This window comes from Rattus norvegicus, chromosome 3, assembly GCF_021556685.1.
Source record: "Rattus norvegicus strain SHRSP/BbbUtx chromosome 3, alternate assembly SHRSP_T2T, whole genome shotgun sequence".
In the NCBI taxonomy this organism is placed as follows: domain Eukaryota; kingdom Metazoa; phylum Chordata; class Mammalia; order Rodentia; family Muridae; genus Rattus; species Rattus norvegicus.
Genome location: NC_141536.1, coordinates 153,915,747 through 154,058,350, shown reverse-complemented (window position 1 = coordinate 154,058,350; position 142,604 = coordinate 153,915,747). Strand labels below are relative to the sequence as shown.

At 50.5% G+C, this 142,604-nt stretch overlaps 4 protein-coding genes and 1 long non-coding RNA gene across 7 annotated transcripts; 4 read left to right on the top strand and 1 right to left on the bottom strand.

Annotated features, from left to right (window-relative positions):
- Positions 1-20,702: 20,702 nt before the first annotated feature.
- Positions 20,703-33,311, bottom strand: Slc2a10 (solute carrier family 2 member 10). Of its 2 annotated transcripts, none has more exons than XM_087653649.1 (5): positions 33,129-33,311; positions 25,466-26,737; positions 24,718-24,840; positions 23,202-23,337; positions 20,703-22,790 (listed from the first exon to the last, which is right to left on the bottom strand). In XM_087653649.1, the coding sequence occupies exons 2-5, from the start codon at positions 26,391-26,393 to the stop codon at positions 22,715-22,717; spliced, it is 1,263 nt and encodes a 420-aa protein (XP_087509775.1). In that variant the 5' UTR covers positions 26,394-26,737; positions 33,129-33,311; the 3' UTR covers positions 20,703-22,714.
- A 1,163-nt stretch (positions 33,312-34,474) lies between these two features.
- On the top strand, positions 34,475-36,955 carry LOC147995809 (uncharacterized). The gene is made up of 3 exons (XR_015683962.1): positions 34,475-34,596; positions 34,789-34,875; positions 36,715-36,955. It is a non-coding gene; the product is annotated as an uncharacterized LOC147995809 (long non-coding RNA).
- Positions 36,956-43,675: 6,720 nt separating this feature from the next.
- Tp53rka (Tp53 tumor protein p53 regulating kinase A) lies at positions 43,676-47,648 on the top strand. Its single transcript, NM_001399841.1, is given in 2 exon segments — positions 43,676-43,959; positions 45,319-47,648. Coding segments are annotated over 2 exon segments (741 nt in total). The 5' UTR covers positions 43,676-43,697; the 3' UTR covers positions 45,798-47,648.
- Positions 47,649-63,103: 15,455 nt separating this feature from the next.
- Slc13a3 (solute carrier family 13 member 3) lies at positions 63,104-126,653 on the top strand. Its single transcript, NM_022866.2, is given in 13 exon segments — positions 63,104-63,242; positions 86,494-86,759; positions 88,564-88,727; positions 97,949-98,015; positions 99,365-99,544; positions 102,879-103,004; positions 104,048-104,143; positions 105,114-105,218; positions 106,424-106,521; positions 110,954-111,066; positions 120,037-120,198; positions 122,927-123,064; positions 125,128-126,653. Coding segments are annotated over 13 exon segments (1,803 nt in total). The 5' UTR covers positions 63,104-63,131; the 3' UTR covers positions 125,305-126,653.
- A 912-nt stretch (positions 126,654-127,565) lies between these two features.
- On the top strand, positions 127,566-137,416 carry Ocstamp (osteoclast stimulatory transmembrane protein). 2 transcript variants are annotated; one of them, XM_087652397.1, is made up of 4 exons: positions 127,566-127,773; positions 131,343-131,612; positions 133,382-134,381; positions 135,448-137,416. In XM_087652397.1, the coding sequence occupies exons 2-4, from the start codon at positions 131,569-131,571 to the stop codon at positions 135,889-135,891; spliced, it is 1,488 nt and encodes a 495-aa protein (XP_087508523.1). In that variant the 5' UTR covers positions 127,566-127,773; positions 131,343-131,568; the 3' UTR covers positions 135,892-137,416. The 2 variants fall into 2 exon arrangements, with proteins under 2 accessions (XP_087508523.1, NP_001434206.1); NM_001447277.1 differs by lacking the exon at positions 127,566-127,773 and having other exon boundaries at positions 131,538-131,612.
- Positions 137,417-142,604: the final 5,188 nt, after the last annotated feature.

Genomic DNA, 142,604 nt, shown 5'->3' with positions numbered 1-142,604 from the left:
CCAATCTATGTCCATGTGGAGAGAGGGGGGAAGTAATGAGGAAGTAAAAGGAGAAGGAAGAGGACCGTGTCAGGGTGTCTCCGATGGAAACACTTAGTCAGATGCAGTTGGACAGAGAGGGTCGGTGGTGGGGACAGGGGATGGGTTCCAAGTGGAAGATGACAGAGCTAGGGCAGTGGCATTGCCACCTCTGAGCCTTGGGGCAGAGGCAGCGAGCAGCCCTGAGGCTATTCTTTAGGGCAGAACAGTTTTGCTCACACCCCAGCTCCCTCCTTCCACTAAAGCTCACCATACACAGGGAACGCCACAGCTGAGCCTCTGGCTCCTGGAAGGTGGAGCAGAAGAAGCAATGGACGAGGCTGGCACAAGGTCCCACCTGACGCTCATACTGGCAGGGAATGTGACTGTCACCTTATGCTATGAATGTACTTTGTCCTATAGGATTGGCACCTGCTGTGCCCTGCCTGGCATCATTTGGATAAGATTGGGTTTCTTTTGGATTTATTTGCCTTACTGTTGTCTGTACACGTGTGTTTTGCTGGCATGTACGTGTGTGCATCCTATGAGTGCCTGTGCCTGCATAGGTCAGAGGAGGATGTCTGACTGGAGGTACAGAGGGGTGTGTGGGTATCGAACCAAGATCCTCTGCAGAAGCAACGAGTGCGTTAAACTGCTGCCCCAACGTTCTAGTCTGGGGTTGGGACTGGGGTTTGTTTGGAGACAGGGTCTCATGTAGCCCAGGCTGGCTTCAAACTCACTATGTAGCCAAGGATGACCTTCACTGAGCATATTTTGTGCAGCACACAGTTATTTTCTATTTGCTACATTTCCCTCTCTTTAACCTGCACTCACAAACCGACAATTTGGTTTGATGACCAACTTCCCAGCTCATAGTCCAGTTTTGAAAAGCAGGGGCCTCGGGGGAAATATGGGGGAAACGGGACCCACGTGAACGGAAGGCCTGGCTGAGATCGATTTTCTTGCCTCCTCCTCTTCTAGAGACTGGATAGGTCTCTAGACCTCTGGCTGAGGATTCTGATTCTTAAGGTGTTCTACAAACAGAATAAGTCTCGATGACTCACCTTTTTTGAATGTCACCCTCTGCACTCTATGGCCTGTATGATGCTAGGTAGACCAGTTGGCTATCCAGCCTCAACATCAACATATATAAACAGAGAAAGGGTAATTGTTTCTTGGCCTTTGTTCTTGTTAAATGTGGCCTAGAGGTGAGACCTGGGGACCTGCTTAGCCCAGCCCTTCTATTAGCATTCATCCCACTGAACAACTATGGAGTGGTCTGGTCTCTATTTCCAGTGGACTTCCGGAATCTTCTAAGTGTTTTTGCCCTCAACCTGATGCCATGTATGTAGACAGTCCTGCTGGAGACATGAAAGTGCGCAACTCCAGAATAGTGGTTGGATATGAAGGAGAATTGGGGGACCTTTTACTAATATTCATTTACAATCTTTTAAATTTACTTTTAAAAATTTTTATTTATTTGGTCAGTATACATATTAGTGACCTTTCTGTCACTGCGTTAAAAATACTACGACCAAAACCAGCTTGCAGTTTCAGAGGAATAGAGTCCATCTCAGAGAAGGCAACAGGCAGAGATAGGCCCGACAGTGAGAGCCAGAGGCAGGCTGGTCACATTTCATCCCAATGCAGGGATGAAAGATGAGAGACAGGAAGTGGGGCTGGGCTATCTCAAAGGTCACCCCTGATGATGCACTTCCTCTAGCAAGGCTTACCTCCTGAAGGTTCCATAATCCCCCCAAACAGCACCATAAATGGGGGGGGACAAATATTCAAACACATAAGTCCATGGGGGACACACTTCATTTGAACTATACTGTGTGTGTGTTCATGTGTAGAGGTGTGCACACACCAAATGTGCACATGTGTATGAAAGCCACAGGTCCGTCAGTGTCTTCTCCTATTGCCTTCCGTCTTATGTTCTGGTAAATCTATTTATTTGTTTATTTGTTGGAGAGCACTCTCCCGCCATGGTGCATGTGTAGAGAGCAAAGGACAACTTGTAGCAGTCAGTTCTTGCCCTCTATAATGTAGCTCCTGAGGGTCAAACTCAGGTTGTCAGGCTTGGCGGCAAGCTCCCTACCCACTGAGTCATCTCACTGGACCTCCATCTTATCTTTGGAGACAAGGTGTCTCACTGAAAGCTCACCAGTTAGGCAGTGTGGGCTGGCCAAGTAGCCCCAGGCATCCTCCTGTCTCTACCTCCACAGTGCTGGGCTTGCAGATATACACTGCTATTCCTGGCTTTTCCATGGGTGCTGTGATCTGATCTCAAGTCCTCATCTGTGCCAACTGACCCACATCCCACCCCTCATTTAATGGTGGTCCATTCCCTTAATCCTAGCACTCAGGAGTCAGAGGCAGGACTCCAAGGTGGGTGCCTGGAGATATGGACGGTGAAATAATGAAACCAGGGGGAAGGCTGTGGCGGGATGTGCTGGAGAACTGAGTAAGGCATGGGATGGTGACTCGTTTCAGGAGGATGGGGTTGAGAAGACTTGCTACGATGGCAGTGGCTGAGAAACATTGGGAAAGAGAGGAGGGAGACGTTCCAGACAGGGGGAATGGCTGCTGCAGGGTGTTCAGGGCAGGACATCCCTGGGGGCAGGGGCAGTACTGTCTGTCCTTAATGTGTTTGCTCTAACTAGAATGGACATTTATTTCACTCATATTAATAAAAGTGCTTTATTGCACAGAAAAGGAAGGAAGGAGGGAAAGGGAGGGGGAAGAGGGAGGAGGAGGGAGGGGAGAATAGGAAGGGGAGGAGGGAGGGGGATAATAGGGAAGGGGAGAATAGGGAGGGGGAAGAGGGAGGAGGGAGGGGAAGAAGGGAGGGGGAGCATAGGGAAGGGAAGGAGGGAGAGGGAAGATGGAGGGGGAGGATAGAGGGGGGAGGATAGGGAGGGGGAGGAGGAAAAAGGAGGATAGGGAGGTAGAAGATAGGGAGGGGGAGGGGGAGGAAATGCCTCTTTCCCATTCCCACTCCGGACACAGCATCTAGCCAAGGCTGGCTTCCCGCTGAATTCCCTCAAGCATCTCAAGGTGAGGAAGGCCACCTGCCCCTTCAGCCTCTCCCACCACCATTGACCGCAAACTGACACATGAGGAAACCATGCTGACCACCTCCTGAGGGTACCGAGGCAATACCAGAAGTCAGAAGTTGCCTATAAAATTAGACGTGCCAAAGGGGAGATATTTACCCATTAACTCCAGCCGGAGGGGAGAACTAACTTCCCAATTACTGGTAATGCGAAACACTAGTGGGAAGTCCGAGATGACAGTCTTTTTACAACAGCCGTGGGGCCACTTCCCACTGACCCTGAGCATTAACTGAGCAGGGACCACTCAGTTGCCTGCTCTCTCCTGAGTCCTTAATAGCATAAAATAAAAGGATTTTAGCTAAGATTTCATTCGGTGAGTCAATAGGCAAAGCACACCAGGCATCTCGGGCGCCGGGACTTCAAGCTAATGGAGATGATTCTCTAAAGAGACCGTTGCTGCCAAGCTGCATCCTACAGATGGCTAAGCACCGAGGACTCTGTCTCCGCAGGCCTCTACGACTCCTTCAGAGTTCTGCATAACTCAGTACCAGCCAGCCCTTTACCAAGGGAGGGATAACTAGGTGTAGGGACAAAAGCCCAAATCCTTGACACGACAGTGCTTCCAGAAGGTTCTGACCACTTCCTGTTTTTCCACCAACCCATGTTAGTCTTTTGTGTAATGATATTGTATGATGTATGTGTGCGCGTGTGTGTGCACCTGTGTGTGCATGCAGGCATGCATATTTGCATGAGTGCATGTGTGAGTACATTTGTGCATGTGTGCGTGCATGCATGTGTGTGTGTGTGTGTCTGTGTCTGTGTAACGACAGGCACGCAGCACCCTGCTAGTCTTTTGTGTAGGTGTTAGAGATCTGAACTCTGGTCCTTGTGTTGGTGGCATGTGCTTCACCAACTGAGACATTTCCCTGTCCCCACATTAGTCCCCAGTTGGCTCCTCAGAGAGCTCTCTGGCTGTCACCTCGGGCCTTTGCACTTTGGTACTCCTTGCTGACATGTTTCCTCCCTGACCCAGATTATAACTCTCACGGGAGTGGGTGTGACTCAGTAGAACACATCCGGCACTGCAGAAACATCTTTAGGAGAGAGGATGGACCACACGGGATCTGTCACTCACTCCCAGCATCCTTCACACCCTCTCTAACTGTAGTTAGGGAACAATGTTCTCCGTACCTCTGCTCCTCCTGTGGAGGCATCGATGGCAATGAACCAGTTACTCTGAGCCTCTCAGCCTCGGCTATAGCTGTGGCCAGGTGGTCTAGTCAGGAATTTGTCCTCTGGGTGCGAAGGATTATTTGGAAAAAAACCACAGGGTTCCAGAGGGCTTCTGTGCTGTCAACACCAGGGGCTGTCTGTCATCATGACAGCCATCAAGTGGACGTGGCCTCTGGTTGGTGACACAGCCGATGACCAGCTGAGTGAATGTCGGTGTCTTCGAAGCTATTTTAGAAGGGCCAGCTGGGGGACATGCTTCAGAGTGGCGTCTCCCTGTGGGAGGGCTGCTGTGCAGTCTGGGCTGAGCCCCAACACAGCAGCAGCTATAGTGACACTGAGGCCACCTCAATGTAGGAAGGTTCAGCAAGTGGAGGCAGCTGGTACAGCGCAGAGAACTGAGTCTCCTCAGAACTCAGGGGACGGCACCCTGAGCCCAGGGAATCATACCCCAGGTTTGTACCCTAGATGCCCCTGGTCCCAGGCCTAGGCCACTTCCTGCCTCTTGTTCGCAAGAGCAAATGAATGGGTTCTGAATACTTTCCCCAAACCTGGGTGCCGGCAGCCTGACCCCCTTATTCTTGTATCCAGCAACAACTTTATCGAATTCCTACCACGAACCACACTGCTAGGCATGGGGGACGCAGCAGGGCCACGCCGCCTTGAACCTGCACACATTGGTACAACCAGCAGGGAACAGATGCCAAGAGAACTTGGTTTCATCAGGAGCCGTGAGTTATCATGAAGACAGCCTGGCCGCTGATGGGAGACAATGTAGCGGTCGTTTAACAGCTCTGTGCTCCCGACAGGTTGTACTCCAGCACCCACCCGAGAGCTATCTGGATTCAAGAATGAAACACACACACACCCATGCATATGCTTACGTGCATGCACACACTAGTAAACTGTAAATATGCCTTGACTAGCTGGGCAGTTCTAATCCTCTGCCCAGGTAGCATACATTTCCCTCCAGTACTCTAGGCTCAACACCTGGCTCAAGGCTCGCTGGTGGAATGGTGCGTGGGGAGCAGGTGGGACATCCTGATCCATGGTCTGCAGGGCTGGGTTCCAGCACACCAACGCTTGGGTACCCTAAGTCCCAGGATTCCAGATGTCTGCACTATTAGACAGTTCTCTGCCTTGGCTCTGCTGTGTGTTCTCCGCCAGGAGCCAGGCCTTCCGTTCACCTTGGGTCCCGAGGTAAATAGCCTTTAGGCTGCTGATTTTCATTACCGAGCTACGAGCTGGGATGTTGGTTATGAAACCAAACTGTCGGTGTGCGAGCATCCTTTTAAAAGAAGGGAATGTTAACAAATACAAAATAACTGTGTGTTGCACAGAGTATGGCCGGAACCCGGCTCTGTGACTTGTGTGAGCATGCGCGTGCGTGTGCATAAACACTGAGTCACAGGGACATTTAATTTCCTCTGGTCTCAAGATGCCAAAGCCCTGCACTAGGTCACCTGTCTGGGCCTTCCCATTTAACTGGCTCTGCCTCCATCCCCATCACCCTCAGGACCAGACAGTGTAACCGCACACCCTGAGCAGAGTGGAAATTGAATCAGGGAGTGAGTTCCACGCAGACATCGCCTACGGTTTTTATTATTCCCAATATGCAGAAACCACATTAAGGCTGAGTTTAAAAAGCTGGAACGCAGCGAGGCAGCTTGGTATTTCCTGGAGATCTGTCCTCACACTTCCAGCCACCCTGGCAGGAAACAGCCTCCCCTCCCCCTCCCTCTCCTCCTCCCCTTCCACCTGGGGAGGTGGCTTCCTGGCCCCCTTCATTCCCGGGGTCCCCTGATGTCCTAATACAGCCATTTCCTCAGTCATCCCCACAGTCACCAAATGTCCATTTCCTGAGTACCTGTGATGACCCTGACACCAGCTGACGCAGAGGCCTTGCCGTGTTTGAAGCACTGGGCTGGGGAAGGAGTGGACGTGAAGGTGAACCTGTGGTAGCTTCCAGGGGGTGATGGGACTTGAAACAAGATGGCGGACGGGAGAGAGACAGGAAAGGGGATGATGGTAGAGATGTAGTGGCCAGGCGAACTCTTTCAGAAGTGGCCACCAGCCTGAGACCTAAGTGACCGGAAGGAATCAGAGGAAGAGGGCCCAGCCAGTGCAAAGGCCCTGGGGCAGGCACCCCTCATCCTTCCCCAGGCCTCACCCACCTTCTAGACTTCATGACATGAGAGCGAGTTTTTTAGTGAGAGAATCCAGTGCCCCAGCTCCCTCCTCATCTGTGACCTTCGAGACACCTATCATCCGGGTAATCCACTCGATGGCCTGTTTTTATCCCCATTTTATGCACGCAGAAATGGAAGCTCAGAGGGGGGGGGGTGTCACCCAGGGTCAGATGGCTTCTGTGGTGCTAGGACCAGGGGTTAATCTAAGATGTGATTAAGACAGCCGGAATGGGCTGCAGTAGGCTTCTTCTAGTAACAGCTGCCTCCCCTCCCCCACACTCAATCACCGATCGTTCTATTTCTCTCCATTGCCTGTTCTGAGTGCCCTGCGGCTGGCTGCTGGACCCACAAGAAGCTCAAAGCTGCACTCCAGGACAGTGGACATCCACTCGAGTGATCTAGACCATGTGCCAGTCCCACGGCAGGCCACCAAGCTTCAGCAGCGAGCAGGTCTGCACGGTGGGGCTGGCATGGCCAGAGAAGCCTCAGTCAAACACTGGGCGTGTTGGGATCTGGCTGTAGTGTGGGGCAGAGGATGAGGTAGGCTGCAGGCTCCGGAAGCAGTTGGTGATGTCATCCTCAAGGCTGACCCCGCCCCATCCTCTAAGTGTCAGCTCAAGGGGAAACCTAGCAAGTTCCCTGCCCTGATCAGTGCCCTCTCCTGGCTTTCGACGGTGTTCATGCTTCGCTCTCTCTAAGCTTCAGGCCTCTGCTCTGCCACATCCTTCACCCAGGTCAAAATCCCAAACCCACGCAAAACCCACATCACACCCAGCTTTCCGCCTGCGGGCACGCTGCACACTCGGGCCCTGACCGGCCGTGCTGCCTCTTTGCCGACCCCATCAGCCCTCAAGGGCTTCAGCCTCTTCCTTCTCTGCCCTGTTGTAGCAGCCAGAGAAAAATACCTGGGGCATGGTAGCTGCTGACTGAATGTTCATGTGCCTGCGCACGTTAACACATGCACACTCACGTGCACGCACACATGCACACACACGCATACACGCACACACAAACACACACACGCACACACACGCACGCATCCACGTGCACGCGCGCACGCGCGCACACACACACACACACACACACACACACACACACACACACTGTTAAAGAACTTACACAAAAGAAATGCTTTAAATGAGACCTGAGGAGCTAGTGAGATCGATCCATGAGCAAAGACACTTGCTCGCAAGCCTAATGGCCTGAGTTTGATGCCAGTATCCACATGGTAGGAGGGAACTGAATCCTACAAGCTGTCCTGTGATGTCCACATATACGTGTGCATGCAGATAGGTAGGTAGATAGATAAAAGAAAGATAGATAGATAGATAGATAGATAGATAGATAGATAGATAGATAGATAGATAGATAGATAGGCAGGCAGGCAGGCAGGCAGACAGGCAGACAAGCAGACAGACAGACAGGAAGGCAGACTTTAACTACTTCCCTCTGGTTGGTAGGGTCAAGCATGTATGTGTCTGCTCTCTTGGTCCTCCCCATCCCATTCCCTTCCCTGTCCTTGGCTGTATCCGAGCAACGTGAAGAGTAAACAAGTAACGAGTTATAAAGGTGCCCCCCAGCTCCGCCTCCCGACTCTCCTGCTGCCACCGGACTGTTCTCCATGTTAGAAGCCCGGGTTATCAGCAGCCGTTTTCCTTCCTCACAGGCTGTCGCATCAGGGAAGAAAAGACCAAGTGGGCTGCACCTTGACATTCTGCTGAGTCTGCTCCATTCATGCACATCTGCCCAAAGGCAGAGAAAAAGGAGTGGGTGTCTCAGACCTTCCCACCTCTCTCCCCCTGTTTCCTCTCAACCCAGCAGGGTCTTTCCGCAAAGACTTCCTGACATGAGCTTCCCCAGACTCCTTGCTGACCCCACTCTGGTCTCCACCATCTCCTCCTCTGAGAAGCTCCATCCTGGGGATAGGCAATGATGGTGCGCTCTGTCCTAGCAGTTAAGACAAACACCCTTACCTCTCTGTCAGAGGGTCTCCACAGTGGGAACACCCAAGGCAACTCCTGTGAGTGACAATGTACACCCCACTTTACAGCCATTGTTAGGGACTAAAGCTATTTGAAGGGCTTGTCACTCACAGGCAAAGTGTAACGTGACAACCTAGAGTGGGTGGTGCCTGTGCTGGAGGCTACACCTGTGTCAGGAAACTAATGTCAACTGTTGGGTTTTTTTGTTTGTTTGTTTTAAGATTTATCTATTTTATGTATGTGAGTACACTGTAGCTGTCTTCCGACACACCAGAAGAGGGCATCGGATCCCATTACAGATGGTTGTGAGCCACCGTGTGGTTGCTGGGAATTGAACCTTTGGAAGAGCAGTCAGTGCCCCTAACCTCTGAGCCATCTCTCCAGCCCCATGTCTTAATTCCAGAAAGCATACACTGTCTCTCCATGCTGAACAACCTTCAGAAGACGATTTTTAAAAGGGATTTCTTTGTTTTCGTCTGTTTGTTTTGTTATTTTGGTTTGTTTTGTTGGTTTTTCAAAAACGGTTTCTCTGTGGTGCAGGCTGTCCTGGAACTCTCCATAGACCAGGCTGGCCTCAAACTCAAAGATCCGCCTGCCTCTGCCTCCCAAGTGCTGGGATTAAAGGCATGTGCTACCACCGCCCAGCCCCTTGCAAGATATAATTTTTTTCTTCTTTTGTATGTTTTCCTCGTTTTCTTGAAGGTGCCCTGTTCCCTTTTAAGGAGAAGCTGTAACTAGGAAACGCAAAGGTGCACTTGCACCCCCTGCTGGTCACGCTGTAGAACTGCAGTAAGCGCTTGCCCGGTGTGTAGTGGGGAACAGAGGCGTTTCCTTTCATCAGAAGCAGACTACAAGAGGGACCACGATAGATCCCCACCCCTAATTACTTCAAATTACCCTTAGTCTTCTCACACTCTGTTGAAGCCCCTAGGTAGATGCCCCGAAAACTCCACTCCCAGCTTAGGGACCCCTCCTCCTGACTCCCAAGAGGTACCCGGGTAAAGTCCAGTCAGCATGGCCCTTGGTGACTCCATGTCTTTAGATACGCCACTCAACTGCTTTGCGCCTCAGTTTCCTCATCATACAAGGCAATTCATTAGGCAGGGTTCTCATCTGAGCTCCAGTGACAGTGTGGGGAGCGTTCTTCTGTGTGCCTGTCTTAGGCAAATGTGACCTCATCCCCAGCCTCTACCCTCTAAGGACCAACACATTAGCCACGACAAGCCAAAAGGTCCCCAGAATTGGCAAGCAGCCCCGAGGGTGTGGCAGTACTGTCCTGGTTGAGAAACTGAGACGTTACAGCTACTGCTGGGATGATCTCCTCTGACCCCACCACAAAGGGTCACTGGGACCCTGAGCTGACAAATTTGAGGTCAACTTGACACAAGCTAAAGTTAAAAGGAAATTCCTCCATAAGATCAGGCTGTATGCAAGCCTGTAGGGCAGTGGCTCTCCTTCCTAATGCTGTGACCCTTTAATATAGCTTCTCATACTGTGGTGACCCCAGCCATAAAATTATTTTCACTGATACTTCATAATTGTAATTTTGCTGCTGTCGTGAATTGTAATGTAAATATCTGTGTTTTCTGATGGTCTTCCGTGACCCCTGTGAAAAGATCGTTTGACCCCAAAAGGGGTCACAACCTATAGGTTGAGAACAGCTGCTTTAGGGCATTTTCTTAATCGGTGATTGATGGGGAAGGGCTCAGCCTATAGTTGGTGGGAGGGGGTCACCCCTTGCCTGGTGGTTCTGGGTTCTATAAGAAAGCAGGCTAAGCAAGCTATGAGGACAGGTCAGTAAGGAACACCCCTCCCTGGCCTCTGCATCAGCCCCTGCTTCCAGTTTTCTGTCCTGCATGAGTTCCTGCCCCCACTGCTTTTAATGATGAAGTGTTCTATTGGAACTGTGAGTGAAATAAATCCTTTCCTCCCCAACTTGCTCTGGGTTATGGTGTTTCATCACAGCAATGAAACCCTAAGACAGGCCCTGAGTTACTCCCTTCTGCTTGCACCCCATTCCAGGCCATCACTGCCTTCACAGAGGCCACCCCCACCCCAAGCATCCCTCCTGCTAGATGGCCCCACTGTGAAGGATCTCTGGGGAACTTCCTTCACTGGTCTGCTGGGTCTGTTGTGCTTGGCACTGTCTCTGGCTGCCCCAGCAAGGAGAGCAATCTTCATTAGCATAGAAAAAGAAGAACAGAAAGGGTCATAGGCTTTGTAGAGGAGGGAAAGTGTGGGGGGGGATTGTGGCAAACACATCCTGGTGAGGGGGACAAGAGGAGATCTCAGCAGAGCAGGGCACTGTCATCCCAAAAGGGGACAGAGACGGTTAGGAAAACTAACACCTGCCCCACTCCTGGCCTCTGGGCTTCCCACGTTGGTGCTTAGAGGATACAGGGTAGCTATGTCTCCAGGGCCTCCCAGGCAGGCACAGGGTGAAGAGAGAAGATCTGAGGTCCTGCTACAGTTTCTGATCTGTTTGCTTCTTGGGGAGAAAGTTTCCTGGTTGTTTGTTTGTTTTTGTTTTAAGATTGTGTGTGTGTGTGTGTGTGTGTGTGTGTGTGTGTGTGTTTTAAGACACAGTGTATATATGTATGTATACACTGTAGCCATCTTCAGAAGAGGGCATCGGATCCCATTACAGATGGTTGTGAGCCACCATGTGGTTGCTGGGAATCAAACTCAGAACCTCTGGAAGAGCAGTTAGTGGTCTTACGTGCTGAGCCATCTCTCCAGCATGAGAAAGAATTTTCTAACCCCAAAGACTAGAACTTGGGGACCAGAGGTTAGGATAGAGGGTGTGTGTCCTGATGTCTAAGGTGGGGAGGGTGACCTTCAGGTACTGAGATCATCTCTACTGAGGTAGGGCACTGTGGTAAAATCCTCATGACCTGACTGAGAGTGTGTCTCAGTGGTAAACCGTTGCCTACACAGGTAAATAGCTCAATACCCAGGACTGCCATCAATCAATCAGTAAAATAAATGAATAAGGGATAAAAGATGGCTCGGCTGGTAAGACGTTTGCTTCACAAGTTTGAGGACCCAAGTTCAATCCCAGCGCCTAGGTGAAAAGTGAAACGAGCTCTTAAAATCCTACTCTGTGGAGGCAGAGACAGGAGGATGCTAGCCAGTCTGGCCTAAGTAATGAGTTCCAGACCAATGAGAGATCCTGTCTCAAAGGTAGGAGACAGCATTCTGAGTGTGATACCCAGGTTTTCCTCTGGCCTCCACACATGTGCACATGTATACATGCGTGTACACACACACACACACACACACGTTTGTGCACTAACCCTTCTTGAAAATGCTGTGCAACAGCAGCCTCTAGCTGTCCATTTGTTCAACTGGAAGGTGATTTTGAGCACCTACTGTGTGCCTATTTGATGACTACCTACTATGTGCCAGGTTCTCCTCTTGGTGGTAGAAAAGCAATGCTGAGGACACAGCAGCTGTGGAGGTGCAGAGCAACGGAGTCTCATCCCTTGCTGGTGGGACTGTAACCCAGAGCCACTCCTCTGGCTGCTCTGAAAAACAGTGAACACTTTCTTAGTAGGCTAACTGCACACTTAACTGGGGGACTCCGCACTCCCATCTCTGGGTGTGCAACCCAGAAATAACCCTCCAGTCTACTCAAAGAGCGATCACAGCTTCTTTATTGTTACCTTGGTCTGAGACTGCCCTCACCGTCACACAGTGTCTCTCAGCTGGGAAAGGGAAACATGCAACAGTACATCCAGGGAGGGACCTGTGACTGACTCAGCGATAGAGGGGAACACGGGGCAGACACTACACAGGGAACACTAGACAGGGAACACTGGGCAGGGCTGCAGCTCACCGGGGTTCTGCTAGATGAAGGAAGGCAGTGTTAAAAGTTCACAGACTGCTTGGTTCACTTCTTCAGCATTCTAGAAAAAGAAAGGCAGAGTGAGACCAGAGCAAGTCACATGAAAACACTTGGAGAGGAGAAGCGGGGGAAGGAGGGTGCTGTGTATATGTATGTATATATATATATATATAGATATAGATATAGATATATAGATATAGATAAGATAGATAGTGTGTGTGTGTGTGTGTGTGTGTGTGTGTGTGTTTGACATGCTCATACATACTTGCACAAGTACCACAGTGCACGTGTGGAAATCAGAGGACAGCTTTCAGGAGCTGGTTGTCCTGTCCCACACTAAATTCCTGGAGACTGAACTCAAGTTCTAGAGCTTAGCAGCAAGCGCCCTTACTGAGCCATCCCGCTGACCCACTGTTTCCAAATGCTTATACCTTCTCTACGTTCATGGGTACAGCACAGAGCTAAGCAAGCTCACCTCAGGAAAGCTCCTTCTCGTGTTTTAACCTCGGAGACATGTGGGGCTTTCTCCTTGTCTTTCTCTTTTCCTCGTGGTTCTTACTCTAGAAAAACAAACTTCAGTTTCCAGTGACCTCCAAAAGACCCCTGTGAGTCTCACTAGCTCAGTTCTGTGGGTCCCTGTCCTGGGTCCCTTGTGTGGCTGAGGATACAGGGTTGGTGCTCAGCTCTCACCAGACCTGGGGAGCATTCAGAAGATTTGACCTGACCTGCAAGGCTGGCTGACTGGATCTAGGTGCTAAGAGGACTCCTTCATTGATGGCTGCTGCTTAGAAAGTCCTTTCACGAGGACCTGGTGCTCCCTCTTGTGTCCATGTGGTGTAATAACATCTCGGGTGTTTTAGATCAAAATTAAGGTCCCTGTTGCAGGGCACGAAGAATATACTTGCCAAACAATGTCCACAGGAACCTAAACACTGTACCTCAGTTCTGATATCATGCTTTTCTTCAGAAAAAATATATAAAAATCACTGTTAATAAAAATAAAACCCGGGCTGGAGAGATGGCTCAGAGGTTAAGAGCACTGTCTGCTCTTCCAGAGGTCTTGAGTTCAATTCCCAGCAACCACATGGTGGCTCACAACCATCTATAATCAGGTCTGGTGCCCTCTTCTGGCCTGCAGGTGTATACATGCAGGCAGAAAGCTGTATGATGTATACATAATAAATAAATAAATGTTTCAAAAAATAAATAAAAATAAAACCCACTCAGCCATAGAGACACATGTGGGGAAGGCATCTCCCTCTCCTATCCCCCTAAGATATAACTCATGTTAGACAGTCCACAATCGTGACCTGGTGTGGGTCGGTATTCAAATCTATCCATTGGATAAATTCCTAATCGACTGGATAGAGAACATTTGGCTTCACCCTCAAAACAGAGGTGTTCAACCTCATAGGTAGCAATGAACAGCCTAGTAAGAGCACCAGTGGAAGGGGAAGCCCTTGGTCCTGGTAAGACTGAACCCCCAGTGAATGTGATTGTTGGGGTGAGGGCGGTAATGGGGGGGAGGATGGGGAGAGGAACACCCATGTAGAAGGGGAGGGGGAGGGGCTAGGGGGATGTTGGCCCGGAAACCGGGAAAGGGAATAACATTCGAAATGTAAATAAGAAATACTCACGTTAATAAAAAAAAAAAAAACAGCTGGGGATTTAGCTCAGTGGTAGAGCGCTTACCTAGGAAGCGCAAGGCCCTGGGTTCGGTCCCCAGCTCCGAAAAAAAAGAACCAATAATAATAATAATAATAATAATAAAAACAAAAACAGAAGTGTTCAGAGGATTTTAAAGAACTATTCCTGGATCTATTGTCACTGGCCCTGACCTGGTCACTCCTAAGTTAGTCTCGTTAGCCACATGTGGAGGGTGGAAGGCTCACTGGCCAATGGGTGATGAACTAAGACTAAGGAGGTTGTCCCCAGGGGAGAAAACCAGGGAGGATGGTGTCTAAGCTGCACAGCTGGTCCTGTTACTGCAAAGTTCACAAAGGCTCTTGGGACTGCTGCACTGTGTGAGCTCAGGGATGATGACGGAGTGCTGGTGTACACTGTGCTGGGCTGGTGCAGGCAGGAAAGGACAGACGCCCACAGGATCAGACAGACAGATACTGGGAAAGACTCGTGTCCAAGCACATGTGGACGGGGAAGTGAAGTCACCGAGATGTATGAATGGGGCACCTTCCTGCTTCCCATTTGGCTGAAACCTAAAGGCCAAGGAAAGCTCACTGGGTGGCCAGGATCCTTCCCTGCATGCATGTTGGAATCACAGGATGGATGAATGGATGGAGGGAGGGAGGATGGGTGGATAGATGGATGGATGAAGGGAGGGAGGGGTGGAGGGAGGGATAGATGGATGGGTAGATGGAGGGATGGAGGGAGGGAGGGAGAGATGAATGGAGGGAAGGATGGGTGAGTGGATAGATGAATAGATGGATTGATGAATGGAAGGGTGGATGGGTGGAGGGATGGAGGGATGGATGGAGAGAGGGCAAGAGGGAGGAAGGATAGATGGACAGATGGACGGGTGCACAAATGGATGGATGGATGGAGGGATTGAGGGATGGATGGAGAGAGGGCGAGAGGGAGGAAGGATAGATGGACAGATGGACGGGTGCACAAATAGATGGATGGATGGAGGGATTGAGGGATGGATGGAGAGAGGGCAAGAGGGAGGAAGGATAGATGGACAGATGGACGGGTGCACAAATGGATGGATGGATGGAGGGATTGAGGGATGGATGGAGAGAGGGCGAGAGGGAGGAAGGATAGATGGACAGATGGACGGGTGCACAAATAGATGGATGGATGGAGGGATTGAGGGATGGATGGAGAGAGGGCAAGAGGGAGGAAGGATAGATGGACAGATGGACGGGTGCACAAATGGATGGATGGATGGAGGGATTGAGGGATGGATGGAGAGAGGGCGAGAGGGAGGAAGGATAGATGGACAGATGGACGGGTGCACAAATAGATGGATGGATGGAGGGATTGAGGGATGGATGGAGAGAGGGCAAGAGGGAGGAAGGAGAGATGGACAGATGGACGGGTGCACAAATGGATGGATGGATGGAGGGATTGAGGGATGGATGGAGAGAGGGCGAGAGGGAGGAAGGAGAGATGGACAGATGGATGGGTGCACAAATAGATGGATGGATGGATGGAGGGATTGAGGGATGGATGGAGAGAGGGCGAGAGGGAGGAAGGATAGATGGACAGATGGACGGGTGCACAAATGGATGGATGGATGGAGGGATTGAGGGATGGATGGAGAGAGGGCGAGAGGGAGGAAGGATAGATGGACAGATGGACGGGTGCACAAATAGATGGATGGATGGATGGAGGGATTGAGGGATGGATGGAGAGAGGGCGAGAGGGAGGAAGGATAGATGGACAGATGGATGGGTGCATGGATGGATGGATGGATGGATGGATGGAGAGAGGGCGAGAGGGAGGAAGGATAGATGGACAGATGGATGGGTGCACAAATGGATGGATGGATGGATGGATGGATGGATGGATAGATGGAAGGAGGGAGGGATAAAGAGAGGGAGGAAGGGTGGATGGATGGATGGTTGAATGGACAGATGGACGGATGGATGGCTTTGAGAGCCTTAGCTCAGTGCTGCCCTGCAGAGGCTGGAAACTTTGGGGTCTGCTGTGGTCACAGCACTCAGGTCTCTTGCCACCTGCATGTGCAGCTCAAAGGTGCAGAGACATCCTGCTCTTGATTAAAGCCAAGGATGAGGGGACTGTGTCTCTTCATAGATCAGCATCCGTGAGATAGTGTGGGGGCGTTCCTTGAGCATGTTGGGGCTGGGGCCCCACACTGAAACTGTCAAGTGATTACTCACAAGCCTGTATTGCCAGCTCTACTCTTCCACTGTGGTGGTTTGAATGTGTTTGGCCCACGGAGTAGCACTGGTATTTGGTAGTATGGCCTTGTTGGAGCAGGTATGTAACTGTGGGCGTGGGCTGTAAGACCCTTGTTCTAGCTGCCTGGAAGCCAGTCTTCTGTTTGCCTTCAAACAAGCTCCTCCTGCACCATGCCTGCCTGGGTGCTGCCATGCTCCCGCCTTGATGATAATGGACTGAACCTCTGAGCCTGTAAACCAGCCCCAATTACATGTTGTCCTTATGAGAGTTGCCTTGGTCATGGTGTCTGTTCACAGCAGTAAACCCTAAGACAGGCACCTTGAAGGGCAGTTGGCAGACCTTTCCGGTGGGCCTGCTGGCCATGAATGAGGAGCTCTTGGCCAAGCAGCCTCTTGAGTATCCTGTGATGGTTTTAAATGCTCCCTGGTCACTCTGGGACAACTCCACTAGAGCTGTCACATTTCCTGCTGAAGCCACAAGTCCTATGTCTGGAGACCTGTGTCCTGTGTCCTGTGTCCTTCTGACCTGACTGCTCCAGGTAAATTGTGCTGGCTTTGCACAACTCCACCCACTGTAGAACAGTGTCAGTGCATTCCGGATGAGCCTACTCACCCTGTAGCTGGCCTCACTCAAGACAAGTATGTTGTATCTCCCTAGAGACTTGACAAAAAGCCTGGGATTGGTTCAGTGTGGAGACGTTGTCTTAGTCAGGTTTCTATCGCTGCAGAGAATCACCATGACTAAAGCAACTCGGGGAAGAAAGGGTTTGTTTGTTTTACACTTCTATAACACAGTCCATCATCCAAGGAAGCCATGGCAGGAACTCAAGACAGGGACCTGGAGGCAGGAACTGAAGGAGAGGCCAAGGAGGACACTGCTCATTGCCTCGTTCCTCATGGCTTGCCCAGCCTTCTCTCTTATACAACCCAAGATTGCCTGTCCAGTAATGGACTGCCCGTGTGGGCTGGCCCCTCTCATGTCAATCATCAGTCAAGACCACACCCCACAGACTTGCCTACAGGCCAATCTTACAGAATCCTTTTCTCTTCCCAGATAGGTCTCGGTTTGTATCAAGTTGACAAGCCAAGCAAATAAGAAACCCAAGTAGAGGCGTTGGGGATTTAGCTCAGTGGTAGAGCGCTTGCCTAGCAAGCACAAGGCCCTGGGTTCGGTCCCCAGCTCCGAAAAAAAAAAAAAAAAAAGAAACCCAAGCAGAACAGCAGTGTGTGGTGCATCTATTCATCGGGTAGAAGGGAGGCCATGCACAGGCCAGGCTGTGATTGGTGGGATTCAAATCCTGCCATATCTCCTTTCTGGCTCTGTAAGCAGCCCGTTTCTCAGTCACCTTGGATCAAGAGGCTTCTCGTCCATGCCCTACTTACCTAGTGTTGCAGCATCAGGTCCAAAAAGGCTTCTCCCAAGAGGACTTTTATCTGTTTTGGGGATTTACCATTGGCACGGCAGGTTGAGCCAGGTGCTGGGGAATGAATCAAAACTCAGGAGTTCTGGTTCTGTAATGAAACCTCTAAGAGTTCCAAAGAGTGAGGGGGACGCTATAAGGACCGAGGACAAACCACAGTGAAAGTATCCAGCAGGGGAGAGTCTGTGGCCAACCAGAGGCTTTGAAGGAGAACAGCAGTGAAGATCTGAGGGCAGGAGCCAATGCTACAGGACTACAAACCCCATTCCTATAGAAATAAAGTGCACTGGTGGTTAAAGAGCCAAGCTCAAGGGCTGTCGCTCAGGAGGCTGAGTGTTTCTGCTCTAAGCCCTGGCTTTGAAAGCTTAGAGCTACCGAGTCTCCAGCTCTTCAGATACAAACTTCCGTTTTGAAAGTCCATCTTCCAAAACAGGGTCAGGGCTGTTAATGCTGGGGTGGTGGGTCACACACATAATCTTAGTAATTTGGAAGGCTGAGGCAGGGGCATTGCCAAGTAGCTCCAGGCTGGTCTGGGCTACAGAAAGTAAAGTCTTTTCTGGCAGGGAGTGAGTGGGGTGGAGAGGGAGGGAGGGAGAGTTAGCCTACCCACAGTTTCTATCCAGATAGGAGAAAAAGAATCTGGTCATTCATGTAAAACCAACCCGTGCTCAGAAGATTCGAAGAGGGCTTAGCCTCTGCTGGACAATGGTTTGCTGATATGACTGGGCCTAAGAGAGTGTTTCTTCCAGAGACTGGTTCTCAACTTCTAGAAGCAGTTGGCTCTGGGTCAGCCGATGGTCTCAGTAGAATACGACCCCAAAGTGTGACAAACCCAAGCGGGTGTCAGACGATGGACTGCCTGGGTCCTACAGGCAAGTTTGAGAGTGGAGAGCCGGAGGAGAAGCAACCCCTGAATCTCAGGCAGTGTGTTTGCATCTTTCCGACTCTGTTCTCTTAATAGGTAGAACGCACAGCTCTGTGAACCACCTCATAACCGAGGAACAGCTCAAGGACGAGGGCTGGTCGTTCAGGTGTAGCCGCTTGCCCTGGAACAAGATCTCCTGGCTGGAAATCTCATGGGCGTCTCATGTTTCAGATTAAATTGTCTTCGAAAATGAATTCACTGGCAGAATCAGGATTCAGAAGCCCTCGGTGCCCAGTCGGGGAGAGCTTCAAGGACTGCTTAGAGCCTGAGAGGCTTGGTTCGGAGCCAATGTGATTGGGTTTAACCATAAAGTGTTATAGTATTTGACCTCAAACCGGGGGTTTCTACCCCACTTCGTATCCTTCGGTTTCCAGATGAAAGACACTCGACCTTTATATTTCTAATAAACCTCAGTCAGCAGTAAAACGTGGCAGATATCTATCCTCTAAGCTATTTGAATCTACTACTCCATCGATAACCCCAAATTAGAATTTGTCATGGTCCATCTGGGCAGCTCTGAACTCCAATTGGCCAGCCTTCACAGCTGTGTTTGCATGACTGACCTTCTCTTCCCACAGTCTCTTTCCCACCCTTCATGGTCTCCTCAGAGCCCAAGGCCTACAATCCAAACTCTGCCTCTCTCTCCTCTGCCTGCTATTGGCTGTAGGTGTCTTTATTCACCAATTAGGGATAACACGAGGGGACAAGGTCACTAAACGTCACTTGTATGTGTGCAGATTCTCTCGTCCCTGGGGGCAACCAGAACTTGGGGGCCAGTAGTTAGCATTACAATACATAGGGAAAGACCAAACCTCAACAACCAAGGCTGGCTTAGCAACTTGTTCTGTGCCCAGCTCGGTCTCGGCGGATGACAAGGACAATGTGGCACCCAAATTCAGCACTGTTGCCAAGTTCTCCCCGTCCCCAGAAGTTGACATCTGATTGACAGGTGGAGTCAAAGTTTATTGGATCACATCTCGGTAACCACCAGCCCAGACAGTCAAACTCAGAGATTTAGGGTGGTGTCTGGCCCATAAGTCTGGAAGAACTTAGCAACTTCACGGACTGAACACAGAGGAGATGCACATGTAGAGAAAGCTGAGAGGCCTAGAGGCGGGCGAGAAAGAAAATGAAAACATTTTCGTTTCCACTGGCAAACTCAGTCTTTGCCAGGAAAACTGGAATGTTGCCTTGGAGCACGTACAACCCAAGTCTCTCCACACAGAGAAGAAACAGCCAAACGATGAAAGAAATCACGGACTCTGCTCTTGATCTTGGCCAGGATACTGTGTTTCTGAACTCAGCTTCTTTGGACATGGGGCATGGTGAGAAGCACCTTTAATCCCAGCACTCGGGAGGGAGACAGAGGCAGAGGGATCTCTGTGAGTTTGAAGCCAGATTGGACTATACAGTCGGTTCTGGGACAGCCAGGGCCACGGTGGCACTTCTGTTTATCTTTGTAGGGCTTTTTTGTTTGTTTTGTTTTGTCTCACTGTCTCTCTGACTGACCTAGAACTCCCAGAGATCCATCACCCCGGCCTCCCAAGAGTTGAGGTTAAATGTGCACAATGGAGAAAGGAAGCAGAGACCAAACATTCTTTGTAACATGCAAGACAAGGGCAGTTCTTTTTTTTTTTTTTAAGATTTATTTATTTATTTTATGTAAGTACACTGTCACTGTCTTCAGACACACCAGAAGAGGGCGCCAGATCCAATGACAGACGGTTGTGAGCCACCATGTGGTTGCTGGGATTTGAACTCAGGACCTCTGGAAGAGCAGTCAGTGCTCTTAACCACTGAGCCATCTCTCCAGACCAAGGGCAGCTCTTAACCTTTTAATTTTAGAGTTTGTAGTGTTTCCGAAAGTGTGGAAACAAAAAGGTTTGGGGACTGGAGAGGCTCTTGCTGTTCCCATGTCTCTGTCAATCGATGATTTTTTTCCTCGCTGCCTTCTGTTTTCTCTCCTTCTTTTCCCCTCTGCCTCATTTCCTTCGCTTTCTTATGGAACAATCACCCAACCAGAATGTCAGAATAAGTTCAGCGACGGTGTCTATTCCACACCCCACTCTGGGGCTTAGAGTGAGGCTTGATACTCAGTCGACAACACGGATGCAATTGTGCGGAAATATAAATCACCGCCACACACGTTTGTCTTCAAGATAATTTATTTCAAAACACACTGTTAAATGACACATCTTTGTGTGAGAAAACATTTCGTCTGAAGAGCATTCTGTAAGCAGTCAGCGTGCAGTTGGGGCTAGGTGACAGACACACATTCCAGAAGGTAAGATGCGTGCGTATCAGGGCCCTTCCCTCCATTGAGGCAAAGAGCAAGTGTCTGCTGAACTGACCAATAGAATATTCTCTCTCTCTCTCTCTCTCTCTCTCTCTCTCTCTCTCTCTTTCTCACACACACACACACACACACACCGTTTTCTGCGATGTTTTCAACATACCAGCTACAACAGGAGGCTTCTTTGAGTTTAATTTATATAATTAACACTTGACCCAGCAGTTCCCAACTCCAGAAAAAAAACAAACGATAAACCAAGCCCTGGTCTACAGTGTTCCCTAACCTCTGGAATGCAGAGGCTCACCCAGGGTTGGTTCATTGTGAAGACACTGAGTGCTTAAGTGGAAAACATATACCTGCCTCTGTCTCTGTCAGACCTACATGAAGACATCCCGGCAGCACGGAGGAGGGAGAAGCCGGCAGAGACCTTAGGAGGTGGCAACGCGGGCTCAGGTTTTGTATTCTCCTATCGATTTGTTTGGACAAGGTTTCAGTTTGAAGCCAGGCTGGTCTACAACACTCAATCCTTAAGCCCCGAGTGCTCGGATTACAGGCATGCACCATCACGTAGGCAGTGATGATGTCACTGACTACTATAATGACATTTACTATCAACTAGAACACTTTCACAACGATGGCAGTGCTTAGCACCCTGTCTGTAGAAATCTTGACTGTGTGGGAGTCGGCTCTGGGGAGCCAGCACAGGCTTAATCCAGCACGCCATTGGTCATGAATGAAATATCTAGAGAGTGTGGTCACCAGATCAGGCTTGGCTGACAGTGCTGGTGAGGTCAGCTACCCAGTATCCAGGAACAAACTATGTTACTGACGTCCTCCTTATGGCAACTCTGACTTGAGCCACTTGCTTGTCTCCAGCTGACTGACCCTTTTTACAATGCCCTGAAGAAGAGCCCTGTGTAACAGGGTGAGCGGAAGCCCCCAGGACCTCACTGAAGACCCTCCTGGGAGAGATGGGGTAAGTCAAGATATCCTGAGGGGTACGACTGTGCCCATTCTGCAGACAAATAAACTGAGGCCGTAGGGAGTCATTAGCACCCAAAGTAGAAGCCACAACAGCCAACACATGGATGAGTCCCTCTAAACCCTTCCTTCATTCAAAGCCCCTTGCTGAAACCCGGGAACCGTGGGGTTCCTAGTGCTTGTCACGTGTCGTGGTTCAGCTCTTACGTTCCAGAGTGCTAGACTCTGGAACTGAGATGCACTCTGTTAAAAAAAAAGCTCCTGTCCCCAGAGCCATTTGATGGGGGCCCTCACCGAGTGCTTATTATGTCCCTGCTCTGAGACTTCCGTCCTTGTGGAGAAGGGATCTTAGGAGCAGCCTAGTCCGTAAGACACAGGGTTTCAGGGGGAAGCTGAGGCAGGGTCATAAAGCCATCTTGGTTACAGCCTGCTGTCCCCAGTCAGAGTCCCAGCACCTGATAAATATCTTGGGCAAGAGGAAGGCGGTGGTGAATACGGGTTCTGGATCACAAGACCCCGGCAAGGGGATGAGGAAGGTGGAGACTCAGCCTCTGCTGGTCTGGGCTGGTGGTAGGGGACACCTCCTTCCCAGGTCTTCTGAGAAGCACTTGGTGAACACACCACACCATGTCCTTATAAACATGGCAGACAAGCCAACTCCACAGGGAAACTGAGGCACGGAACTAGAGCTTCCAGAGCCCTTGAAGTCTCACACTCAAAAGGGAGAGTTTGGTGCTCATCTCTCTCCCTGGTAAGAGGCAGCCTCTGGAGCAGGGCTCTCTACAGAAGGAATTCTAGATCATGAGTTCCAGGCCCCAGCAGGCAGGGATCTGGAGCTGGGCTGCAGAAACCAATGTCCCAGCATCTTCCAAGCAGACGGACCCCTCAGGAGGCTGAGGAGACCTCCAGGCGGCGGTACTGAATACCGCTGTGCTGCCTGTGGCCAAAGCTCAGAGGGAACCTGCCAAGGAAACCGTAGAATCAGAGAGCGGCAGACCTGGGCTCTCCCTGAGCAGGAAGCAGCGGACATCGTTGTCCCCACCCTACAGGGTGGGGCTCTGTCTCAAAAACAAAAGCCAGGGCTGGGATGGAGCTCAGTGGTACAATGCTTTCACATGGTTACACATGCAGGGCAAATCCATACACACACACAAATCCAGGGGAGCTGAGCCTTAAGTCAATGCAGCGCCAACACTAATGGTACAAAATAACTGAAGGAAAGCAGCGGGGATCCGGGATGGGCGGTGAAGGGGTGAGGGTGGGGGGTGACAGGAGATGTGAGCATCCAGCAATAGAAAGAGGAGTCTGAGGTCCTGAAGGACCCCCACTTTTGAGGTGCCGTCCCAACCCCCACCCCTCATCCACCACATACCTCCTCATCTGAAACTGCTGCTCTATTTCAGCCAGCGACTGTCCTTTTGTTTCAGGAACGAGTAAGTAGATGAAAGCTAAGCCAAGGACAGCGGTCAGCCCATACAGCAGGAAGGTCCAGGCCAAGCCGATGGCACCTTGGGACACGATGTTGGGAGTGTGGGTCAGGAGCAGGTCCTAGATGGAGAGCCAGTAGTCCACCCACGCACAGGTCGGGGCTGCCAGTTTGCAGAGGGCTAAGAAGTCCTCAGGTAAGGACTTTTCAGCCAGAATGTGACAGGCTGTCCCTGAGGCTGGGGCCACCAACACAGTGAGGACAACTTGTAAGGAGAGAAAGAGCCCTGAGAGTCAGAATACCCATGTGGAGGAGTGGCTAGCTGCAGGGCCTATTAGAGGCCGCTCCAGAATTTCTGCTCTAGAAGGCCACAAAGGGTCACCTTGAAATTTGAGCTACAGTTGGTCTAGACTAGACCTGAGCCAGAACAGGAAGACGCGAGCTACTGCTCCAGCTCAGAACTAGGGGTTCTGGACCATATCAGAGAGACCTCCACGGGCAGCTTCTAAAGTCAGTGGGCCCATGACATAGAGAGGGGACTTGAAGGAAGGGACTCTCTATAGAGGGGAAGCCAGGTTCTGCGAGGGTGTCTTTCTCTCTGGCAGCCACAATTATCCTTTCCATCACCCTCCTGTAGAAGTGGAATCTGCCCTAGGCTGGGTCTGTAGGGCCAGGCTTCAGTCCTCGGACACCAGGCTGGACTTAGAAATTATTTCCCCATCCATGACGCGAGGCTTGAGGGCTCTTGATGGGTCCTTCCTCTTTCCTCCCTCCTGATTTTGTCTTTTTATCCATTTCACATATCCATCCCACACAGCAACGAAGGAAGGCTGGGAGACTGTCATGTGGGTGGCGTCTCCAAAATGTCCACACAGCCTCACGAGCTAGACATGCAAACACTTGACCACCGGAAGTAGGCAAGTAACCCAGTCCTAAGAATGGCCAGGGTGAAGGAGCCTCTGGGCATCAGAAGAGCAGGCCATTGGTTCTAGGAGGGGCAGGTGATCTCGTTGAGCCAATGGGAACAGGACCCAGGACTTGGACTGCAGCTTATGAGAGAGGTGCCCCAAGGCATGCTGGCTGCGGGGTGGGGGTGGGGGTGGGGGTGGGGGTGGGGGGCGGGTGGGGGGGCTGGTGAGGGTGGGTAGGGGGGCTGGTGAGGGTGGGTGGGGGGGCGGGTGGGGGCAGTGGGGGTGGGGTGGGAGGTGGGGTAATGGGGATAGCAGACTGAGAGATAATGAAGGACAGACCCTGGAGTAGGAAAACCCAGGACTGGCCTTGCTTGAAGCCACCCACCCGGCTCATTTAGGTGACCTGAGATAAAATAGTCCCTTTCAATTCACAAGTGGGCTGCATCAGGTTTCAGGCCGCTGTGACCCAGCGAATTTGGTCGCTTTAGCTCTGGAGAGAACTGTCGCAGGGTCCAGCTGGACCCCACCTAGGATGAGGCCAGAGTGCTCACCGATAAGGTCGAGGAAGGACAGGCTGATGAAGAGGTTAGCTGCCCAGTTGAAGCTGCTGCAGAAGGCGAAGGCTCGCCCTCGGATCTCCACCGGATAGATCTCACTGAGGACCAGCCAGGTTACTGGAGGCGAGAGCAAGAGAGATTCTGGGCACCCATGAACTGAACAGGCCACCTCCCACCCTTGTTAGTCAAGGCCTGTGTCATACTCCTGGTCTCAGATTCTCTCAACTGCACACCCTCTGTGCTTCTACAGGAATCCTGTGAATAGCCGAGGTCTCAGGTTCCTGGGACATAAGACATTCAGTGCCAAGAGCAGAAGGGTCCTAGGCAAACTCGTATGTCTGTTTTTTTTTTTTTTTTCTTTTTTTTTCTTTCGGAGCTGGGGACCAAACCCAGGGCCTTGTGCTTGCTAGGCAAGCGCTCTACCACTGAGCTAAATCCCCAACCCCGTATGTCTGGTTTTTATCTGATTCATTACATTCTCTTCAAGCCAGTCCTTCCGATGGAACCACTCGGGTATAGATCTAAGGATTGAAGAGACTTGAAGTTTAAATTATGGTGCCAGGGGTGGGGGTTGGGGGAAGGGGGTGGGGCTTAAAAACTTACAGGTACTGTTGGGTTTAAGCTAATGGGGGTTTATATATGCAAGGAACCCTGGAGCCTCAGCCTAAGTGTCCCTAGACTAATAAGGCCCACTGAAAGGGACAGAAAGCTCTGGATCTCCCTGCCCTATAAGCCCTCCTACCTGGTCCAAACCCAAAGGAGAAGGCGCTCACGTAGACCATCATGCAAACCAGTGCAGACCAGCAGAGGAGGGTATGCTCCGGGATGGGACTAGTGGGCACTGAGGAGTCAATATTCAGAGCTGGTCCCAGGGACGCTGTGATGACTGGATGGATGGGTCTCTCAGTGACTGACCGGACTGGTTGTCCTTGATCTCCACTGGTGTGTAGCACTGGTGGTAGAGATGTACGCACAAGCAGACCCGGGGTTTGAGGCAGGTCCACCTGCTGGCTGGTGTTGGATGTGGCCAGGCAGCTGGGGCCAGAATCCAGGGACACAGCAAAGCTAACTAGGCCTATGCCACTGACAGACAAGGCCATGAGAGCACAACCAGAGAGTAGAAGGGCTCTACGGCCTACACGGTCCACCAGCCCCGTGGCGATCAGGGTGGCAACCACCTTCACAGTACCAAGCCCCACAGAAGCCAGCACAGCTGAGGAGCCCCCATGGAAGCCAACAGAGCGAAATATGGTGGAGGCATAATATAACACGTTGGGTTGCCCTGTTAGCTGCTGGAACAACACTAGCCCCAGCCCCACTACTGTGCGGCTCCACATGCCGTCCTGAGCCCTGAAGAGGTCCAGAAAGGTGTACTGTGCCTTCACCAGGCCCAGTTTGCTGGTCTCCCCTCCCTGGAGTGGGATGAGGTCTTGGCGGGCTGCTGTGCCTTCTGCACCAGCAGGGAGAAAGAAGAGGCTGAGTGACTGTAGAAGAGCGGGTGCAGCCGCCCAGCCAAACATGTGCCTCCAGCCCCAAGGGCTGCCAGCCAGGACGTAGTTGAGGCCATAGGAGAACAGGATGCCCACAGTGATGCCCACCTCGTAGAGGGATACCAGCACGCCCCGCTGCCTCGGCCCCACCAACTCTGACACGTAGATACAGCAAGCCATGGAAGACAGAGAGATGGCGAAGCCCACGGATGAGCGGCCCAGGAGCAGCCAGGGAAGGGAGCCGGCCAGACCCAGAATCAGGCTGCCAGCCAGCAGCACCACATTGCTCCCCAAGATGGCTCGTCTCCTGCCATAGCAGTCAATGAGGAAGCCCCCGACAAGGGAGGCGAGGAAAGCACCCAAGAGCAGGCTGCCCACCAGGAGCTCCTGTTCCAGGCAGCTCAGCCTGAAGTCCAGCTGCAGTGGTAGGAGGGCACCGGATATGACAGCCAGCTCATAGCCAAAGGTCAGGCCCCCCAGCAGAGACACGGAGGCACAGAGCGGGAGGACAGTCGGGCCAAGGCCTGGGGAAACAAAATGAAAGGGCAGGGCTCATATTGACTGTCATAGAGGGTCTGCGTGTCACTTCTTCCCTTCTGTCTGTCAGCCCTCCAGCTGTCCGGCTGTCTACTGTTCAACCACCTGCCTTCCTCCCTTCTATCCACTGACACATCCATCCATCCTTCCATCCCTTACTCTAAACATCCAGACAGCCATCTGCCTGCTCAGCCTGTCTCCATACACCCTTCCTTTTTCCACCCATCTACCTACTCCTCCTTTTTCCCTCCTTCTCTTCCTTTATCCATCCACCCACATATACCTCTGTCTATCCATTCATCCTTGCGTTCATCCATCCTACTTTCCTCCCTCCCTTCCTCCTGCCAACAGACATACTCATCCCTCTCTTTTTTCCTTCCTTCCTTATGTTTACCAAACCATGCAGTCGCGCATTTACCTATCCACCCTCCCATCTCTTGTATCCACCCACCCATCCATCCATCTATCTCTCCATTTCCCCTTTAATTTGCCCAACCACCCATTGGTTCATTGACCCATCTATCCACAGACCCATCCATTTCCCACCATCTTCACAGTCCATTGGTTGCCATGTTGTTGCAGAGAGCCACCATCCAGCATCTATCACATGCTGGCTGGGCTCCCAATCCTGGCACTGCTGTGGTGTTGTCCAGGACCGGGAGCCAGACAACTGATAAAGTTCATATCATTTCAGGTGAGGACTTCACACCATCAGCACTGGGCAATGGAGGAGCCCTGCTGAGCTCTGCTTTACATGAGGGAGGAGTGGGGTTGGGGGTGGGTGAAGCCGTGTGGGCCTCGGGGTGGAACACTTGTCTACAGTGAATGAAGCCCTGAGTGTTATTGATAGACTGCCAAAGGAATGGAAAATCGGTTTTTGGAAATCAGGGTGCACATCTGACCAGTTACCACCCTCCTTAAGAATCATGAAACTCAGTTGGGGATTTAGCTCAGTGGTAGAGCGCTTGCCTAGCAAGCGCAAGGCCCTGGGTTCGGTCCCCAGCTCCGAAAAAAAAGAAAAAGAAAAAAAAAGAATCATGAAACTCTGTGTTCTTATGAGACATAAGTAGGCCATGAGCATAGCAGGCAGAAGTAGTACAAGTTTGGGGCCAGCCTGGTCTACACAGCAAGACCCTGTCTCAAAACACAACTAACTAGCAGAGAAGGCAGAGGAATAAGATAAAAATAGCCATCTACAGGGACAGAAAGGCCACATGCCCATGACTGTGGGATGTAGTCAAAGAGACAGCCAGGTGATTTTCATCAGAAACCTCAAAATAACCTGACAATAAATTATATCTCCAAGAAAGGGAAGGAGAAAAGTTGCAAGAAAAATAGCCCCAAGGAACAAGTGGAGTTCATGTATTTAAAATCAAATGTTAATGAGATGGTAGGTGGTGGGAGAATCCATAGTTGTTGGTCATGAAGCCTTGAGGGTTTGCACAGAGTGAGGAAGGAGAGACAGAAAATACAAATGGTGGGGGATTTTAAAGGGACTGTGAGCAGGGACACTGGAGGCAAGCACAGCCCAGTGATGCAGTGTTTGTCAGCCGAGATCTCTCCCACCTCATCCTCAAGACTGGCAGGTTCCTAACTTTATTCATGAAGGGACACCCAACCTTCAGAGCCCCATCCATGTTTCCAGAACACTTAACCTCAAGCGCTTAGAACTGGATGCTATCCAGTTCGGCCTGCTTCGCAAAGAACAATTTAAGTGTATCAGCCAAGCTCTCCACATTGCCCACTCAAGACGCTGCTTTTCGATGCCAAGCCTGCTTTTCACAGAATGTTCTAGAACATAGAAGCCTCTACACCTGCGCTGTTGCATACAGTAGTAACCAGCCGCGTGTGGGCGACTGGGCATTTGAATGGCAGCTAAGGTGATGGAAGGTGTCGGGCTTCATTTCCATAAATTTACTTAGAAAAACAGTCTCTTCGTGCCCATGACTTTGGAATAAAATTCCTTTCATTACTATTAATAATATTAATAACTCGTGTGTTTGGTGATTGCCACATTGGCATTGGAGTTGTGCAGGTCATCCTTACGTTTTAATTCACACCTTTATGCACAGATATTTCTGGAAGCATCTAGAAGCAGATAGCAACATCTACTACCCCACCCCCACTGCCGACAAGGAGAACTTTGGTAACACGACCGACCGCTAGATTTGCTGAGAGCAGTCTCTGGTCCAGGTGTCACTTTGATTACTAAGCTTTAACAGCTCATTTGTGTCTTACCACGGCGTTATGAGATGTGCCTTGGTATTACCAATGAGGGAATGAACTCATGACCAGAAAAAGGAGAGGCCTTTGCAAGAGGCAAAATCAGGCCATCAGCACCCCTAGATGACAAATGTTTGTGCGATAGGATTTTATTCTGATCTCTCCTTCCTGTCTCTTCCTGGGTGTCAGACAATTTTTATGAAGAGGCAAAATGCTCATGGTGGAAAAATCGATGCGATTTTCACCTTCTTTCTTCATGAAGGAAGCACCCACTGCCTGGCCCACTGTGTTGTCATTTCTTCTAGGTTCCACCCCACTAGTTACCTGGCTGCTTGCCCCCTCCTCTCTCTTGCTCTTGTGTTCTTGCTCCCTTCTCTTCTCCTCTTGCTCCTGTTCCTTACCCTCTTCCCCCTCTCTCCCCATTCCCCTCCCCACTTTCTCTCTCCATTTGTTCATGGCCAGCCTCTCCTCCTTCTCCCCCTCTTCCTCCTCTCTTCTTCCTCTTCCTCCTCCTCCTCCTTCCCTTTCTCCCTCCCTCCTTTCCTCCCTCCCTCCCCCCCTCTGACTTTCTCTCAACTCCCCTCCCCATGTCCTGAATAAACTCTACTCTATACTATACTGTCGTACTTCAGGTGGGGAAGGAATGCCTTAGCATGAGCCTGAAGACATATCCCTGGCTTCTCTTATCTCTTTATAAAACAAAACACACTATCCTCACCTCCTTTGGTCCCTCAAGTTCACTCTCAGAGGCGACATGAGGTGATTACTAGAGCTTATGTATGAATTGAACCCACAAAAAGCTTGTGTTGTTGGGGAACTTGATCCCCTGTTGGTGGTGGTGTTTGGGAAGGTTCTGGAAACATTAAGATGCGGAACCTGTCTGGAAGAAGTAAATCACCGACTCACTGCCCTTCTCTACCCTTTGCTTCCATTCCACCACGAGGTAAAAGGACCCCTTGCTCTATGCTTCCTCTACCACACCATCCTGCCTTTATGCAGTAGACCAAGACACCATGGACCAAACACTCTAAAACTGGGAAGTCAAAATAAGCCTTGGCTACTTTCAAATTATTCTCTCTAGTATTTGGGCCGCAGCTACGGAGAGTAGCTAAAAAGGTGATTGGTGCCAGAAGTGGGGTTGCTGCTGAGGCTGTACCTGGTGGTTCTTAAACCTATGGGACTTATGGTTTGTGGGAAGGGTTGCAAGAGTTTAGGGATATGGACTAGAGAAGCCCAAGAACACTATTATCAGGGCTTATTGAACGTGTCCTGCAGAAGCTCAGAAGACCAGAACACCAACAGGAATGTAGGCACTGACGGCCAGGCCCATGAGGCTTCAGACAGGAATGAAAGTTCTACTCAGAACTGGACTAGACACCATTTGTTACATTCCAGCAGAGAATTTATGTATGACTTGTTGGCAGCCTGAGAGACTCTTTGGAGATCTAAATTTAAAAGTCATATTTTAGGTCCAGTGAGACTGTCTAAAAGCAGGTAAAACTGCTTGCTGAATAAGCCTGGAGTTTGAGTCCTAGAATACACAGAAAGCCAGATGTGGTTGCCGCATCTGTAATACCAACATTCCTCTGCTAAGGTGGGACACAGAACGGTAGAGTCACCCAGAAGCGTGGAGGCAGCTAACCTGGAGCTCGCAGAGCAACAACAACAACCAAAGAGGCCCTGGCTCAACAAGGTGAGAGCAGACTGATTACCTGAGGCTGTTCTCTGATCTCCATATGCACAGGATGGCATGTGTACTCCTGCACCCTCTTCCCACCCATACACACACACACACACACACACACACACACACCACCTCCACCACCACAACCACCATCATCATCACCTCTCTCACACACACATGCACACACACACACACACACACACACACACACCTACCTCCGCCACCACGACCACCATCATCATCACCTCTCTCACATACACATGTATACACACACATGCATACACACACATCCCACCACCACCACCACCATCATCACCTCTCTTTCACACACATGTGTACACACACACACCACCACCACTACCATCACCTATCTTTCTCTCTCTCTCTCTCACACACACACACACACACCATCATCACCACCTCTTTCTTTCATATACACGCATGTGTGCACACACATATACACACACACAACTTTTTTAGAAGTGATTTTTAAACAACTAAACTGAATGGGAATTTCCAGGTAGTCATATTCAGGCTATGACATAGCCATTGGTAACTGCTTTTTGCCAGGTTTACAGTGAGAGTTGGGAACCAGAGCAGGGCAGCCTGGCCTGAGAATCCAATGTGAAGTTGGGCCTGAGGAAGGCAAGATCCCTGAAGAGATTCACACCTTTAAAAATAAGCCAAGCACACTGTATTGGATTAATAGATTGGATGGTTTGTGGGCATCTGAGAAATCCACCAATTTCCATCCACTCCAAAGCTATAAACTTAATTAAAAGGCTTTCCTGGGAGAGGAGAGAGCCCTTGGGGATACTGTGCTGGCCCAGAGCCACTTAGAAAATAGTTTCCTCAAGGTTTATATCATCATGCCAGGGATCAGCAGGCCACTGCAGCCGTGGATCCCAGAGGACCCTGTCACCCTTGGAACTGGTGGGAGAACTTCATCGTGGAGATCCCAGGGAATTAGAGGTACCAGACCGTCCACTAAGGAAAGCCACAGAGGAGCCAGCTCAGACAGAGGCATGTGGTCCTTAGTCTCTCAGTTGACAAAGACAAGGCAGTTTAAGCCCACGGAAGCTCATGCCACGACACCGTGGGTCCCAGACACCAGCCATGGATCTCCAGGGAGTCCTAATTGCCTGTCTGGGGTTAGTTCTTGCTTTGGCTCAATTTTTCCTTGAAATTCTCCTGTTTCAACCTGTTAGAGGAACAGTGTTTATTCCCTGACAGGGCTAAGAGAACGAGCCTTTCTGTACTGCGTTATCTACAATTGGGATAACAGCTATCTCCCCAGTGTTAGCTACAGTGACTCTGCCCTGAACAGCCTAGGGCACAGTTTTAACAAGTTACCCCATCCACCATTGCAGCTTAAAACCTCCAGCTTCCCTTGTCGTTTGGAATGACATCCAAAGTTCTCTTCACAGCCCTCAGAACCTGGCATGATCTGCCCCACTGGCCTCTCAGCTCCCTCCCCTTATCCACTGAGTTGCTGAGCCTCTGGCTTAGACCCCAATGTGCATTTCTGCCCAACCCCCAGCCCCATCTCAGCAAAACCCACTTCTGGACAAGACCTCAGGTCTGCCTTGGCCTCCTGTGCTACCCAAGGAACACACCTCCTGGCCTTCATACCTCTGTGTGTTCCACAGCTCGTGTTCATTACCTGGTCCCCAGTTCCTCACCTCGAGACTGAGAGTACAGTCTCCCTGTTCACGGTGTGTCCCAGCCCCGGCGCATGGTCTGAACCTCATGTCCACGGAAGAATGAGAAACTGACTATCCCTTTAAGTTTCTGAGTCCAGAAAAGATAACAGCAATCTTGATCCCCTGCAGTGGCAGAGACCTGTCCTCCTGGCTGGAACCCCTCATTAGTGGACCTATCTCCTCTCACCAAAGCCAAATCCAGCCCAGGAGTTCTGTCTAATCTGCCCCTGTCAGTGCCCTGTCCCTAGGGCAATACCCAGCACTGAGGTACTTAGCAACCTGTTAGCTGACTTGGCTCCGGGGTGTATGGCCCAGTCTGCATAACTGGAGTCTCCTTGGAGCTGTCTGCAGAGCCCCCAATGGTCTCAGCATCCCAAAGTGACTCTGTCTGCAGAATCATCACTCTGGGGCTCCTGGGGGGCTCTCTGTGGTCAGGCCACTCCCCAGGAAGGCGGATGGACAGCGGGGGACCGCCCTGCCTGTCGCGGGGTCCGGGAGGGTGTGGGGGTGGCCCGAGATCCGTGGCCGCGACTTACCCATAGCTAGCGAGTAGCGCTGGGCAGGCGGGCTGGGCTCTGGGCCCTGCACGTCCTGGTCAAATCCCCGCTGTAGCCGTGGCGGATAAACTTTCCCCAGAGCTAGGGCCTGCGCTCTCCCTCCGCCACGTCGGCCAGCCCGGCCTGAGCCTGGGGGGCGGGACAGAGGGGAACCTGGTACCGCCCGACAACCAATGCTGTGGCGGCCCTGCTGCTCCACAAAGGAACTTACTTTAAGTTTCCCTGGAGAAACTGTCACTCTGCAAATAGTTACCACAGCACTGTGGCCCACCCTTCACTGGCCTTCCGAGTGTACACACACACACACACACACACACACACACACACACACACACACACACACACCCTGAGCCAGGCCTCACCCATACACACACACACACACACACACACACACACACACACACACACACATCCTGTGACGGGCCTCTCCCATGTGTACCCCCACACCCCACACGCCCCGCCCCACACAGCACCTCTGACATCTCAGGCATTTAGAATCGTTCACTCTCTATCCTGATAAGCACAGGAACACTTGCTCAGACTTGGGGTGGCCCAGGGAACAAGGCAGACAAATTCCTTATTCCTACGGAGCTTACTTGAAAAGGCAGAAGAAAATTATCTAAAGGAGTCAGAGGAGCACAAGGAAGGGCAGCCGCAGAACATTAGCCTGGGTGTGCAGCCAGGCAGCTGGGGATGGCTGGGTTGCTTTGTCTAAGGAAGGAAAACTTCAACTGGGGCCTGATGGACCAGGTCCTGGGGACTGTGAAGGGGATGGCAAAGGAGTCAGTGGGGAACAAAGGAGCATCTGAAGTGAAGGTGGAGGGTCTGGAACCTAGGGGTTCAGAGAGGTCAAGTGGAGAGGAGTGGATGGGCCAGGAGCCATACCCTGAGATCTTGAGGCACTGTTAAGAGTGTTGATTTCACTGTAGTTCTGGAAGTGGAATTTAAGCCCTCCTGTATGCCAGGCGGGTACTCTGTCACTGAGAATATCCCCAGTCCAGGAATGAGGAGTTTTATCCCAGTTGAAGGAGACAAATTCTGATGGGTACAGGGAGCTGGGCAGCTGACAGTGGCTGGGATGGAGACAAGTGGGCCACTCAGAGGGAGACTTGGTAAAGACTGGAAGGGAACTGCCAGGGGGCTGGGCAGGCAGGGAAATCTAGGGTTCTGCGCTTACTGCCCTATGGCTTTGGACATCCATGTGGAATGGGGGGTTGGGAGAGTTGGCTTTGCCCCTAGGCTGGGGACAATGTCAGTAAATCTTAATCCAAGACCACAGGCAGGCTCAGCAGTCAAATGAGCACAGCCTTCCCCAGTCTCTCCTGTGCTCACACACAGGGTCTCTCACGAATGTATTCACACCAGCCCAGCCTTACGAGTACTTTCTCCAAGAGGGCCAAGTACACACAAGTACCTTGATTGTGATGGTCTGTGTATACTTGGCTCAGGGAGTGGCACTATTAGAAGGCGTGGCCCTTTTGGAATAGGTGTGGCCCTGTTGGAGTAGGTGTGTCACTGTGGGCATGGGCTTTAAGACCCTCATCCTAGCTGCCTGGAAGCCAGTCTTCCACTAGCAGCCTTCGGATGAAGATGTAGAACTCTCAGCTCCTCCTGCACCATGCCTGCCTGGATGCTGCCATGTTCCCACCTTGATGATAATGGCCTGAACCTCTGAACCTGTAAGCCAGCCCCAATGAAATGTTGTCCTTTATGAGACTTGCCTTAGTGTCTGTTCACAGCAGTAAAACCCTAACAAAGTCATTGACAAAGAGATGTTGTAGACCAGACCTTCTGAGGCAGGGCCCTTTGGAATCTGGAAAGACTGCAAAGTTTGAACGCCGGGACCAGAATTCTTTACTCTCTGTCCCTAGTGCATGTACACCAAGAGATTGCAGGGAGAAGCAAGCCATGTGACAGCTGGGCTGAGATGCCAGGACGCTGGGTCCCTGACCCTCAAGGTGAGTCTCACTTAACTGGAATTGGTGGCACACACCTCGTCAACCAAGAAACGGATAGGGGGATTGAGGGCAGCTTAAGCTACTTAGGGAGACCCTGTCTGGTTCAGCTGACAACAATGACAGAGTCCAGCTGCCAGCCATGCTGTGAGAAAGCCCACACTAAATACACACACACACACACACACACACACACACACACACACATGTATATATGTATATATATATAATATATATCACTACATATTGGCCTCAATCTGGGTCATCTTGAAGCCAGGCTCTGTGAATGATCCCAGCCCCCAGGAGTCCTGTCCAACCCAGGCTTTAGAGATTATGTAGCAGTGACAGATGAAATTTAAGGCCCCCAAATCCCATGCATGAGTATAATAAATGCTTGATTGAGCTGTACACTTTTCCATCAAATTGTACAGCAGTAATAACTGGATGGAAACGGAAACCATTGAGTGAACCTACTTTTGACAGTTACTTAACATCTTTGGTGTTTCACCTCCTGGTTAACCCCACCACAGCCTAAGGAGGTAGGAATTGTTACAATCTATCCCGGTTTTCTGCAGGACAAGAAAATTGAGGCCCAGGGGAGATGGCACCTCATATCACAACAGACAGGAAGCAGAGTTCTGGGCCAAAATGCATGGTGGGAATAGCCCTCAAGAGCCCCTAGCAGAGCACTTCCCCCAGTCTCTAGTCTCCACAACCTTTAAGCCAACCTGTAAGTTGGACATTCAGACTCAGATGAGCCTGTGGGGAAGGGGACACTTGGGATTCAAACTGTAACAAAGTTACTGGGAAACTGTAACAAAGAGTTACTGGGAAACAGGACTCCTTCCCCATGTAGCCCCTTCAGCTGTGCCGTCATTCTGCACAGACTGCGTCTCAGCATGTCCCATGTGGTGGCTCTTTCCTCTTCAGTGGAACTGGCATCATACAGTTCATCAAGGGCGTTCACTCCTGTGAGACTATCCACGGAAGCTCTGTGCCTGGAATGTTCTAGATGGTATTGGTCTTCGTGGCTCACGCTGTGCAGTAGGGATGTCTGTCTAACTGTCCATTCCAGAAAATTGAGGCATCTTTCTTCACTTGACCCTCTCAAGGAGGAAGCACCTTTTGATTGCTTCCCAACAGTCCCTGCCCCCTGGCATTTGTATCCTAGGGTCATCCACTTCCCTGGCTTCCATGCCAGTAGTGGAGACCTAGTGAGAGGCTTCCAGCAAACGGAAGATAGAAAAACCAGATTTACAATCTGGTTATGCAAGTTGGCATTCTCAGCCTTACTTGGTATCCTGGTCACTTAACCATTCACTCTGACCAAGCCACTTGCCACAATGTGATGTGCCCTACAGAAGCCCTCCAAGCCTACCCCCAGGCAATTCTAGACTGAATCATAGTGCCAATGCCCCCAGGCACTAACCTGTAGGGAGCCTTAGATCAGCTGCCTGTGAAGGACTGATCCTCAGCCAAGACCGCAGTGTACTCGGGCCTCACCGCCAACCCTGCCTGCCGGACACGTCTTCCTGGCTGATGCCTTGCTCTCAACCATTGCCACGTGTATACAGCATAAGGGGGTTAATTTTACTTCCAATCATTAGGTTTGTAGTCATTTGTTATGGAGAAACAAATAGCACGTATTCCATCACTATCACTCACCTTGATTGAAAACAGGAGGAAGCCACCTAAAAGGAAAAAGTATGGACCAGGTTGTGTATCCACAACTGGGGGATTGGGGTGAGAGGGTTATTCACCTTCCTAAGTCTCAGCTACAGCTGAGACTACATGACTTTGGACACACCACAGACCTGGTTTATGTATTGTGTCTCTTCACAGAAATGAAGCCGTGTGAATGGGAACTTGTTAAAAGTCTTGTATTTTCTTCTTCGCGCCAACCTTGGGCTAAAATGAAGTTCCAGGACTCTGCCTTGCACACAGCCAATGCGCAGGGACAACGTTGAGGGTGTTTGTCTTCCTTGTACTCATGAGTATCAGCTTAGACGATGTCCTGGTGTCAACCCACCAGGGGAGATGAACTGAGACAGGCAGAGGGACGCAACACTCCCAGAGCACTGAGGCACGGGCTAAGTACCATTGGTCAATGCTACAGAGACTGTTAATTTTGATATAGATTTGGGTTTGTTTTTTTGTAAGCGCTCTTTAATGGTTTTTTCTAATGAGCAAAACCCTTCAGAGCAGGGTCATTCCATTATACATTAAAATCCGGCAAGGGAGCTATTGACTGAGGAGTCACTTCTCTGGCAAGTGACTGGATTGCCTCGATGGCAGGCTGGCCTTTTTGGACACCTTATGGTCACTCTGAGGACACTGCAGCTGAAGTCAGGACTCCTGCCCCAGCAGGCCTTGTTCCAGTCAGGACTGCTCCAGACATCTTGCAATGGCTGCTGTTATGCAAGACCTAGATATACTTATCTTCCCTCAGAATGGGATGGGGAGCCCTTTCTCAGTAATTCGGGATTCCAGAGGTAGTGGAGAAGAGGCCAGGAAGATAACTAAGGGAGCAGAAATACGGAGGGGCAGTGAGGAGCTAAGATCAGGGGCCACCGTCCAGTCTCTGGAAGAGATCCTGGGAGCTGTCAAGTCCTGAGGACAGTCCCGGCATCCAAAGCCAAGCTAACACTGCTCCCAGTGACTGCTGAGGGCTGACACCTGAGGCTCCGGTAGCCCAGCCACTCTGGGAGCTTAGAATCCTGACACCAGAGGGTATGGAGTAACTACGAGTTCCTGGTGAGAAATTGCTCCAAGCACTTAGAGATTCATAAAGGAAAAACCCTTTAGTAATAGCAGTGGCCAGATTCTGGCTAACACACAAAGGAAACCAGCCCCAAGTCGGAAACTTGCCAGTTTATATAGGCCTTAGGCATGCGTGTTATGTCCCACTGTCATCCTTAAATCTCTTTCAAGTCCTGGCCCCAAGCCACGCTTCTAACAACTTAAAACAAGATGCAGGAATTATTTCCTATGTTCTTTCGTGTTGTTCATTTAAATATTTTCCCTAGGAGGGAACTTGGACTTGATGGCATACTGAAGGCTGTCCCGGTGTGAGGTGTGAAGTTGTCCCCGTCCCCTCCACCCCCCACCCCCCGCCCAGCTGCTGAGCTGCTGGTTGGTGGAATGTTCTTTGTTATGAGAAAGGTCCTAAAGGCTGGGTTGTAAGTCAGACTTTGTCTCCTTTTGTTATGGGAATGGAGCCTAACTGAAGGTCAGTTTTGCTGAACAAACCTCATGGTAGGCAGAAACTGCACAAGACTGTTTCTAGCAAGCCTGATTAGATGACTATTTCTGGTCCTACTGAAGGGGGGGCGCTTAAGTTCTACCTCATGCCACTTAATTGTGCCAATTTTGTGTACACAGGCTAGAGTCATCAGAGAGGGGGGAGCCTCAACTGAGAAATGTCTCCTTAAGACTTCACTGCAGGCAAGCATGTAGGGCATTTTCTTAATTAGTGATTGATAGGAGAAGGCCCAGTCCACCATGGGCGGTGCTATCCCTAGGCTGGTGGTTCTGGGTGCTTAAAGGAAGATGGCTGAGCAAGTCCTGTGAGCAGCAGCCTCATCAGCTCCTGCCTCCAGGTTCCTGACCTGGCTTCCTTCCACGACTAGCTACGAAGTAGAATTGGGAGCCAAGCTGACCCTTTCCTCCTGAGTTGCTTTTGGTCACAGTGTTTCATCACAGCAACGGTAACCCTAACTAAGACGGTATTCCCTGAGTAAGGATATTTATAGATCCTGTATAGTATCAAATCTATTCCAGTCCCTTCTGTGTCACCGAGGCCTCAGAACTGTGATAGTAGTTGACCCTGACTACTGCTAACTGTTGCTAAGAGGAGCTGAGAATTACACTACCTGCAGCCGAGTGCTGGGCTGCTGGCAAACCTAAGTCAGAGCATAAATAAGCCTCTAGCTAACATAGGCACCCGGAGCCATGCGCCTTGGCGCCAGAGCCTGGAACCACAAGCCTCTAGTTGTCAGGACTTGGACTTCAGTTTCAGTCAGCCCCACCCATAAGCCTTTGGCATACAAGAATCCCTGTCTGTCAACACTAGAAGAGCCACTCCTTATTTACCTGTGAGTTCTGATAGAGGCAAAAGACCCAGCCAGCTGATAGGAGATACAGGCACTGCAAATTTAAATAACAATGGTATCTATGCAGCTCCACTTGGTATTACAAATGGGAGAGCAAGCCAGGTGAGGTGGAGTGCTGAGGGCTGTGACAAACCAAAGACCACCAGTCCAAACAGGAGGCAGCGAACACGGCCAGCTATCTGTGCTGTTCACGAAGCACGTGACCATGCCCACACTGCACAGATGTGCTGAGGGAGTGGTCTGTGTGGTCTTATCTGTAAAGCTGTCTCTTAAATTGGACATTTTTGAGGAGAAAGAGCAAACCTACAATTGTCTGGTTAAAGCAAGCTTTATTTTAGAGGTGTGCCTGGGAACAGCCAGCCAGCTATCTCACCCTAAGTTGGGATTTTACAGAGAGCCTTGGATGTGAGGAAGACAAGATTTTTTATACCTCAGGGGTATCGGGGTTTCCAAATGAGGGAGTTGATGGGCAAAATGGGTGGGTTACAGGAACAGAATATAAGCATAATGGTTACTCGGAATGACCTCCTGAGACAAAGACATGGTGGCCATTCCTGGAATGTGCAGAACCATGTGTAGTTAAGGTTACAGGAGGGCACAGCCCAAGCCTCGAGGAACAGGGGTTTAACCATAAACAGGGTATGAGCCTACTTTGTCTTTGTAAGGTGGCTTTAAGACTAAAATGGAGGCAGGCAGGTTCCTCACCGGCCAGAGTCTTACCAGAGCATCACAGAAGGCATTTGACAACCATAGCCCGAACTCTCTGGGCAGCTGAGCAGCAGGGCTGAAATTCAGCCTGTCACGGCCAGGGGACCTGTGCTCAGCTTGTCACGGTCAGGGACCTGTACCCAATGTGTGCAGTCTTCCACCATGGGGGCCTTCTGCTTTCTTGTCTTGTCTTGTCTTTTTCCTCTGCTTTTCTTTCCCCTCCTCTTCCCTACTTGACAGGGTCTCATGTAGCTCAGGCTGGCTTCCAACTCACTATGTAACCAAGGAAGACCTTAGACTCTGTCCTGCCTCAGCCCCTCACGTGCTGGGACTACAGGTGAGTGCCACCTTGCCTAGGTTATACAGTGCTGGGATAAAACCCAGGGCTTTGTGTCCATCGATCGAAGGAGCTGGAGAAAGCTAGGGTAGGGGAGGTAGTGAGATCTGAGAAGAGCCAGGGTGCCAGCATGGGCTCTGAAATCTGTAACAGGCACTTGTGACACTGAGGGAGCTCTTTTTTTTTTTTTTTTTTTTTTTTGGTTCTTTTTTTTCCGGAGCTGGGGACCGAACCCAGGGCCTTGCACTTCCTAGGCAAGCGCTCTACCACTGAGCTAAATCCCCAGCCCCTCTGAGGGAGCTCTTTAAGCCAGCTCCAAACCCTTCCACAACTTCCCACTGCGCTGAGGACGTTTGGTCTGAACTCCTGCCCCCTCCAGAATCCCCCCTCCTGCCCCACCATGCTCCCTCTGCACAGAGCCTTTGCACCTGCTGTTTCCACCACAGGAAACTGATGGGGGGCTGCCCTCTGCTGCGGGGGTGCAGATAACAGGTGCCAGCTCCTCAGAAGGTGACCCCTGTGGGGGAGATAGTTGACAGAGGAGAGAAGAGGAAGAGAGAGGGATCTAAGGTCAGATGGTAGCTAATATATTTCCTCTTCCTTAGAAACATGCTACTTGTTGCCACCCTCATCATGAGTAATACAAAATGTCCCCACCCTGGATGGCAGTATGCCCAAGAGGAGGCCCCTGCCCTCCACCCACGTGCACCCTGGTCAGAGCACAGTGTCATTATCTGTGTTCTTCTTCTGGGGCAGGGCAGAGGCACCACACAAGTCTCCCCAGAGTGAGTGACCCTCCCCATGGTGGTTTGAAAGCAGTACCTCTGTGACCCAGGGGTTTCAGGGTCTTGTCCTAGGCATTGTCAAAAACATAGGAGGCAAGAATTGGTGAGAGGAGAAGAGTTTGTTTATAGTTTGCACAAGAACTGGAGAGATTAAATCCTCTGCTTCTCTCTGTTTTGCACTGGCGGTTGTCTTAGGGTTTTATTGCTGTGAAGAGACACCATGACTATGGCAACGCTTATAAAGGGAAACATTTAATTGGGGCTGACTTACAGTTCAAAGGTTCAGTCAGTTACTGTCATGGCAGGAAGCATGGTGGCAGGCAGACATGGAACTGGAGAGGTAGCTGAGAGTTCCACATCTTGATTGGCAGGCAGCAGGAGGAGACAGTAACACTGGGCCTGGCTTGAGCATCTGAGACTTCAAAGCCCACCCCAAGTGACTCACTTCTTCCAACAAGGCCACACCTATTCCAGCAAGGCCGCACCTCCTAAAAGTGCCACTTCCTATGAACCTATGGAGACCATTTCATTCAAACTACCACAACAGTGTTAGAATTCTAAAAAGAATGAAACACACACGTTAGGAGCTCCACATGTCCAGAGAGTAGCTGTGAGGTGAGCTCTCACAACTGCTAGTGGCAGCCCTGTCTTGGAGGCAGTCATTCAGCCACAGGCTCTCAGCCCATTCCCATCTCTCTTCCTGGATAAAATTTCTGTATTCTTAGGACCCCTCCCTGTTATAGAGGACACTAGCTCTCTGCATTGTCTCTTCTCAGCAGAGCACTCGGTACTTCTTGAGGAATGTAGCTGGCCAACCCACTTCTCACTGGCAGCCGCACATCCCTACCACACTCCCTTCTGGAGTATGCATTTCTTCGGATGAAGCCTTGAATATATGACTTTACAGTCCAACTTGCACTTCATACTACCTGCCCCTGGAAGTAGCCAAATGAAGAAGGCTCCTTCCACCCACCCTTAATCACCAGCTTCCTGCTCTCCTGCCAAGGTACAGGGGCCAGTTGTGGACCAGCCTGTCTCTCATCTCTCCAGTCAACTCATTTTCTCATTCGGTGTCTTTAAAGTCTCCACCCACATCTCTAACTACCTTTTCAGCACCCAGATAGACAAGAAGTCACAAGTCCACTTCCCCATTTGGCTGTTAAAAAAAAAAGTCATACACACACTCACACACACACACACACACACAAATATTTTAAAAGGTCAAAATTTGAATTTAAATGCCCCCACCCTCAACCCCCCAGTATCACTAAGTATCAGGCTTGAAGTCTCCTGTCCCAACCTCTGAGTGCTGGGATTGCATGCATGCACTAGCTTTCTCTCTCTCTCTCCTGATCCCAAACTTAAGGCACTGTAGGCCAGTATCCACCTCTCCGGTGCTGGGGGAAGGATGTCGGGAACAACACAGTTCTTGCCTTGTAACTAGCTACATAGTTGGGGGAGGTAGGCATCAATTAAACAGTTAATTGGCCAAAACCAAAGGGGATCTGAAACAGGCCTGGAAACTAGAAAGCAAAGGCTGACTACAGTTGAACTCCCTCTCCTCATATTGGCCCGGAAGGGCTTGTCCAGGAAGAAACCCTGCAATGGAGAATAAAGGATGTCTATGCAACTCTAGGTGACGCAGGGCTGGACGAACATTTCCCTGTAGAGGAAATAGCAGGTGCGAATGCTCTGTGCTGAGAGCACTGTGAAGGATGGGTGGGGATTCTGGAGAGGGAAGGGTTTATGAGGGATGCAGGAGTCCATGGGCTAAGTTAAGGGTTAAGTCTTTCTTCTTAGCACAGTAGGGAGACACTGAAAGGTTTGAAGCTGGTTTAAAGAGCTAAACCCAGCCTTATTTAGCAAGCCTGGCTCTGGTCAGCGCCTTTGCACAGTCGATTTCTAAGGCAAGGGTTCAGATGGGTTTGGTCACCATAGAGATGGCTGTGTGGACACAAACAGTTATGATAATGAAGTTACAAACTTGAGCACTGAGGGGGGAGGGTATAAACAAAACGGGTTCTGGGTGAGCTTTGCTGGAAAACACATTCTGTCCACACAAAGGGTCTGATGTATGAAAAAGGACCTGCCATGAATATGAACAAAACCCAAGGACCACAGAGCCAGGATGCTGGTACCATAGCAACCCGGACCAAAGGGCTTCTCTTCTGTATTTTCAACAGAGCCCCAGTGAGCGTGCAGCAGGGACAAGGAGGTCAGAAGCCATGTGAAGAGGGCTCCTGTCCACCGGCACCTTGTAACCAGCCTCTTATTTAATTCTGATAACCCCTCACCCCAACAGAACGAGGTAACCTCATTCTGCAGATGAAGAAACCTGAGCTCAGAGGGATGGTGCTGGCTGCTGATAGGCTGGTGCCAGGCATTAGGTGGCGTCTTCGGATAGAAAGCTTTGCCTAGTCTCTTGCTCCCTTCCGGCTTAGAGCATGTTTCCAGACTGAAGTGGGACACGAGTTCGAAGCTAATCTAAGCTACACGGTGAGACTCTGTCTCAACAAAAGGAAAAAGAAAAAGGAATAGAAATTTAAGAATCCTAATAGAAAGGAGCGACGCGTCCACAAAAGAGTTTTACCAAAAGAGCCTCCAAATCTCAGATTCATCCCAAAGCCGGAGCATCACCAACAGGCTTCCGGAGGAAGCCGGAGAGTGAGAAGCTTTTGTCCGAAAGTTGCCGAACGCTCACGGAGATAGACGAAGAACTTCGGGAAGGGCAGCGCTCTATTGAACGTGAAGAGGTTGTGAGGCGGAACCATTCTTGCAGAGTAAAGTTGTCGAGGGGGGGGACGATGTTCATAACGGAAAGAGGCCGGAGGATTTCCGAAGCGGGCGGAAGCGGCGCGGTCGCGGGCCAAACTGCTCGAAACCATGGCTGCCGGGTCTTCGGAGGCAGAGACGGAGGCGGAGGCGCTGGCCGCGGCGCGGGAGCGGAGCCGCCTCTTCCTGAGCGGCCTGGAGCTGGTGCAGCAGGGCGCCGAGGCTCGAGTGTTCCGTGGCCGCTTCCAGGGCCGAGCGGCCGTGGTGAAGCACCGCTTCCCTAAGGGCTACCGGCACCCGGAGCTGGAGGCGCGGCTTGGCCGGCGGCGGACGGTGCAGGAGGCTCGCGCGCTGTTGCGCTGCCGCCGTGCTGGTGAGGAGGGCCGGACGGGGCTCCGGGAGACGGGTCGGGACGGAAGAGACCGGGCTCGGGGAGACGGGTCGGACGGGACAGACGGAGCTCCGGGAGACCGGTGGGGACCGGAGAGACGGGGCTCCCGGAGACGGATTTGGACGGGACAGACCGGGCTTCCGGAAACGGGTCCGGACGGGACAGACAGAGCTCCGAGTTCCAGGTGCGGAATCAGATGGCAATGCTTAAGGACTCACTGTGACACTCAGAACGCCATTCCTCTTGGTTCGCGGGACTACGCAGCTGTTTCTCAGCTTGTTTAGCGCCCAGAGCCCTCAGTTTCTCCTTTCTGCGGTTTCTACTTACCGTCCTCCTCTCTCCATTTGGTAGTTTTAAGCAGCAGGTGTCCTGACAGTCAAGGCATAAGCATCCGTGTTCGTATGCTGACATAGTTCAATAAATGTCTGATTTTATTAAATTGCTTATTTTCTCTTTAAAAAACATCCGCCAACAAAACAACAACACCATTACTCCAGAGAAAATGAGACACAGAGGACAAGTGCCCAAGGTTCCACAGCTACCTGGTAGCCTACCTGTGGCCCAGAAGCACCGACCCTTTGCTTTTTCTCATTAGTGGTTTTTAGGTGCCTACTATCAGGACATTTATAGATGCCAGGAGACTGAAAACACAGCAGGGAACAGGCCTGCACTTTTTGGCCCCAAAGGGGCAATGGAGTTATAAAGTGTATTCTATATTCTTACCTTTTGTAAGTTTTATCAGACAGGGATGGGGGCCACCTTGATGCCCATTGACAGGTCTCCACATTCTAGGAAAGTGTCCTGAACCTGAGTGACCTTCAGGAGAGACTCCTGAAGTCAACTGGAGGCATTGCTACCAGCTTACAGTTGTGGAGACTGAGGTGTAGAGTAGCTAAGGGAGCCTTGAGGTTTTACAACTTAAGGAGAAGCTGGGATTTGAACCTGCCTGTTTACAGGTGAACCTGTAAAAGGACACCCTGCTTAGCCTCCTGCTCTGTCCTTGTCAGGTGGAAACTCAGACTGCAGGATGCTCTCCTTCTGGCTTCTTGTCTTGTTTGTTTTTAGGGAGTAGCAATGAATTCAGTCCTAAGGAGGCTTGAGAAAGAAGGAGAAAGCTCTGACACTTCCAGACTTACCCTGGGCTGTCTCAGGCCACATCCTGCAGGGCTATAACAGGGCAAGCTTCTGGGTAAATTGTGCCACTTCCCGCAGTATCCCTAAACCCTCTGTCTAAGGTAGACTTAGACTGAGAAACTGTCCACCTGTGCAGGTGAAGCCGGCCTTCATGAAGGAGCACTCCCTAACCGAGCTAACCACGCTAACCACATGTGTCCATTGCAGGAATAGCTGCCCCCATCGTCTTCTTTGTGGACTATGCTTCTAACTGCCTATATATGGAAGAAATCGAAGACTCGGTGACTGTTCGAGATTATATTCAATCCACTATGGAGACTAAACAAGACCCCCAATGCCTCTTGGACTTGGCCAGGAAGATCGGGCAGGTTCTGGCCAGACTGCATGACGAGGACCTCATTCACGGGGACCTCACCACCTCCAACATGCTCCTGACACGGCCCCTGGAGCAGCTGCACATCGTGCTCATCGACTTTGGGCTGAGTTTTGTCTCAGGACTGCCAGAAGACAAAGGCGTCGACCTCTATGTCCTGGAGAAGGCCTTCCTCAGCACGCACCCCCACACCGAGACTGTGTTTGAAGCCTTTCTGAAGAGTTACGGTGCCTCGTCCAAGAAGTCCAGTCCAGTGCTGAAGAAGTTAGATGAGGTGCGCCTGAGAGGGCGAAAGCGGTCCATGGTCGGATAGTGGAGCTGTGGTGACTGGCTCACAGTGAAGGATGATGTAGATGAGGTTGGACCTCAGCAAAGCATGGGGTTGTTAAGTGGTCTGTGATCATGCTGGGACACCACCATCCTTGGCTCACTGTTCTCAGGGGCTTCGTGTACATGAGGTTTATTTTAGGCAGAACCGGGTGGGTAGTCCAGGCTGGCTTCAAACTATGTAATTGAGGATAACTTTGAACTTCTGATGCTCCTGTATTCATTGGGGTGTAGGTGTGTGCTGTCACATCTGATTTCTGTGGTGCCTGAGGCATACTAGGCAAGCATTCCAGCAACTGAGCTGAGTCCCAACCCTAGAACTGGGTGTTTCAGATCAAACAAGCTTTCCCGCAGATGGCTGTGGGCCTGCATAGCAGGCAGCACTGAGCTGAGAATGGTGGTGTAGTCCTAGAAGAACAAAGGCAGGACTCAGTTTGGGATAGTGGTTCTTGGTCTGCCCTTTAATCTGGCGGGGTATTTGTTATATGTATGAAAACTGCTTGCAGCCAGTTCAGTGGGATGTAAGCAGCACTTTGAGAAAGCGAACCGACCCTGACCGGGATGCAGTGGACTGCTCTACAGAGCTTGTTGCAAGTGTGGATGTTTACATGGCTGTGTTTGGAGTTTGACATAAAAGATATTTTTGAGGGTCTGGAGAGATGGCCTTGTAGCTAGGAGTACTTGCCCTTCCAAAGGACTCCAGTTTGGTTTCCAGCACCCATGCACAGCCCTCAGGCTGTGAGGGACCCCGTGCTTCCACTACCACAGGGACCTGTGCTTATGTGCACATGCCCCTCCCCAGAACATATACATATAATTAGAATAGCGAGAAGAAGTTCTTAAACTATTTTGAGTGTTGTAAAATGATGGAAAAAAATTACTTCATTTTTTTTTTTAAATAGGAAAGCAGGCTTACAGCTTTCTAACAGCAAAAACGAGGGGGATAAGAGTGGTTAAGAGCAGTGACTGCTCTTCTAGAGGTCCCAGGTTCAATTCCCAGCAACCACATGGTGGCTCACAACCATCTGTAATGGGATCTGATACCCTCTTCTGGCATGCAGTGTTCATGCAGATAGAGCACTCATGCACATAAATAATTTAAAAAAAAAAATACAGTTTTCAGATACCTGTAACTGATATTTTGCTGCTCTGTATCCATAGGTTGTGAAGCTCGTGGGTAGAGAAGGGAGCTGGTTTACATCTCAGGCAATGGGAGGCAGAGCAGAGATGGTGAGGGACTGTAGCAGGAAATATAAGAAGTCCCACGCTATTGGTGCCTAGGCACCGGCAGGCGGCCTCAGTCTGTTTCCAGCTGGATACCACATTAATCCTTTTAGCCAGGTCCTGTCTCACCCAGGCTTGCTCTGCCTCTCCCAGGTTCACTCCACCTGGTTCACTAAGTCCAATGGCTGGCAATGGCCGTGTCCGCCCCACACTCTGGTTACCTGAGTCACCACGTGAAGGAAAACACCACACAGTCTTAGTTTAGAGTTAAGAAGTAACACAATCGCTGGGCGCAGAATCTAGCATCCTAATTTTACAAACTATGTTAGAAATCCTCATTGTCCCTCTATGCTGTCTGCAGTCCAAAAGGAAGTTTCTTTTTCCTGCGTTCCTGCTTCCTCCAACCCGGAAGTCCCGCCTCCTCGCCAAGTGGTTGGTTTCTTGTAATGCTTGTTTATTAGGGGAAAACTCCACTACAAGGGACCTCGTGATGAAGTTGATAAGCTGTGTGTACAAAGTCTGAAGACAGTTCTAACAGCACCACAGCTGCTGCCACCTCCTGAGTGTCATGTACTACACAGATGGCCAGGAGAGAATGAAGATGTCCCTTCAGAACCTTGTGGGTGGATGTCACTAGTACAGATTAATGTTACCTGCTTTGCTCACTGCATGCTAGGTTCTCTGCCAGGAGTTTTCATAGCCCACAGTAAAGCAGTTACTGGGATGTCACTGTGGGTGCTGGGCTGTACAGGGAGCTGGCCTAGGTGCCGTGGGGAGCAAGAGGCGCCCTCACTGGACCCCAGAGCCAGCCTCCTTTCAGAGAGTTTTAGTGGTTTTGTGAAATAAGGTTTAAAACTCTCAAGCTAGCCTCAGCCTCCCAGTGCTGGGTTTGCATGTGTGAGCCACCGTGCCTGGCTCCCTGCTGACTTGACAAGAACTGAGGCATCAGATATGACTGACTTTTTAAGACACTGACCTGTATAACATTTTCAATGACTTCTAAGAGCCACAGGAGCTGGTGTGACCATCAGTATCACAGAGAAGGGCTGTCCTCAGTTTCCTCATGTACAGGAAGGGCGGTTGCATGAGGAAATGACTCCTGCACACATACATTAGACCCCTAGCGTTCACCGTGCTGGTCCTAGACAGGAGGACAGAAGGCATGATGGTCTCGGTGATGGGGAAGGTGTGAAGAAAAGCTGTAGGGAGGGATTCTAGGGAAGCACAGTCATGGGAAGTTTGTGAGAATCTCTGTGGCACAAAGCCAGGGTGGCTGGCATGCAGAAAATGGGTGAGGGGGCTGGGCAAGGCCAGTTCATGGGGGCTCCCCTATCAAGATGGTTTTCTTTGTAAGCCTCTAGGGTTTTAAGCGGCGACAGTTTCATCCTTTTGCGGGTGCCTTGGTTGCTGGCATACGGAAAGCTGTGGGGAGTGAGACACTGGATCCACAAGATGCTACTGCATCTGCCCGTCCATTGACAGTGGCTAGGGAGGAAGCAGTAGAGGGCATACAGTGAACTCCTTGGTCCGGGTGTATGTGGTGAGATGTGGCCTGTTGGTAGCAGCGGCACTGAGGGCAACAAAGAGGTCATGAGCCCAGTAACACCCGCAGCAGGGGGGTTACCCATCTGCACCCAGTCCTCACCTTTGATGGAGGGTGAGCTAGCCCAGAGTCTCACAAAGGGCCCAGGGGACCTTTGCAGCTCCAGGTCCTCAGTCTATGTGGGAGGGAGAAGTGTTTTGCTAGGATAAGTCCACAGCTCTGGCAACTTGGTGTGGAGCCCACTCCATCTGAAGTCTTTCCTGGCCACTGGAGATAGTGCCTGGGACTCAAACCCCAGGTTTGACAGTACTGGCCCAGTTGAGCATCACTAAGATCTTTACACTTATGAAAGCATCTTACAGGAGGCAGCAGGCGCAGAGAAATGAAGAGGGCTTAAAGTCCCTGAGTCTGGGCAGGACCAGGGAAGTACCACACAACACTCATCATGCCCCGGCCACTGTCTTCCTCTGCTGTAACTGCACTTGCAAGCCATCCATGGGGCCACGAGGAGTGGCTGCTCCTTTAGGCCCTGGAGTGCTGGGTGCTTCAAAGGTAAATGAGATAGAAGGCCATGCCCACAGAGCATGTACAGAGGCCATGCCCACAGAGCTACTGTACAGGACAGGGAAGGCCCCACTTGGGAAGGAGGGTGTGTGAACTGTGACGTCAAAAGCAAGAGCTGATTCTACTCCTGGCTCCAGTAAGGTTTTACAAAAACAGGCATCTGAGAGCTGCCATAAGCCATACTTTGCCAACTTAATTCTTCTTAAAGATAAGATATATACATCTGACTTGGAACTTGTTATTAAGTATCTCAGGCCTCAAAGCAAACCCACCTGCCTCTGTCTCCCATGTGCTGGCCTGGGTTAAATGCATGTGCTACTGTCCCTGGCTCCCAATTTTGTTTTTAAAGCTTAAATTACATGTTTTAGCTAGTGAGGGTTTCAGCGCCTGATGAACCCCGCACCCAGGCAAGCCCCTCACTGCCTTCCCATTCACGGTGTTACTGTTCGCTCAGCCCTGCTAGAGCAGCCCCTCACCCACGATTTGGCCAGCTAAAGTCTGATTCCAGGCATCTGACTCCAAGACAGTGTCTGTCTTGTGCCACCAGAGGTCGCTTGTTACCATCTCTCTGGGACAGGTAGAGGTCCTGCCTGCCATTCTCTGCCCTCCTTGAGCCTGCTCAGCTGTGAGCTGGTGAGCATACACCACTTCTGACATCCACCCTGACAGACACTTGAGTGATCACTCACTCGGTGCCACACACAAGGCAGATGGCTCTTCCTGCCCTAACCTCTCACCCAGCCTCTTCTTCACTTGGCCCTCAAGTAGGTGTTGGGTGAGCACTCTGGCTGGGCTGTGGGGCATCCCCAGCAATGGGGAAATCCCAGTGACTGTCCTGGGCCCCCTGGCCACTGCTGACCACTAGGACTTCTCCCGTGGCTGCCTGCTGCCTGGCTCTGCATTCCTCCACACTCAGCAGGCAAAGGGACACTTTTGGGATTTTTTTTTTAAATATACATGCGGAGTGGGGCCTATTTTTTTTTTTAATATAATGCACATAGGCCTGTGGAGTTGGCGCCCCTTCCGCTGTGCGAGTCCTTGCTACTGAGCGTGGGTTTTCAGGCTTGGCAGTAGGAGCGTTAACCTGTAGAGCCTTCTTGCTGGACCCTTTTCAACCCAACTGTGCTACTCTGACGTTTGGAAATTCGCCGGCTTTTCATCCATGTCTCCTTGAGTATAGCTGCAGGCCTGGACCCCTCCTGCACCTCAGGGCCTTGTGTCCTCATCTGGAAGGAGGGCAGGCTGGGGTGCCCCCCTGGGTGCTGCTGTAAGCAGCCTTATCTCAGGTCCCCAGGAGGCAGACCCTGAGTCACGCTGTACAGGAGGAGAGGCTTGCAGAGGCAGGGGGTGAGCCAGGAGGTGGACCAGCAACCCTAAGCTAGCTCCAAAGCTATGCAGCCAGATGGTGTCAGAAATGTCACAACACAGGACAGGGCGGCCAGGCCTTCGGTATCCTACATCACAGAGTCTCCTGTGGGCCTCCCTGAGGTGGGGCAGGAGCTTGGGCAAGGCTACTATCTGCCCACAGGCAGGAGACCCACAACACCATGCTTGACAGCTAGAAGCTGACTGCTCTCCCTCCCTGAGACCCCAGTCCCTCCTTGAAGGGGAGCTGAGTCACACATCAGTATGTACTACAGACACCGATGTCACTGTTCAAGTGGGACATGGCCACAAGGTTAGGAACACCACAGTGAGCAGGCACTATCATGAAGCCACTCAAGTGGTATTGTTTATGGAGACTGAAGATAGTCCATTGTGGACGGAGGAGCCAGGCTTCCCTTGCTGCAGGAGAATCTGCATTTCTAACAAGTTCTAAGGAGAAGCAAGGGATGCCAAGAGGAAAACCAGAAGTACATGCTGGGAGGGCAGGGGACAGCTTTCGATATCGTCTTCCAGATGACGGATTTGAGTCAGCTTTCCTCTTGGCAACCTTCAGAGCCAACCCCATTGCTATTGCACAATACACCACTTGTCTAGAAATTCATTAGGGGAGGGTCAGGCTAGTTCTTGATAAAGGGGCGTCACGTGCGGCACCATGCATAGATGCCTTCTTTGGAAGATTTGGTTCTTTTTTTTTTTTTTTTTTTTTTTTTTTTGGAGCTGGGGACCGAACCCAGGGCCTTGCGCTTCCTAGGTAAGCGCTCTACCACTGAGCTAAATCCCCAGCCCGGAAGATTTGGTTCTGATAGGAGGGTAGAGTGAGAACTTGCTCCCTGTCCAAGCTCTCAACACATCTCCCTCAACAATTTCTGCTTCTATTAATTATTTTAGAGGGTCAGGGTTTGAGACAGAGTCTGACTATGTAGCTCTGGCTGTCTTGGCATTCATCATGTTAGACCACACTGGCCTTGAACTCCTAGAGATCTGCCTGGATCTGCCTCCTCAATGCTGAAATCCAAAGTCTGTGCCACCAAGTCCGGCAACAGTGTTTGCTTTTTTAACATGATGATGTCTGGCGCTCAGCACTGCACCCTTCTTGAGATCATGAGGTCACAGCAAAGGTAAGGGGTCAAGAAGAGGAAAACGAGGGTGTGCAGAGGCAGATGGAGAGGGAACTTGTTCTCTGCCATTTGGCTTTACCCTGGTCCCATTCCCTGTCTCACAGCACACACAAGTAGGCATCTACTTAATACTTGCCTGAAGGCCACTGTCAATAGGTTTTTGGTTACCTGAAGTCCAAAGAATGTGAACCCAAGCAGAGAGCTTGCAGGCCTCGGGGGACGCACTCATCTCCAGCACCTGCTGCCTTGCTTAGTTGTGTGGGGACTTCAGGAAACATGATCTTGTCCACTTCGCTCAAGGCGGGGGGAGTGGAAGACTGTTCCAGACCCTTCCTGGACTCAGATCATTTCCACTCAAGGCCTGGCCAATCTATAGCTGCTTCCGTGAGCTTGGAAACTCCAGGTTTCCTTGGGCCTCAGTTTCCCCACTGGTAAGGTGAAGCCCTTGGTGTGGGTCAGACATTGCTGCTCCTATAAGCCTCCTCCTGGCTGGAGCCACGCTGTCTTCAGCTGCCAATGTTGAACAGTTGGCTGGTTACAGAAATCCAGGGAGCTGACTCCTGTGGAAACGGAGAGAGCCTCATGGGCCTGTTCTCTCTCTCCCATTTTTGAGGGGACTGTGTGCTCCTCTCACCCTGTTCCACCCCTCCTCACTGTCCTGCACTCAGGCTGCTTCTGGGCCCAACATTCCTGCCATACAGACCACGGGAGGAAAACCTCCCCATCTCAGACCTCTTCATCTGCATGTTATTCCCCCAAGAGCCTTTGAGAGTCCCAGAGAAGACAATCTACAAGCCTTCCTGGGAAGGTTTCCTAGGTACCTCTAACTTACGTCTCAAGCCACCCACAGTTCCATACTTTTTCTTTGTCTCCACAAACACTCAGCATGGCAGCCCACACCCTGGGCCCTTGTGAGGGAAAGAGTTGTCAGCCTAGTATCAGTTGGAAAAAAAATCTCAGTGACAGTTGCCCACATTGGGTGAGCCTGTGGGAATGTCTGGGCTGGGGTTTGTCATAGTTAATTGATGTGGGAAGGCTCGGCCCACTGTGGGCAGCACCATTCCCTTGGCAGGGGCCAGGTACTAAATAAGAATGGAGAAATCCAGTTGAGCACACAAAAGGAAGCAAACACACATGTGTACCTTTCTCTCTGCTGTTGACTGTGGGTGTGATGCAAACACTGCCTCGAGCTCCTGCCACTGTGAATTCCCTGAAATAACAGACTAGAACCTGGAATTATAGCTAAAGTGAGGCCACTCTCCCCGAAGCTGCTGTTTGTCAGCATGTTTTGCCAACAAGAGAAATGAAACAGGGTAGTGCTCCTGTGACTGTCTTCAGCCCAGAGCACAGACCAGCAGCAAGTCCTGGCAGCTTAGGAACGATGGTGACTTGGCTGCTCCTGGAAGGATGGGTAGGTTCTGTTTTCTGTTTCACTTGGTGATGATCGGCCATAGACCACACATGCTCTTTCTGTTATTCTGCTGCCAAAACTTGTGAGGAGTTAAACAGGACCTACTGTTGCTTATTGGAGAGCATCAAGAATTGATATGAGCCTTCCTCCCACTACCCAGAACACACACATGCAACCACATAAAGACACACACACACACACATATACATGCAAATACACAGTCCACTTAATACAGATACACATATGCATATATATACACACACATAGTCACATACATATAGTTACATACACACCTAACCACACATGCATGCATATACAAGCACATTCACATACATATATATACATATACACACAAACATACATACACATACGTGTACATATATATACACACACATAAATACACAAATACATCACATGCAGACACATATAAACACATACACACCACATACCCTCAAACATATATACAAATACACAGAGAGCCACACACAAACACAGGCCCCACCTACCCACCAACTTCCCTGCTGGAAACAAAGCAGAAAATAATCCTGGCCTGGGATTTGGAACAAAAAACAATGAGAATGTTGGGGGTCTGATTCCATCAAAGGCCACTGTGTGCAGCCTCCCCCATTGCCAGGAGCCAGAGTACAGCCCTCGCCATAGGAAGGAAAGTCCCAAGGATGAGCTGCTGGGCCTCTAAGCCTCTAGGGGGGCTACTAACCCCAGCCTCCACCTGAGAGCTCTGCTGGGACCTGTCTCAAAGCCAATATTGCTCTTGGAGCTTCCAAGCAGTGTCACACTGGGAGATGCTGACAGTGGCCCAGGAGAGGAGCAGGGAGGAGCCATCATCCTGGGAAGGAAAAGCTGAAGAGGTTGCTGGTGCCCCCGCCCTCCTTCCTCTCAGTTTCTTTGCAGCATTAAGCACTGTGGAGCTTGCTGCACGGTCCCAGGTCTGTCTTTCTCTCTCTTTTCCCATTCTTCTCTCACTCTCTTTGAGGCAGGGTCTATGTAGCCCAGGCTAGTCTCAAACCCTTGATTCTCCTGCCTCAGTTCTCCAGGTGCTGCCCTATAACTCTGGCATCATTCTATATAAAGTTCTTCATCATCCTTGAGACACAAGTCCTTCCATGGCAGACAGAGTCCCACCAGAAATCCCTCCGACTTTAATAGCCTGGCAGCACAAAAGATACCTGGAGTCACATCTGGTTTGCCTGCGTGTCTTGGGGCCAGCCCAAACTGGCTCAAGAGGCCTCTTGGGACACTGTGGCTGAGGGTAAATGGTGTGGCCTGAGCCACAACCAACATCTCTGGGCTTCTGTCTCTTCTTTGGGAGGAAGGCAATTGAAGCCACCTGGGAGGCTGTGGACACAAAAGGACAGGAGTCCAGCAGTACTGAGCCCAGCACTAGACAGGACAAGAGCTGGGAGGGCTTGACTTACCTCCTAACCACCTTAAGAGGGAAGACAGGGAGGCAAGAGGTCTCCCCCAGTGGCAGGCTGGCTCTGTGTGTCCCTCAGTCAGCCGCAGGCTGGCACTGGAATAGGCTCCTGGGATCACTACTATAAAGTTACTCTTGTTACATTTGAACCACAGGACAGAAACCTCTATTCTAGGGTCAGGCATCCTGTTCTAAGTGCTTAACTTGTTCTGGAACAGGGGGGCCCACTCAGGGTTCCTTCCAGTACTCTCTGGTCCCAGCTACCTGCACTTGGGCCTTAGAGGGTGGGCCAGTTTGCGTCTCCCACCCACCACGCCTGAAGATCCACAGTGCCCTTTGCAGGCCTGGTCCACACTCGAGGTTGTCTGTTCCCTTTGATGATGCCGAGCTGGGCCAGCTTAGGGTCATGGGAGGAGGTTTCATCACAGCCTGGGACAGGTCCACCCGGAAGTCACTTGCCCTTGGGGTTTACAGGAATGCTGTGCTGTGCTGGGTTGGGGGGTGAGCCTGGGATCTCGCATCGGGCTTCTCCCTCTCAAGGCTTCCCAGACCCACACGTTCACCGTGACTGCTCTCTCTGCACAGTACCACTTGGTCTCTTCCTTAATATCACTTGACACTGTAGACTTAAGTAAAGTTTTAGTTAAAAGGGGGCTTTTAAAAGTCACAGGTGGAATAAAGCTTTCAAACTTCATTTGTCTAAGGTCAAAGATAACTCTAAGAATGAATGAACGTACCGCAGTACCATCTGATTCTGGCAAGAGACCCAAGTCTACATTCTCAACCCACGTCTGTAATTCCAGTTCTAAAGAGCCCAAGGCAGGAGGATTGCCATAAATTCAAGGCCACCCTGATCTACAAGTCTCAGTAAAGTCTCTGCCAATGTAAAGGTGAAGCCTGAATTTGTTTCCTAGCACAAACTGACACACACAGATTCACACACAGACACACACACACACACACAAACACAAACACACACAGACACACACAGATACATACACACACAAACACACACAGACACACACAGATACACACACACACAAACACACACAGACACACACAGATACACACACACACCCAAACACACACATACACACACAGACACACACAGATACACACAGACACACACACACAGATAAACACACACAGACACAGACAGACACACATACACCACACACACACCACACACACATACCATACCACATACACACCACACACACACACATACCATACCACATACACACACAGACACACACACACACATAGATAAACACACACACAGATACACACACAGACACACAGATACACACACAGATACACACAGACACACAGATTCACACACAGACACACAGACACACACAGATAAACACACACAGACACACACAGATACACACAGACACACACACACAGATAAACACACACAGACACAGACAGACACACATACACCACACACACACCACACACACATACCATACCACATACACACCACACACACACACACATACCATACCACATACACACACAGACACACACACACACATAGATAAACACACACAGATACACACACAGACACACAGATACACACACAGATACACACAGACACACAGATTCACACACAGACACACAGACACACACAGATAAACACACACAGACACACACAGATATACACACACAGACACATACACACCGTACACACATACCATACCACATACACACACCACACACATACACACACTACATACACACACACAGAGATAAACACAGACACACATACAGACACACACACACCACACACATATATCATACCACATACACCACACACACACACATAGATAAACACAGACACACAGACACACCCACAGATACACACATAGACACACATGCATGCACGCACACACAGACACACACACACCACACACACATACCATACCACATACACACACTACACGCACACACACACAGACACACACACAGATACACACCACACACACATACACAGAGACACACACAGTCACACACACAGACACACACAGTCACACACACAGACACACACACAGACACACACACATACACAGGCACACACAGTCACACACAGACAAATACACATACACATTGTGTGCCCTTGTCATGCTAGGACAGGGATACATATAAAAAATACATCGAGTGGGGAACACATACACCAAAGGGCCCGCACTATCTGATTCCATGAATGCAGCCACTCAGAACAAGAGGAACTCTATAGAAATGGGACGTAGGTCCTCAGTTGCCAGGGCCTGCCTGCGGGGTGACTATTCACTGTGTGGAGCTTCATGGGGTTGGGGGAACACAAGCCTCCCTAAATCTCCCAGGGGTTCCCCATGCAGCCAAGGTTGGGAACCACCATGCTGGACAATTCAGGGGTACTGAAGGTGGGGATCAGCCTGGAGAGTGAGCACACACATGTTGAAGTTCGAAGTATCGGCAAGCACCTGGGATGGAGAGACCCAGACTGGCTGTCCCATGTCATCACTAACATCAGTGATCTCATACCTAAGAAAGGCACATGTAGCTGTCTCTTGGTGTCTGTGGTTCTAGAACACCCAAAGGATATCGTTAAGCACAAGGCTTCAGCTGCCTTGTGGACCATGCTATTTCACATTCTGTTTGCACCCCCTCCCCCACAGTTTCTTTCAGCCCTGTTACTAATGAGCCCAAGGTAACATAAGCTAAGCAGTTGGTTGTTACACTGTAACTTCTAGAAAGCAACAAGAAGAAAAAACTGTGTATGTTCAGAACAGGTTTCTGTTTGGAATAATTGCTTCAGGATGGGTGATAGACCTGGGAAGTCACCAGCTCTTGGGGGCCAGCCACACTGTGGGTCATGGACAATTGGCCTGTGAACTGACGCTGTATTACTGTGGTTCGAGTTCCCATTTTGTGTCCTTGACTAAGTTCGTTGAGCGCTTTGTATCTGGTCCCCCTTCAGCAAAATGAAGCATCTGAGGACAAGTTTGTAGGGTTGAACTCTCAATGGCTTAATGCCTGCCATGCTATTGGGACTGAGGCAGGCTCCACATAACCATCCAGGGAGTGCTGGCTGCTGGTATTCATGAGTAAGAAGGATTGAACTTGACACTCAGGAATACATCACAGGAATCGCAGGCATCATTTTTTTTTTTTTTTTGGTTCTTTTTTTCGGAGCTGGGGACCGAACCCAGGGCCTTGCGCTTCCTAGGTAAGCGCTCTACCACTGTGCTAAATCCCCAGCCCCATCGCAGGCATCATTAATCCCCCTCCTATCTGCCTTCCTGTTGCCTTGATGAAACACTCTGACCAAAAGCAACTTAAGGGAGGAAAGAGTTTATTTCATCCTCTACTTCCAGATCACAGTCCATCACTGAGGAAAGCAGAAACCACAGAAGAAGGCTGCTTGCTAGCCTGCTTGCTCTCTGACCCATGTTCACCTAGCTTTCTTGTACATCCCAGAACCATCCGCCTAGGCAATGTTGCCGCCCAGAGTGGACTGGGTCCTCCTACATCAACTAGCAATCAAGACAATGCCTCACAAATATACCCACAAGACAATTTGGTCTGGTAAAAATCTCTCAGCTGAGACTCCTTCTTAGGTGTCTGTAAGCTGTGTCAAGTTGATATGTAAAGCTGAGTACGACAATTCCTCCCAGCAGCCTAAACTGTAGTTACATGTTTCTATAAAGCTATATGCTTTGACCATTAAAAATACAAAAATCCTCTTGTGGCTAAACCCGTGAATATGCTGACACCTTGAACAGCACAAGAGTCAAATTTATAATCTAAACTTTACTTTGTCATTTCTTCCTCTTTTCTTCCTCCTCCTTCTCCTCCTCCTCCCCCTCCCCTCCTCCTCCTCCTCCTCCTCCTCCTCCTCCTCCTCTTCCTCCTTCTTCTTCTTCCTCTCTCTCTCTCTCTCTCTCTCTCTCTCTCTCTCTCTCTCTCTCTCTCTCTCTCTCTCTCGGCCAGGGGTGGGGACAGGGTGTCATGTAGCCCAGCCTAGCCTCAACCTCATCCTGTAGCTGAGGCGGCCCTGGAACTCCTGATCCACCTGCTCTACTCTCCAAGTGCTGGCAGTACCAGTATGTGTGCACATAACAGCCAGCTTTTACTGTATTTCCTGTTAGAACTTTGTGAGGTTCTAATTTTATCCCTTCTCAGATACTGCACTTAAAAAAATAGATGCCCTCATGGTGGGTTGGGGAGATGGCTTAGTTGGAGAAATGCTCGTCAGAAAAGCCCGAGGCCGGGGTTGGGGATTTAGCTCAGTGGTAGAGTGCTTGCCTAGGAAGCGCAAGGCCCTGGGTTCGGTCCCCAGCTCCAAAAAAAAAAAAAAAAAAAGAAAGAAAGAAAAAAGAAAAGAAAAGCCCGAGGCCCTGCGTTTGCATCCAGCTCTGGAGAGGTGGAGACAGATGAGTGTCTCAGTGGCAGCTAGCCCACTGATGAATTCTAGCCTTACTGAGACGTCATACTGAGGGAGACATCAGTGTCAACCGTCTCTACATACATGCACAGGCACCTACATTGAATTACCCACATGAGCATGTACATACAACACACACACCTCCACCCACCCCTCTACCACCAGACTGAGCCTAGTCCCGTACTCCCACATCAGTCAAGCCTGAGCAAGAGGGTACCTCCTCGTTCACCCTGACACAGGATCTTGCTGGGTAGACCTGGCTGGCCTTGGGCTCCCTATCTTCTCCCTCGGCCTCACGAGTTCTGGGATTGTAGGCACATACCTCCATGATTGGCTCCTTCTCTTCATGCAGTCTTACCCGACCACAAGAGATGCTCTGGAGACTTTATCTTTTATGCAGCAATATTGAAAGTTACTTTTGGTAGTGCTACACTTCTGGTTGATACTAGAAGTTACAAGCTATTGTTCAGGGTCTGAAGCGATGGCTTGGCCCTTAAAAGCTCCATCAAGAGGCTTTTCAAGCTGCAGAATAACCAGTGAAAACAATCCACAGAGAGCCAAGGACATAGAGGAGCCTGAAGGAAAGAGGGTTTTTCACTTGTGTATGTGTGTGTAGTTTGTGTGCTGGTGTATGTGTGTGTTCACTCGTGTGAGGGAACCTGTGTGTGTGGGCGCATCTGAATGTGTGTGGAGGCCTGAGGTTGACACTAAGAGTCTTCCTCCATTATGCTACATCTTATTCACTGAGGCCGGGTCTCTTGCTTGACCCCAGAGAGCACCCATATGGCTGGTCTTGCTCTGGGTGTCCCCTGTCTCCACCTTCTGAGCTCTGGAGTTACAGGAACTAACTCATCTGACATTTATGTGGGTTCTGAGGACCTGAACTCTGGCTCTCAAGCTTGCATAGCAAATGCCTTATCCACAGAGCCAGCTACCCAAGGAGCTACATTTTAGCAGAAGTGGCAAGATCATTGCAACAGAGAAGTCTCTGCTGCTGCTCCACTTCTAGAGCAACTGCCCAAGAGCAAGAGCTCACCTCCAGCAGGGAGGAGCTAGCCGTGTGCGCCACTTCCAAAGGAGGTCTGCATCTGCCTGCTGCCCGGGATTGTGGGGTTTCCCATGCACAGTGACAAGACACTAAAGGGAAGGGACGCAGTGAACGAGTGTACCCCGGGGGAGGAAGAGGCCTCCCTCAAAGGCGAGGTGCTACAGGAGTGATGGCAATGAGACCTGAGCTCTGTGTGGGAGACTGAGGCGGCATCCATACACCTACAACACAAGAGGAACGAGACCAAGGAACTAAGAGGTGCCCTCGCTTCCAAGAACTCCAGACGGCGGCTCCCAGAGGCTGAGTGAGGTGTGGGATATATAAGGGTCAGCCATGCATGGCGTTTCAGACCTTCACAAATGTGCAGGGTTACAACCCTGCCGCCATCACATGAACGACAACAGTACTAGCTGGAAGACTCTTCCAGACCCAGGTTATAGAGAGGCTTTGGTGGGAACAGGTAATTCCCCCAACAGCCATAAAATTTATGGCAACTCAGCCTTCCAGAAAAGAGGCACTGCCTGCCACGGCTCCCAATTCAGATACTGGAAGCTAAAGAGCTTGTCCATGCTCCCGTCCTATCCTGCTGCGGGAAGTGTCTGCTCCTGCCTCAGAGCATTTGAAGCCAGAGACAACTAAGGCCACACAGAGACTGAGACCCAGGAAGAACGATTGCCTCCTCCTGAAGGGAAGTGGGTTGAACACCGTTCTCTGCTGACCCTTCACACAGAATTTCCATGGTGTGTTCAAAGATTAACAAACAAAAGTGACCATAGGGCCAGCCAGCTAGCTCTGTTAGTAACCAATTTTTCAGAGGATCAGAGTTCGGTCCTCAGCGTCCACGCCTGGCAACTCATGACCAAACCACCTGTAACCCCAGTTCCAGGGGATCTGATGTCCTCTTCTGGGCTCTGTGGACACTCTCATGTCAGACACTCACAGAGACACATAAATAAAAAAAGCTTTTTAAGAAAACGTGACAACAGAATCAGGAGATCTTGGGGGTGACTTAGGTTCTTAAAATCTGGGACTTAAAACATGGACAAAAATAATTTTTAAAAAAGAGAGAGCAGCATTCATAAATAAATGGGGCCATTCCTCTTAGACTTGAAACTGTGACCAATGGAGAAGACGCTAGGGTCAAAGGCGTGACCTCACAAACAAGGACTGAGCCCTGCAGCAAGTGGATATAGTGAAGGCCAAGTTAGGAGAAAACCAAAGGCAGGATATTGAGGGTACTCAGACTGGGACACACAGAGGGAAAAGGCAGAAAAATGTGGAAGAATCTGAAATTTGCATGCTGATGCCCAGTTCTCTAATGTAAGAGTTACTGGTGGTTAGAAAGACAGGAGAAAGCGTGGGACGAAGGAAACATTTGAAGGGAGGATGGTTGGGTCCATGTCACAGCTGGCAGAAAACACAGATGCAAAGAAACCCGGAGCCAAACCCAAACCAAGGCCATGGCACTGAGAGATCTTCCCAAATAGCCAGCGTTAAGATGGACATCATCAGCAGGGAACCATGGGAGTTTGTTAGTGGAACTGTGGTTGACGTAAGCACGATGGCTCCCTCCCTTTCTCCCTGCTTCTCATTTCCCTTTTCCCCTCTTTCTTGGGTATATTTTTATTTTATTACCAGAGAGAGAGAGAGAGAGAGAGAGAGAGAGAGAGAGAGAGAGAGCACTTGTATGTGGTGATCAGAGAACAATTTGCAGGAATCATTGCTCTCCTTCTACGGTGGCTCCCAGGGACCAAACTCAGGTCACCAGGCTTGGAGTTGCCATCTCCTGCCGAGCCATCTCACCGGCCCCCTCTTCTGTATTTTTGATCCCCGTATATGTGCATGACATGCGTGTGTATGTGTACAGACATGTGAGAGTGTGGGCACGCGTTGTGGGAAGACCGCGTTGGTCATCGGATTCCGTCTTGTTTGAGAGGGTATTAAATTACTGTGGCTGTACTGAAGTCAGCCATGTTAACAAGATCTTGGGTTTCCTACGTCTGAAGTTGAGACAAAGACCGTAGCGTGGCCATGATTCCGAATGTTTGCAGAGCAACAGCAGTGTCAGGAATGGACACACAGCAAAAGGGACACATGGGTCAACGAGGCTTTTATGTTTTACAGAACTGGTAAGATGGCAGTGCCTATAGATTACAAGCTGTGTGTATGCCATGTCCTGGGCCAAAATCCCCCACAAAAAAAATGTCAAAAAGCAAGAAACCTCCCAACAAGGCCCTTTCTCCACAGAAACCAGTCAGGACCCAGTAGCCAGGATGAGTAGCCACTGTGGAAACTTGTCACACTCCCAACGAGGGTGGAGGACCCACTCAGGGCAGAACGCAGAGTCAGGCTTCGTGCCTCATGCTTTGCATGGCCAAGGTCTTGGGCTCCTTCCCGGCCTCTCTGGGAAACAGAAGAGTCCGGCTGATCCATCGCTGCTCAGCAGTTCATGGAGGGTGTGGAGAAGCCAGGCTGGCACCGGATGCTGGCGGGAATGTAAAAAGTGCAGTGTAAGAGCGGAGAGTCCCTGTTTTCTTAAAATAGTGGAGGTTGGATTATAAGCTGACCTAGCAGCTGCCCATATGAAACCGGGGGCGTCGGCACACTTCCATAATACCAACGCTCAGAAAGTAGAGGCAGGAAGATGGGAGTTAAAGGTCGTCCTCAGCTACATAGATACAGGCCAGCTTGGGCTAAATGACACCCTGTCCCAACACAATCAAACAGGTAGTGGCATCTGTCACTAGGAAGGGAAAACTCCTACCCACAGGTGACTGGGCTCTTTGCACGAAGTTCTATCTCATTCAAACTCCCCCACCAACCTCCAAGTCTGGAACAGGCTGCAACCACGTTCACTAGAGGTCACAGCAGCGTGGTCTGTCCCTACAGGGTCTGAACTGGGGTGACAATGCTGAGGCCTTTAGCCCCATCTGGGCTTTGCCTCAAATCCCACGTGAGTCCAGAGTGGGGCCCGAGGGCGGGGAGGGGGTACTCGGAGAGGAGTGGGGGCTTCCCTACTCCTTGCCCTGGACTCTCCCCGGCCCAGGAGGCGCGGCCGGGGCGGTTCCACGTGGCTCCTCCCCGCCCCTCGGGATTTAGGTCCTTGCTGGCCGGCCGCTGAGGGGCAGTCGGGCCGCCCGGTCTCCGGCGATCGCGCGGATGGCGGCGCTGGCGGCGCTGGCCAAGAAGGTGTGGAGCGCGCGGCGCCTGCTGGTGCTGCTGCTGGTGCCGCTGGCTCTGCTGCCCATTCTCTTCGCCCTGCCGCCCAAGGTACGGTGGCCCCGGGTCGAGACCCTCCCGCCTTGAGCCTGCCTCCCTCTAGGAGCACCCGCTGGCTCCCCTTCTCCCTTTCTTGACTCTCTCTGGTCTGCCTCTCCTGCGACTCTTCCCCACTTCTAAAGTTTGCGCTCTGACCGCTTGCTTGGTGCTACTGGGGTATAGCCCTTCACGGTCTTTGCGAAGGACAACTGTGTGACCTGTCGTTGGTCACTTAACCTCTCTGAACTTTGGTTTATGTGCCCCTACCCAGAAAGAGGGAATGTGATAAGGCAACATAGGCTCATCGTGAATATAAAGGAGTCAATATATGTCGGTGTCTTAGAACTAAGCCTGGTATGTAGTGAGCGCCTAATGTGTGCTAGCTGCTTTTGCTCTGTAGCAGTTGTTCAATGTTTGGAAAACTACACCTTCCTGAGCACGTCCTAGAGGAAGTGTCACCTGTCCTGTGTCACCTCTGAAAAAAATTCCCTTCAGAGCACCCTCTCTTCACTCAAACTGGGACAACTAAGGCTTGGAGACAGCAGGGGACACTCTCATGGTTGACTCCCGATGGGAACCCCTCTCCCCCGGGGTGCTCACATCTGAGAGCCTTTGCTGTTTCCAGAGTCCAGTGCTGTCAGAGAGAAGGCTGGCGTGAGTTCCTAGGGACTCCAGCACCTGTGCTTAGCCCATCAGGAGTCCCAGAAGGGCATGAGGCCTGTCACACTAAGTGGCTTCTTCCAGAATGGGCTTGGCCATACCCCTACAGTACTGAGTGAGCTAGCCAATGCTCACAAAATAAAGGAGAGGTAGTGGTGTCACTTAATATGTGACACCCAAGAGCGGGCAGCCGAGCCCCAGAGAGCTGCCTGCCGCAGAAAGCCTCCTGTGTGCCTGACAAGGAGTGGTGACCCCAGGCTGGCCATGCACAGCGAGTCCTTTAGTGCTCAGTTATCTAGCCCATCAGACTCTGTTGACATTGAAGAGAGCAAAGAAATGACCTCAGAAGTAGTAGGTCACCCTCGCCAAGGCCGTTGGGGCCCTGAGTGAATCACTGGCCTGGGGGCTCCCAGGCTCCCTTCCTTTTCCAGGTCTCACTTTCCTTGACTTTAAAATGAGATGGTCGTCTCTTTGCCTTTGGGAATCGGTGCTGAAGTTGGTTGGAGCCAGTGTGATGGGCTTGGGGGGAAAAGGTAGAAGGTCAAGCCAGGACATTGGTCTTGTGGCCCACGGAAGTCTGGATAGAGACAGTGGATGCATAGGAACCATATGCCATGGTCACTAAACATGTGGCATTGGACAAACATGGCCTGGAAATCCTTGAGAGTGGCAGGTACCAGACAGGGGGAGAAACTCGGAGGACCAGGGCATCTGCCATTTGGTATGTTATGAGGAGTAATGAGGGCTACCCCGGTGCAGCCCTGGCTTTCTATCTCAGTGATTCCCTCTAGGCCACATGCTCTGTCTGATGTTCTGTGAGTCACTAGTCCAGAAGGAGCTGGTTCATTGTGGAAAGGTGGCTCCTAGCATATACTGTGATTCAAGGTATGAGCTGGGAGGGAAAGTACAAGCCAAGCCTAGAAGTCCCAGTCCTCAGGGGATCTTTTTCCATCACCCCAGGGTTGCCAGCAACTCTGAATAGGAGTCAGGAGCTGTTTTCCACCAAAGACTGTCTCTGGAGATGGAAGGGCATGAGTGGCCGGGATGGCTAGTGGGTGTGGCTGGGATCTCGGGAACATGCTTTCAAGTTCATACCAGCCTGTCTGCTTGCAGGACGGCTTCCCTCCCTCTGATTCCACAAGGAACAAACAGTTGGTCTGCCCCCTGGCCACTGAGTTCTTCACCACCGGGTGACTCTGAGGCTGCTCTGAGGAAGGGTGGCTGGGGACGTTGCAGGTGGGACAACTACAGAATGATGCACAGGTGGTGCACTGAGCAAGCTGCAGTTGGGGCTGGATTGAATCTTAGGGAGCAGTTGGATCCTCCTACGGAAGCCCCCTGCTTCTGAATTTGCCCATAGGTGTCCTCTGGAAAGGCTTGACCTGGGGTGGGGGGCAGTGATCTTTTTAGGGGGTGGTAGTTCATCTGCAAGTCCAGCGTTACCCTTTTTTTTTTTTTTTGTTTGGCTCGTCCTCTTGCCAGTGGGTGGCCACAAGAAGGCTTTACTTTCCCCGTTTGTGGGGATTTGAGATCAGGACTGGATTCTCACCCCCACAGGCCTTCTCTGTGATCCAGACAAGTCACCAGTTCCTCTGGGCTGCTCTCTCAACATAGCTGAGATGCTGTCTGGTTATTTTGGGGGGGGGTCCCATGATACAATAACCATGGACACGTGGGGGCTTTGTGACCTTTTAACTCAATATTGAAGAATGGTAGCGCTCACATTGTCAGATAAGGAAAACTGAGGCTCGGAGACCCTTAGTGATGGATGAACAGGGGCCCTAAGATGAGGGAATGGGGGGGCTGTCTCTGGGCTTGAAGGCTGAGTTTCTGAGCCCCTCTTTCCTCCTTGGTAAGCAACGGCTCCCCATCCCAAAGGCTGTGCATTCTGACAAAGCAAAGGGCAACACAGGGCTTGGGCAGTTGTTGCCATTACAACGACCAGCGCCTTGCCCCTTCCCCACCCCGAGCTTGGCTATCACACCTCAGCTCATTTCACCCCCACAGTGGTCTTAAGAAGGAAGTATGGTGGCCGTCCTCATCCGATGAGGAGATGGAGACAGAGAAGACGAGTCATGTTCCTGACAGCACACAGCTCCTGAGCACCACCCCAGTGCCTGTCCATGCAAGGGTGGGTTCCTCGGTTTACCTATGTGGTTCACATCACCTCCAAGGCCTTGCCCACCACCACCTTCAGGTCTACCGTCTAAAAGGGAAAATGAAAGATCTCTACACCCTACTGTCTTCTCTGTCCCTTTCCCCCGACAACCTTTATCACCAGCCGGCAATCCGTCACATATTAAGCGATGTATCTGTCGGCATGCCATCCACATTCCCTGGAGTGAGGTCAGCTCCAGGAGGGCAGGGTTCTCTGTCCCTACCTCGGTGTCTTCGGCCAGCATAGGGCCTGTTGTGTAGTAGACACTCAGCAAGTCCATGTTGCATAAGAGAACAAAGGAATGCTGGTCGCCAGCCAAGCTCTAGCGGTGCGCTTCTCACAAATCCTCCCGTGACCCTAGTGAGGAGCTCCCATGGTCCTCTCTGCACACCCCATGCGGATCAGACCCAGCTCTGTGAGTTCTGGTGGATGACTGTCGTAGGATGCTTCCTGGGCTGAGACCAAAGTCTTGCTTGTCCCCAGGTCTTTTGCCTTGTTTACCATAGTGTTTGGGTGACAGGGACAGACAAGCTTTTACCTAGGGTCAGCCTGGCAAGCCAGAAGGCATCTGCCCTGTGGATCGTTTCTGGCCTGGATGGAGTAGGGGTGGGGAGGAGGGCAGGACACTGCTGGCTGTTCTAGGAGAGGCAGGAAATTGGGCCTCCCTCTACCCCACCCTAAGCTTCAGGGAACCCTGACCCCAGAGGGCAGGAACAGACAGAAGCCACGCTAGCTGAAAACGTACTCTGAGTCTGGCTGAGAGCCTACTACGTGCGTGGCACATTATATTCAATGGAACCGGTCATACGATACTGGGCAAGGCAGCCTCCTGGGCCCAAGGCAGCAGAGCAACTTGGACATTTGCAGAGGCCTCAAGTCACTTCCAGGTCCAGTCCTGCCCTGCACTGTCTGTCACCTGCCCACCACCTCTCCTCGTGGTGCTGGGATTGGTCAGTGAGCTCTTAGCCACAGGGTGACTGTCATGGAGGAATAAGGTCCTCACACTCAAGGTGCCTGGAAACAGGAGCAGGCTGCCATGCAGTAAGTACCCAGGAAGCCCAGGGCCTGCAGGAGGCAGAGGCATGGAGGGATGAAAGCTGGGACAGGGCTGCAGGTCAAGACTGACCGCTGGTCAGATCTCAGTGAGCTCTGGGACTCAGGGCTGTCCCCAGATGGTGTCTGGCCCTGGGTGATTTGGGGAGGCGAATAGCAGCTTGAAGTGGAGTCCCTCGGAGCAGATGGCTGGAGTGAGCTTGGCAGTGGTGACTTTACTGGGCGAGCGATGGTGTAGGCTTCTCTCTAGGAATCGACGAAACTAGAAGATAGCAATCAGAACTCTCTCCTGCCCTCACTTCTTTGCTCTCTTCCGGCTTACAAGCCGGCTTCACACCTGCCCTGCTGTGTCTGCCTCAGGACCTCGGCACCTGCATTGCCTCTGGAACTCTCTTGCCCTAATCAGCTGCAGCTGGAAGGCTGTGGTTATTGACGGCTTAGGCCCAAGGGCACCGCCTCCGAGGAGTCCTCCTGGATGACCACTTTAAAGATCTTGTTCCTCTCACCCCATAGAACCTCTCTAAGGCTACACCACTTCATTGTCTGCACAGCGCCGTGCACAGTCTGTTGTTTTATTCAGTACCCACACCTCACTCTGGGCTGTGGGCAACATCAGGGCAAAGCCTTGTTTGCTACAGTTCCCCCTGTATCCCTAAGGTCTAGAACTTAGCCTGAGACATGAGGGACACTTGGCAACAGCAGAGTGGGCAGGCTTGGGTTTAAACACAGGCCCTGGTTTCAGAGTGTGTATGCCTCTTAAAACCCCTGGTCACCTCTGAACTGTGGCACATTTGAGCAGAGAACAGCAGCCTCTGATTCTTTAGCTGGGAGACTGAGGTCAGGAGACAGAGGGAAGCCATCCTGGTCTTCCCACAGGGACCCCCAGAACATCCTAAGAGTCCTCCTGGCTAGGTGGCCGGCTGCTCATCCCTTATGGGCACCCCTAGCTCTGGGCCTCAGCCATAGTCCTCTGAGGCCTGACCAGCCTCCCACTTCTGCCAGGTGTGTAAACAGGCCGGCATGGTTCCCGGTGGCTCGGCAGGGAGCTAGATCGAGTGTCCTGACCCAGCCCTACAGGACGGTGCCCTCTACACTGATGAGCTGGGGGTTCTGATACCCCCAGACTCTGAAGACACAGTCCACAGACCAGTGCCAAGCTGCTGCCTCCCATGCAGGTGCACCAGGGTCTTGGGAGGAGACACACGTGGCCGCTCATCCTCTTGGCTGTTTTCCTCCTCAGCCAAGTGGCTCTGTGAGACCCACTTGCTAGGAAAAGGAAACGCCTGGTGCTCCACAGGTGCCTGGTAAAGGCAGAGTGAGGGTCCAGTGTCTGTGGCCTGTGTCTCAGAAACCCACATCAGGTGCGGCAGCAGCCCAAAAGATAAAGACACTGGAGAAGGCCCCTCCAGGCCACCATACCCTTGCCACCCAGACCAGTGGGGACCCACAGTTTCCTGAGGAGGCCTTAATTCACAGGGCTGAGAGGGGCCTCTGTGTTCAGTGTGTCAGGCTTCCTTTGCAGGGAAATGCAAGCACCCTGGAGGCTGCAGGGAGGGATCTTTTCCCATTCCCCAGAAGTCCTTTAAGAGCCACAGCACAGAGTAGTGGGGGTGGCACATGACTTTAATCCCAGCACTCAAGGCTGAGGTGGAGGCAGATCTGTGAGTTTGAGGCCAGCCTGGTCTACAGAGTGAGTTTCAGAATAGCCAGGCAGAAACCCTGTCTTGAAAAACAAAAAAACAAACAAAAAAAGAACTACAGCTCAGGATTCACATGCCAGCTCAGAGATGTTCAGGGCAGCTCCAGTGTGTGTGTGTGTGTGTGTGTGTGTGTGTGTGTGTGTGTGTGTGTGTGTGTCTGTCTGAATGTCTGTCTGTCTAGTGTGTGTGTCTGTGTGAGCATGTCTATTTGTGTACACACACACCTGTTTGTGTGTGTGCACCTGTGTGTATGTGTGTATGTGCTTGTGTGTGGTGTGTGTGCATGTGTGTGCATGTGCACGCATGTGCATGTGTGTGTAGCACACAAAGCACCAGGCATCCCACTGAACTTCCCTGGATAGTTGGTGGCAAGTTAAAACTACTTTGAGGTAGGCCTCACTCCAGTCACGACGGCTATCATCAGGAAATCTGACAACCTGTGGGCTGGAGAGCTGCCTCAGTGGTTAAGAGTGCTCACTACAATTGCATAAATAAATATTAAAAATATTAAAGAAATCTGGCGAAAGTGTTGGAGAGGGTGAAAGAGGAACATTTATCTACTGCTGATGGGTGTACAAATTCATAGGCCCATCGTAGAAACATGTTTGGAAGTTCCTCAAAGGCATTTTAAAAAGAATGAACATTAGACAGCTATTCTGCTCCTGGGGAAAACCCAGAAAACCCCATTCCTGCCATTTGCATTTGGCTGATGGATAGGGATATTGAACACTTATAAAATTAGGGATTGGCTATTCATGGCAGTTTCTTTTTTCTTTTCTTTTTTTAAAAATCTGTCTATTCAGTTTCTTTGCCCATTCTCGCTGGTTGGCAATTCTGTTTCCTTACTATTTAATTTCTGCAATTCTTTGTAAATTCTGATGTTAGCCTGTCTGGAGCAAAGCTGGTAAAGATGGCAGCCTATTCCAGGAAACTCCCTGTGTTGTTTCCTTCTCTGAACTGACTGTTATTTCCACAGAGTCCCAGCTATGGCTACTTGGGGCTGGCTCGCAGACTGCAGGTGCTCTGGTCAGAAACTTCTTGCTGACTCTGCTGCTTTGAGAAGGTTTCCCTTGGCTAGTGTCTAGAAGTTTCAGCATTCAGAACTTAAAATCAAGGTCTTTAATCCACCTCAAATTGATTTTGAGGCAAGGTGAAAGATACGAATCTAATTTCTGTCTCCCGCAGGTGGATGCCTAGTTTTGTCACCCCTGGTCGAACAGGCTATCCTTTTCCCAATGTATGGTTTTACCTTCTTTGTCAAAAAGCAGGCATCGTAGCTTAGTAGGTTTATTTCCGTGTTCCTAATTCTGTCCCGGTCCCTGTCTGATCTCATGTAGCACCAGGAAGTCTTTATCACTGTCGCTCTGTAGTAAAGGTGTGGTAGACCTTCCAGCCATGTCCACCCCTTAGGCCTGCTTTGGCTGTTTGTGGTTCTATACAAATTTTGGGTGTGTGTATGTGTGTTTCTAGATCGGTGAGATGTGACATCAGAATTTTGTGATGCGTGTTTCCATCTACACATAAGCTTTATTAGCATAGCCATTTCTACAATATAAATTCTGCCAATCCAGGTGCCTGGGTCGTCTTCCCATTCTCTAGCATCTTCTGTGATTCCTTTCTCGGTGACTGGACAGTTTGCACTATGGAGGTCTCTCTCATCTTTGCTCACAGGTGCTAACGTTTGGAGGGGATCTGTCTTTGAAAGGGATATTTTCCCAGTTTCTTCCTTTGTAGTAAATATTTAAACTCAGTCAGGGCTTTCTACCTCACCTTCGATCATTCAGTTCCCAGATAAAGGACATGAAAACGTTTATATTCATTTATAGTAGGCCTATAAAGTACTACAGCTGGGCAGATGTCTACCCTCTAAGCTATTAGAATCTACTTCTCTATCAATACCCCCGAGTTATAACTCGACATGTCCCTTCTGGGCCACTCTTAACTCCAATTAGCCATCCCTCATGGCCATGTTGTCATGACTCACCTACACTATGGCCTCTTTCCTCTCTCTTCACCCTCTCTCTCCTCTCTTGTAGTCTCCTGCCTCAGCCCCCAAGCTCCCAAACTGAAGCCCTACCTATCTCTTTTCTGCTCAGACACAGGCTTTAGGCATCTTTGTTGACCAGTCGGGGATAACTTGAAGGGCAAAGTTTCATAGCATCACTTGGTGTATGTGAGGATCTTCTCATTCCTGAGGCAACAAGGGCCAGCATTTAGTGTTACAATACAGACCCAACTACAAGAGTTTTAAATTAAGGAACAAGGCTTGCACGGCAAAGGCTGATAAACGTGAGAATTCACTCCTAGGCCTAGACCTTCAGGTACAGAAGTCAGCATTACAATAGATGCAACGGGCCAAGCTACATCCTCAATGGGGGGACCTACTTGGAATGGGATGTCTTCCCTAGTTTCTTCCTCCAAGAGCACAGGAGAGATAATATGTAGGGAATGTGGCCCTGCCTGGGCAACATGTGACACAGGGAACATTTCCCCCTCAGCCTACCTCAGCTGTCCCTTGTCACCTCAGTGCCACACAACTGCTGCAAGGTCACCTGTGCCAGCCTCGGGTCTGTGGATTCCTCTATTAAAGCTCTGAGTCACAGCCTCGGTTTACAGCAGCTCAGTGTCACTCATGAAGAACTGGGGGTGGGGGGGTCACTGTCTTCCTGGAGAAGTGTGGGTGGGGAGAACGAGACCACTATCTTTTGGGGACACATCACACGCCAAGACCCCAAGCTACTCTTTAGCCTCCCTCACTCGCCACGGCAGCTCTGTTCAGAAATGGGTAAACTGAGACACAGGGCAAGTTCAGCACCTCCTCTGTCCACAGGTACGGTCAACATAAGATAGAGCTGTGGCTGAAGCTCATGGTCTATACCCACGGGCTTCAGGCCTCCGAGGTGGGTTCGGCCGCCCTATGTGCAATGCTGGGTAAAGCCCTCTGCAGTCGGTGCCTTTGACTCCTCACACTGGGAGGGTCTGGTAGAGGAAATGAGAGGATGACCCTCAGCAGAAAGGGTTCTATGGGCACTTCCTCCCTGGGTGGCTCTGCTTGGAGGGTCAGCAGAGCTGAATGCAGGTTCAGGCCCAGAAGTCACCAACAGAGTGGGTAGTGGCTCAGGAGGCCACTATGGTTTCTCTTGAGTGCCTGTCTCAGTGCCTGAGAGATTTTCTTGGTTGCTTCTGGTTCCACAAAGGGGAAGGAGTTAAAGGGAGTGGAGAAAGCTCCCATCCTTTTACCCCTAGCTCCCCAGACCAACAACTAACAGCTTTCAGGAGAGGGAGAGGGAGAAGGAGGAGGGAGTGGGGAGAGAGGGAGGACAGGGAGGGAGGGAGGGAGAGAGAGAGAGAGAGAGAGAGAGAGAGAGAGAGAGAGAGAGAGAGAGCATAGCTGGGTGGTAGAAGGTGGAACAGGCTTTCCTTTGTTTTCTACTCCACTTCAAGGGAGGCACCATCTAGCTCCCAGGAACCCAGAAGGCAGAGGGCTTGAGCCTGGAGATGATCAGGGCAAGGAGTGCTGGGATGGCTCTACTTCACAGCCCTTCCCTTCCCATGATCCTCTGGGCCATGAGTCACCCAAGGCCTGCTACTCCCACTAGGCCGTTTTCCTAATGACAAAGCTAGACTTCCTAGGAGATCAAAGAACTAACATGTGTGGCAGGGCTGTTCCCCCAGGGCTCCGGGCAGGCACTGGGGCCACCCTGCACTCATCAGCAGACATGGCCATCTAAGGTACAGAGATGTTCCACATTATACAGCTGGCTTAAAACCCGGCACTTAAACCCAACTGCCAAGCCTAAGCTCCCTTCTCCACCTCTGACTGCCTACCTATGTCAGTTCTGGTCTTCATAATACCTTGCTTCTGGAGAACCCCAGAGACTTCCAGAGTCCTAGCTTGGAGTGTCAATCATTCCCCGGGGCAGGAGTCTTCTGTGTCCCTGCCCTGTCCAGCACAAATCCCCCTTTCACAGCATCTTCCAGTGCAGCCATCTAGAGCTAGATTGAAACCGTACCTCCAGGTAATGGATAAGAAACACTACTCTGAGCCTTAGTCTGCTCATCAACATAATGGACCCATCTTTCCAGGATTCACACAGTCGAACTGAGGACAGATTCCAGAGCCCCTGGCTGGGGTTGAATCCAGCCCAGCTACTTGACTGTGCTGTCATGGCTGTGATAATCACCCTGTATGCTGTCTCTGGCCTAGCCCTCCATGCCTCAGTCTCCCCTTTAGCATGAGGGAACGTGTAGACACCTCTGCTGATCCTGCTGCCATCCGGAAAGGAAATGAAAGGGCACGTTGAACCTTTTCTGCTGAAGGTGTTGTACTGTGGACTGAGCAGGACCCTGCCTCCCATGAACTGGTGCATCCTGTAGAATCATTTCCGGCCCTGTAGAATCACTTCCAGGGTAGATATGGGCTCCAGCAGCAGGTGGCATGGTGGTTCGTGGCAATCCTGTTCTTCTGTTTTCTGGATGTTTGAATTTGGGAAAGTGCCTCAGTTTCCCTATGCTGTAGTTTCCTCCTACATGAAATGAAAAGACTGCTGGGAAGGAGCTCGCAGGGATGAGGGGAAGCTTGGTTTGTGTTAAGAATCCGAAAGAGCAAGGCGCATTAGAGGTGCCTGGGCCGCCATCTGTGGTACTGAGGACTAGTCTGGATATTTGAGTCCCACTAAGCCAGTGCCTGGCGTCCTGGAGGGGGCTTTAATGGAACCTGGGACTCATCCTCCCTGAACCCTCTGGCCTTTCCTCTTCTCTTTGCTAAGGCCCTGGGTTCTTGAGGCCACCCCTTTATTTCCCTCTAAGCTGGAATAAGGCTCGTCTGCCCTAGTGGGGTGTCTGGAAGGTCAAAGAGCTGTCTTGCTGAGAAAAACCTCAGTGGCTAGCCCCTTGTCCTTCTTTTCTTTGGCTCAAAGCCCAGGGCCCTAGAAGGGGAGGGGGGTTTATGAGTAGGAGAGGTTGTCTGAGATAGGGTCCCATGTATCCCAGGCTAGTCTCGAACTTCCTATGTAGCTGAGGATGAGTTTGATCATCTAGCCTTTCTGCCTCCGACCCACTGGAACCCCAGTAACAGAATAGGACAGTCTAGATGGATTTGAACCTCATCCAACCAATACCTTAGGCAGGGTTCCACCCAGGCCAGAGAAGGTCTCCTGACAGGTTCGGGCTGCCAAATGTAGATGCCTCTTCTGGTCCCATGTTTAGAGTGGACGGAATTGCAGGACAGTTGGGGAGACTAAGGCACAACCAGGGGAGGAACTGCCCAAGGTCATATAGTGAGTCAGCTTCTTTTCCCAGAGGGACACAGAAGTGTGCTCTAGGGTTGAGTCAGGCTGCTGGGGGCTCCTGATCTGGGGCCATTCCTGAGTGGAGCCTGCCTGCCTGCCGGCTTGTGAATGATTAGTGAAGCCTGGGCAGCCGGAGAGTGTGAGATGCCCCCGGAGTACTTTTAATGAATGGCTCTGGGAGCTTTAACTTGTCAGGACATCTGTTAATGAGTCTAGGGGTCAGCGTTGTGCTGGGTGGGGGCAGGGGCACCATCCGCAAAATCAGCTCTGCAGCCCCCCTCCAGGCTCCCCTGTTGCGATCCCAGCGAGGCCTAGCTGCTTTCTGGGGTCCTCTAAGTCAGAGATTGAGAACCCGCGTAGACTACCCAGTTGCTGGTACTCTGACAGCAGCTTCCTGCATACTCTCATTCATAGACAGACACGGGGAGGCTCAGAAGGGACAAATGCTTGCCCCAAAGCTCTTGAAGGCTGGGAGCTGTGGCACAGAGTCTGTGCCTAGGGCTGAGTGAAGCCTCCTGGCCTTGTCTCTGGGCCTCTGAGGCCTTCACAGGCCCCTTGTTTACAAGTGGAAGCCTCTGTCTAGCATGCTTCTTGGCTTTGTGGACCACGTTTCCATTACGTTCTTGTTTGTGTTCCTAGGCTAGGACCTGTCCCCAGGCCAATGAAGGGCCAAACTCCCTTCCCCCTCAGTCCCTGTGTCTGAATGGCTGTCACCATCACCCCTCAGAAAAGACCCCATGTCTCTTGGGGATCTCTGAAGGAAAAGCCTGAGGCCTTCTTTTGTTTGGCTTTGTTTCAGACAGGAGTCTCATTACATAGCCTAGGCTGGCCTCAAACTTGGCACCTTACTGCTTCAGCCCCAGAGTATTGGAACTGTAGGTGTGGTCCACCGGGTTGGGAAAATGCAGTGCAAAAGGCAAGAAATGCAAACCCAGAGCCAGGGCCATTCTGTAGGAAGTGGTGCCACATTTGTAATGTGCAAAGGTCGCTGACTCTGGGCTATGCTCGGCTTACAACAGTGGAGCCAGGAGGTCGAAATTCTTTAGGAAAGAGTTAAGTAACAGAGGCAAGATTTGAACCCAGGCACCATGGCACTGGATACCACCCTATAAGCTCAGGTTCCTGTGTCTCACTCTCTGTCTCAGTTCCACACCTACAGCTGTCTCCACGGTCCCACACTTGCTTCATGGGGGAGTACCTGTCTTCCCGGCAGACTCCTCTGTATGGAAGTAAGATGTCCTTATTCCTACCCATCTGTTTGCAAACAGGCTCAGGTTCGGCCAAGGTTCCACCCCACAGTCAGAGCACCTCAGCCTGACACTTCAAACCCTGTGTTGGCTCCTTCCCTGCTGGAGCCCCAAGTTGAGGGCCTCCCAGTGGCTGTGCCTTCCCAGAGCCTAAGGAAGCCCCAAAGAAGCAGGTGCCACCATGGGCAGCTGGTCCCCAAGGCTTGCCCGGCTCTCTACCACCACCCCGGTCACTGTCCACACACACCCTGACAGAGGTCCCTGCTGTGGCCTAGGGGGAAGCTGGTGAGGGGAAAGGAGATCTTAGTGGGGTTCAGTGTCCCGTAATCTCCCGCCCTTGGCCATTTCCTTCTCTTCCTTCACGGGCAGAGGGGCCAGCCTGGAGCAAGGGGGAAAAGTCACCTGGGGCTGCCTGGAAATCATTCCCCAGCTCAAAAATTAACCTCCTGACACGGCATTTTCTCCCCTCCCCCTGCATGCTTCGTCTGAAGACTTTAATCTCTGTGGCTGGCGAGGTGCGGCCTAAGCTCAGAAGTCGGGTTTTCTTCAGTTAAGGGGTTACAATGCTTCCTGTGGGAAGGCCAGATCCTGCGTGCAGAGTATGTCAGAGTAGCCCTGGCATGACTTTGGCCGAATCAAGGACAATAACCAATTGACAACTCTGCCCTTCTTCCTAATCAGGCTAGGATAAGGGTTAGCCCAGGATACCCTGAAGAGCAGATTGAGGAAGGGGCTGCCAGGCAGGGGCAGGGGCAACATTTGTGCTCTAGTACACAGAGTTGTATGCCTGGGATCCCAGAGAAGAAGAGGCAGGGGGATTAGGAATCCAAGGCCACTAATGACTCCAGAGGAAGTTTGGGGCCAGCCTGGGCTACACAAGACTCTTGGCTCAGAAAGTCAACCAATCCACCAGGTGAGCTGTCATCGGGATTCTTTCTCACCAGCTGGAGTGGATTGCTGGTTTGCTGTCCATAATCCGTCCTCCCTCCAGCCCCAAGGTCCGTGCAGGCAGAGCTCTGTCTGGCTTTGCTTGTCTCTGCGCTCAGGTATCGGGTATGGTATCAGTAGATACCAGCTGCAGGGATGAAGGAATGCTTTAAACCAGGCCATGCAGGCACTCACGGGCAGGGCACAGTGAATGGTGGGGTCAGCACAAGAAAAGCCACAATCCCTGCAAAGATCAGACGTGCTTCTGTGATTGTGGTTATGGAGGAAGAACATTCTTTGTAGGGGGAACAGAGGGTAGCTTAGAGCCAAGACCCCAGCGTCTCAAGGGCCATAGGAAAGGGTAGAGGTGAGAGTAAAGGGGTGGGGAGCTCAGGCCCTTAGGGACAGAAAGTGCTGCTGTCAACTCTGTACTGTGTAGTGAGGATGTGACCCACTCGCCCTGTGCCCACCGGCACCTGAATCCCAAGAGACACTGCAAAATGCTTTTATGTGGAATTTCACGGTATTAAAAGATTCGCTCATATACAGCCACCCAATTAGACAAGATGGATGAAGCAAAGAAGTGCAGACCGACAGGAGCCGGATGTAGATCGCTCCTGAGAGACACAGCCAGAATACAGCAAACACAGAGGCGAATGCCAGCAGCAAACCACTGAACTGAGAACGGGACCCCCGTTGAAGGAATCAGAGAAAGAACTGGAAGAGCTTGAAGGGGCTCGAGACCCCATATGAACAACAATGTCAAGCAACCAGAGCTTCCAGGGACTAAGCCCCTACCCAAAGACTATACATGGACTGACCCTGGACTCTGACCTCATAGGTAGCAATGAATATCCTAGTAAGAGCACCAGTGGAAGGGGAAGCCCTGAGTCCTGCTAAGACTGAACCCCCAGTGAACTAGACTGTTGGGTGGAGGGTGGCAATGGGGGGGGTTGGGAGGGGAACACCCATAAGGAAGGGGAGGGGGGACGGGGATGTTTGTCCGGAAACCGGGAAAGGGAATAACACTCGAAATGTATATAAGAAATACTCAAGTTAATAAAAAAAAAATAGCTAGATGTAGTGATTCATACCTGTAAAAAAAAATGTGAATGCTTCACTCCTTCTTTAAATGAGGAAAAAGAATACCCTTGGCTGGGAAGGGAGAGGCAAAGATTAAAACAGAGACTGAAGGAACACCCATTCAGAGCCTGCCCCACAGGTGGCCCATACATATACAGCCACCCAATTGGACAAGATGGATGAAGCAAAGAAGTGCAGACCGACAGGAGCCGGATGTAGATCGCTCCTGAGAGACACAGCCAGAATACAGCAAATACAGAGGCGAATGCCAGCAGCAAACCACTGAACTGAGAATAGGTCCCCCGTTGAAGGAATCAGAGAAAGAACTGGAAGAGCTTGAAGGGGCTCGAGACCCCATATGTACAACAATGCCAAGCAACCAGAGCTTCCAGGGACTAAGCCACTACCTAAAGACTATACATGGACTGACCCTGGACTCTGACCTCATAGGTAGCAATGAATATCCTAGTAAGAGCACCAGTGGAAGGGGAAGCCCTGGGTCCTGCTAAGACTGAACCCCCAGTGAACTAGTCTATGGGGGGAGGGTGGCAATGGGGGGAGGGGTGGGAGGGGAACACCCATAAGGAAGGGGAGGGGGGAGGGGGATGTTTGCCCGGATACCGGGAAAGGGAATAACACTTGAAATGTATATAAGAAATACTCAAGTTAATAAAAAAAAAAAAAAAAGATTCGCTCATCAAAAGGAAACGGTGAGCCAGGAAACCTGCCTCTTTGGGATATTAGTTTCATTTGTTTGCTTTTTGAGAAAGGGTTGCTCACACTTCCAACTCTGACAGTGATGTCACCAGAGGGTTGGATTCGAAAGGGTTCCAGGACTGTGTGCTAAAACGGCCTGCTGTCTTAAAACCCCCAACTTACAGATGCCAAAGCTGAGGCCTGGAGAGGCTGGGAATTTTTCAGGACCATGGAGAGCACACCAGGCCCCCTGTGCTTGTGTCCTGGCCACCCGTGAAATAGTGGGCCAAGGTAGGGAATCCACAGGGTCTCCACTGCATCTCTCAGCAAAGCCATTCCACTCCTGCCTCGGGGGGGGGGCGCCCTTGGTTCCCGATCTCAGGCCAGCCACGTGGCCACACCACCATCTGCCAGCCACATCTGCAAAGTGCCAGCTTCCTTCACCCCTCGAGGCAGGTTGTGGCCGCGGCTGTAGCAAGGTCCCTTTGCATTTGCTCGGAGGTCCCTGAGAAAGCACCGGATCTTCTTCGCTTCCTTTCTGGCCCACTCTGGGTAACTCCTTTGGCTTCCTGCTTTGGTTCTGCCCAGAGGCTCTTCCTCCTGAGTTTTCTGGAGGATCAGATGACTTGGGGAGGAAAAAAGACAAAACAAAATGAAAACCCAAAAAAGCCACTGACACGGAGGACCCTGAGATTGAGGCCTGGGGGAAATGGCAGCCTGAGAAGCCAGGTGCCACACCAAGAATGGCTTACCAGCCAGGGCCAGGAAGAGGTTGATACAGATGGGACCCGGGAAGTAATTGAAGTGGGAAGTGTTCGTGAGCATAGGAAGAAAAAAGAAGTCTCTACTGCATGCTATCCAAACACCAGAACCCCATGTCACAAGCTTACTTAAAGAAGTGAAATTTAGAATTCTTGTTTCTCAGTGGCACTAACAACGTTTCAGGTGCTCACTGCTCACTAGGGGAAGGCACTGAAGGAGTCCATTGCTAAGGAAAGTTACTGTGGGTGGAATTGCTATCCCGGGTCTGGAGGCCAGAGGCAGGGTGTGGTGGAATTCCCCAGAACACACTGAGCCTCAGTTTGTTCCTCTGAAAACTGGGAATCACGATTCCTAGATGTCTGCCTTCCGTAGCAGCCTCTGGGGATAAGGGCCTGGGAATGCACATTGAAATGTGTCATTGATGGGGAATTATCTCAGGGTCATCCCTAAGATCACAGAAAAACTGTCCTTCGTGCTCTGTTCTTGTAAATCTCCACAGCTAACACGGGCGTTTGTGTGCGTGCGTGGGCAAATGTGTGTGCATACACATGTGTGCACATGGGCATGTGCATGCATGTGCATGTGTATGTGCATGTGTGTGCATGTGCATGTGTGATGTAAGTACTTGTTAGTTGGGGGGTGTATACATGTGAATTTATTTGAGATGGGTTCTAGCTATGTAGTCCAAGCTGGACTTGAACTCACAGTGATCCTCCTGCCTCTGGGATTACAGGTGTATACCATTTGTCACATGCCACTCTGCTTTTGTTGAATGTTCTTGTCTTTGGTCTGTTTTGAATACTTCCCTCGCTCCCTCTCTCTAGAAGGCTTTATGTGGGCATCTACTACTGAGCCCCAGACTCCACCACCCTCTACCCAATGTCTGTTTTTAGACCCATTTGTTAATTCACATTTTATCATTTTATTTATTTATTTTTGAGACAATGTCTCACCTTGCTGGCCTAGAGCTTGCAGCATGGTCCACACTGACCTAATGCTAATCCCCCCTGCCTCAGATTGCCCAGTACTGGGATTGTGAGCTTGTGGCACCTTGTCTGGGGCTTCTGTTTCAGATTTGGAGGTGTTTCCAGGAGGCCATCACCTCGGCTTTAACCCTTCACAGAGGAACATTTGCCCCGTGGCTCCTCCTCCGTAGAACATTTCTTCCTGGGTTCATTATTCTCTCCCCATTTCGTCCTCTATTACTTCTCATGGCAGCGCGCTGTGCAGGTCACCTGGCTGCTCACCGTGTCCTTAGGGCCATTCTTTTAGAACAAAGTCTTGGAGGAAAGTGTGGGGACAGTGCCCGTGCTGTACGGCTGGGAAGAGTGTCACATGGTTGGGCTAGGTTTGGGCTCTTATGTCTCTCTTAGTCAGAGCGCATACCAGGCTGGGCGTGGTAACATGCTCCTGTCATCCCAGTATTCTGAGGTGACTTGAGATGCTGAGTCAGAGGTCAACCTGGGGTACACAGTGATTTTAAACCCTATCTTTAATTCCTAAACCTTGAAACAACTAAAATCAGTGACCACCAGAGCACTGAGTCCTCAGTCCCAGTGCTGTGTGACCATCATTGCCCTGCACCTGTCACAGACAACCTGCTCCCTGTCAGGGGTCCCGGTGCCTCTACTGTCAGCTAGCCTGGACTCTGTACTGTCACGTAGCTCCGGACACTCCCTTCCCCAGGTTGCACGAACAGTAAAGACAGCATTGCGTTCCAGAAACCAAGGTACGGAGCTTCTCTGAGGACACATCTACCAACACAAGGGTCCTCCTGATGCTAAGTCCTAATCCCACTGCGGCGGCTTCTTCTTCACACCTGTGGGCGAACTTTGCCCTTTTCTCTCATCATCAAAGATGGCATCTTGTTCTACTTTGTCCCTTTTTGTGACTGATCTCCGATTGCCCCAGCAAGGTGACCACAGTAGAAAAGACTTTATTTTGCTAACCCATACCCACGGGCCTCTCACCTACTAATCCTGCTATCATTAAGTGTTCAAGAGCTTTGCTCTGAATCAGTTCTCTACCCCAGACCCAGCATGGTTGGGACGAGGTAAGGGGCAGTGGCCCTTATCAGTGCCCCAGCAAATCTGAATCTGTTGGACATAGGATGCTCAGCTAGGGAAGGGGAGATATTTGGGGTCACCAGCAGCATTCCAAATGCTAACCAGAAAAATAACGAAGCACACTCCTGACCCATGTGCTGCCCAAGGCCCGCCACCTTCCCGGCTTCCTGTCAGGGTCAAAGCTTCCAGGGAGGAGGTCTGTACAGGTGGAGTCTGTCGGGGAGAAGGCCCAGGAGCTGCATCAGGCCTTGGCTTGCTGGGCATGACTGAAATTGATGGCTTTCTGCAGCTCCCTCTGAAGAGAGTCGGGAGGGAATAGCAGCCCCAGAGGAGTTGTCGGGGAACATTAATTGAGCCTATGTGTGTGAGAGGCCTGGGACTCGGGGAATATTCTGGAAATGTTCTGGGTGTCATTGCTATGGCCACGACACATCTACCTGGTGACAGGAGTCAGGATACAGAGGGACACAGGACTCGGTCTCTCAGATGACTGTTTTCAGGTAATTCCACGCACCCTGTCTTGCCTCACAAGTATTCCATTCTACTTTCTCGTGGCATCCTTGTCTAGGCAGCCTGGGTTATCCTGAGCCCATAGACTGAATGAAACAGCAAACGCCCTCCTTGTCTCTTCTCAAAGAGCGGTGTGCAAGGCACAAACCCTGCCAATTCCACTTCCGTTCAGCAGAGTAAAGACTGAAACCAGCAGGGCAGAGGGAGGAAGAAGGGGGAGGGAGGTTCAATGATTGGTTCGATTTCTTAATATTGGAATATTTCATTTTTCTAGTTCTATTCTTGGAGCTGAGTGAGTTACATTTTTTAAGATATTTGTTTCTCTTAAGGCATTCAGTTTCTCTTTGTCACTCCTCGGATGCTCTTGTCCCTGTGAGGCCTCCTCTAGGTTTTTGTCTGATGAGTTTCAGCCTGAGTGCTACTAGCCAAGAAACTGCATTATTGCCTGAGTTTTAGGCTGGGTATTTATGTGTGCACCGTCCCCAAACACACCAACTTCCGATTAGTCAGAGGGTCCGATCTGCAGGATTCCTCTATGGCCCCACAAGTCTCCTCTGGGATCTGAGTGCCCCTTGAGAAACAAATACACAAAGGCTGCAGGACAGCGGAGGAGGGCCTGACCTTCGGACTCCGTGGAAGTGTGCATTATCTGAGATGAAGCTGAGAGCTCCTCCTGGAAGGTCACCCAGCTTTCCCTGTTTAGCCTGTAGCTAATTATTCCTCTGGAACCTCAAACAGGACCTAGGGCCACACCTACCACTGAGTACACCGCTTTGTACTGCGGCTGTACGCCATCACTATAGTCATGACGGCAGCTATCTGCCCTACTGCAGCTAGGAGAGATGTTTACACTCTAGGGCCTAGCCAAGAGTACCCACACTCACCTTCCACCCACCCACTCATCCAACCATCCATCTGTCTCTTACCCACTCATGCTCTCATCTATTCACCCACTGATTCCCCCCATCTATTGACTCATCCATCTATCAACAACTCTACTCACCCATCCATTCATCCGTTCGTCCACCCACCCAGTCATCCATCCATCTGTCCATTCACCCAATCATCCATCCATCAATATACTTAATCATCCATCATCCATCCACCCACTCATCCATATATCTACTTACTCATCTATCCATCCACCCATCCATCCATTTGTCCATTCACCCACTCATCCATCCATCTATCCATTCATCCACTTATCCATCCATCAATTCATCCATCCATCTATCCATCCATCTAGTCATTCAACCATCAATACATTCATTTATCCATCCACCTACTCATCCATCCATCTGTCCATTCATCCACTCATCCATCATCCATTCATCCATACAATACATGTATTCATACATACATACACACACACACACACACACATACATACACCCATTCATCTGTCAACCACTCACTCATGTTTACTTACCCATTCTCCACTGCAGACACCAGCACTAAGTATGTTGAAGGCTGCATTAGGCTCTAGAACACAAAAGAGAAGGAGACACAGCAAACACGGAACCCCTTCTCATGGACCCTCAGCTTAAGGAACTCTCGTTGAATGAGATTACATGCAGTCAGGCTGATTTTCTAACCATGTCCACAGAGTACCAGCCAGGCATATCTAAGGAGTACCATGGATGACTGCATCTTGAGAATCTGTATTAAACCGATGTAGATATGACTCTGTAACCCATCAGCATCCAATGTATCTATCATGGATGGGTGCCAAAGAGAACAGTTGTTTGAAACTTCCCTGGCCTTGGAACCCTCCTTGTGAATATCTTACATGACCTTAGATGGCATGTCTGGGCATCTGATAGAGATTACATAAAACCTGATCAGCCCCTGGCAAATCCCCCTTCATGGTGGTTCTGCCTATGCAGAGCACACTGCACACTTTCCGAGCGTGGTGTGACATCTCCTTTCATTCTGAAGCACACGAACGTGTGTGTCTACTCATGAACTGTGACTGGGAATACAGATAGCCCAGTTGGGGAACTGCTTCCCTTGCAAACATCAGGACCTGAGTTAAATCTTCAGAACACACTCAGAACGCTGGTGTGGAGGCTTCTGCTCATAATGGGGAGGCAAGAGAGGAAGGCCTCAGAGCGCAATAGCCAGCCAGTTTAGCCTAGCCAATGAGCTGCAGTCAATGAGAAACCCTGGTGCAAAGGAGGGAGACAACATATCCAGGGATGATTCCTGAGGCCAGCCTCTACACACACCAATATGCACATGCATATGCACATGCATGCACACGTGTGCACGTGAGCACACGCATTTAAAAAAGAAATACATATTTCCCACCAGAAATGGTAACTCAGACAGGCAACCCTAGATACTTGAGAGGCTGAGAGAGAGGGATTACAAGTTCAAGGTCAGCCTAGGCTATGACATATGTTCAAGGCCAACATGGGCACCTAGTGAAATTCTGTCTTAAAATGTACAAAGTGAAAACCTCGCTGGAGACACAGCTCAGAGTTAGAGGATGGCCCAGCATGTGCAAAGTCCTAGGTTCCATTCCTCCTACTTCACAAAACCAAAAACTAAGCCACAACAGAACAGCCTAAGTTCCCATCTGCCCGCCTCAGAGCGCAGCAGGTGGATGCTGGGTAAACAATGTTAACCCTTGTTAGCTGGGTTTGCCTTAGACAGGCTCTGGGTCCAGCTGGAGAGCGCAACTCCCTTTTGAGTCACACACAAAAGAAGCTTCCATCATGGGCAGAAGGCACCCACTCTCCTTTTCTTTGCTAGAGACCCCTGAACTTCAGTTCAGAAAGCTACCACCCTCTCCTGGAAAGCAGGAGCCATCCTTTGAATGAGTCATCCACCAAAGGGCCCAGAGACAGGATTTGAAATCCAGCCATGACAGTAACCCAGGATGAAGAAGTTAGGGCAAGGATGATGGGCTCTCTGTAGGAAGCTTAGGAGATGTCGTGCAATTCACCTCATTCATCTCGTTAGAGAGGCCGCCAGATTTCCCAATGGGAACTGGTTCCAAAATGTTTCCTTGGAAGTCTCGGTCAACTGTGCATCTAAAGCCAGAAGCTGCACGTTCACGTCTGAGCCAGAATGACGGTGCCAAGCTGGGCAGGAGGAGTGTCTCAGTCCTTTTGACCTCTGTAACAAAACACCTGAGCCTAGGTAGTTTGTAAACAACACAGGTTTACTGCTCACAGCCCCGAAGGCAGGGAACCTCCAAGCTTCTGGTTAGGAGGGCAGCACACATCCAAGGTGGAGATGTTGGCTGATTAGGGAGGCAGCACTCAGCCTCAGAAAGGTGCTCTTTCTTCAGAGTCCTCACGGAGCAGAAGAAAGACCCTGAGGCCTCTCACAAGGGTACCAGTCCCACTTCTAAGGAGCCCACCTCTTCTCATCACACCCATAAAGACTGAGTATCAACAAGAGAAGGGGGGTGACGCACTCATTCAGACACTAGCATCTGCCCTTTCCACACTCAGCCCCCACCCTCATATCCCCACAGCCCATCAGATCCAATTCTGCCTTAAACCTTAACTCCCTGGGGAGGTGTTCCTGGAGAAGGGAAGCTGGGGACCCAGGGGTAGCAGGGGACCAACACAGACAGCATGTTGGAGGATCTGCTGCCGTCTAGTGGTCTGAATGTCTTACACTGGACCCAAGGTAAAAGTGAGCGATCTTATACACGTGGTGTAAGGTGGTCCAAGGGGATCCAAGAGTTACTGACGTTACACCCAGACATGTCTGGACCCAAACCGACCGACGTCTTGTCAGGTGATGTACAGAACAGGGCAAGTGGCAGGGAACAGTGAGTGTTGGCTCTTTCCATCAATATCAAGAGTGTCCTGTAGGGGTGGCAGTTGCCATCAGTGCTGGCCAATCCCACTCACACCAATGGCACCTGCCTGTCCCCATGGTGAGCTTGCCTGGCTGGAGGGGCATGTTCAGTCTGCTGCTGGGGCTTCTGGGAGTGCTGGGAGCTGTTGTTCCCAGGAACAATCCTCAGGCAGGAATAGCAAGGGACCTAGGATGTCCTACATTTCAGATAACACTTCAGGACATGTTCTACAGCATAGAACTGCTGAGGACTGCCATCAGTCCATCGCTATGCCATTTCCTAAATTTACTTAAAACTTTAGAAGATGCTTGCCTGCCTGCCTGCCTGCCTGCCTGCCTTTTCCTCCTTCTTCCTTTCCTTTCTTCTTTCTTTCCTTCCTTCTTTCTTCTTCCTTTCCTTCCTTTCTTTTTTCTTTCCTTCCTTCTTTTTAAAAAATTTTATTTATTTATTTATTTTTTTAAAGATTTATTTATTTATTATATGTAAGTACACTGTAGCTGTCTTCAGACACACCAGAAGAGGGCATCGGATCCTATTACAGATGGTTGTGAGCCACCATGTGGTTGCTGGGATTTGAACTCAGGACCTCTGGAAGAGCAGTCAGTGCTCTCAACCACTGAGCCATCTCTCCAGCCCCCCAAAAAATATTTATTTATTATGTATACATCATACAGCTTTCTGTCTGCATGTGCATCTGCAGGCCAGAAGATGACCCCAGATCTCATTACAGATGATTGTGAGCCACCATGTGGTTGCTGGGAATTGAACTCAGGACCTTTGGAAGAGCAGTTAGTGCTCTTACCCGCTGAGCCATCTCTCCAGCCCCTTCTTTCCTTCTTTTGTAACTGGACTACGTAACTTTCAAGGACAGCCTTTTAGATGGCATCTTTCCTAACATCGAAAGGCTGGACACATCTATAGCGCCACCTTCAGGTTCCCCACAAGAATGGTGCTTTCGGTGTCCCTGGGGGAACCTTCTAAGGACCCTTGATTGGTTTCTTTTGTTTCGCTCCCCCTCTGCCTTTCCAGAACTTTCTTGAATTCTCTAGAAGTAAACTTTTAACATTCTCAGCATTAGGGTTTCTCACAGAGATAATGGTGTGAGGGGGAAATGTTTTCATATACTTCCAACAACGTCTGCGGTGCAGACAGCTTTCTCATCTTAGAGCTGAGCGAGATGATACTGACCACTACTTCCCTGCCCTTGAGCCTTGGCGCCCCTCCCCCCATCGCCTCTGGCCTGATGCCTAAGCCACTGACCGAGTGTTCATCCCCCTGCTCCACACACAGGAAGGCCGTTGCCTGTATGTCATCTTGCTCATGGCGGTGTATTGGTGCACAGAGGCCCTGCCCCTGTCAGTGACGGCTCTTCTGCCCATCATCCTCTTCCCCTTCATGGGTATTCTACCCTCCAGCAAGGTCTGTCCCCAGTACTTCCTCGACACCAACTTCCTCTTCCTCAGCGGCCTGATCATGGCCAGTGCCATTGAGGAACGGAACTTGCACCGGAGAATCGCCCTCAAGGTCCTCATGCTGGTTGGGGTCCAGCCTGCAAGGTAAGACCAATCTACAGGGAAAGGTGGGGTGGGCAGAAGGCAAAGCTCTTCCTTTTGGCGTTGAACCAAGAAACTGTGGTTTCCCACATGTTTGACTTCCTGGCTTTGTGTCAATTTGATGCATTCCTGATATGTGCAGTGTAGAGCTGATTTGGCAACAGCCATCTTCATGGGAGCGCCTGCCTCTGCCAGCTGTTGTAGCCAGGTCTCATGAAGTCCTTGTGGATTAACTGGGCAAGTTCAAGGGGTCACACGGACTGGAGTGATGAAGCTGACTGCTAGCCACCATCTTTGATTGTTGCCAACGTGATGGGTAGAAGTGTGTTGTCATAATGTTTAACCTTAATCGGGGGCTTCTACCCTGCCTTTGATGATTCGGTGTAAGGATAAAAGACACACAACTTTTATTATTAATAATAAGCCTCTTGGGTTCGGTCCCCAGCTCCGAAAAAAAGAACCAAAAAAAAAAAAAAAAAAAAAAAAAAAGCCTCACTCAGCACTAGAGCTGAGCAGATATTTACCTTCTAAGCTATTAAATTCTATTTCCCCATTAATGACCCTGAATTATAACTCGCCATGTTCCATCTGGTCTGCTCTTTAATTGGCCAGCCTTCGTAGCAGTATTTTTTTTTTTTTGGTTCTTTTTTTCGGAGCTGGGGACCGAACCCAGGGCCTTGCGCTTCCTAGGCAAGCGCTCTACCACTGAGCTAAATCCCCAACCACCGTAGCAGTATTTTCATGACTCACCTAACTCATGGGGTCTTCCTTCTCCCTCTCCTTGTGGTTCTCCTCCAATGCCAAGCCCAGGAACCCCAAGCCCCGCCTATCTCAATTCTGCCCAGCTATAGGCTGGGCACATCTTTATTCACCAATCAGGGACCACTTGTGGGGCAAGGTCACAAGCCTGTTTAATGCCAAATGAAGTCCCAGGGGAGAGGGAAGGGGACTTCCTGGAGGAGAGAGCTTCTGAGCTCACCTGGGCAGAATGGACAGAAAAGCCAAGAAATGCCCACTGGAGATGCAGCAAGGGAGCTGGGAAGAGACAGGTTTCAGAGGACACAGAAATGGATGAAGAATCCAGAAGCTGTTGTGGTCATAGGGAACTTGACAGGAGCTGGGGTCCTTGGCTTCATCTATGGTGACGCCTCCATTCACCTCCTGCGTAATACTGATTATGTAGTTAAATGAGCTTCCCGTGAAAGTCCCTAACACTCAGATCGTGCTGGCGGGGGCGCACCAGATGGAGACTGGAACAGAAGCATCCAGGTTGGCTTTGTGCTGGTGAGAAGCCCACGTTAGTGAGCGGTAGGAGCCGGCGGGTGTGAGAGCGGAAGGGGGAGGGGTGAGGTGACAGAGTCTAGTGCCCGGTCGATTACTTCTTTCTGGAATGGACACCATTCAGGATCTGGGGGCAAGGCAGGGAAACGCTAGGCTTGAACTGACTTCACTGGTCGAGTTCTTTAAGCACAGTAAGCCAAGTTGTCCTTGGACCTAAAGCAAGCCTGGGGCAGCCAGGGGTGCTCAGTGGGCTAAAGCACTTGCTGCTCCAGCTCAGTGACCTGACTTAGGTCCCTACAATCCACGCAGAGGTGAAAGGGGAGAACTGATGGAGCTCCGTCGCTCACACACTCCAAATCAAACAAGATAAGTCTAGCCAGTTGCTTCTATGTTTGCTGCTCATCTGCCTTCTCCGGACCCCGACTTCCCTCCTGTAAAACTCATGCTTAGACTCCCCAGGGACTAGACCATAGTTCCCCTGGGACCCTGAATTCTAGACCCAGCCCGAACTCTTTCTGCCCTCCAGGCTCATCCTGGGGATGATGGTGACCACGTCATTCCTGTCTATGTGGCTGAGCAACACGGCTTCCACCGCAATGATGCTGCCCATCGCCAGTGCCATCCTCAAGAGCCTCTTTGGCCAGCGCGACACTCGGAAGGACCTTCCCCGGGAAGGCGAGGACAGCACAGGTGAGGCCGGATGGGTGCCAGAGCCCATACCGCTGCCAGGGAATGGGCACTGGGGGCCTAGAGGCCACTGGGGAAGACCAAGGGCACACTCATGTGCTGGACACACGCTGTGGGCTGAGTGCTTTAATGATGACAGTTAATTAGAATTGGACACACCAAACCATGGATCCCTGGACATTTTAGCCTTGCATCCATTGTATGGTAAGCAATGGATTGAGCACCCTTCCTGTACATTTGAAAGCAGGTGCTGGCCTTAACTTTGTTGCAAAGCATTTGAACAGGTGCCCATAAACACAGAGCCCCAGAGAAGCACCCCTGGAAACAATGAGACCTGCAAGCATCAGATGGGCAAGTACAGGTGCAGGTGGGAACAGGAGCTCGGCAAATTCTCAGCAGGCACTTCGAGAGAGAGCTTAGTCCAGGCTAGCCCTTCTTAAGGGCATTCTGCAAGAACTTAATCAGGTTACAGGAATGTTTGTAGTTTCTTTCCCAGACGCAAACAGTCGAAGAACTCTCCAGCCGACTGGCAAGGAGAAGCACGTGGTGCTTGTTACTGCAGTGTTCTCCAGGATGGGAGGAGGGATGCAGAGGGTAGCGGTGGAGCATGTCTGTAGTCCCAGCTCAGGAGGCAGAGGCAGGCTGATCTCAGTGAGTTTCAGGCCAGCCTGGTCTACAGAGCGAGTTCTAAGTCATCCAGAGCCACATAGAGAAATCCTGTCTTAGGGTAGGAGTTGGCAGGAGGGCGCTAACAATGCTAGGAGAGCTCTTGTCACAGACTGCACCGACCCGAGGGGTCTGGCAGATGTTTGCACATAGCCATGTGGAGCTCAGGTGTAAGCCACTGCCTTAGATCACACAGAGGGAAGGTGGCTAAGCCTGACTTTAAACCTAGGCAGTGTGGCCAGAAACAGGCTATGTCAGTGAAAATTCTTTGGGCAGCAATAGAAAGTACGTCTGCCTTCAAGTCGCTTAAAACATGGGAAGTTCTTTTCTTCAGACATGAGGAAATCAGGGGAAGGCATTGTGAGGTCACTTTGGAGGCACACGGACATCGAGAATTTCCATTGGCAACACAGGGATTCACATACACCCACACCCACCCCATGGTGACAAGGTGGCTGCCACATCACCTCTACTTTAAAATGTCCCACTTTTTATTGATGTCCGTATACTTTTTTTTTTTTTTTGGTTCTTTTTTTTTTTTTTTTTTGGAGCTGGGGACCGAACCCAGGGCCTTGCGCTTCCTAGGTAAGCGCTCTACCACTGAGCTAAATCCCCAGCCCCGATGTCCGTATACTTTTAAGAGATGTCTAAATCCATCCTTGCAAGGGCCAGAAGTGCCCTCTCATCTCCGGCTTTGTTTCTTCCTCGCTCACAGACCCTACATAGCACACGCTGTGCTGAGGATGGCTTAGCTTTCCAACTTCACTTGCATATTAGGTAGTCAGGTGTCTAAGTCTGGTCTGTGAGAATTTAGTGGAAATATGGGTCCCCTGTGGTTCTGCCCTTCCCAGTCTGTACCCCCTGTTGAGTGGATGCGGCAAGTCACGAGGTGAGAGCAGGACATGCCACCAGGGAAGAGAGGTGAAACCAAAACCTTGACAAAAATGGCTGACCACTCCCACAGAGGTGACAGTTAGGCCAATGAATGCAGCATTAGCCTTGAAGCCATGCTAACCGTGTTCTTTGAAAATGTGTGTAAGCATGCTTATTCCAGAACAGACTTGTGTTACAAGTATGAAGACCTGAGTTCTGTCCTCAGAACCTATGTTTAAAAGCCAATGTATGGCATGTGGCAAAAAGCCATGTGGCACGTGCTTGTAACCCTAGTCTGGGGAGGTGAATGCAGGTGGATCCCTGGAGCTTGCTGGCCAGTCAGCCTAGCCAAATTGGTGAGTTCTAGGCCAGTGCCCTTGTCCCCAACCCTCCCCCCCCAAAAAACCCCAAGATACCAGGCATGCTTTTGATCCCAAGACTCGAATGGCAGAGGCAAGTGCACCTCTGTGAGTTCAAGGTCAACCTGGTGGACATAATGAGAGCCAGGCCAGTTGTCATGACATATGTCCAGAAAAGAAAGAAGGATGACACCTGAAAAATACCTGAGGTTCACTTTTATATGCACAAACATGACTGCACACATATATGTATACACACATGTATCTTTGTATACACTCGTGTCTACTGCATATACATGCACATATGTATACATATACACACCTGAATATGCATGCACATGGACATACCTACAGAACATGTACATTGCATACAAATGCACACATGTACACCTGTACACACGTGTACACTGCATATACATGGGATACCTGCACACACATATACACTGCACACACATGTACACATGCACACTCATGCATACATCCAAACTCATGCACACCTGCACACATATATATACTGCATACACATTCATACCTGCACACATGTTTACTGCATACACACACACATCACACATGTGCACACATGTACAGACATATATATATACTGCATACACATGTATACATGCATACTCATTTTGCACATGCATATTGCATACACAGGCACGCATATACACGAGCACACATGCACACCTATGCATGTACATGTTCCATGCATACATGCACACACATGTACACCACATATACATGCATACCTGTACACACATGCATACTGTACAGACATGGACACATGCATGCCTGCATACATATGTACACTGCATATACACACATATATACACAAAACACATTGATCCACACGCCATCTACAGACTGCCCATGTCTGACAAATGTGGATATATACTCATCATGCATGTCACTAAAAGTCGAAATGGTTTAGGAGCACTTCACAGTTTGGAGAGACGGAGTGACACTTCTAGAATGTTCCCATTAGTGAAGCAGCAGAGAGGTATTGTCACAGGACACAGTTTTCCAGGTAACATGGGACATTTGCCAGGTAGTTGAGTTGGCACTTGTTCCCTGTAAATAACCAGACAGTAAACATTTTAGACTTTGTGGGTCACTCTGTCGCAACTTCCCAGCCCTGCCTTTGAAGAAGGCGGCAGGGTGCCGACGGCTGGCTACAGTCATACGTGGGAGCCAAAGTTAAGTTTTCCTGTAATTGTGTCATCTCCACATGTTGTTCTTCTGTGGTTCTTGTGTGTTTCTGTGTGCAGAGAGCTTAGTCCAGGCTAGCCCTTCTTAAGGGCATTCTGCAAGAACTTAATCAAGTTACACGAATATTTACAGTTTCTTTCCCAGACGCAAATACTCAGAGAACTCTCCAGCAGACTGGCAAGGAGAGCGATGTGGTGCTTGTTACTGCAGTGTTCTCCACCATTGGGGAGCACATGCCGCACATCTTTTGCAGCGGGGTCTCTCAATGAACCTGGATCTCACTGACTCAGCCCCAGCCAGCTCCAACCAGGATCCTGCTGTCTCCTTTTCCCCAGCTCTGGGATCATAGACACATACTCCATTTGGCTTTCTAAAAATGGGGCTGGGGATTTAGCTCAGTGGTAGAGCGCTTGCCTAGGAAGCGCAAGGCCCTGGGTTCGGTCCCCAGCTCCGAAAAAAAGAACCAAAAAAAAAAGATTTATTAATTTTTACTTTAATGCCGCAGTGTTCTGCCTGCATGTGTGTCGGGTCCCGTGGAACTGGGAGTTACAGACAGTCAGTTGTGAGCTGCCATGTAGGTGCTGGGATTTGAACCCAGGTCCTCTGGTAGAGCAGCCACTGCTCTTAACTGCTGAGTCATCTCTCCAGCCCTAACACTAGGCTTGTATTGGGTACTTGGAATGAAACTGAGAGCCTCACACTTATACATCAAGGGCCTCGCTGACTGAGCTCTGGATATTTTGAACTGTTTAAAAATTGTAAGAACTGTTCTTAACTGGCAAATCAACTCAGACAAGGTGGGCTGGGAGTTACATTCAGGCTCCAAACAAGGGCTGCTGAGCCCACCCTATGATTCTGTCTTACTGGCCTTGAAACTGTTCCCTTCCCACCTTGTGGGGCTCTGAGAGGATGGCCTCATGGTCATACCCCTTCATTCATTTCAACCTCAGGAACCTATTACCTGATGTATCTGTTTTTCCTGATGTGTCTGTTTTTCCTGATGCATCTGCGGAAGAACCAAGCTCACTGAGTACTTACTGCATTCAAACCCTTCTGAGGGTCCGTGTCTGAATGAGATGGGATCTCGTCGACATCATTTGGATACACAGAAATTGAGGAAGAAATAAGGAGAAGATGGAGAAGTCCTCAGCGGTTACCATGGCAACGTGACTTGTCTGAGTTGGCCTGGCTGACTCTGGGGCTGTATTCCTTCCATCATTCTCCTGCCTCCCACAAGGTGGCCACGTGGATGTTTGAACATCCAATCCCTTACAAAAACAAAAACTCACCTTTAAAGGAGAGGGGACTTAGCCTGAGGTCATAGACAGGGATAATTAGGAAAAGAAGCCTAAAGTCACTCTTCCTATTAAAGCCATTCTACCTGTTCTGCAGACTTTGAGGAGACCCAGACCCTGGTGCCCAGGCCAGACATCTGCCTTCAGGCTGCAGGATCAGAGGCCTGCAGGTTAATGATCAGCCTCAGAGGCTCAGGAAAGCGTTAACTTCAGGACAAAGAGAGGGGCTCTTTCCACTCAGTTTCTGTGTGCTAGACAGGAGGGAGGACGTGTGCGGTTGTGCTGGTGAACTCCAATTTGAACAAGGAGTTTGTCAGAGGCTCCAGGTTCATAAGGGTCACCAACGGCCAGGTCAACAACCATGCCAACATAAACTTCCCTTTTCTAAAGACCCTGAGTGGTAACTTGGCCCAATTTCTCAGTAGCCCGTTTGATGATTATGGTGCCCATTTCATAGATGGGGAGCTGGAGACTCGCAAAGGCAAAACGTTTTGCCCAAAGGAATGTGGTAAGCAAGAGGCAGAGCTCTGAGCACATGAACAGATGGCAAGACCCCAAGAGGTCCTCTGCCTCGAGGGGAGTGCCTGCCACCTCTCCTTCCAACGTTGTTACTGTTGTCTGAACGGTTCTGGAGCATTTTGTCATTACTAATGAGGGAGCGCTGTTCTAACCCAGGCTTCAGCTGAGGAGAGTCTCTCAGGGTTGTGCTTCACCTGAACCCCTCAACCAGCAGGGGGTTTGCCTAGCTTTGAGCCTGAACTCTTCTGTCTTTTCTCTGCCTGGAAGAAGCCACCCACACAGTTGTAGTCGAAGCAGCCGTTCAGGTTGAGGAACTGGGCTCTCCCCTTCACTCACTGCTTGCCAGTTGCTTCCGGGGATTCTCGAATCTTGAAAGTCAGGACTTTCTCGCACACGGCCTGTGACATGCGTGAAACAGGAGTCTGGGACGGAGGGAGGGGCTGGTGTGCAGCACTTACGATGGCTCACGCCTGTAATCCCAATGTTGAAAAGGCCAAGAAAGGGACATATCGGGTGCAAAGGCAGCCAGGGCTACATGGCAAGATCCTGTCTCAAAAACGAAAATAAAAACAAAACCAAAAAACACCACCAGGCTGGAGAGATGGTTCAGTTCGGATCCACAGCACCCTGGTGTAAAGTCAGGCGAGTGGCACCCCCCTATGTTCCTGTTGCTGGGAAGGTGAGGACAGCAGGGTCCCCGGAGTTGCATGACAAAGCCAGCCAGAGCTTCAGGTTTAGGGAGAGACTGTCTCAGAAACCTAAGGTGGGTCGTGATCTAGACACTCAGAGTCAGTTCTAGTCTCTAAGCATGTGCACACAGATGAACATGCACACACACAGAGATCCCAAAGGCATCAGCAGCAAAAGCACTTTCTATAAATTGGCAGGGTAGGCAGCAAGGCTTTTCTTCATGTTCCCATCCCATCCTGGGAAAGGGTTCATGCAGCCATCTGCCTGCTGTCCACCATCTGTCTGTCTCCAAGCTCAAGAAGGATTAGGTCACTCTCATTCATCATGGGAATGACATTTGCTGGTGCAGTCTTGTGTCTCACCTGGCACATAGTAGGTGCTCAATAAATGCACATAGATAATGAGTAAGTAAACGAATGGACCAGTTAGCATCTGTGTTAACCATCTATTTCCCTCTTCATCCAATGGAGGAAGCAATACTTACAGCTATGGGATGTGCGGAATGAGTTGTATTTACTAAACTGCCTAATGTGAGGGTGTCTGGCCCTCCACAGGGTGCTCTCTGACTAACTCAACAGGCTAACTCTTTCCTGAGGCAAATCCAAGAGGTTGGACAGAGAAGTTGGAATATTCATTAGTTCTGTGTCAGACCTACTATGTGTTGGGTGAGTGCCCTGGACGCATGGTGGGAGTGATATTGGGGGTTGGCATTTCTGGGTAAGTCGTCAGTCCTGGTTGCTGTATAGGCCTGGCTCAGCCACTAACCCACGGGGTTCCCTTGTCCACAACCTTGCAGAGAATGACTAACTTGGTGGCTGCTGGGGACTGTGTGGTAGCCACGTGCATGCAGATTCCAGACCCTTCCACACAGCATACGCTCAAGGCTTGTCTGTGTAACCCTTACATAAGCACCCCACTCTGGGCTGACCTGTGGCTCCAGGACCAAGCAAAGGCACCCTAGAGACTTTGCTCCATAGACTTGTTTCCATTCCGTCTCCAAAGCTACGTGGGTCACAGGGACGCTGTGGGACAGCCAGGATGAATTAATTGGGAGTTCACCTTGGCTTTCCTGTTTTCCATCGTCATCATCATCATCAAAATTAGTGCCCAATATAGAACATTTTAACACCAATATGAATCCCTACCCCTACCCACACACTGGTGCACACAGTGATCCCTTATGCCTAGAACCACACACAGTCTCACATGGGTGCATCCTGGCTCCACATGAGACCCACTCAGGTATACGTTCCCACCACCACTCAGTTTCCCTTCTGTCACTTCGGACTTGCTGCTCTCGACCCCAACTACACAAAAGCATCTCCCGCCAGGCTTGTCAAAACTCCTGAGGCTCCGCCCACTACAGAGCCCCTACCCTCTGGGTAGGACTCACACCCAAGGGAGTCCCTGAGGCTGGGGAATCCTACCCCAGGTACTGGCAGGTTCCACCAATGTCTGATGCTGCCCCAGCCACGGGGGGCCCAGTGGGAAAGATACAGGGCAAGCTTGAGATGTTGAGGGCTAAGGGTCACTGGGTCAGAGGTCATCCTCTGGGGAGTGACTCCTTTCATCCTCCCCCAACCCCATCTGTGTATTATTAACTGCCTTTTACTTCCTGCTTCAGTGCCCTGGCCTCGTGCGCTGCATGTGGGCACGTGTCCCATTGCCCTAGATGTGAGCTGTTTAACAGTCTAGGGGGAGTGGACCCCCCTTTCACCTGAGACCCTTGCTGTGCTCAACAGGGAAGGGGCACCCCAAGGACACAGCAGAAGGGATGCGGTCTTGTTCTCCTTTGGTGCCACCAAGACAACAGAAGGGTGTCCCCAGGTGTGTGTGTGTGTGTGTGTGTGTGTGTGTGTGTGTGTGTGTGTGTGTCCGGGGTTCGGGGAAGCCTGAGAGAGGCCAAGGCAAGAAGAGTTCAGAACCTTCCTCCCAATGCACAGGGCTGACTGTATTGCCTGATACTCAGAAAGAAATTCCATGTGAAAAAAACCCAAATGGTCTCCCATCCAAGTACTAACCAGGCCCGACCCTGCTTAGCTTCCAAGATCAGACGAGATCAGGCGCGTTCAGGGTGGTATGGCCGTAGACAAAAACCCAAATGGTAATCGGATGTACATGTTCAGGATGTGGCTGTGTCCGTGCAGGGGTTGGGGGGGGGGACACAGGAGGAGGAGAGCACCTCCATTACCTTGCCACATAGCACTTTCCTTCTCAGGACCTCCCTCACATCACTCCGAGGTGACAACGTTCCCTCCCATCTAGGCTCACAACAGCCACTCTCTTCAGGATGATGGCTCCTTCTTTCCCTGTGACACCCACCCATGGGACATACTATGATTGTTTATCTTGTGCTGGGTGGCAGTACCCATGGTGGGTCTCTTGCCTCATCAGTGATTTCTGGGCACACAAGAGACACAAAGAGATCTTGCGCTTGCCCCATTTTGTAAAATCTGCATGCTTTCAGCCCTCCACTCCCAGGAGAGGTGAGGTCTTGATTTCAACACAGTTTGGTCAACCTCAGTGTCTCAGCCGCCATCCCCTTACTTAATGAGTCCATCTAAGCCTCTACCTGCAGAATCTAACTCCACAGAGCGTTTTTGTCACCTCTGGCTTTCCGTACCCTTAACCCTTCCCAACTCACCACTGTCCCAGCATGATCAGCTTCCTCAGCTCTGCCAGCTTCTCCTACTACAGGGCCTTTGCACTTGATGCTCCTACTCCTGGGGCCTTTGTTAGGGAGCGTCTAGAGCTGGCCACTGTTGCACCGGAGGCTCGAGGGAATGTCATCAGCTCTAGTGACATGACTTCAGTGGCACTTGACTGTCACTTGCTCTTCCCTAGCCTGGTTATAGTTCCTCTATAACTTTCATTGCCACCTGAAATTGTCATTATTATACTCTTGTCTGTCTTCTATTCTAGAATACAGTCTCCTGGAGCAGGGGCCTCAGTCTGTGCTCTACACAGGGTCAGTGTCTATGTTTTGGATGAACAGATAATGAATGAATGAATAAATGAGTGAGTGAGTGAATGAATGAATGAATAAATGAATGAATGAATCAATAAATGAGTGAGTGAATGAATGAGTGAGTGAGTGAATGAATGAATCAATGAATGAATGAATCAATGAATGAGTGAGTGAATGAATGAATCAATGGATGAGTGAGCGAATGAATGAGTGAGTGAATGAATGAATCAATGGATGAGTGAGTGAATGAATGAGTGAGTGAGTGAATGAATGGATGAATGTCATTGCTCACATTGCTCGTTTTCCAGGTAGCAGCAATGGTCCCTCAGGCCAGCCTTGGTTTGTGTTAGGGGTTGTCAGTCAGCCTGGCAGTGGCACCACCTCCAAATGTCGATACTGCGGTGAAGGGTGGAATGAAGAGTCATGACCTTTACCTCCCTCCTCCCATGTCCCTCTATTGCTTTCTCCTTCCTTCCTCCCTCCCTTCCTCCCCCACCCCCTTGCTGTGTCTTGACCTGCCTCATTTTTTTCTTCAGTGAATAGCATCTTGACAGTGCAATCTTGCTCCTGACTGGCTGCACAAGAACGGGAAACTTCCCATTAGTCCCCTTTGCCTTCACCAATGCACCTGCTCTTTTCTCGCAGCTGCTGTGCGGGGAAATGGACTTCGAACAGTGCCCACGGAGATGCAGTTTCTCGCCAGTTCAGAAGGGTAAGTAAACTCTGGTCTCAATCCCGGGGAATCCTGAGACAGATTCAAGGGGGTGATTGACAAGGACTGGGTGTGGCACCAGCCCCAAGTTCTCTCCAGATGATACAGAGTCCAAGTGTTTCCCCTTCACCCCTGTGGCTCAGCTGAGGCCCTCCTTTTTAAAAAGCAGACAGTAGCCATGTGTAGATGCACACACCTATAATCATAGCCATTTGGAGACTAAGGAAGGATGGAGTTGGAGGTTAGCCTGAGACACACAGCAAGATGCTATCTCAAAACTTTTAATTATATCAAACTAAAAGGCATTCATGGGGCCGGGGAGGTAGCTGTCAGGTCAGTAAATGCTTGGCTTATAAACACAAGGATGAATTTGATCCCAGAGTCCAGAAAAGAAAGAGAGGGGGGGGGGAAGGGAGGGAGGGAGGGAGGAAGGGAGGGAGGGAGGGAGGGAGAGAGAGAGAAAATGGGGAGCTCACCTCAAAATCAGGACCCTTTAGCCTCAGCCTCAGGCTCCAGAGCATGGAAATTGAAGGCTATGTCGTCTCTGACTTCCTCACAATCTCTCCAAGAAGCAACTAGTAACTACTGGCTTCATTTTTTGCCAAGTTGTACAGGGAAAAAAGAAAAAGAAATAAAAGTGGGGGAACACGATAGTTCCGTTCCTGGGCAAGGAAGTGAGGCAAGTTTGCGTGTAACATGGGAGGCTGGAGCCCTTGTACATCCCTGAGACAGAGAGTTACGGGGACGTTTTTACAACAGAACGATAGCAAATGTCTCTGATGTGATTGCTCATACAGATGCTTAACAGATTCCTCCCAAGTCGCCCATTTCATTTTTATTTTACTTTTTAAATTACATTCTTACATTTTAATTTTGCCTGAATTTGTGTGTACGCATGTATGAGTGTGCATGCTGCACACACGTGTGGAGGTCAGAGAGCAACTTGCAGGAGTCAGGTCTCTCCTGCCACCATGTCAGGTCCAGGGGCCTTTAACCTGCTGAGCCTTCTCACTACCCCCCAAATGACATGTTTTTAACAGCCTCATAGTTGTCCCATCCAGAAAGAGACTCTGCATGTACCGGATTTCTTCCCTTGGATGAACAGTTAGGTCGTTTTTGAGTGAAATAATATTGAATGCTTTTGTTCACCCTGCTACCCAGTGAGCTGTTTGTCTCAATGTTTCCTTGAGGTAAGTTCTTTGAGTAGAGCATCTGAGCTAAAGGTTTTCAGGGTCCATGCCAGGTTTGGCTCTAGGAAGAATCCTGAAGCTGCAGAGCCTCGGATGGCTGTCTCCTCCTGGGGCCGGAGGATCACTCTGAGTTGCTTCTCCCTGGGTCCTTTCCCACAGAGGCCACGCTGAGGATGTGGAGGCCCCACTGGAGTTGCCTGATGACTCCAAGGAGGAGGAACATCGCAGGAACATCTGGAAGGGCTTCCTCATTTCCATTCCCTACTCAGCCAGCATCGGGGGCACCGCCACCCTCACAGGCACAGCCCCCAACCTCATCCTGCTCGGCCAGCTCAAGAGGTAAGTGCGGGGCTGGGGAGAGGGCTCGGTGGGTAAAGCACTGAGGACTTGAGTTTGGATCCCCAGCACCCACCTAAGAGGGAGGCGTGGTGACATATGTCTTGACCTCAGCTCTGGTGAGGCAGAGACAGATGGACACCTGGGGACTGACTCACTGACCAGTAGAGTTGAGTCAATGAGCTCCAGGCTCATCGAGACCCTGCCTCAAAAGTAAGGTGGAGAGTAACTGAGGAGGGCACTCAGCATTGACATTGCATGGCCACACAATGCACACAATACACACACGCACAAGCACACACACACACGCACACACACACACACACACGCACGCACGCACGCACGCACGCACACACACACACACACACGCACGCACGCACGCATGCACGCACGCACGCACACACACACAATTAAACACAATGTCCCCTGTGGGCCAAGGGTCCATCCTTCTCCTCCTCCCTTACTTATTTCCCAGCCAAGGATGGTGAAAACGTGTCTCTCTTGACCTAGCTCTGAGGACACAGAAACAAATCAAACCTCCATCTTTGAAGAACCAGCATTCAGGGGGACAGACAGGCAATGAACAAGGAGCAAATGAAGGCTGGGTGGGATGGCTCGGCTTCCGTCCTAATCAGGAGTCAAGGACGGGGAGGATCAGAGGTTCAGGGTCATCCTCACGGAGAGTTTGAGGCCAGCCTGGGCTCCTTGAGACCCTGTCTCAAAACACAAAACAGAGGCCAATGAATGTATGCTACGCATGGGGTAGAAATAAAACAAGTCGGGGTGCAGGGGTGACAAGACCAGGGCCCTGTGTCTATACGTCAGTCGGGGACACCCGTTTGCTGAGGTGGCATGGGAGCTCTAGGGCGAGCCTGTGAGCTCAAAGCTGAAAGAGAGCTTCAGAAGGAGCAGTGGCCCTGAGGTGTGACTGCCCTTGGGCATCTTGGGGAAACGGCAAGACCAGGGAGAGCGGGTAGGGTACCCCTGTAGTCTGAGGATTAGGGTAGCTCACAAGTTAGACACTAGCAAGACATCATCTCAAAAACAAACAAGCAAGCGATTTTTGAAAAGAATAGGGGGATGTTGGGTTCCAAGCATAGCACGTGAACCCCAACAAGTAAGACAGTGAGACCCCGAGACACCAGGGCATCGGGATGTAAAACTCAGATCCGAGCTGGAGGCATTGATGGCAAGGCAAGAAGGAGCCTGGAGGAGGCTTCCAGCTCTGAGCAGGCCCCTTCAGGGAAGTCCTTCTGCGAGCAGGGAGGGTCTCTAAACACTGACCAATGGCTGGCCCCAGGCTGGAGAACAGGAGAGAAGGGCTACAGTGGTTGCTTCGCTCCAAGGGCCCAGGCTCTGGTGTGTAAATCTTATTTCAGGATTCTCTATGATTTTCAGATCCCAGGATTCCAAGCGGCTGGGTCCCTGGAGTTTCTCTGTTTTGCCCTCCCCCCAACCCCCCTCCCAAACTGTCTATTTGTGTGATTTGCACAAATGCAAAGTGTGAACATTTGGCAAACAGCACTAAAAAGGACCTGGTAACTCAGCATGGCTCCTAAGGCTGCCCACCAGCTACACCCAGGGCTCAAGCAGAGCCCAGCCCTGAGAGGCAGGCGGTGATTGTGGCCAGGGAGCTGCTGGTCATTTCTCACACGCAGTCATGATCCTGAAGGGATACCTAGGCATCACCAGCACCGTACAATGCTCTCTGTCCAAGCATGAGGACACAAGTTAGGTTCTCAGCCCCCAGGTAAAACTCCACATGTGATGGCGTCATCGCACTGGGAGGCAGACACGGGAGGGTCCCTCGGGCTCACCGAGCCCCCACAGGCACCTGGGAAATTAGAATGGTATGGTGAGCTGTTTTTAACACAAGCAACCTTCACTGTTTTTTTTTTCTAGTGACAAAATGAATCATGCACACTGTGAACTCTTAGAAAATATAGAAAAATTTGAAAAATTAAACACTTTGAGTCTCACTGACAGCAGGCTTCCTTCTAGTCCTTTCTATGTACGTGTGTCTATCTGTGTGTATACGTGTATATGTATGTATATATGTGTGTATGTGTATATGTTTCTATTTAATTTTTTGCCATATTGCCATATTGTTTGCCCACTTGTATAGCCCGATTTTATCATTATAGATAAAAATCATAAAAATAATGTTTAAAAAATATACATTTCTAAGGGCTAGAAATGATCCCAACCTGGGCATTGTACTTAATTGATTGTGACATCTTGATTATTTCCTTTTAGTATTATTTTGATATTAGGAATTTATGTAACTTGGTCCATATCTGCTAAGGCTTTAACAGATGCTCAACTATTTTGCTCCTTCTCTTGCCTGATTACAGCGCATATGTTTCTATTGTAGGAAGTCCGATAAGGAAAACCAAAGACGTGAAATCCTCTCGGGATCCCACTCTCTGGTTACGGATATTTCTATCAGTTTGCTAGACAATGGCTACCACTGTTTTGTTTTGTTTTGTTTTGTTTTGTTGTCTTGTTTATTTATTTACAACTGGCTGATAGTAGCCCTGTGTCCATATTCTTTTATCTGCATCATTTTATAACATTTTTTCTTTCCAATCTAATAGTACATTTTTGTTTTGGGTTTTGGTCTTCCTTCCTTCCTTTCCTTTCCTTTCCTTTCCTTTCTTTCTTTCTCATTTCTGTTTGTGACAGTGTCTCACTATGTAGCTCTGGCTGGCCTGGAAATCACTGTGTAGACCAGGCTAGCCTTGAACTCACAGATATCCACCTGCCTCTGCCTCCTGAGTGTTAGGATTAAAGATGTTCACTTCTAGGTCCCACCCAAGGTGTGGGAAGATTCACAAGAAACATTTGAAGGGGATGCCAGCTCCTAAACACAGCGTAATTCCACATGAGGCTCAGTACTGGGCTGGCATGGTCGGTCCCATGAGTGGTGACCCCACATAATTCCGAGTGAGGCTCAGAGCTGGGTTGAGCATACCATCTCGTGACTGCTGACCTGGGCCTTGCTGGGTTGAGCATACCATCTCGTGACTGCTGACCTGGGCCTTGAGTTTGCCATGGTACAACCTCCCCACATCGCTGTAGGGTCCCTGGGGGACACTGAGCATCTGAGGTTCCACTGAGTCAGAACCTGCCTCCCCACAAGAAGGTAAAGTACCTTCTGTCAAAGGGAAGGGGTCTTCCCTTCCTGTAGTCCCAGGGCCCTTGAGTCTCTGCCTTGACCCCATTGGAGGCCTCCTGTCTTGGCCCTGATGGTCCTGTCTGATGGCTGCCCTCCCTTTCCTCTGTCAGCCCTGATGGTCCTGTCTGATGGCTGTCCTCCCTTTCCTCTGCTCCCCAGTTTCTTTCCACAGTGTGATGTGGTAAATTTTGGCTCCTGGTTCATCTTCGCCTTCCCTCTCATGCTGCTGTTCCTACTGGTGGGCTGGCTCTGGATCTCTTTCCTCTACGGTGGAATGAGCTGGAGGTATGTGGAACCTTCTAGAGGGCTGGTAGAAAAGCCCAGGCTTCCTTGACAAGCCCCACCTGTTACCCTTTGAACAAAGAGAAAGAGACTCTGCTTTTTAGGATAGCTTGGACCAGTTAGTTGATGGTGTTGAACCAAGACATAATCATATGTCTTATTTACCATTATGGCTTCTTTTTGCTTAGGGTGATGGCTGTGTGTGTGTGTGTGTGTGTGTGTGTGTGTGTGTGTGTGTGTGTGTGTGTGTGTGTAATATATATATATATTCCCTCACTGGCCTGAAACTCACTAAGTAGGCTAGATGGGCTGACCAATGAACCCTGGGATTAGCTTGTCTTTGCATCCTTAGTGTTGCTATTCAAATCACACAGCACAAACTCAGGTCCTCCTGTGCTGTCAAGGCAAGAACTTCCCGCAGAGCCATCTCCCAGCCCCAGACTTTTATCTTTCAATTACGAGTATGATATGAAGGTAGATATTTACATTCATTGTTGTCTGTTTTTCTGTTCATGGCTCCTAAAATCAGGCCCAGGGCCTTGCACGTGCCAGGAAAGAGCTCTGTCCTTGAGCTATATGCCTTCTTCTTTTTAAGATGGTCTCACTAGATAGCTTTCCCCATGACTGAAGCCTATTTCTGTTTTGTTCTACTGACTTTTTGACTATCCGCGTATGTGTGTGACTTGTGAAAGGCTTTAAAGCCCACATAGCCAATGACATTTCACACTTTTAAAAAGCCAACCTGAACCTAAGTTTTAGGAAGTCAGCACCTTCAGAATGGGGATGCTGTGGCTGGGCCAGAGAGGGGACAGGGAAGGTAGGTGAGAAGTTAATTACCTTTGATCATCAGGATGGCTCAGGCCCTTGGAACTAAGCCTGACAACCTGAGCTCAATCCCCAGAACTCACGTGGCAGGAGACAACCGCCTACTGCAATTTGTCCCCTGACCTCCACGTATACCAGGACACTTTCAGGGAATTCTAATTTTAAAGCATAAAGCACCCTCCCCCCATCCACCACTCCCAATCTTGCTCTTTCCTGCGCAGGGGCTGGAGAAAGAAGAACTCGAAGTTACAAGACGTTGCAGAGGATAAGGCTAAAGCTGTGATTCAGGAGGAGTTCCAGAACCTAGGGCCCATCAAGTACGAGGGGGTGCTGGGGTGGGAGTGAGGGTTTCAGGGGAGTTACTTCAAGCATGGCTGAGTCCTAGGTGTGCCTCAGGCCCAGTGGCTGATCCTGGCCATGAGAGACAGCAGAAGGTGGCTCTTGCCTTGCCCTGGTGCTGGGCTCAGGGTGGACTGTGTTGAGCATCTTCTCTGTCCCACCTAAGATACCTTCTCCTTCTGACCTCCCGGAGCTGTGGGCCTGGCTTAATGCATGCTTCCCATGTGGTGAAATCAAGGCGACCCCAGCAAGCCCAAATTCAAGGATTGGTTTGGCCATTGTTCCCTGGGTGCCTTAAGACTCCATTCCTCAGTCTGTGGACTCCACACACTGTCGGCTGTTTCCTCCAGACTTGAGAGTCTGTCTTTCCAGACCTATGTACCTCCTCTGTGTGTCTGGCCATGTCTCTCCCTGTGTATGCCCCTCTTGAAGTATGTCAGTTTCTGCGTATGTTTGTCAGTCTGTATGACCGTTTCTCTGTGTGTGGGTCCCCTACCCCCTTTTTTGACAGGATCTCTCTGTTATGTAGCTCTCTGGCTGTCCTGGAACTCACCATAGATTTCAGGCTGGACTTGAACTCATAGAGATCCACCTGCCTCTGCCTCCTGAGTGCTGTGAGTGAAGGTGTGTGCCACCATGCCTGGCCTGGCCCTCTTCACTTTTGTTTCCCTTTCTCTTTGCTTTTCTGCCCTTCTCTTGCTCTGTCTGTCTGTCTGTCTGTCTGTCTGTCTGGTTTTTCTGTAGGATCCTGAACAATTCCCTTAACAATGATAGACCCCTTTGGGGACTCTGAGCAAGTGTGAATCACTTCCTGGGGCACCCTCTCTCTAGGCTTCCCGGAGAGTAATTAGTCCCTCTCAGCTTTCTCCGAAGCAGGTCAGGGCCACCGGTCAAGCCAGCACCCGTGTGAGCCCGAGTCCCCAGCGGGCCTGTGTCTCTGCTCCACAGGTTTGCTGAACAGGCTGTCTTCATCTTGTTCTGCTTGTTTGCCATCCTCCTCTTCTCCCGGGACCCGAAGTTTATCCCTGGCTGGGCCAGCCTCTTCGCCCCTGGGTGAGATTGGGCAGACCCGCAGGGCAGGGCAGGGCTCTGTGGGAGGATCCTGGGGTGAGCAATGTAGAGCTGGATGGGTAGAAGTCCCTCCCTCCTGGAAGAGCTTAGGCGGATGCTAACTCTTGGTTTCTCAGGCAACAATCGCTCAGACAAAAACGGGGTTAGAATCCTAGTTCAACCTTTATGAACTGCGTGACTCAGACTCAGTGTACCATCACTGATGGAGAATGTGTCACGTGCTGAACGTGGGACGGTTGCCATGGGCACAAACCAGAGCAGGTACTAGACGATCGAGGGAGTGCAGCTTAGACTGGGTGCACTGAAGAAGTGAACGCGCTGTACTGTAAAACAATGGGCTGGGAAGTGGAACGGTTCTGGAAAGAACTCAAGGCCAGGAATGTGGGTGGGGGAGGGGCCACATGGAAGGGTGAGCACACTACTCATTACCTACCCTCCCTGAGGTTAACCCCGGATTATCTCACTACTCAAGTGTTCCCAATGCCCACACCAGGTTTGTTCCCCGGGAAGGTGGCAGAAAAGAGGCCCCACGTATGGTGTGGAATTGGCTCAGCCCCCTCCATCCTCTTGGCAATTTCAAGCATTCGGGTGTGAGCTATAAGAGTTAGCAATGGGCTGTGGGTGTCCCTGAGCTCAGAGCTGGGAAAATCAGGGTTCGAGCCCACCCCCTCCACAGACCATGGTCTGGTCTGAGGCAAGTCATTTCCGCTTTCTGAATGCCCCTAAAGCCTACCTTGAAGGCCTCGTGTCCACCAAGCTCCCACAAAGACACTGTGTGAGTTCTTAAAACGTGAAAGCTGGGTTTGGAGGAGCTGTGAGGCCGGTGGACCCCAGCTTGGCAGGTGTGGATGGCTGCCTCTCTGGTGCTGAGCTGTCTGTGCCAGGAAGAACCCAAGCCGAAGCTAAACGCACACATTCGGGGTGCCTATGAGGTCCAAGTGAGGTGATCCCTATGGACCCTAATATCCTTTGCCTTTCAAATCCCTGTCTTTGGAGAGTCCCTGTTCTAGGTCCTTTGATCAGGAGAACAAGCTTTTGTTTGGTAGCAGTAAAATTCCCTAGGGCATCCTGGGTAACAGCTTGGGCCTGCCTTGGTAGCCACATCTGACCTGGGCACAAAGCAGAAGTCTGCCAGTCCATGGCCTGTCAGGAGCCAGAGTTACATGCTTGTGGTCTTCTCCCTGCAGGTTTGTTTCAGATGCTGTCACCGGTGTGGCCATTGTCACCATCCTGTTCTTCTTCCCTTCCCAGAAGCCCTCACTCAAGTGGTGGTTTGACTTCAAAGGTAAGATGCCACAGCTGGAGTCTGGAGCTTGATAAGGACTGGACAGGGGGCTTGGGAATCAGGGAGCAGGTCTCAGTGCTGCTAACCACAAGCTCGGTGTGCTGCCCTGTTTGAGGACTGACCCATGTGACTGGCTAGGACAGGTATTAACAGTTGCGGTCCCTGGGCAAGATCCAGCAGCTGCACCCCCCACCCCCAACAACTCATGAGCTAAGGATGCTTGTCACATTTTCAAATGACTGGAAAAAAGCCAAAAAAAAAAAATATACAACTGGTGGGTGAACTTGTTTCCAGGGTTCTTTAAAAAGGCTTAGCATGTGGTGGAGAGGCACGTGACTTTAATCCCAGCACTCGGAGGGAGAGGCAGGTGGAGCTCAGTGAGTTCAAGTCCAGTCTGGTCCATAGAGCGAGTTCCAGGAAAGCCAGGGCTACACAGAGAAACCCTGTCTGGAACAAAACAAAACTAAAGGGAAAAAAAAATAAGCTTCGTTATTCTCCTGTGGACCTTGGAAGCTGTGTGTTTTTAGTTATGTGAGTGAAAAGGCAATGACCTCAGTTTGATCTCTTGACCCGCAAAGCCAGAGTATTTACTTCTGACTCTTTTATAGAAAACTCCTGCTCAGCATAGGAGTTTCACCTCAGATGCACGAAAAACCAAAGTTGAGCTAGACATAAACTGAATAGACACTGGGGAGGCAAACCACCTAAAGACATCCAGTGAGGTTTTCTAAAAGCCATGAAGTGTTCTGTTAGCATCTCCTTCCCTCAGGGTCTCCCTCCCCTTGGGGTCTCTATCCCTCCCTCAGGGTCTCCCTCCCCTTGGGGTCTCCCTCCCCTCAGAGGTTCTCCCCTCTCAGGGTTCTTGTTCCCTGTTTTGAAGCCTCAGCCTCCCCCCCATCTCCTTCCTGGGAACTCTGCTTTCCCCATCCCACCCCCCAACACCCCCCCCCCGTTTTCATCTTCCTCCCTATCTTCTTCACGGGACTCCAGCCTACTCCCTCCCCACCTGTAGCACACAGCCACATTCTCTGGAGTCTTCCCTGTTCTTCTGGTTCTCCGGTCCCCATCCATGCTTCCAGATTAAGGACCTTGGAGTATGGAGTTCTTACTTAGGCAGTGTCTCCCAGGAGTCCCCTTGTAGCAACATGGACTCCTGAGAAGTCTTTGACCTATTGGCTCTCAGTCTAGGATCTGTCCCCTGCATTCTGCACTGCAGAGAGGCACCACATTGGACCACTACCCCATTCTCTTTCCACCTTGCTTCGTGGCCTCCACTAAGGCCCCAGATTCTCTGGGCCTGGTTCTCATTTACACAGCCAGGGGTCCTACGGATGCCTTGCCTCTAGCGTTGGTGATTTGATGGATGATATGGCTTGAGAATTCCAGTGCCTCTAGAGAGAGCATCTAAGTTCAGCTGAGTGGTAGCAGGAAGGTGTAGCTTACAGGACACACGGCTTCCGGATCCATTGCCTTGTCCCATCTTCGAAACAAAGGACAGTTTCCCTTCCATAAGGACTCAGCAGCAGAGGGCGAGCTCATTACTATTCTCAGAATTGTGATTACCTGACAAGAAGCACCTTGGAAAAGATTTGATGGTAATCTTCTGGAATCAGCGGGCAAGATAGTTGCAATGAAGGATGGTCTGGATGTGTCTGGCCTGTGGGCTTGCCTGTGGGGGATGCCTGATTATGTCCATTGGTTTTGAATGAACCCGTTTAAAAGTGGACAGAACCATTTCTGGGTTCAGGTCCTGAACTGTTGAGGAATTAAGCAGTGAGCTAGTGTGCGCTCATCCTCCCTCGGCTCTTGGCTCTGGCTGTCCTGGCAACTTAAGTTCCTACAATCTCGACTCCCCACAATGGTGGACTGTGACCCGGAATCATGATCTGAGCAAACCCTTCCCCCCTCAAATACTTTCTGTCAGGGTGCTTCATCACAGCAACAGAATGAATGGAACTAGATCGCTTTGTCCCAGTATGAGGGGAAACAGTCCATCATGGCGGGGGAAGGCATGGCGACAGGATTTGGAGGCCACTGGCGAGATCACATCAGCAGTCAGGAAGCTGAGAGAGATGAAGACAACGTCCAGCAAACCTTCTCTTTTATATCTATTCTCACACCCCGCCCCATGGGATGGTGCTGCCCTGCCCACATTCAGGGTGGGTCATCCCTCTTTAGTTAAACGTCTCTGGAAACACCCTCATAGACATGCCCAAAGGTGCGTTGCCATGGTGATACCAGTCAAGCTGACAATAAGATTAATCCTCACAGAGTAATCATAATGGTAGGGCCTCCATCCCTGGGCATGTCAGGTCCGTTCACACTCACACCTGGAAATTCTGCTTTTTGAGGGAAGATGTCATTCTTTTTCATTGCAGAAAACCAGAACTAGTTTCCACTAAAAGGTTCTGATTTTTTTTTCAAGAGAATCAAAGAATCTCGATTTCTGCATGAAACACACCCCCCCCCCGTTTTAGATATTGTCCAGTAACTCAAATTGCAAAGCCAACACATGAGGCCGTAACAGTAGCATAAAATCATTCAGTGTGACCAGTCAAGTCCAGGGAGTCACCATGCCCCCTCTGCTGAGCACGGTCAGGATGGAGTCTCTGGTGTTAGAGTGTGGGCAGGGACAGGGATTCTGTGCATGGCCATCCGTGGGCTACCAGTTGGCTTGCACAGAAGTGACTGAGGCGACATCTTAGTAGTGTTCCTCCATGAAGCAGGAACCCTGGAGCCTTGGCTAGGGGCCACTGGGTTTCCCTGGGAAGAAGTCACCCGGTAAGGATCGCAGACCTAGTTAAAAAGACATAAGCTATAGAAACCAGGCCATATGGGTATCCTGATCATGGGTCTGAGTGACACTGACGAATCTCTCTTCAATCGTCAGTATTAGACTAAGGCCTTGGTATCTGGGCACTGTGCTGTGGTTGATAAGTGGATGATGATGATGGTTCTTAAGATCACAGTGATGCTACTCCTGCTGCTGGTGGTGAGGGTGATGGTGGTGATGGTGGTGATGGTGATAGTGGTGTTGGTGATGATGGTGATGGTGATGATAGTGATGGTGATGGTGAGGATGATGGTGATGGTGGTACTGGTGGTGGTGGTGACAGTGATGGTGATGATTATGGTGGTGAGGATGATGATGGTGGTGGTGGTGGTGGTGGTGGTGATGGTAGTGAGGACAATGATGGTGGTGGTGGTGGTGGTGGTAAGGATGATGGCAAGGATAACTCATTACTCTCCTGCCCAACCAGCTCTTCCTCCAGGTGTCCGCCTGGCTTATTCAGCTGCATCATTCAGAGCTTTTCCCAAATGCCACCTCCCCAGAGAAGCCCTCCCCGAATGCACCATCTCTCTCTGTTCTGTTACTTATTTAGTTGTTCCTTATAGCACATGATATTCCCCAATGCTGAGCTGTATTTATTATATGTCATCCCTGGGGAATGTCTGTTCTCTGGGGAAAGAGTTGGTCTCCATACAACGTTCTGCATTTGGGATGTGAAGAAGAGAATTAAGCATGTGGCGGACATGTGGGGTACATTCGTCAGACAAAGAACCCAGGCTCGGTGTGACCCTCTCACAGTCTCGAGTCCTCACAGAGGTCGAGTCACTGGACCAAGGCACCCACTTATGGGGGATGCTAACTTGGTGCCCCAAGTCTGGCTGTCACCTGCCTTTGTCCCACACTGCAGTTTTCTCTCAACCACAGGCCTGGCCTGCAGAGCCCCACTCATCTCCCTCCAACCCCAGGGCCAGCTGTTGGCTGCCCGTGCCCACTGCAGTCACTGCTGTTCGGTACCACTTTCCAGGAAATAGCAGCCACCCCACAGTGCACTGGGCTCAAGAACCCTGGTGTCTATTTTTCTGTCTCCTTCTTCTTTTTGCCCTTTGTTTTGGGGTATGAGCATTCTAACCCAAAAGGCCAAATCCACCACTTCTCTTGGGTCCACAGTCCTCACAGACCCTGGGGCTGCAGCACCCATACGCCCTGGGCTGCAGTCTGGGACACAGGGAGCTGTACAGAGACCTGCTCTTTCCGTGGAGAATGGGTATTCAAAACCAAAGTGCCAAAACCACTTGTCCTGGGTCCACAGTCCCCACATTCAAACACAGAGAAAGAAAGGCATTTTATCTTGTAAATGGGAATAAAAATAGCCCTTAGCCAGGAAGGCTGGTGAGACTTTAAATGGGGTATGTGGAGAGCCAGGGTCCAGAATGTTCTTAACTGTAGCAGCCTTAAAAATTACGTCCATTCTGATTAGAAGGAGGTGTTGGGGCTCTCCCTAAATCCCCAACGCAGATGTTAGAAGTAGACACGGCTTCCTGGGGTCCCTGAAAGTCCCCACAAAGATGAGGTTCCGGGGCTGGCATCCCCCAGCCAAGCAGCCTCCGAGCCAAAGCCAACTGGGTCCTTTTCTCTACCTAGCTCCCAACTCGGAGACAGAGCCCCTGCTGAGCTGGAAGAAAGCCCAGGAGACAGTGCCCTGGAATATCATCCTTCTCCTGGGAGGTGGCTTTGCCATGGCCAAAGGCTGTGAGGTGAGAGCCCGGGTGACTTGAGGGTAGTGGAGCAGAGGGAGGACTGTGGCCAGGGAGGAGCAGGGGGTGCAGGGAGGAAGGAGAGGGCTGCTGAGCATGGAGAGAGTGGAGGCTCTGGCCAGGCAGGAGTGGGGGTTGTGAAAGAGCAGCTGAGGGAACCAGGCCTGGCCAGGGAGGAGGGGCCCCTGTGGCCAGGGAGCAGCCAGGGAAGGATGGAGGCTTCAGGCTTAGGAGGAGTTGGGACTGTGGAAAGGAAGTGGGAGTCCTACAGCCCAGGAGGCCTGCATGTTGCAAGCCCAGGATCTGTGAAGACTGTGGGCCCAGGAGAAGTCGTGTTTGGGGCCTGCTGCTGAATAGGTCTGGAAGCTATGGCCAGTTTCCTACCGCAGCTCCAGGGAACAAGTAAGGAGACAGCCAGGCCCTGCTCCCCAAGTTAGGACCACCCTGGATTTCTAGCCTGTGGGTTTACCTTCAGTGCCTGGAGATGAGAAAGGGGGGTGAGGTCTGAGGCAGCCCCTGGGATCCCATGATAGGTGTGCAGAAAGGCTAGCACCAGTCTTGGGGTGACCCAGAGCACGAGTCACTCCACTTCTGACATAAGACCCTAGGGAGACCTCCCATAAACCTTTGAGGCAGATGCTGCTGTCACTCCCACTCAGTGCAAGAAATCCGGACACAGAGAGGTGAAGTGAGGTACCTAAGGTCACATGGCTAAGGAGGTGGGATTCAAATTCAGGCAGCCTAATGCCAAAATCTGTGGCCTTGACCCCAGTGAGACGAATGTTAGATATTAATCACCATTCTCAATGATTTCTGCCAAACCCAAATGTGTGAGAAGAAAGACCAACTCCATGGCTGTCTAATTGAAGCCAGCTTTATTTAAGAGTTGTGCCCGGGACTGGCCAGCTGGTGGTCTCACCCCAAGTCAAGATTTCAGTGAGCAGCTCCTCACTGGCTCTGTGGGGTCCCTTTTATGGGGTGATCATATATCATCAGGTAGGTGGTCATGGGTATTGATCAAGATACCTTGAAAATGTGTTTTTGTGTCAGGCAAAAAGGGTGACCCTGGGTCCGTGAGTTCTCAGCAAGGTAAGGGTGGTCATACATCACGGGGTCACAAGATCAGAACAGGCTAAAATATGTTCTCCTGGGCACATCAAGTTTAGGAAATAGAAACTCATTCTGGTAAGGTATGGAGACTTAATAACAATGTATAACATTGTGGCTCCTGAGATTCCGAGCTCAGAGGCAGGTTGGGAGCAGGGTAGACACCCCTCAGGTAGTGAAGCTCCCAGGAGCAGTTTCCAGCTTGTCTACTCTCAGCGTCATGCTTGTTCTCCTGAGAGGTCAAGGTCAGCAGTGTAACTGAGGCATCATCTCATTTAATCCTGGCCCTAGGAAGGGAGCAATATTTCTATCCCCATTTTACAGATAGGAAAAGTGAGGCAGTGGATAATTAAGTCTCCAGGAGCCATGCGGAGGAGCAGTGACCCAAACTGAACTTGGCTCTGAGGTCCAGAAGCTTCACTGCACCCTCTAGAGAGCTTGGATGCCAGATGGAGGGGCTTTCCAAGCAGTTACTCATTGTCTTCAGAAAACCCCTGACTCACAGCTGCTCTCCTAGCCCAGCCCAGCCCATCTCCTATCCCAGTCTACTCCAGTCCATCTCATCCCATTCCACTCCAGTCCATTGAGACGAGATTTCAAGTGGCCATGTCTGGCAACAAATTTGCTACATAGCCAAGGATGACCTTGAACTCCTGGTCCTCCCATCCCCAGCCTCCACCTCCCAAATTCTGGGATTACAGGCATGTCTGTTCTATGCAGTACTAGGGATCAAACCCAGGACATCATGCATCTGAGGTATGATCTCAGCTGCTGTCCTCATTTTAAAGACAAAAGGAACCAATATCCAACACCATTTGCTTAGCCAGGGGTCAGATCTAGCACTCGAGGATCAGCTCCACTTCCGGGTAAGGATGTCTCTGAAATGGGAAGGTGTACTTCTCACACTACTTGGGAAGGCTTACTTGGGAGGAAGTAGCATATTGTCCAGGTTTAGAGGATCAGACCATGCAGTGGGGCTAGAGTGTCTCCATTCGAATCACAAATTTTCTTCTGTGTTACTTGGTCAAGTTACTAAATCTTCTTGGTCTCAATTTCCCCATCTGGAAAATGGGAATGATGACTGGGCAGCCACTTGCTATAACTAGTGTTATAAGGTGAGACAGTACTTAGGACCCGGCTCGATGTGGTTTGCTATTTGGATTGGACATTAGAGAAAGGGCCAGCGGAGGGGAATGGGGAGACTCAGGCTTACACAATTTAGTGGCTAAGGCGCATGTTCCTACAGTGACTGGCACAGCCTGGGCCTGGGGCAGGAGCTGCCAGATACCCTATACCCCAGAGGATTCCCCAAGCTGGGGATTGGTGGAGAGGCACTGAGTGGGGGGCTGGGATGCAGAGCCATAGTGCATGCTGGGAGACCAGTGCTAGGCAGTCTGCCAGGGTTTCCATTCAGTGAAGCCTTTGTCTGCTAGCTGCCCCTCACCCCAGCCTCTGTCCCTAGGTGGCATAATCTTCCAGGAGCCACCAGGAAGCTTGTGACACCTCTTGGCTTCCGGGCCCTGTCCAGGTCCTTCACCAGGCTGCATCAGGCTGCCCAAGGCTTGAGGATGCCTGGGTGGAGGATAGGTGGGCCCAGGCATGAGGCTTCCTGAGAAGCCATAGCAAGACTTCCTCAGGCAACCTGCTGCAAAGCATATGCTAAACACCCATATACATCAGCGCTGGACCGGAGGCCTCCCTGGGCCTCTACATGGAGCCATACACGTCCGGCCCCTGCCTCCCTCCTGCCAGTGTCCGTACCTCCTCTTTCCTTCTCCTGGAGGTTCAGTGGCCTCTTGCTCAGCCCCATCAGACTCATTTCCACTCCAGGACCTTCTCTAATGACCAACCTTTCACTGTAATCTGAGTCCTAGATCTTCAGGTCTTGATTTCTCAGAGACTGAGGTCATGTTCCTTAAAGCCCAACTCCCTGCACCTGCCCCTGCCCCTGCCCCTGCCCCTGCCCCTGCCCCTGCCCCTGCCCCTGCCCCTGCCCCTGCCCCTGCCCCTGCCCCTGCCCCTGCCCCTGCCCCTGCCCCTGCCCTTGTCCCTCCCTCCCACTCTTGGTACCCAGTGACTCCCAACTAACTATGCTTGCCGCTTGGGGCCCTCTCCGTCAGGAAAATATGAAGCCACCTGTCCTTCCTACCACTGTTCTAGGCACCCAGGTGTGGCCTGATACTTAGTGGTGTTGTTTTAGCCATTGTCTCATTTACTGGGACAAACTTCCTGCCATAGGAAGCAGAAGGAAGGAAGAATTTACTCCACTTGGTGGTTTGAGGGTAGTTCATGGGAGACAGCAAAGAAGGCAGGCTGGCAGGAGCGTCTGGTAGCTGGTCACATTGTATCCAGTCAGGAAGCAGAGGGCAGAAGGTATTCGAAGGTATTCGGTTCACTCTCCTTCTATGGAGTCAGGACCCCAGCCTATGGGGCGGGTCTTCTCAGTGAAATCTTTCTGGAAACATCCTCAGGGACACACCCAGCGGTGTGTTACTGTGGCGATTTCAATTCCAGTTGAGTTGACTGCGAAGATTAGTCATCCCAGTGCTCAGAAGGTCTGCCCTGAGTCAGGGACTAGTGTGAACATGCTAACGCCCCAGAGAAGCTTCTGGAAGAGAGTGGATCCCTGCCACTGCCATGAGCGCATAGGACCTCGAAGCCGCTGTAGGTGCTGGCAGATGACTGTCTTGTCTGCTCTTACACTGGTACCTCATGCATACAAATCACATCTTACGTACAAATCCACCGGGCTCCAGGAAGTTAAGGAAGAAGCAGCGAGTCCCAGAGGCAGACGGAGGTATGCTCCTGCTGTCAGCCAATTTCTGCCGGAAATCACAATCGCTTTTTATGTGTGACCTGTTAATGGTGATGTGAATCTACCAAAACGGCTGAGATTCAGAGCCCAAGCTGGGAGCACATCTGTTAGCTTTCTTCTAGTCAGGGTTACTGTTGCTGTGGTGAAACACTGTGACCAAAGCAACTTGGGGAGGAATGGGTTTATTTTGACTTATACTTCAGGAAATAGTCCATCACTGAGGGAACCCAAGACAGAAACTCAGACAGGTCAAGAACCTGGAGGCAGGAGCTGGTGCAGAGGCCCTGAAGGGATGCTGCTTCCTGGATCGCTCCTCATGGCTTGCTCAGCCTGCTTTCTTTTTTTTTTTTTTTTTGGTTCTTTTTTTCCGGAGCTGGGGACCGAACCCAGGGCCTTGCGCTTCCTAGGCAAGCGCTCTACCACTGAGCTAAATCCCCAACCCCTCAGCCTGCTTTCTTATAGAATCCAGGACCAGCAGCCCAGGGGTGGCACCACCCACAATGGGCTAAGTCCTCCCCGAGCCATCACTAATTAAGAAAATGCCTTACAACTTGAAAGCATTTTCTCAGTCCAGTTTCCCTCCTTTCAGATAATTCTAGCTTGTGTCGAGTTGACATAAAACTAGCCAGCACAGGCTCCCTGTGCCTCAGTTTCTTCAACCATAAAATGGGAAAGATTGCACCACCTACTTCGTGCATGGTCATAGAAATTAGATTGATATTAGCAAAGTCCTTGGGGAAACATCTGGCATGGAGGTAAACATTCTAGTGCTCATCGGATTACCTAAAAATAACAAATCCTTTCCAGTGCCCTTTTTACAGACACTCATTAATCCTCGGATTCACTTAAAGAAGTGGAGGAACAGAGATGTTAGATCACTTATCTAAGGTCACAGAGCTCTTAGGCGCTGCAAAGGTTAAATGCTCTCTCTCTCTCTCTCTCTCTCTCTCATACACACACACACACACACACACACACACACACACACACACAAACATGCACGCACACACACACACACACACACACACACAGCAGCAGCCTTCTTTTTTCTCAAACTTGCTTTGTTTCTTCTATGAATTAGTTCACTGAGCTGAGTCTGCTGTATTTTCTGAGGCCTTTAGAGAGATTTCCCAGGACCCCAGTGTTACATTCTTGGGGCCTTGATTAGGTTCATTTTCTCTGCCACTCAAAGAATTAAAAGGCAGGGGGGAAATTGAGCTGGACAAGTAGCAGCAGGGAAAATCTCAAGCACAGCTGATGGCAGCAGAGTTAATCGGGAAAAGGAGTTTGGGTTTTTTTTTAAGGGGTAAGGAACACTCGTGTACACACACACACACACACACACACAGAGAGAGAGAGAGAGAGAGAGAGAGAGAGAGAGAGAGAGTTGTGGGAGGGACTTGGGAGGCTAAAATGCAGTTTTTCCATGAGGATTCAGGTTTTAAGGGTCTTTAAGGTGCACCCCTCCCCCCACTCAGGGTCGGTAAGTTTGGACAAAAACAGAGAGGCTAACAGACCCACCACTTTGGGCTAAACATGCCCCCCACCCCCTGTCTTGTACTTGCTGGCCTGGTTCATCAGCTGCAGGGTGGGGGTGGGACTACTGTCAAGAGGCAAAGCCACTTTGTTTTAAGCTGTTTTTGTCTCAGGCCAGGAGGGTAAGAATAAATGGGAGCTGGTCACCCTTGTTATCCACTTGTAGCCCCTCTTCCTGGCTGTCTGCCTGTCCATCTCCTGGTCTTTCACAGACTTGGGTTTTTGAGCACTGGACTTGAACCATCCTCAGGAAACATGGCCACACTATGTTCAGTATGGTGAGAGCCACACTATGCAGAGATGAGAGTGTGGAGAGAGGGTCTGGCTGAGGAAAAGAGGGGGAAGAGAGACACCATCTTGGTAACTCAGTTTCCCTCCATTCCCTTCCGCAAAGTGACCCTGGGTCTGCTAGTCACCTTTGGAGTCTCTAGGCAACACAGTCTGACAGCCACTGTGCCAATCAACTCTGAGTTCCCCTCACAGGCATCAGGTGACCTCAAGGGACATCGGCCATATAGCACTCCTGGTGCCCAGACACTGTGCTAAGTATTTTAGATCAGCCACTTTTCTCCCTTATAACCTCTGGTCTACAGATAAGGAAACTGAGGCCCAGGGAAAGGGAAAGATTCTCTGGGAAGCACACTTAACCCAGGTAAGCACAGACCCTTAGCTCTCCCCACCAAGCTGCCTCTGGCTGTTGCTGGACTCTGGCCTTCGCAGGAATTCTGGGAGTTGTTTCTAAGGAAACCAAGTCCATGGTTCCTCAGGGAATTGAAAAGGGCTGGAGGAAATCCCTTTAGTGTCCCAGCAGAACCATAGGGAGCTGAGAGGAAGATGCCTTCCATTTAGGAGCCCAAGTCAAGGCACTGGTTGGCAAGGGTCCTCTCACTCCGAGGCCAGGCCACAGGAAGCTCTTGACTGGCCACTTGCCCGGTCATTAACAGGCTCTCTCAGCAGTGCACAATGTGCCAGACCATGGCTTGAGGGAACACCGGCTGCCCTGTGTTCCCTGTAGCAAGGAAGGGCTGGTCTAGCCTCTCACAGAACTCTGCAGGTTGCAGAAAATGCTTTAACAAGGACTTTCCTGGGGTGAGAGATGTCTAAATTGTCATTTGTTTTTGTTTTGATTTTGGTTCTTTTGGTCTGGTTTGTTAAGATAGAGACCCAAACATCTCTGGCTGGCTTGAAACTTGCTATGTAGTCAAAGCTGGCCTTGAACTCTTGATTATCCTGTTTTCTACTTTCCAAATGCTGGGATTAAAAGTGTGAGCTACCGGCTGGGGATTTAGCTCAGTGGTAGAGCGCTTACCTAGGAAGCGCAAGGCCCTGGGTTCGGTCCCCAGCTCCGAAAAAAAGAACCAAAAAAAAAAAAACCAAACCAAAACAAAACAAAACAAAAACAAACCCACCTTAAAAAAAAACAAAACAAACAAACCCCCCCCCAAAAAAAGTGTGAGCTACCATACCCAGCTTCTTAAGCTCTTAATACTCTGGCCCTGGAAGTAATAATTCCTAAGGTAAATGAGAGAAACGAATGTGTTGTTCTGTCTGGGCCACAACTTCTGTACCCCCAAATCTATCAAGAAACCTTCTAAAGACAGATAGGGTGACGCAGGCATGCAATACCAGCTACTCAGGAGAGTGAGGTAGGAATGTCAAAAGTTGAGGGCTAGCCTGGGCTACAGAGTGAGTTCAGAGCTAGCCTGGGCAACTAGCCAAAGTAACAAGGAAAGTGTTGCCTGAAGGTAGAGCTCAGTGGTGGAGCCCTTGCCTTGTAGGTGTGAAGTTCTGGGTTTAGTATCCAGTATCGCAAAGGTAAATAAACATATTAATAAGAAATGCAACTTCAGAATGAGTAGTGAATGTTGCATACACCACGAACAAGCAGGCATCAAGTGCCTCTCGTACAGGATGATTTGATTCTCAGTGTTTGGGGCCCAACCAGCTCTGCCTGGGATTAGCCCCTAAACCTCAGGAAGAGCCCTAAGGTGGGATGGGAAGTCCCCGTTGGCTGCACTGTTATCCAGACCTGCTTGAGGGGAGGTCAGCTTTGAGGTCTTATGGAAGCTGGCTTGGCTTGATCAGTGTTGGTGGAAGACGGATCTGATGGTGGCAGAAGGTATGCGTGATGAACGCTGTCCAAGGTAGTTCCTGGAGAGGTCAGGAGAGAGGGCACCCCAACAACTGTGTAGCCTTGGTCTAAGGGTCCTTCCTGTCCTTACATGCTCTGGAAACCATGGTCCACTTTGAATATCTCCTTTGCTTTGCTTTGAGTGGTTTGTCTGTTTGTTTGCTTGCTTGCCTGCTTTGGGACAGTATCAAGCTGGCCTGGTACTCTCTACATTGCCAAGGGATTCTCCTGCTTCCACCTCCCGTGAGTTACCACGCCCAGGTGGGCATTGCTCTTAATTAAGGGTCAAGTGACAGAACAGTTCCTCCAGAGGAGGGTGGAGATGGTAGGGAACTTTCTAGAAGTTCAGATGGATTCAGGTGGGTATCTCAGTCACTGCTATGGGACCTTGGGGGGAGTCACAAGAATGTTTCCTCCTCAGTAAAACAGGGACAGGATGGTAGGGAGGAGTCATCAGGTGCCCAGCCTTGATAATGGTGATTCTGAGAATGGCGACTAACGATAGCATGTTAATATTGGCGTCTTGTGGCTACAATATTGGTTAATTATCATTGTGACAATAATCTTTAGGGCTACTCATAAGTCATTAATAACATTGTGTTGCATTTGTTATATCAGATGCATGCTATCTTTGTTTCCTTTTCTGTTGATGTGAGTAAAAAAAAAAAAAGCCCTGACTAAAGCAACTTAAGTGATAATGGGTTTGCTTCTATTCACAATTCCAGGTTAAAGTCCATCATATTGGGGAAGTCAAGGCAGGACCTTAAGGGAGGCAGGGAGGGAGTGGTCACATTCTGCCTATAGTCAGAAAGAAGCAACGAATGAGTGCATACTTGTGCTCACTCAACTTGGGCTCCCTACTCTTATATAGTCCAGTACCCAAGCCTAGGGAATGGCTCTGCCCATAGTGGGCTGTCCCTTCCCACATTAATTGAAACAACTAGGACAATACCTTACACACTTGCCCACAGGCCAGACTGATCTAGACAATCCCAGGTGGTTCTAAAATGTGTCAAGTTAACAATTTAAACTAACCATGACATATGTTTTATATTACAAATAGTATATGAGATATAATATATCCCATACATATTAATGTGCCATTGTGTAATAACAATATGCAAATTTTTCTGGAAGATATGAGTGGTGACCATCATTAGAGGAATAAGACTTAGCCATAGGGTCTGTCTGGTTCCCTCTCCCACTCAAGCTGGAACTTTGGGTATTGGATCCAAATGGAAACAGAGACTCTGCTTTCTAACCAAATAGATCATGGGGTCCCCTGGGCCTGTGGAGTATGTGGTGACAGAGCATGCAGGTAATGGCTGCCTGTGAAGGGTGGTGCTGGGTGGACTGAGACCAACGGTATGTCTGCCCACAGGAGTCGGGGCTGTCTGCGTGGATCGGTGGGCAGCTGCACCCCCTAGAGCATGTTCCCCCACTGCTGGCTGTGCTACTCATCACTGTGGTCATCGCCTTCTTCACAGAGTTCGCCAGCAACACGGCCACCATCATCATCTTCCTGCCTGTCCTGGCAGAGCTGGTGAGGATCCCCGTGGCCCAACTCCCAACTCAGAGTTCCCTGCCGCAGTGCTTCCCTGGGGCTCCGGCTGCCATGCTTCCTTCCAGAACACACAGGAGCATTTGAACCACAGAGTCAGCTCACAAACGACAGGGGATTCTTTCTTCCTTCCTTCCTTCCTTCCTTTCTTTCTTTCTTTCTTTCTTTCTTTCTTTCTTTCTCTCTTTCTTTCTTTCTTCCTTCCTTCCTTCCTTCCTCCCTCTCTCTCTTTCTTTCTTTCTTTCTTTCTTTTTCCAGAGCTGGGGACCGAACCCAGGGCATTGCGTTTGCTAGGCAAGCGCTCTACCACTGAGCTAAATCCCCAACCTGGGGATTCTTTCTTAAAGGAATACCTAAGAAGTGGGGATAGTTCCTCTGTGGGAGAATTAACTCATGAGGACATCCTGTGTTTCTTAGGAAGAGGAAGAATTTGGGTTCCATGGAAATTCTTGAGTCACAGGAGAAGGCGCAGACACAGCACTGTTGCCTCCTGTTTCAGTCTAAAAATTTTCTGCAAGGAGAGTTGCCCTGCAAATGGTGGGGTGGTGTCAGAGCACTCTCCATTTTCCACCCACTAGAGGCCAGCACCCTGTAACAGTGGCAATCCAAGATGTCACCAGTCATTGTCAAAAGTACCCTTGGGATGTCAAGTCTCAACCTGTTGCGACCCTCTGCTATAAAAGTCACCAGTCAATCTCAGATGGGCTGGGGTCAGAGGTGGTTCAGGGTGATTTATCCAGACCCCTCTTTTGCTTAGCAAGCAAGATCCAGTAAACTGTCCTCCAGCAAGTTTTTATGTACCCCAACCATTCCTAGGTCACAGAAAGATGCAGGACAGCCACCCAGGGCACAGAAAGATGCAGGACAGCCCTATAATCTATGATGGATTCAGAAAGGGAAAAAAATCCTGAGGAAGCCAGGCAGGAAGAAAACAAAGCAAGAGAAAGTGAGCTGGCATGCACTTGAGACCAGCACTTGGCAGAGATCCAGCCAGGACTAGCTAAGGGCACAGGCTGCCAGCAGATAGATTTCATTCTAGGACTTAAAAGGCAGCTTGATCGTGTGGCACATGCCTTTCACCCCAGCCCTCTGGAGGCAGAAGCAGTCAGTTCTCTGTGAGTCCAAGGCCAGCCTGGTCTACATAGTGAGTATAGCTAGGATAGCTAGGGCTACATAGAAAAATGCTGCATCAAAAAAAGGGGGGGGGGTTGGGGATTTAGCAAGCGCAAGGCCCTGGGTTCAGTCCCCAGCTCCGAAAAAAAAAAGAAAAAAGAAAGAAAGAAAGAAAAAGGAAAGAGAAGAAAGAAAGAAAGAAAGGAAGGAAGGAAGGAAGGAATGAAGGAAGGAATAAGAGGGCAGGTATAGGAAACTAGGGATTGCATTTTATAGTTAAACAGATTGAAGAAAAGCAAGCCATAGGACACCCTTCCCAGAACCCAAAACTGATAAAACGCAACAGAGTTGACACCTTTGGAGGGGGCTTGGCTTTATCTCCTTACCTCTTTGTTTATTATGTTTCTATTTTTGACTGAGATGACACTGTATCGGCCACAGACTTACCCCTGAAACAGACTTGGCTGTAAATGGATAGCGTTTAAGCTCTGTCCTAATGGTCCCGCAGACAGTTCCAGAAAGCTGGGCCTGATTAGCATGTTTAAGCTCTATCCTAATGGACGGGCAGACATTTCCAGAAAGCTATCACCAGCAGCTGGTCTTCACCTTGTGTACACAGGCTGCTACCATCAACAAGGTTCGGCCTGGAGTTCCTAGGTGGAAGAACATGAACACTGGAAACCGTGCTGGATGCAAGCACATTGCCCTCAGTGTGGGCTCCCTGGAGTCCTCAAGCCCTTGCTGAATGGGACTGGATTAATCAGACCCTGTTCTGAAGTCTAGGGCACCTGATAATCGGTGGAGATAGGGATGCTCTGAGGTGGTATGGGAGAGGGGAAGGAGCTCAAAGCCTCCGAGTCTAAAACTGGCAGTTCCTAAAAAAGATACCAGTAAAAGCCATTTAAATGCAGTTTCTCATCAAAATCAAAATATTTACAGACTGAGGATGATAATAGAACCTATTAAAAAAGTGCCTGAATTTCCAGTTGCAGGAATTCCCTCTCAGGGATTTTTTTGAGATGCAGTCAGCCTAGAGTGTAGGAGTCTCAAGACCAAGTCACACTGAACTCTCTGCCTTAGGACAGTGCTTGCCAAGGGGACACCCACCTGCTCTCTCAGCTCCAGTCAGGCCCGGATGGAGCTTCCACCAGGGCCATAGATGCCGTAGATGGGGGCAGGGCCAAGCCTGGTTATATGAGCCATTGTTCTCAGCCTACGGCCTTGCACCGGCTGCAGCCTGGGCTCCTAAAACATATGACAGATGCAGTATCTTGGATCCCACTCAGACCTCTGGATCAGTTACTCTGGAGCAGCTGGGACCGCAAGCTCGCTCATATGGGAAGGGGATGAGGGTTCTAAATAAATTTCGTTGCCTCCTCTGTGGTCAAGGACAGTGTGGCCCTGTCTTCACTGACCTTAAATTCTTCTGTTTCTCTAAAATTGCGTGTCATGTGTGTTGTGTGTCTGTCTACATTTCTGTCTCTGTCCCTCTTCTCATGGGCCTCCCCCATGTCTCTCTGTCACTGTGACAGTCTCTATGCTGCTGACACTCTCTTTCCAATGGTCTCAATTTCTCCCTGGGGCTTCTCCTACCCAGGCCATCCGACTGCACGTGCACCCCTTGTACCTGATGATCCCGGGCACGGTCAGCTGTTCCTACGCCTTCATGCTGCCGGTCTCGACGCCCCCCAACTCTATTGCCTTCTCCACTGGACACTTGCTGGTCAAAGACATGGTAGGTGTGGGCCTGCCCAGCAGTGGCCTGGCAGGAGGAGGGGTGGGTGATAGTCAGATACAGCCAGCATTGCCTGTCTGTTCATGTCCCACATGACTCTCCCCACTGAGACAGTCGTCACCATCATCCTCCTCCCCCTCGTCCTCTCCTTTCTCTCTCTCCTCTCCCCCTCCTTCCTTTTCTCCCCTTCTTCCCTCCTCCTCTTCATCTATTTTCCTCTTCCTCTATACCAGTGGTTCCCAGTCATCCTAAGGCTTCAACCCTTTAATACAATTTCTCATGCCGTGGTGACCCCCCCTCCAATCATAAGCTTACTTTCATTGCTACTCTGTAACTGTAATTTTGTTAACTGTTATGAATTGTAGTGTAAAATATCTATATTTTTCTAGTAGTCTTAGGCAACTCCTGTCAAAGGGTCAGTGAACCCCCAAAGGGGTCACGACCCACAGGTTGAGAACCATTGCTTTATGTTTCGTCTCTGCTTTTTCTTCCTTCTCTTTCTCTTCCTCCTCTCCCTCCTCTTCCTCTGCCCATAGCCACCACTACTCCATGCATCCTTGGCTCACATAGCTGATGACAGTCTACCGAAGCAGACATAAGACTCCAACGGAATAAATGGGGGCAGAACGAGAGTGAGGAGGAAGAACAGGGGAAAGAACTCCCTCCTAGCCTCTTTCCTTAGTCTGGTTTGCCCAGTGTAATCTGTGGTCCGGCCACTGGGAGGCAGCACTGCAGGAGACGCAGCCACCTGCCTCCTGAGAGGGTAGGTACTTTCTGTGGCTGGAGGCAATCTGGAAGACTATTCCTCACGCATTAAAAATAATTCGGGGGCTGGGGATTTAGCTTAGTGGTAGAGCGCTTACCTAGGAAGCGCAAGGCCCTGGGTTCGGTCCCCAGCTCCGAAAAAAAGAACCAAAAAAAAATAATAATAAAAAATAAAAAATAATGCAAATTTCAGAATTGCTAAGTAAAAGAAATGATTCAAGATGCCAGGGATCGAAATAGAATGATGGAGTGGGCAAAACCGACCTCCGAGAAAATGAGTCACTAGCCTTGCAATGAGCCATGGCCGCATGGGGTTGGGGGTGGAGTGGGGCTGTCCAGTCAGAGAGCTCAGCCTATGCAAATGTCTGAAATGGGGAAAGGGCTTCACTTTCTATCACCAGAAGCACAGGATCAGAGGCTGCTGGGGCTGGGTGGGTTCAGACAGGAATGGGGTTATTAGATGCAGGGTCTGGGCTCTCAGAAAGCAGGCACAGAACAGTTGAGATGCCTCATTTTGTGACCCTGGCTAGCCTTGAACTTGCAGATTTCAAAAGCAAAAGCAGCTGTTACCTCAATGAGGAGAAGAGAGTTTATTCAGGAGTCAAATATAAGTGAACGTGGCCCAGAAACACAGATTCCAGGGACTGCAAATGCCACCATGCTTTAGTGTGCCAACAGCTACATGAAGTTTCACAACAACAGAACAGAGAAAGACATAAATCAAGGCACTTTTAAAATATGTTGGTAGAAACATCAGACAGGCAGGTTATACAAAATCAGATGTGATTCCAGCTCTTGGAAGGTGGAGGCAGGAAGATCAGGATTTCAAGGCTAACCTCAGCTACATGGTGAATTCGAGGCTAGCCTAGGCTTCAAGTCCCTGTCTCAAAAAGAGACTTTCCTTAACTGGACTTCCAGTGTGGGTGTACTTGTGCACACGTGTGCCTGTGTACACATATGAACATGCATGTGTACCTGTGTCTACATGTGTGTGCTAAGTATTGCGGGAGGGGGACTAATAAGCAATTAAGACTACTGGACAAGGCTTGGCTTTCTCTGTCTTGAGGGGAAATTGATAATTTTGTTGAAGTGACCTTGTGGTTAACTGGCATAACCCATGACCACTCTGTAGCCAGAGACCCTCAGTGGAGGGAGTGAGTGTCACCTGGCCTGGGGGCCAGCCTGGGTCCTAGGAAGCATCTGTGGCTGGCTCCAGATGTGTACTGCCAGCTGTGGGCTGAGCCAGCATCTTCCATCTGCTCTGAGGGCCGATTGCTCAGCGCCTGTCTCCATTGCAGGTGCGGACCGGCCTTCTGATGAACCTGATGGGTGTCCTGCTGCTCAGCCTGGCCATGAACACCTGGGCACAGGCCATCTTCCAGCTGGGCACCTTCCCAGACTGGGCCAACACCCACGCTGCCAATGTGACCGCACTGCCACCCGCCTTGACCAACAACACAGTTCAAACCCTCTGAACACTGATGGGGACTTCTTTTTCCGGCTGGGCGTTCCTCCCAGCGGGTTGTTGCTGTTGTTGCTGCTGGGATCCTACAAGCTGATCGAGTAATTCTTCCCTGTAATCTGCTAGGAGGCTGCCAGCCAGGTTCCCTGGGCCACAGGCTCACTGTCTGCAGCGCCTTCTCTTTCTTTCTCATGCATTTCAAAGCTAACTCCTGCACCTGATGCCTGAGGAACAGGCTTTTCTCACCGAGCTGGTCTGTGGCCACGGTGTGGGGAAAGTCCACTTGAGCCACAAGCTGAAATGGCGAGGCTGAAGTGGTGTTTGTTTTGCAACACCTAGGGTCGAGGGTATCGAGACAGGAGGAGCTATGTGACTGCAAAGCTCCAGATGTTACAGATGTTCACAGCTGGCTGGATTCTGCCTTTTCTGTTTAACCATCTCCCTTGCAGATGATACCTGGCAGCTAGAGGTCGGCTTCCATTGCCTGAGGCGGAGGGAGTACACAGGTCTTCCTGGAGTCTCTCTGCTGCTTCCCCAATCTCGCAAGCAGCACACCATGGGGTTTGAAAAACTCCAACTCACACATCTATCCAAGATGCCTGGGATTCTCTTTTTTTCATCTGATTCTCTTAGGACCAAGCTCTAGGTCAGCCTTGCTCATTATCCTTCTAGGGCCCTCCTGTCTGTGGCCCTGGGGAGGGGCTCTGTGGCTGCAGACCACCAGCTGTTTTTACTCTAACAACTGGGTTTGGCCTCCCCCCCCCCCCCCGCCCCACATGATCAGTAAGTTCTATTTGCAAAGGCCACAATCTTCAGGGGTGAGAGAAAAATCTGAAAGACGTGGAGACCTGTGAGAAAACCAGGGCAAAGTATCTCAGGCCAGAAGTGTGCTGTAACATTGTGACATTGTAACATCCTGCAGATGGAGACCCCACCCCCACCCCCAGTCCCCTTCCACCAGAGGCCGAAGCCTGAAAGCAGACAGTTGCTGTCCTTATTCCCAGTAAAAGCCTCTGATACTCTGCGAACAGCACACTGTGGGGACAGTGGGCAGCTCGGAACTCGGCTGACACCAGAGGTGGAACCATCACTTCCTCCAGAGGGTGGACATCCGAAGGATGGACACTTTCTGTTAAGGCACAAGTGAGTCAGAGTATTTTCCCAGAGCTGGGCTGGAGGGGGCCTGAGCTGGAAGTGACACTGTAAGACTGAGTCAGCACCCCCTGGGTCTGGATAGTGGGATCCCTCAGGGGACAAGGACGGGCATACACAGAGAAGACCATGGCCTTGTGACCACAGGATTCATGATTTCTGATACTGCTGATCCAATATGCGCTCAAATAAATAAAGACTGTTAGTCAATACTGGATATGATGACTCTTGGCTTTTCAAAATGAAACCATAGATTCCTGGTCAGGACTTCTGCAAATCTGACCTCCAACTTCCCTTCCTGTACTGTCTCCCCTGTGCACACTTCCTTAGCATCCTGTGGTGTTTATTTCCTGGTTTATCGCCTCCTCATCCTGTACAATAGAGACAGTAAAAGCCATTCTCTGGCTCCCTGATGTAACTCAGATGTCTGGACCAGGTTCTGGCACAACGCCAGTTGCTCAGTAAATACTTGACCCATGAACTGACTGCAGGTTTGGACGTGACCTCGGTTCTTTCTTTATGCCTCCCCTTGGTCAGCAGACACTTAGTCTATGATGTGCTGGTTCAAACGTAGCAGGGGGAACAGGTGGTGGCACATATGTGCAATAACAGTCCTCATTTAAATGGCCACATGACAAGCTGACTCAGGCTGTGGGCTTTGGGTGGGCTTCTCTGAGGAGGCGGCATTAGGTTGAACACAGTGACTGGACACTCATAGTGAAAATGAAAATATGGGGGTGGTGGGAAGTCCGGAGGAGGATAGACAGTGTGGCACAATGGTTCTGGGCTATCAACGGGATTTTGAACGTCCAGCTTCTGTCCCTTCTAGCTGGTGGCAGCTCTCCTCACCTTTCCCAGGACTGTCATCACTGGTCGCTTTACTAACTGCCTGTGTATTCTCATCAAGAGACCTGAGGCAAGAGGAGACACTGACGGAGGCCCTCACCACGGTGGCCACAGGGCACACACTAGGGCTCCTCTGGAGCCTGCCAGGAGGGCCAAAGGCCAGAAAGGACAAACAAGCCAATCCTAGCTTTGTTTATCATCTGAAGATGCCCAGTATCCAATCGAAGCCCTGCGGCCTTGGGACGGATTTGTTGACTCACACCGCTGTATCTGGGCAGGGCTCTGTGGAGGCCTCAGCGTCCCAACACCGCAGTACCGCCGAGAACATGAGTGAAGATCCAGCGGCATTGCTCAGGGCTGGCTGAACATGGCAGCGGAATGTTCCAGCGGAATGACCCAGAACTTGGCTGGGGGAATGTCCCCAGTGGCCACACTCTCTAGGGTCCCTCTTCAGGTGACTTCCCGGGTCCCAGCCTGGACCTTGGTAAGCCATTGTGCTCAGAGCAGGTGCCGAGATGGTCGGTTCTGGTTTATTTAGCCTCGGGTGGTGTGGCTGCTGTATCTCACTGATGGGAAAACGGGGAGAAGACATGTTTTGAGGGTGGGCTCACAGTTGTGGAGACTTGGTGAGACCCACACCTGATGGTATAGGGATTGGGAGAGTGGCAGGCTGGGAGTGCAGAAAAAAAGGACAGGGTGGATCGAAAGATGCCATCTGCTGCAGACCACGCCCAGCCGTTTCAATCCAGGCTTTCCCTGATTAGACCAGGCTCACCCCATAGTCTTAGGTCCATCTTGTTTACTCCAAACCCATTGACCTAAATGTTAGCCTAATAAACAAACAAACAAACAAACAAACCTCCTAGAAACATCCAGAACAATGTTGACCCATCACTGGTACCGTGGTTTGCCCAGGTTGGCACATACAGTCCTGCATGTCCCACCAACAGAAGCACAAAGCCTTCAGTGCGGCCTTTCCAGATCACTCCTGGGCATGGGATGGGGAAGGGGAGGTGCGTTTGGAAGGAGCAGACCCCACAGTCACGGCACTTGGTTCTCCCTGTCAGCGATGCCCCACAGCCCTACAGCCAAGAATTTCTTCTCCCTCTCTTAGCTTCCAGTTAGACAATTTTCACTAAACTCCAATGTCAGGAGTGCCACGTAGGAGATCTGGGGTTCTATCTCTCTTGAGAAACAAAACATCAGGCTGGGTGTGGGTTGGTTCACTGAAGCAGGACAATGAGGAGTTATGCATGACCGGATAGCCTGGGCTACAGATAGAAACAAACAGAAGAGCAGCAACAATTAGCAGCTGAGTAGCTCATACACAGCCCTCTCACCCCAGGCCCCACCCGTCAACCTCCCCAACCTGTGTTGGCTCTCTGCTTCCCACCGAGCCGCCTTCCCGGCCTGTGAAGGAATATGACCTCAAGCCTCACAGCCTGAGCTGAAAGGTCGGTCTCTGCTCCAGTGGTCACAGGGCAGCACTGCCCCATGGCCCTTCCTGAAGTGATGGTGGTGGTTGCCCACCTAACCCTTGGGCCATCGCGTGAGTGACTCCCCTCAGGCCTTCGCAGTGACACAAAAAACAATATAAATTATCCTGCTATGCCTTTTGTGTATTTTTACATGTTAAGCAGATCATATCTGGGATATATTTGATGGAACAAATATTTTATTAGAATAGATTTCAGGGCAGGCAAGATGGCCTAGAGGGTAAAGTTGTTTGCTGTCAAGATTGCTGAGCCTGAGTTCAATCCATAGGACCCGCATGGTGGGAAGAAAGAACTCATTCTTAAGGTTGTCCCCTGACTTACACATGTATACACACACACACACACATACACACACACATACATGCATACACATACATACATACACACACAAATGCACACATGCACACACATGCATACATACATGCACACACATACATATATACATACACACACAGACATTAACAAAATGTTTTTCAGTTTTAATATCATTACTAGAAACTTCTATGGCTTCTGCTGGCAACTCCCATTCTATTTCTGTTAGGTTCTTGGGTAAGGTGTGTGTGTGTGTGTGTGTGTGTGTGTGTGTGTGTGTGTGTGTGTCCATGTTCATGTGTTTATGATTGCACTAATCTGAGGGCCTTTAGAGGGTCACTGAACCCTGAGATGCCCTTCTGGAACCCCTCCCCGTTTCTGCCTCCTCAGGGTTGGGACCATGAATGCCACCCCCCCACCAAAGCTGGCTTTCCCCTCCATGGATTTAGGGGCTAGGACTCGGCTCCTTCTGCTTGCACAGTGAATGCTTTACAGTGCGAGCCATCTCCACAGCCTGCCTGTATTGTCAACCAAGGGAACTATGGCCACCTTCTCACCCTTTTGCTGAAGGGCACAAGGACATTAACTCACTGTGGGACTGTGAGCCAAGTGGCCCTGGGAAGACCTAAAGACTCCCTACTTCCCCTTTGTCTTGTGGCTCTGATTCCTTCAAGAGTAAATTCCCACCCCCAGCCCAGCTCCATTGATGACTCAGAAACACCTCCAAAGGCTGTGAGGCCAGATCAGCCTGGCTGGAGTAAAGGTGGCTGCCCACACGTGCTACGAGAACCCCAAAATGTCTTCTGCCCTCCCCCTCGCCAGGCCCTGTGCTCCAGCTTTCTTTCCTTCAGCCACGGGAGGAGAACCCAAATGGCCTGTTTCCTAACCAACCAGCTACAGAGCTGGGCAAAGGCTGGCCAGGGTTTGTGGGTTGCAGTCCCCAGCTGGAGTGGGAGTGGGGAGCTGGGAGGGGGGATAGGGAATGATATAAAAGACACCTGGCCTGAGGAGTCTGAGCATCCTGGAGCCCACTCAGGCAAGGCTAGCACTCAGGCGGAAGGGCTTATGACATGAGCGTTTATGGGCCGCCGGCTGAATAACCACGGAATAGGCGCTTTGGTCTCATACTGCAGAGGACAGAGGACTCGGACTTCAGAGAGGGACTGTATCTTGCCCAAAGTCAGACAGCACAGTGAAGTGAAAGTTCACAGTAGTCACTTAGATCTGTTGCCTTTAGGCCAGGGCTGCTACAAAGGCTCACTGACAGCAGCCCACTAGACAGCCGGGGACCTAAGCCTCCTACAGAGCGGTGGCCCTCTTAAGATTCTCTCTCTCTCTCTCTCTCTCTCTCTCTCTCTCTCTCTCTCTCTCTGTGTGTGTGTGTGTGTGTGTGTGTGTCCTCCTTTCCTCCCTCCTTCCTTTTCTCTTCCTGCCTTCCCTGTTTTCTGTTCCCTTCTTTCCTGGCTTCAAAACCTTGTTCATTTTCCCACCAAAGTCTGAGTGTCCCACTGGGTTACCCGGGCAGCATGCTGCCAACTCTCTCGGAAAAGCAGCTTCATCAGGGTGCCCCACAAGACCCAAGAGTTGGCTGCCTCTGGCTCTACGGTGTGCCAAGGCTTTGCTTGGGGTTGGGGTGGGGAGCTGTCATCTGTGAAGGCTCCCAGCTTCCGGAAAGGGTTCATATCCCTCTGAGGGTCTGGTCATAGGTGTCTCAATCAATTATGTACTATGTGAGGTCACTTCCCCATGGCCCAGCATGATACCCTTATAAGGAAGAATGCCTGGCCACTTGACTCTTGCCAACTGTGTCCTTTAGCAGAGGAGCCATCCCATGGCAGAGGAGTCCTAGGGTAGACGGTCATGGGGACTGGTGCTAGGGAGAAGTTTCTGCATGCCAGATGGGAATGGGCTTCAAGGATGGCCTGGAATTACAAGGCAATCACTACAGGGACATGTGCAGTTATTGAGCACCTACTGTTTTCAATGTAGGCTGCATTTATTATTCTCTTTCCATGGATGTACCTCATGGCTAAGAACGACACAGTGTGGCCTTAGCAGGGGTCCCCATGGGTCCCTGTAGTCTCCTGTGAGTTCTCATCCCCAGAATCAGGGATTACGTGGGGGAATAGGGGAAGCAAAGTGAAGTTCTTAGTCTAGTGTCACTGTTGATGAGCTGTATGGTTTCTGTGAACCTCAGTTTCTTCTGTGAAACGGGCTAATTCTACTTCCCTGCCTTCTTGGGAAGTGTGTCTCCCTCCTCCCACCCCTGGCTGCTCCTGACTGCCTTTCAGAAGAGGGTGAGGCAGCTGGCCCAGCCCCCAGGAGGTGGGCCCCTGTCAGGGCAGGATGAGGTGGCCAGGACGGTGTGATTGAAGGGAAGAAAGAAGAAGCCAGGACTCTCCCGATTCCCACACTTCCTCTTCACCTGATGTGGCTGCCCCAGAAGTGCCTGAACACAGCTCTCAACGACCATGAGGAACAGCAGGGAAGCTGTGCAACACCTCTTCGGCTTGGGGTAAGTCTGGGGATTGGGACACATGCCAGAGAAGTCAGCAGCCCATTGAGACAGGTGTGAGATCAAGTTTCAAGCCTTCCAAAGAATCCTCACCTTTCTGGAATCTGCTTTTCTCCTGGTAGGGTGGGATAATAGGAGTGGCTATAAGGTTGTGCGGGAGCTGTGAGGTGTGAGCAGAGGGTGCGGTTCAGAGTGAGAGCACCCCCTGCCGCAGCTGGGTCCCTGACATGGCTTCCAGTTCTTAAAAGCATTTACGCTACTTTCTATTGCTTCAGCAGTTCTCTGCCCCTAAACTAACCATACTGTGTGTAGAGTAGTGTGTAATCCCACCCCTGAATGTTCTCGGGCAGCGGGGTGGGCCGGGAAAGCGGTACAGGTGTTGAAGACTCGTGAGTGTGCAGTAGTGACGATCAACAGTAGGGGGCACACTCTGCTGTGCTGACCCACAGGCAATGGATGCTCAGCTCCACCCAGTCGTCTGCAGTGAGGACGGCAGTGATAAAATGTCCATGTTTCATATTTGACCCCTGAAGCCAACCATTTTGTAGTCGTCCGTCTGCTGTAACTGGTGTAACTAGTGTAACTGGTGTGAGCACCTAGGAAGCCAGAGTCTGCTTCCCTTCCTGCTGTGTCTCCAATGCTGAGCTCACGGCAATTGCTGAGTATTAGTTGAGGGCTGGAGAGCTGCCTCAGTGGGTAAAATGCCTACTGTACAAGGACCTGATTGGATCCCCAGAACTCACGTGAAGAAAGCAAGGCGTGAGAGGATGCATTTGCTCTCCTAGCATCGAAGAGGTGAAGCTCCCTGGGGCTTCCCGGCCAGCCAGTCTAGCCAAATTGGTGAGCACCAGGCCCATGAGAGACCTTGCCTCAGAAAAATACGGTGGAGCAACGGTGGGACATCTCAGTCAGTGTAAGAGAACCTGATAGCAAGGTCAGCAACCCCAGTTCAATCCTTAAGACCCACGTGATGGACGGAGAGACTTCTATACATACACATGCACACACACACACACACACACACACACACACACACACACACACACACACAGTGGCATGCAAACACGAACACACAAAATGAAATGTAATAAAAAAAATTGAGGTGGAAAATGAAAGATGTTGACATGTAGGCCATGAGTGTAAAACATACAATCAATCCATACATGCATACATACATACATACACTAAGAAATGATAGTTTGATGACTACATTGAGGCTGGTTGAAGAGCAAAGGCCCCCTAGAGGCCGACTGGGCCATCTCCTTGCCTGTAAATAATGGAGAGAACACTGGGTTCTGTAAGGAAGAACGTGAACGGGACCAGCACTGAGGTACACAGACTCGTGTGTGTGTGTGTGTGTGTGTGTGTGTGTGTGTGTGTGTGTGTGTATGCACGTGCATGTGTGTGCGTGTGTGCGTGTTTGTGTGTGTGTGTGTGTGGTGTAACTGTGCCTCCTCACTCTCTTGCTACATTCTTTATTTCAGCCCTGCTTACTCTCTCCACAGCATACCTGCTGCTCCCAGAGCCCGTAACCACCTCCTATTCCACAGACATTGGGCTGTGGACTGACAACCCGGTAAAGACTTCCTGGGGAAGGCTCTGATTGGCTCAGCTTGCGGCACCCCGGATGGATGGAGTACCTCTGATTGGTCCATCTGGAAAGTGTGCGGGTTCCAATGGCTCTAAGAGGAGTCTAATAGCAGCCTGACTGGTGGGATAGGATAAGTATACCCTCCTAACACTTGGCTCCCTTATTTCCTTGTATACAGGTGGAAGTTCTGGCGCTTGGGGATCTGCAGGGCAGTTGTCCCTCTGCAGGCTGCCTGGAATGCCTTCTCTCAGCCTGTCCCAGCCAGCCGGAATGAGCTACTGACCCAGCTTCTCCTGTGTGTTTCCTTGGCCAGTCTTATCGCAGGCCTGGTTCATCACTGGCTGGTCTCTTTGCAGCTTTATCCTCTGGGACCCCCTACCTTGGTGACCGCTCTCTGTGGTCTCTTCGTCTTCCTGAGCCTGGGCCTGGTGCCCCCCATCCGCTGCCTGTTTGCACTCAGTGTGCCTACCCTGGGCTCTGAGCAGGGCCGCCGCTTGCTCCTGTCCTACAGTGCAGCCAACCTGGCTGCTGCTGTGATGCCAAACGTCTTAGCTAATGTGCGCGCAGTTGGGCGAGTGCTGGGCTGTGTTACTGAGGGCTCTTTGGAGAGTCTGCTCAATACCACTTACCAGCTGCGCCAGGCAGCCAGGGAACTGGTCCCAGCCGGCCAAGCAGTCAGCCGGAGCCTGACATTTGAGGTGGAGGGCAATGGCTCAGCCTTCCGACTTCACACGCACACGGTCACTCAGCAGATCCTGGAAGACTTCTCTGGCCTGGAGTTCCTGGCTCGGGCAGCATTGGGGACTCAACGGGTGGTCACCGGATTGTTCCTGCTGGGTCTCCTGGGCGAGTCGGCCTGGTACCTTCATCGCTACCTCACCGACCTACGCTTTGACAATATCTATGCTACTCGACAGCTGGTTCGGCAGTTGACCCAGGCTGGTGCCACACATCTGCTGGCCGCTCCACCTCCGTGGCTACTCCAAACAGCCCAATCTAAGCTGTCCCAAGAGGAGTTGCTGAGCTGTCTTCTAAGGCTGGGGCTACTGGCACTGCTCCTCATAGCCACAGCTGTGACGGTGGCCTCAGACTATGGGGCCTTCCTCTTGGCACGAGCAGCTGTAACCTGGGCTCAGAATTTACCCAGTGTCCCAATCACACTCACAGTCAAATACGATGTAAGTGTACCGAGGGGAATACTCTTGGAAGAATCAGGTGGGAGGGGTCTGTCCAGTCCTGGGCTTCCTTCTGTCTGTATTTGCTTGCCTCAGAGTCATCATCCGTGGATATGCGGGGTCTGACAGACAGATGACGTGGAGACCTGAGGTACAAGAAAGCAGAGAAGCGGGGCTGGGGATTTAGCTCAGTGGTAGAGCGCTTACCTAGGAAGCGCAAGGCCCTGGGTTCGGTCCCCAGCTCCGAAAAAAAGAACCAAAAAAAAAAAAAAAAGAAAGCAGAGAAGTGGGATACAGGAAGGGACCAGGGCTAGGTACATCCCCACACCCCACACCCAGTGATTGCTCCCTCCAGCTGGACCCTATCTCCTAGCTTTTACCTCCTTCCAAGAAGGCCTTTGTGATATAGATCCATCAATAGATCACTGATTAGTACAGGGTCCCCATCCCCTAATGAAAACACCCTCACAGACACACCCAGAGGAGCGAATTGCTAATGTCCCGGGCATTTCTCAATCCCATCAAGTTGGCAAGACCACCAATACCATAAACGTTGTTGATGGGGTTTTTGTTTTTTGTTTTTTGTTTTGTTTGTTTTTGTTTTTGGGGGGTTGTTGTTGTTTGTTTGTTGCTATTTTTTTTCTTTTCTTTTTTTTTCCCCGACGGGGTTTCACTATGTAGTTCTGAGTGACCTGGAGTTTGATAATGCAGAACAGGCTGCCCTCCAAATCCACAGAGATCTGCCTGCCTCTGCCTCCTGAATGCTGAGATTAAAGGCGTAGACCAGCCCCCCACACACACACACCCCATTGTTGGGTGGAAGCAGAACTTCCTGCTTGCTAATCAGCCACTCTTCCCTTTGAGCCCTTAATACACCTCTGGCTTTAATTAGTTTCCTCTAAAAATACTTTGCTCGGAGGTAGTAAGAATAACAGAGGTAAGGTTTGTGTGGTGCTGCTTGGATGACTACCGGGTCACAGTTGCCCCTCCCTCTACCCATTCTGTAGGTGGCAGCGATAGGGCATGGCCTGTTGGCTCCTCTGACTTAACCCTTTCCTCTGTTCTGAAGGCCTCATATAAGGTCTTGGACTTCATCCTCTTCGTCCTCAACCAGCCTCCGGTGGAGAGCGTGTTTGCCTCCGTGCAGCGCTCCTTCCAGTGGGAGTTGCGCTTCACATCCCACAACTGCCATCTGCCGCAGGCTCAACCGCCCCGTGTCACCGCTGCTCTGGCCGCGGGCGCCCTGCAGCTGCTGGCTGGTGCCACCTTGGTACTGCAGACCTATGCCTGGCGCCTGCGGCACGCCATCGCCGCCTCCTTCTTCCCAGCCCAGGAGGCCAGGAGGCTTAGCCACTTGCAGGCTCGGCTCCGGAGGAGACACGACCAGAGTGATCACCCGGACAGACACGCCAACACTGTGGGCACTCGGCGACCCAGGAAGCCCGGTCAGGGGACAAGCGCTCTGGAGTCACAGGGATCTCAGGCACATGACCCCCTTTCGGCCTCCGTATGACCTTGAGTAGGTCATTGCACGCCTCGGAGCTTCAGTTCCGTATCTACATAATGATTGGGCATGGCATCAGTGATCCGCTTTTCCCTTGGGATGTGCGCGAAATCTTGGCGAGTGGAAGACCTGCAAGATTAGGGAAGGCATGCACAGTAAAGAGGACTGGAAGTCTGGGAGGACCAGACAGTTCAGTTCCTTCCCACTAGATGGAGTTAGCCCTGGTAAGCATCAGCGAGGAGATCCTGCGGAGCCTTTGAGAATTTACGTGAATCTGAAAGTTTGATCTTATAAATGAGCATAGTTATTAAATAGAAGTTATTTATTGAACGGTTTTGCTCTTTCCTGCTCCTGTGGGGGCCTTTCCATCTAGACGTCTCACGTTTGGTAAATAAAAATACAAGATGCCCTGAATGTTGAATTTCAGAGAAGGGACATATTTGTTTAGTGATCCTCCGCTATGAATCCGGTCTCTGGTTAGCCGGATGTGGCCTTGAGTTCCCTGTAGGGGAATTGTTCTTCACTTTTGCCTCAGGAGTCAGCTGCTGTGGTGAAAGCCTGCTAGCTCAGAGAGGCAGAGAAAGCAGCCAGCTGACCCTGCTACTCCACACCGTCTGAGAAGGAAAAAGCTCTTTCCCCTCTGTCTTAAAAGCCTTTCAACTCAGACCTATGTTCACTCCCTGTCAGCTGGTTCCTTACTCTGCCTCTTGACCTAGAGCGACTTTGTTTAGCTCTTGCGTTAAGGTATGTGCCAGGGTTGAACAACACTCACCACAATTACTTGTTTACAGTAAACAGAAATCTCTAGGATCAAAGGCTGAGCCGCTATTAGAAACAGAATTTTACAGTTCACACTCTCCTGGCTCACAGTGTGAGCAAATGTCCTGCAACATAGAATAATAATATTTATAATAAGACAACACACTTCACATCTTGATTGACTTTTGGGATCGGTGCATCGGGCCCATTCGGTAAAACAGAATCAAGTGTTCTAAAGACTGAAGGAAGGATTTGGCTCCGTGGGGAGGGAGGGGCAAGGAAGGCAGAGCAGGAAGCATAAGGAGCACTAGCCCCAAAGCCTGTGTAGCTATTGTGAAACTTGAGGCGCACACTTATTTTCAGAACATCTGTACTATGACTGTGGCTACAATGTATTCTTTGACAGCTGTGGTAGAGAATGCTCAACCTCCTCCCATAGACTCATATGCTTGAATACTCTGTCCCGGTTGGTAGACTGTTTGGGAAGGATTAGGAGGTGTGGCCTTATTGGAGGAGCTGTGCTGCTAGGAGTGGCCTTTGAGGTATCAAAGCTTCACATCATTTCCAGTTAGTTTTCTGCCTTGTGATTGTGTCTCGAGATGTAAGCTCTCCGCTACTGTTCCAGCACCATGCCTGCCTGCTGCCAAGCTCTTCCCCATGATGGTCATGGACCCTAACCCTTTGGAACTTTAAGTTCCAAATGTCCTTTCTTCTCCAAATTGCCTTGTCTGTGCTGTTTTATCGCAGCAATAAAAAAGTAACTAAGATGATATCACTTCTTTTCTTTCTTTGCTCTTTGTTGATTTTATCTTGTAGTATTTGCTTTGGGACAGGGCCTCATGTAGCCTAGGCTACTCTCAAACTCACTATGCAGGCAAGGATAACCTTGGACTTCTTGATTCTCCTGACTCTACTACTCAAATGCTAGGATTACAGCCAGCTCAGAACGCACAGCAGAAAAGCAGGAGAGCCACACAGAATGCACAGCAGCAAAGGGAGAGCCAGCCTCAGTCAAGGGGAAGACCAGCACCAGAGGCTGACCTCTGACCTTCAAATGTATGCTGTGCCCTGCACATTCCCAGAGACACACATAGGATCATGTGCCTGCACACACACATGCATACACATACTGTGCGCACACAGGGCAGTGGGGGAGAAGGGAAAAGGGAAGGGCTTACGTATTTTCCTTCCAGGTATAGAGTCAGATTGTTATATTTAATGTGATTTCTCAGAATTAAACACATCCAGTAGTATTGGAAACAAAAAGGAGAATAATTTCAAACTAGAGAAACAATGGCTGCCAGCCTGTGAGTGTGAGCAGGGAAGGAGAGCAGTAGGGACCACCTTTCACCTGGCCACCAACCCATCCACAGTGGCCTGACCACAGGAACCCTCCAAGACAAACCTTGTGACACCATTACCTGAGGAGCCAGGATGTCAGCATCTGAATAGGGCAAACAGACCAGTCACCTCAGGGACCTTGGAATCTAGACAGCTCTGTTGGAAGCATCGGACACACTCTGAGGGGACTTGAGCTCTAGTCCCAACTCCCACACAGTGGAAAAATGGAACCAGCTCCCCTGAAATTGTCCTCTGATGTCTACATGTTTATCATGATATGGATACACACACACACACACACACACACACACACAGAGGCATGCACACACATACATGCACACACATGTACAGCACACCTGCTCACACACACACGCACGCACATGCGTATGCACACTCACATGCACACACACACGCACACACACATTCACGCATGCGCACACACCCACACACAGTAAGTAAATGCAGTGCACTGCTAGACTCAAGCAGCTGTGGCTGCTTACACAGAAGAAACCAATCTGCACGCTGGCATAGATTGGGGAGGAGCCCATGAGGCCTCATTCCTAGCTGAGGATCTTTTGGCAGTCAATGGCTACTGGGGTAGGGTGGTAATTTTTCTTCAGCGGTTTGGCTCCTGGTAGGTTGCCCATGCTCTAGTAGATGGCCCCACACTGTACCCTTACTACCAGTGCCAACTGGATTCATACATGCTTCGTATACAGCCATGAAATTCCCAAAGAATAAATTAAAATACTGTACTAAGCAAGTAAATGAACGTAACAGAACAGGTCTCCTGAGTTTCGACCAGACGGATAAATGAGTGTATAATGAGTGAAGACCTGCCTTCATCCTCGCGCAGAGCCTCTCTCAGACGGCTCCCATCTGAGCAAGTCTGAAGTGTACCCCGACTCACAGGGCTTTGTTTGCCAGCAGCAGAAAGTAGCTCTTCATCACTCAAAGGGCAAACTGTAGGAGTCAGGAAGATCGAGAGCCAGCAGAGCCTGGAGACGCCTGTAGCTGGGATCACGGGCAGTCTCGACAGCACCCACGCCATTCTACTTGGGGTTCAAGTGCAGATTCATGGCATGCTTGGTTTGGGTCACAGCCCTGCACCTCATGAAAAGAAAGAAAGAGAGGAGGAGGAGAGAGGAAAGGAGGCTAGTAGAATGTTGGAGCCGGAAGAGGAAAAGTAAGGTGGCCCATCATTCTGTGGATGGCCTTGACAGACTTACAGGTTGGGTAAAGCTCTATCTGGTGGGCTCTTCTCAAAAAACGGAAGTCGGGGAGGGGTGGGGTCCTCTGGTGCTGTGCAGTACACAGCTTGTGAGAGCCTGTATGGTAATCTCAAGTAAAGGTTGGAGTAGCCCCCCAGTGGAAAAGTGCTATCAGAAAAAGTGTTATCAGTCTCATGAGGCTACGAAAAAACAAGAGTCTCTACAAATTGCTTGACCCACATTAACGGCATCTGGATATATTATCTGAAGTATCAGAAAGAGCTGGAACCTTCTTCGGCACATTCTATGAGGAGGCCTTCTTGACTGGGCCTCCTAGTTAGCGAAGTTGATGGGAGCCTCCAAGGGAAGTTGGCTGGGGAGTCTTCTGCCATCTAGTGGTCAGTATGGGAAACTGCAGAACCCAGCATCTGCCTGGCGGTCTCCTGACTATTCTTCTTCAGGTCCCAACATTCTATTGTCTCCCTTTTCCTCTCTTCTCCTCCTCTCTTTCCTCTTTTCATTCACAAGTCTAAACGCTTTGCTTTGTTATTCTTCCCATTGTGAGGGTATACAATGTACACGTGTAGGTGAAGTGCACAGAAGTTGGCCCCAGCAGGCCTGTGGCCATCAGAGAATGCCTTTGTAGAAATAATTCTCTTCCCTTGAGAGTTCTGAGAATAGAACTCAGACCCTCAGGCTTGAGCCGCAAGTGTTTTTCTGCTTTCTGAGATGTCTCGCTGGCCCACGTCTAAGCTTTGAGAAACCTCCCACTGTACTAAAAACTTACCAGGATCTGTGAGTTGTCTGTCTCCTTAGTAGAGTTGTGGTCATACACACACAGTTGTCAGGGTCTTGATATCAACATTATGGTTTTTCATTTAAGGAGAATGAATGTAGGAGTCATGAAGCCTGTGATCCTCTAAGCAATCCTGATTACGGAAGGTGCAATACAAAGAAACAGGATAGTATGCAGCACCTTGACACTCCATCATGTCAAAAATAAAATGAACAGGGAGCTGGAAAGATGATTCTGGGATACAGGAATGAGGGACTAAAGAGCGGGAGAAGGGAGGGGACATGAGTGTATTATGAAAAACACTCGTGAACAACCGGGATCTGAGTCTGCCAGGAAGTCTTCCAAGTGTGCAAGGTGTCCCAGAATCCCTCCCCAGGGGCCTGGAGGTGCAGCTGTGGCACCTGTCCATCACTTGGGAGCTCAGTTCCCAGCACTTGGGAGGCAGAGACAGGCCATCCTAAATTCAAAGTGATCCCGTGATCCTGGGCTAAATAAAAGAAACCCTGCTCAAAATAAAGAAACCCTGCTCAAAATAAAGAAACCCTGCTCAAAATAAAGAAACCCTGCTCAAAATCGAAACAAACCACTTTGAGAATGTTGCTGATATGTATCTTTGTACGCAAGTTCAATTGTTTCTTTAGGAGTTTTCTGAACTGTTACAGTAAAGGGCTTCTGAGCCCCAATTCACGTGCAGAATGTGTTCTAGGAACTCCGCCAGAGTGACAGCGGACTTGGCCAGATGAGGAACGTTTTTCCAATTCCATAACCAAGCTTGTTTGCCAAGAGATTTTAAAGTATCGATTACTTCTTTTCTTGGATCCTTAGTGTGATCCAGTAATATAGATAGATAGATAGATAGATAGATAGATAGATAGATAGATAGATAGATAGATAGATAGAGATACAGACATAGACACATACATTTATATGGTGTCTTAGGGTTTTATTGCAGTGAAGAGACAACATGACCAAGGTAAATCTAAAAAAGGGAAACATTTCATTGGGGTTGGCTTACAGTTTCAAGGGTCTAGTCCATTGTTGTCATGGTGAGAAGCACAATGATGAGCAGGCAGACATTGGTGCTGGAAAAGGAGCTGAGAGTTCTACATCCTGATCTGCAGGCAGCAGAAGGGGACTGAGTATAGCTTGAGCACAGAGACCTCAAAGCCCACCCCACAGTGACACACATCCTCCAACAAGCCACACCTCCTAATAGTGCCACTCCCTACAGGCCAAGCATTCAAACTCATGAGTCTATGGGGACTATATGTATTCAAACCATCCCATATGGCTAATTTCTAACTCATTTCCAAATCTTCTATATTAATTTTCTCGTCCCTTACTTGACTTTAAAAAGCAGGGGGCTGGAGAGATGGCTCAGCGGTTAAGAGCACTGACTGCTCTTCCAGAGGTCCTGAGTTCAATTCCCAGCATCCACATGGTGGCTCATAGCCATCTGTAATGAGATCTGATGACCTCTTCTGGTGTGTCCGAAGATAGTGACAGTGTCATAAACGTTAAATAAGTAAATCTTTTTTAAAAAAAGCAAATAACATACTAGATTTTAATTATTTCTAGTAGCACTATTAATAATTGAGCCCACTTTTACATTTATTATATATAGAAACCAACTGCATTCCCTTCCCCCATACCTTTGCTTTTATTTTTTTTCTTTTTCTTTTTTTCGGAGCTGGGGACCAAACCCAAGGCCTTGTGCTTGCTAGGCAAGCGCTCTACCACTGAGCTAAATCCCCAAACCCCCCCTTTGCTTTTAAAAATCCATCTTTCCCCCCCAAAGTCATTTCCGTTTTCTTTTGACTTGGTATGTGTACGGGTACACATGTCCCCGAGAATGGCATGGCACACGTGCGGAACTTGCAGAACTGGGTCCTCTCCCCCTACCATGTGGATCCCTGGGACCCACATTTGGCTTGTTGACAAGTGACTTTATCCACTGAAACATCTTGCAGACTCGCCATATATTTATTGCTCCAAAACAAACTACTCCCAAAACACGGTGGCTTAAAGTGATGCAATTGGTTATTTCGTCTATGGCTACAGGTATGGACTCTGAGGCTCTGCTTCACATGGAGCTATATGCAACTGAGGCCACCCAAGAACTTAACCGCACGCAGTGTTCAGGACAGCTCACTCCCTGAGTCTGAAGTCTTGATGAAGATCCCTGTAATGTGAGGCGAGGCTGGGTTTCTGGGAGAGATTTGGCTCTTTCTCCACCTTGCCTCTCTGCTTCTTTTTTTTTTTTTTTTTTGGTTCTTTTTTTTTTCCCCCCGGAGCTGGGGACTGAACCCAGGGCCTTGCGCTTCCTAGGCAAGCGCTCTACCACTGAGCTAAATCCCCAACCCCTCTGCTTCTTTTGATTTCCACTTACTCTCTGGTAACTAGTTAACTAAAGTCGGACCCAAGCTCTAGGGACACAGCAAACAAATCTGACTGCCAGGATATTGGGTTTGTTTTTTGAAACCTGAGGTGTCTCTTCTGATGCCCCCTTTATTTAAAATGACACCTTGGCCACGTATGATGTGGGAGACAATATACGAACACTGAGTCCCTGGAAAGTCTGGCTCACCGAGGACCATCTCTCAGCCTCTGCATCC

Excerpts from the sequence above, each read along its gene's own strand:
- Slc2a10 (XM_087653649.1), bottom strand. The coding sequence starts at position 26,393 with ATGGCTTGCTGTATCTACGTGTCAGAGTTGGTGGGGCCGAGGCAGCGG. Across the intron at positions 24,841-25,465 it reads CTCCTTTGGGTTTGGACCAG|TAACCTGGCTGGTCCTCAGT; the intron begins GTAGGAGGGCTT and ends TCTCGCCTCCAG. Across the intron at positions 23,338-24,717 it reads GTCCTTCCTCGACCTTATCG|GTGCCATCGGCTTGGCCTGG; the intron begins GTGAGCACTCTG and ends TCGTGTCCCAAG.
- Ocstamp (XM_087652397.1), top strand. The coding sequence starts at position 131,569 with ATGAGGAACAGCAGGGAAGCTGTGCAACACCTCTTCGGCTTGGG. Across the intron at positions 131,613-133,381 it reads CAACACCTCTTCGGCTTGGG|GTGGAAGTTCTGGCGCTTGG; the intron begins GTAAGTCTGGGG and ends CCTTGTATACAG. Across the intron at positions 134,382-135,447 it reads CACTCACAGTCAAATACGAT|GCCTCATATAAGGTCTTGGA; the intron begins GTAAGTGTACCG and ends TCTGTTCTGAAG.